Here is a 144,179-nt window from a genome sequence, read left to right on the forward strand (position 1 = left end):
CAACATATTAAGTAATCAGTTATTTACTGTTGGAAAGAGCAAGCAGGAAGTGAGCTAACGAAAAGAAGTTCAGTCTTCTGCTTGGAGATAAGGTTGAAGTTACTGGGTACTGGCAAAGTCTTTTCTTTCCATGACCATGTAAACTGTGCCTCTATCACAACAACTTCCACAAATCGGGGAAAGGATAAAATCTATAAAAGGATTCTTAAAGACGTAAGTGTTCATCAGTCTACAATAAGATTATAACCAATATTAAAAAAGGGGAAAGTAGAAACCAACCGTGTGTCACTGCTGGGGCAGCAGTCGTGTGGTGTTGTGAAGGAGGACCAAAGTATCAGACAACGGCGGTGATGCGAGTGAGTTTATTTACAGTGAGTGACAATGAACAGAAGTGAGGACAAAATTAAGCGATAACCTAAACTGAGGAAAACTAGAGAACAAACCTGAAATCATACAAACACGGGAAAACGGCACGGAGAATGTCGGGAAAAGAGACACGGAAATACACAGTTACACAGACAGACCGACACCAACTATATACACACACACAAGGTAATCAGGTAATGACACACAGGAGGGAAGCACAGCTGATCCTAATTCACAAGACGACAGGAAGACACAAGCTGACACAGTGATAACAGACACAGACCTTTAAAGACAAAGTCAGGGACACGAACAAAGCACCAGGAGAACGACACAGGAAATAAACCCAGAACTGGAAACCCTGAGAATGAAACCTACATACTAATAAAGATAACCATGAAGAAATTAAACATCAGATGAGCTAATAATAATAAACATAATGCCAAACACAAAACACTGGGTCAACGACCCAGCACCATGACACTGATTTCAGGTGATCTGATTGCTTGGATGATTATTTTGTTTACTCCCACTATTATGTATTTAAATGGTTCACTTCACAATCCAAATACACAGTTTTGCAAAACCTATGGCCTCACCCATCCAGATAATTGAAATGAGGTGTTCTTCATTTGACTCATTTGGTGTTTGATTATCAAAGCAGAGCCAATAGCTCTCATTGGTTTCGCAATGACAATCAATAGAGAATTAAACGAATAAGTGATATCGATATTGGAATCAATTTGCATCCCTTATCATACAAAACCCTGTCCCCCCAAAATTTGTAGCAACATGGATTTTGTTTTTGCCCGACAAGTATACTGAAAGTTGAATCTAGCAAACAACACATCAGCTTTTTTTGTTAGACCTCTCTCAGTAATTTACACTAAGTGTGAAAACACTGTTGTTCATTCGTTTGTTCCGAATTGTTCAGGGTAGCTAATTATGGTCAAACATACAGCAGGTCATCAGAAAGTTGGCAGTTTGATCCCCAGCTGCTTTAGTCTGCATGCCAAATATCTTTGGGCAAGATACTAACCCCACGGTGTGATCGTGGCTCACGAGTTGGGCGTTCGCCTTGTAATCGGAAGGTTGCCGGTTCGAGCCCCGGCTTGGACAGTCTCAGTTGTTGTGTCCTTGGGCAAGACACGTCACCCGTTGCCTACTGGTGGTGGTCAGAGGGCCCGGTGGCGCCAGTGTCCGGCAGCCTCGCCTCTGTCAGTGCGCCCCAGGGTGGCTGTGGCTACAATGTAGCTGCCATCACCTGTGTGTGAATGGGTGGATGACTGGTTGGGGTCCTTAGGGACTAGAAAAGCGCTATATAAATACAGGCCAGGCCATGTTACTCTCCAATACATCAATCAGACTACAAATGTGTGTAAATGTTAGATAGTAAGCATAGAAGAAAGCTTGTTTGTATGAATGGGAAGTGCTTTGAGTGCTCCAGTAGAGTAGAAAACCACTATATAAGAACCAATCCATTTATGAAAAATGTTTTCTTACTTAAGACTCCACCATGGTAAAAAAAAAACAAACAATGACAAACTCCCACTCACCTCTGAATCAAACCTGTGACACATGCACAGGCTTATTTTATTTGGTGTTTCAAAGTAAGAGTGGAGAAGAGCTTTGGGCTTAGGACTTATACCTACCCTAGCTTTAACAGTGTTTTGTGGGCCTACTTGATGTAACGTTTTATGTGGTGAATAATAAAGAACATCAGACTAAAGAAAGAAAATTGCTGATCCTATACAAATGTCAGCTTCATTTGTTTCTACTCCTCCATCCTCCTGCCTGTGACCCAGAAAGCAGTCTCAGTAAGCCAGTTCTTTCAGGACAGACCAGAGTTCCAGAGTTTTAATTGTCATATAGTATATAGTTAACTTACTTTGCAATATTTTCTTTCACTTGTCATTTACAAGTGCGTGTAGAACATTTCAAAGAATACAGTCCCTAAGAATATCACAGATAATGCTAAATTCACAGCTCACCAAACATGAACACTTAATGTTAAAAGTGCCGTCATCATCAGTGCTGATGGCCTGTCCTCCCTTAAATGGTGGAATTGGATTGGATCCATTTTTCCACAAAGCCAGCAAAGATACTGATGGTTATACAGTGGTCCCCACTTCAATTCAATTTTATTTACACAGCATCAAATCACAACATCAGTCGCCTCGAGGCGCTTTATATTGTAAGGTAGACCGTACAATAATACATACAGAGAAAACCCCACAATCATATGACCCCCTATGAGCAAGCACTCTGGCAACAGTGGGAAGGAAAAACTCCCTTTTAACAGGAAGAAACCTCCAGCAGAACCAGGCTCAGAGAGGGGCGGGGCCATCTGCAGCGACCGGTAACTTAGTCACAGTGATAGTGTGAACACACTTTTGTGCAAGAACTGAGAAATGGTCAAACTGTTAGAAAAAAAGAGAGATAGTTGGAAAAAGTCAAGATAACAGAAACGGAGGAAAGCAAGCCAGATGAGTGGAATGAGATTGGTGGTGAGATAGGACCGAGTTTGGAGTTACCTGTGGCTCCTAACACAGCACAGCTGGAGCAGAGAGAGATTTATGAGGCACCACTGAAAGGGAAGCGCTGTTGTTATTGCCTTACTTTCTCAAGCCCTACAGTGATTTCTTTCCTGTTCCATCTCACTCTCTCGTTCCCTTCTGCACTTTTAATTTGGATCATCCTAACAGGAGCATAAATCATGTGAGGTTGGTGTGAGAGAAAAGGTTGTTTCAGGGCTGCTGGTTGAGTGTTCAACAGCAACACAATGGCAGTGTCTTTGTTTAGAAGCAGCACACTGCCATTAGGATACTTTTATTGTTGTGATACTTTTTATTTTATTTAAGAAAATGCTACAGAAGGCTGGATTAGAAATTGGGAAGCATGTAGGGTTATTCTTTGCTTGATTTAGGAAAGTTTCAATAAATGTTTCTTATCAGATGATTGGATTTAAAGCTTCGTTAAGTGAGATATGGGAACATTTCATGCAGTGTATTTATCCTTTATTTAAATGTTTCCCAGTTCTCTGTAACTGTATTTTTTCATAGTTTTACTTGCCTCCTAAATCTATGGTGATTGATTTGAAAATCTGCAGCTCTTTTCAGGCTTTAGGGGCATGACTGTAATGATGACTGGTCTTATATCAGCAGAGACAGATGCATGCCAACCAAAAGCAAGTCTCAACAGTGTTAACAGTGTAATGTTACTTCAGCAAAGCAAACAGGAATCAGTCAGCTGAGGCTTCACCTTGAAACTTGATAAACTAGTGTTATAAAACAGAAGGAATTATAAATAACACCTCACTTCACCTAAAGGCCTGTCACCTTTTTCAGTCCAACAGAAACCTTTGTCACTGTTTGAGATAATATGACACTCAAAGCCCGGCTCTCACTCTATAGTCTTCATCCCTATTTTCTTCCTGTATGTAATGTCTAAAACAATTTATAAAGTAAAATTGATTTCATTTATTTATTGATTGATTTTTATCTCTGTGCCCCTCACATGTATATCCCCAATTTGCTGCTGCTCACTAAATTTACATGATGTCATGGTAAGGTTAGCAGAATTTATGAAGAGCAGTCTAGTGACACTGGTATACAAGTGGCTTGATTAACAGGAAGAGATGTTTTATTATATTTTAATGGGGCGATCGTGGCTCAAGAGTTGGGAGTTCGCCTTGTAATCGGAAGGTTGCTGGTTCGAGCCCCGGCTTGGACAGTCTCGGTCGTTGTGTCCTTGGGCAAGACACTTCACCTGTTGCCTACTGGTGGTGGTCAGAGGGCCCGGTGGCGCCAGTGTCCGGCAGCCTCGCCTCTGTCAGTGCGCCCCAGGGTGGCTGTGGCTACAATGTAGCTGCCATCACCAGTGTATGAATGGGTGGATGACTGGATGTGTAAAGCGCTTTGGGGTCCTCAGGGACTAGTAAAGCGTTATACAAATACAGGCCATTTACCATTTTAGACACATTGGAGTGTATAAAAAATATGGATGTAGTCAGTGGCATGTTGAGGAGCTAAGACTTATCATCCTGATGCTAACAAACCTGTATAACTAAGAAGTAAGCTAAGAAAGGAGTTAATAATGAAAACTGTTCCAAAAGGAAACAAGTACACAAACGTGGGCAGACCCAGCACACAGCTGCAGGCTACAGCTGCCTGTCAGCCACAGCAGGCACACTTCTAAGTTAAGACTGATTACAACCCAGAGTTGTCACTTACTATGCAGTTGCTATCCTCAAGCACGACCTCAACAAGTTTGAGGTCTTCCACTGTTTGCATCAGGTTATCAGAGTGTCCCTCCTCGACCATCTTACCAACAGCACAAAACGTAGTCAATGTCACCAGCAACCCTCGATGGAAGAGCTGATCCAGAAGAAACGACTGCAATCTGGTTTGGACACGTCTGTTGCATGAGCAACCATCGCCTCCGATATCGACTTCTGCTGCATCACCTCTCCGCCCGCTGAAGAATCAAGCATGACGCACCCAAGAAGACTTGGATCAAGCAAATTGATGACGATCTTAAAAAACGACATCTAACCCTGGAGCAAGCAAAGGTCAAGGCCAAAGATCGCAAGGCCGGGAAGTGGATCGCTGACCAAGATGGAAACCCTACGGCACCCACGGCAACGTATTCGCTTCGTTGACGACCTCCCCTGTCGACTGTCAGCTAGGAACAAACGAAGACAAGAAAAGATGTTGAAATGAAAGACTAAAGTGTTTTTTGTAGCATGCTATAAAATATTTTAACTCTACTATAAAGTCGAGCGTTTTAACGAAAACACAAATGTTCCAGAACCTGCAGTTCCTTAAGGTTAGAAAGGGAATCCCTATAGACTCCCTTTTAGATCCAACACAGGTTTTTGGAACATTTGGGTTTTCACTGCCACCTGACATCTACAATTATTAAATGCCACGGAAAGTAATGCAGGTCAAGTTAATGGTCAGCTTTTTAAAAAACCTATGAAATATGTTGGGGCCAAAAGAGTTAACAGAGTTTTTACTAAAAGGGATTATACGAGCTAGCAGCTGTTGCTGGTTTACTGCGAATTACGACCTGATGCTGGGCTGCTCAACATGTGTCTGGAAAAGGGTGCAAAGAAGAAGTCTTCTGCTACTGAGCCTGATTTATTGCTTGAAGAAGCCAATAAAAATGTTTCATAACATTCATGCATTTCTCCTGCAGCTAAGGGAGGGAAACAGGACGAAGGTAGTGGTTTCAACTCAAAATTCATTTGCTGAATAAAAATTGTACCTTCAGTTGGAAACTTGTTGACAGTATATATATTTTTATTTATTATACTTTTGACATTTTTCCAAATAATGACAAGAGTTACATGCAAAATTAACCACAAACCATTTGTTAAATCAGCGCTAAACCAATTAATTTACCCAGGGGGCCTGTCAATTCTTCTCAATATTAATTTGATCTCTTTATAAACTGCTACTGGTAAGAGTTGATATTACAATTATGGAAAATGTGAAATAGGTGTAGTACCAGCATTTTATCACTGTTTAATCAATATTTCTAAAACTGTTTTTGCAATATTTTAAAGATGTAGAACTGTTATACTAAGTGCTGTTGCTTTTTTACTTATCTGCAGTTTTTAAGTTCTTTTTTCTTTTTCACTGAGAGAAATCTGGTCTGTTTTGGGCTTGAACAAGCAGATTAAAGTCACGTTCATCTGAGGCGGAAATGCATGAGACAGTGGACATCGTCACTGACACAGAATCTGCACCTGGATTTGTTAAACTTCACCCCTGAGAATGCTTGTTCGCTTATAAAGGTAGCTCCAAAGAGAGCCAACATCTTCACATGTCTGCTCATGTGTGGAAACTTCTCCCCTTTGAGAGACAAATAAAAATCCAACTGTAACATCGACTTAAAGTTCTGCTGGTACCTCTTTTGTATAAAGATGAGTAACCATGCTGCTCTGGTCCTTGACTAAGTAGGAAAACATGAAAACTGTCCTCTTTGTTTTTAAACTGAAGCTCCAGATTTCCCATAATGCCCACAGTCCATCTTGGTTTACCTGGAGAGGGGCGTTTTCAAATCCTTCATTTTTTTCAAGGCGTGTTAGAGCACCACCAAATACTCTTTGATAAACTCTAAATCAGTCAAAGGCTTATTGGTTTTTGTAATGTTGTGGGAAATCACAAAGTTGGTCTTGACTGCTCTGTCCCTGGATGTGTAAACTTTGTGAAAAAGCCCTTTTGCTAGTCTCAAGTCTATTCCTGCTCTGCATCAGTCGGGTTCTTGGATTCCTTCATGTGTTTCGTCTCATAATGGTGATAATCTTTGAATAATCCTTGAACACAGCGATCTGCTCTCCAAGCACACGGCTTTACCTCTCGCATAAATAAATAAAGTCCATGTCTTTTTAAAAATTCTACATACAGGGCAAACAAACTCACAATTTCTGTTGTCTTTTTATTTTAGGCTGGAATGATCCTTGATAATGGAGTTAAGACGACCCAGGCAGACAACAAGGACAAGAGACCCTTCCTGTCTCTGATAGGAGCCAGGTCAGACCCTGTAACAAACACCCTGCATGAGAAATCACATCCCACCCAGTGTGATTCAGTGTGATGAGTTTACTCTGTAATGATGACATTTCCTGTTAATGTTTTCGTGAGCACTGGGTGTGCTCTTTTTCATATTGTCAGTGCACAGGCCAATTAAATGGGCAGAAAAACTTTTTACTGGAGAAAGAAAGTGTAGATCTGTCAGTGCAATGAAGGTTTTTGTGTTATTAATCATTAATAAGATAAAGATGCTGTCAAGTAATAAAAGATACTAGTCGCACACATATGGCTATCTGGTAAAAATAAATAAATAAAATTAAAAATTATTAATTTACTCAAAGACTGGTTTGATCCCAGTCTGCTCCAGTCTGCATGCCAAATGCCTTGGGCAAGATACTAACCCCATGTTGCTCTCCGATGAATGCATGTGATTATTGGACAGGAAGCACTTAGAAAAAAGTGTTTGTGCAAATGGGTGAATGTACAAGTTGTGTAAAGTGCTTTGAGTGCTCAGATAGAAAAGCACTGTATAAGAACCAGTCCGTTTACTACTTACCATCCCGTTTGTTGAACTGCTCTTTTACTCTTGTGGATTAAAATTATGTGCCAAATGATAGTTTAAATTACCCAGCATTCTTGGAGTCCATAGGTGGGGTTCTCGAGGTTGCTCCACCTGGAGACTCATGTGGGATGACTCATCCATCACTGGGGGTGAGATCTGTCACATAGAGATCTTGGACAGTGCCTCTGGATTGGCAGACTGGGGTGGTTGTTTCCATGTTGAAGAAGTAGGACCGGAGAGTGTGCTCCAACTGTAAGATGATCACACTCCTCATCCTCCCCGGCAAAGTCTTCGCCAAGGTGCTAGAAATAAGACTCTTACCATTAGTCGAAGCTTGGATGCAGGAGGAACAATACACTTTTCATCCTGGTCATGAAACACTGGACCAGCTCTTTATCTTCTCAAGAATATTTGATGGTGGGTGGGAGTAGGCCTAACTGGTCTACATGTGATTTGTGGACTTGGATATTTGACCACATCCCTCTGGGTATTCTGTGTGAGGTGCTTTGGGAGTATGGGGCTGCTATGAGCGTTCAGTCCTTGAACAAGCACTGCGAGAGCTTGGTCCACATCGACGGCAATAAGGCTGACTAATTCCCAGTGGGTGTTGACCATGCCGGGACTGCCCTTTGTCAGCGATTCTGAGCATAATTTTTAGAATTTTTTCGATTCAGTGATGACAGAGGGTGTAGTCAAGTGGCAGAAGGCTTCCACTTTGGTGGTCTCAGACTGTTGTCTCAGCTTTTTGCAGATGATGTGGTTCTTCTGGTTTCACCAGGTGGAGGCCTCCTGCTCACATTAGAGTGGTTCGCATCTGAGTGTAAAGCAATGGTAATGAGAATTAACACTTCCAAGACTGAAGCCATGTTCCTTAGCCGGAAACGGCTGGAGCGCCCAGGTCAGGAACAAGTTGCTGCCCCAAGTGGAGGAGTTTAAGTGTCTCAGTGTCTTGTTCACAAGTGCGGAGACAGGGGAGCGGACGGACGGATTGTTGCTGCAACTGCAGTGATGCGGGCGCTGCACTGGTCTGTCATGGTGAAGAGAGAGCTGAGTATTTAAACGAAGCTCTCGATTTACCAGATCGATGTCCCTACCCTCACCTATGGTCACGAGCTACTCCTCCACATAGATGCATCTTGGGCGCCTCCTGAGTTCGGTCTTCTGGGCATGTCCCACCAGGAGGAGGCCCCAGGGCAGACGCAGGACACGTTGGAGAAACTGTATTTCTCAACTGGCCTGGGAATACCTCAGTGTTCCCCCAGATAAGATGTTGGAGGTGGCTAGGGAGAGGGACGTCTGGGCTTCAATGCTGTGGCTGCTGCCCAAGCAACCTGGCCCCAGATAAGCAAAAGAAAATGGATGGATGGATGAATGACCATTTAAAAAGCTACAACATTACAGTTTATATAAATTACTCCTTTGCAGCCTTGAAAAATATTGTTAAATATTAGCACTGTATGTCCTTCTGTTGTTTAGGTATGGCCCCCATCAGGATTCTGACCCGTTCAAACCTAGAGTCCCAGCTCTCATCCATCACTTCACTGCCTATAAGAACCAGTACCATGGAGCTTGGCTGAGAGGAGGGGATGTGTGGTTAGATGACTGCCAGTGAGTGATACACACACTGAGTGATTTTACTTGTTTATTTTACTTGTCACCCAAGTAAAATAAACAAGTGAATAAGTAAAGTTGATCAACTTCTAGTGCAAGTGAATGTCACTGAAAGTGATGCATGTCGAACAAAGCAAGTGTTTTTTCTGCACGTTCATTCCCATCTAACAATAACTTGCTATCTGCTTTAGTCTCTTAGTGTGTGTGTGTGTGTGTGTGTGTGTGTGTGTGTGTGTGTGTGTGTGTGTGTGTGTGTGTGTGTGTGTGTGTGTGTGTGTGTGTGTGTGTGTGTGTGTGTGTGTGTATCCATGGGAACATCACATTGTTCCTGTGTTTCTGTGCTTCTAATGATAATATTCCTTTTTTCGGTAGATTTGCTGATAATGGCATTGGCCTCACTTTAGCAAGGTAAGACTCCCCCTTTATTAAATCATGTTAGAAATAAAAGGGCTGTTGTATGCGTTTATTGTTCTCCTGCTCACTTTCTCTCTCTCTCTCTGCCTAATTGGAAAATGCCTTATATGGAGTCTCCTCAGGATCCTGTTAGAAAAGGCGTGCTCTGATGCAGAGTGAGAAGTAGCTTAGGAGTGTGATGGCAAGAATTGACAAAACGTTTTCTCCTGACAGGAGACATTATCAATACTAACCTAATACCTAAATTTGCAAATACCTAAGGCTCAGCCTTCTATCCATACTAAATCAGTGTTTGTGCCCCCCCCCCCCCCCCCCACACACACACACACACACACACAGACACAAAGGACAAAAACTTTTTTTTTGAGCATGCAATTTATTGAAAACAACTTAAGATGTGAAAACCACCACCTTAGAACCATTCACAGAGATTTGGGGAATGGTTGCAATCACAGCATTGTATGATGGTGAAAGATGTGTCGTTAGGCCCCCTCCTCAGACTTTTCACATAAATTGACCATTGACCAAGCCTGCAGTCAGCTGAAAGTGAAGAAGCGACTCGGCTGAGTGATGAAACGTTTCTCCCACTGAAAACACTACGTCCAGATGAACAGAATCAGCTTTTTAGGGAGACTTAAATATAACCTAAAAAGAAACTCCATGTTTAATACAGAAACATTTTGATGCACATGCTGTTTTTTTGCAAATTTGCACTATTATATTTATTTTCGTTTTTCCTGCAGTGTTTAAAAATTGGTGTATTTCAAAAATAAAACTATGAAGACACTCAAAATAAATTTCCTGTGGTAGGAAACTATTTTGTGCAACTTTTTTGTATTTACAGTTTTGAGGGATAAACCTCTTAAATTTCTCTAACTAGAAATATATGTTAAAAAAAACAAAAATGATTTTAAATTTTGTTATAGTTTATTGCACTTTTTTGCAATTTATGTAATTGCTATGCACTTAATGCAGACATATTATTAAAATCTGGGCTATAACAGTTGTATTGATGGCAACTTGAAATGCTCCCAAAAATGGCACTACAGCATGTAAAAATATAATATAAGCTCTGGTGGACTTGGTAGGTCTTAAAGGGTTAATGGATACCAGAATTTCCTGTTGTTATATAACTCACAGCTGTGGTGAGAAGTTTACATGCACGCATCATGGGCATGAATGTCAGGGTAATTTTAGGCTTTTAATTATGTCTCTGAACTTTTCTATTTCAAGGGTGTAGCATACATTAATGACTTAAAAACAACACCAAGAATTGGGTGCATAAGTTTGAATTGAATTTTGATGTTCCCAAATCCACACAGTCGTGTGTGGATTTGGGAACTAACAAGTCGTGCTGAAGTTCTACAATGTCTTTTAAGTTTACAAGGCTTATTAACTCCTGGTTAGTGAATATGATTGACAACAGCTGGTAGTTTCTCTTCCCAGGACAATAGGAAAGTCTAAGAGCTCAACAGAAGTTTGATTGAAAAGTTCTCTTGGAGCCATTTCTAAGCAACTGCAGATTCTGAGATCATCAGTTCAAATAACTGCACACGAGTACAGTTGTGTCAATGTGTCAAAACTTTGCCTGGCTCTGTAAGAAGACCCAAACTGTCACCCAGAGACGAGAGGAAATCGGTTTGGATGTTCAGGAACAACCCAGGAACCAAAAGGGCTCAAGCTCGCAATGAGCTGGAAACTGCAGGAACACTATCGTCACTGTCTACAGTGAAGCACGTTTACATTGCCATGGACTGAGAGGGTGCTGACCAAGAGAGATGCTTCTGCTCCAAATTCAGCATTTTTAAGCTCAACAGGAAAGTGATTTTAAATATACATCAAAACTGGTTTTGGAGTGGATAAAGCAGGCTAACATTAAGGCCTTCCCAAATCCCCAACATCAGCCATGTTGGAAATTTGTGGACTATACTTAGAATCCAGCTCTATGATCATTCAACCCTTGAAAAGGAACAATTCAAACCAGAAATCCTAAAATGACCCTGACATGAGTGTATGTAAACTTCTGACCACAACTACAGGCAGATGTTAGATAGGCAGGTGCCCTTGAGAGACGCTGCTTGCAAATGATTTCTTCTGTTTCTGGTGAACATATTGCTACATGTTACCTTGGTTGCCGGTTAGCTTGTATATAGCAGCTAAGCTAAAATGTTTGGAAAAGCACACACTGTTACATTTTAATTTGTTATAAATAACAACTATTCTTTTTATCTTTTGTGAACCAACTCATATATTCTTACTGTGCTGCACAAGGATTGCTTAATAACCGATGCATAAACTCTGCAATTATAATAGCAGAGTGTAACCAAGATGTTAGTGTGTAGCTTCTGACACGCATTTAAATCACAGTGATGTGCTTTTCCATTGTTTTTTAGCTTTGGCATGTTGTATTGTATATTTTCAGGGCCTTGGATGTTTAAGCTTTACATAATCAACAACAGAAAACAGATTTTAACTACATGACTTTACTCACAATGTCTGTGTGCAGTGGAGGCACATTTCCAGAAGATGACGGCTCTCATCAGCAGGTGAAGAATTCACTTTTTGTGGGTGAAAGTGACAATCGTGGTATGCCTTTCCCAGACAAGAGGATTTGGGGCCCTGGGGGTCCTGACCTTACTGACAGGACCCTGCCACGTGGCATGTAAGTGGTGATTACAGCTAATTTTATTTTTGTTTTTAAGCTCACAAACTCTCTTCTCAATAGTGGTGTTTCAGAAGTTTTATTTTTAGTTTTTTTTACTCTTAGCAACTGATAAAAAAAACCTCTGTTTGAAAAGCAAAATGTACATTTAATAATTGCTTTAAAAACACAGATATTGTGGTTTTTTATGTTTACACTGTCACTATGTCGTGGTAAGGTTGATTTACTTCACTATGCTTATAATATTCTGTTCACATCAGTTTTATTTATTACAAGGTCACAACTGTATTTTTTACAATGTTTTTCAAATTGTATTATGACACCATTTATGAAGCACTTGGTGACAGTGGGGAGGAAGAACTCCCTTTTAACAAGAAGAGAGTACAGAAGCAGGTCCAGGCAGCCTTCTGCTATGACTGGGCGGAGGGGAAGGGAAAAGACGAGACAAAAGAAGGAGTAAAGACAAATGAGGAAAAACACAAACTATGGGAGAGAGAAAACTTGAGTCTGTCGGTCTTCTGAACCCAAAAGGAGCTATTTCCTCGTGAGCAAGTCCTGATAGCCTCCCGTGTTTACTTTGAGGACTTCAGCCTTCACCCACAGAGCATAATGCTGTATTAAAATCATACTAACATATGAGGTCTTCAAGATGGAACCGTGTCATTTAAGACTTTATTTCTGAAAAGTATTTTAATTCCATGTTTCTATTTAACAGGGAACCAATCACAAGAAACTAATGTGGGAGAAAGTGGTCTCTCTTTGTAATTCTAGTCAGTACCATTGCAGCAGCATTTGAATGCTTTCCAGGTAGCTTTTAACTGCATGATAATTATAGGGATCATAAAAATTTGCAGTAGTCCAGACTCAAAGTAACAAATGCATGGACTAGTTTTTCTGCGTCAGTAATGACTCTGGAACTACTCGGTTCATAAGAACCTGTTTTGCAAAAACAAAGTATGTGTGGCCATTGCAGTTAACACCTTATTTGACTGCACTTTTTTAGTCTGTGTCAAATAACAGTTTGATCGAGGCTGGCATGTGTGAGAGCCAGATTTGTATGCTCAGAAATCAGTCCCGTGCTCTGGCCACCTGGGCAGTGTACAAAAAGAACGTCTCACCAGTGGTATTATTAGAGATCCCTTTATTGGAAAAATGAATATAATTGAAACCACTTCTGCCTTAATCTGCAGTTCAGACTAACATTCTCTGACACTATTGCGCTCTCATGTTCTGCATTGCTGACCACTTCTTGAGAGCTGCTGTAAAGAAAAGCTTTTTAGTGACACCCACAGCGGGGAGTCATTTGTGGACATTTTTTTTCATCAAAATGTGTACTTGATGCATCCTTTTTAAATGCAATTTAATAACAGAACGTCCTCAAAAAATCTACACAACAAGAATTAGTATAACAAAAGAGTACGTTCTGATTAAAGTTCTCCCACAGAGCCAGTTAATAACATGTTTCACCAAAGACTTGCTGACATGCTGGTTACTCTTTATTTTTGTGTAGTACTTTCTCTTGTAGTTAGCTAACACACAACATCTTTGATGATGTTGACTACATGTGTCATACAGCCATGCATTTTGCTGCACATGAAAATAAAACTTGCCTTTATAGCTCCTTGAAGGCTTGTCTCAAAGAAACACATTGTGCTGTAGTTGCGCGTCTCTTTTCAGTTCAGTGACTTTCTGAAGCTTCTGTTCCCGTGTATGTAGAGCCAAACATCAATGACGACGTTTGTGCATCTGTGTTTGAGCAGTGATTTTCCAATCCGAGGCATGCAGATCTACGATGGGCCGATCAATGTACAGAACTGTACATTTAGGAAATACACGGCACTAAACGGAAGGCACACCAGCGCCTTTGGCTTCAGGCTCAACAACTCGTGGCAGAGCTGCCCCAACAATAATGTCACCAACATCACCTTTGACCATGTACCTGTGAGTCCACTTCTGTGTGAAATACACAAAACCAGAGACACTGGTTTAACACGTTTTTACAAACTTGAATCTTTGCTTCATTTGGAAGAAAAACCGACAACTGTAGCTTTACACAAAAGCATTTTAAAATACTCTTGTTATTTGAAAACTGTATTCCAGTTCCATTGTCCTGTATGTTCCACTTTTGTAGATTATCAGATCGACTGAATAATTCTGGATATTTCTCAGCTAAATGTCAAATATATTCAAATATAGAGCCATGTTTTAAATGTTGAAAATAAAGAAACACTGAACACATTTGGAATATTGAATGTGAATGATGCGTAGCACCACAGAAAGCCACAGTAAATGGCTCTAGACTAATGCATCCCTCTCTTATAGATTACATCTCGGGTATTTTTTGGGGAGCCGGGTCCCTGGTTCAGTAAAATGCAGATGGACGGGGACAAGACGACCATCTTCCATGATATTGATGGATCGGTCAGTGAGTATCCCGGAGCTTTCCTGGTTAAAGAAGACAACTGGCTGCTTCGTCACCCTGACTGCATTGATGTGCCTGACTGGAAGGGTGCTATCTGCAGTGGGCACTATGCACAGGTGGGTCAGCAGGTGTCACACCCGATTCCTCATTCATTCATCTTCATATATCAGTCTTCACAAACACAAATGTCATTTCTGCTTGATTGTGTGCATTTTCATTTATATCAGCCCGTGAAACTTGTTTGTTGGGGTATCTGAAAACTCTTGAAAAAAAAGAGTCAGAAGGGATAAGAATAAAGTGCTGTTTCAAGTCCTTCTTAACACCAGTTATTTTCTGATGTTCTGAATATGTTTTGGGAAATGTCTGCTTCTTTGTGCAATAAAGCCAACAAATACACAATGGATTTTGCATTCCCTCACAATGAGCCTCGATCACAAACAGTCTTTGTGTGCAAAGCTGTATTTGTTTATACTCCACAACACAAATAGTCAGGTGTTGACTTCTCATAATTATAATTAATTATAATTAAATGCTAGCTGAAAAAGAGTGAAGGGCATAAGTTGACCTCACTTGTCATTCAGCCTCCTCAGCGATTCCATCACCTCCCGCTTTGTATGCACAGGCAGAACATCTGGGATCCTGGAGCATGTTGGAGGCCAAAAGGTGTTCCAAACAGGGCCCACTAGCATGCATATACTTCCTGGTTCACACCAATGCCCCAAATGTAAAGGAGTTCAATAACCTTCTGGCTAGAAAAAGGACAGTCCAATGTAAAATGTTTTCTTTAGCCTAGGTGGGAGGTCATGTTAGGCAGGCCACCTAGGTTAAAGGAAACATAGTACTTAAACTGACAAACCTCCCAAACTGCACATGGGTTGGACATAACGCCAGCAACCTCATTGTGTAAAAAAAGAAGCCAAGCCACAGAAAGCTTTACCCTTACATTAAACTGGGCCCAGAAGGGAATGTACACCAGCCACCAGCCCGGACCAACGAGGAGCAGGAGCTTCGACAGCTGGACAGTTGACTGGTGGCAGTCAAACCCAGTGGGACACAAAATCACAAGGACAGACCTTCTTACACTAAAATGCACCATGACCACACTCTAGCACCTTTCTCCCTTTTTAGTGACTAATGACAACCTGTTTTAGAAAGGTTGTCATTAGTCACTAAACCAGAGGCACTTCAGTTCTTAGCCAGGATTCAAATACATGTATTACTTCAGTGGGTGTGTGCCTGATGTCTTGGTGTGGTATCTTTCCTGGGGGGCTCATCATAGCAACAACAACTAGTGACTCATGCCACTGCACACCACCAAGGTCAACTTCATCTCCTTCATATTAAATCGAACCAACCAGCTGCACAAGCGTCAACCTCACGCTTCTGGGCATTTTAAGTAAACGTGATTCAATTAGCTGACACCTATATTGCAGTAGCACAAGCAAAGTGAACCAATGCATCCATAGTCATGACTTCCCATCTTTCAAAGTGAATTAGAGGCTAGTGTTGAATCTGGATCCATATCTGTGTGCATCATGTACAGGTATTCAGTGTATGAACAAACATAGTGACCTGTACCAATTCACAGCAGTCACCTCACAGCACTTTATATTGTAAAGTAGAGACGCCACAATGAGGGTGTCGGGTTTACAATACAGAGCACCGAACATATATAGAGTGAACAAAGTGGTTGGAAGAGAAAGGATTGTCACAGAGTGAAGTCAGAGTGGCTATACTAATTGAATAACTAAAACGTGATACTTCTACTAAATCAGGTACTTCTATGATTTTATATATTATTATATGCAATGCATTCTTTTCTTTTTTTTTCAGATCTATGTTCAAACACGAAACCCTGCCAACCTTAACATGCAGATAGTGAGGGATGAATACCCTGATCGACCCCTAACACTTGAAGGCGCCCTGGACAAGCGGAAAGTTTACCAGCAGTTCCAGCCAGTGGTCACCCTGGCCAAAGGCTACACCATCCACTGGGACCAGGCGGCACCTGCTGAGGTCACCATCTGGCTCATCAACTTCAACAAGTCAGTGAATAAACTTAGAAACATTTTTTTACTCAAAGCACGTTAACAGCACCAGTGTCTGTACTGTTGGACCATTGTACCACACACACTGTGTGAGGTTGGTCATTAAACACTTTGTATATAAATAGAAAGATTTGAAATTCTATCCTGGGAGCCAATTAAGAGAAGCTAACATGGTTCTTCAGTGTTTTCAATTTCCTTTGAATACTTACCCTTGTGCTATTGGGTGTCCTGGTCTGATGGAAGTATAATGGTAGGTTATTTTTTCACAGACTTTTCATAAATTTGGTTCCTCATAATAGCAGTAGAGCTCAACATAGCGCCATCCTGACAAAGTTTAAGTGTGTCTAATCCAGTAACTTTAGTCTTAGTTTAGAAGTATAAAAGGACTGGATGTTACAGTCCCCGATGATGCATTGCTTCAAATGGAGAAAGTCTCGAGGGACGGCTGCTGTGAGAAAGCAGCCCAGAAGCTTTACCATCGGAACACATCATCAGTTGTGTGCCTCGACTTCACAGGGTATTTCAGCCTCTACGGTGCATAACGTCACATGATGTTTTGGTATCTGCTATGTATTATTATTATTTTCACTGGTTAGTTCTGAGTTCATTCTTATTACGTCTCTGAGTTTACTTATGATCAGTTCAGTTATTTGTTTTTTATGTTCCCCTTGTGTCTTTGTCCTCTGTGCCCCTCTGTGCGTTTGATCCTCATGTCTGAGTTTTCCAACATTTAGTTCCCATGTTCCCCTCCTCGTGACTATTCCAGGCCCCCCTGTCTGTCATGTTTGCATTTGGGTCCTCACGTAAAAAGAATCCAAACAATCTGCCTCCGCATATCGTGGCACAAGTCAAGCACAGTTGTTTTAACTAAACGTTAAATAAAGATAAATTGATCAAATCTTTGGCTGAAGCTGGAGGAAATAGTTGAGAGAACTATGTAAGACTGCAGTTCTGCGTCTGTTTCCATGCCTAAGAATTTTTATGTAGCTTATCCGTCCAGCTACACTTTCTGAAGCAGCATGGACGTCCTCTCTAATAAGACCAGGATTTCATGGTTTTCTGGACACCACTGTGAGAGACAGCAAGGACTGCATGTGCCATCAGTTCTTCTGCACATTGTACAGCTCAGCCGTTCCACACAGAGTTCAGGTTTATATGGTTGAATAGTTTGTAATAATGCAGCTCTCCTCTAGATAAACCCTGAGCTCCACCTGACTCCTAATCCTCAGAACCCTCTGCACCGGTGCTTAGTGATTTCTATCATAAGAGATATTTCTTATATTAAAAGTATATTGATTTATTTATTTTCCCTCGCTGTTTTTAGAGTGTGAAACTTGAGCTCACACTGGATTTTTGAGCCACTGAATCTCAGCAGAATGCTGGTTTTTACTGAAGTGAACCAGCTGCCTCGTTGTATATAAACCACAGTGCATTGTTAGATCATCCTGCAATTGTGACATGAAAATAAATTTCCTCACTTAGTAAATCTGTCCCATAGCATATAAATTAGATCCATCTTGTTTTCTTGTATTTTACTGTTGTCGATCAAAAGTAGTTCCTCCTCCCTGACTGCCGTAAAATTCCCTCAGTCCGTCACTTATCCCAGCTGACCTCAAGTAAGAATGAATCTTAAAAACAAGGACATTGCTGGTGAAAGCTGAATATACGGAACATTAACATTAATGTAGATCATAATCTTGAGCTCACATGGTGTTCTTCAGCTCTTATTACAACAAGTTCAGCTGTGAGTTTAACAAACTGTTGTTAAATCTATCAGGACGTTTTGGATGAACGTGCAGTTACAGTGAACATTTCCATCATCTGCTTTGTTTATTATGTCGATTGTTTTCATAATTGGTTGGATGGTCCATCACGATGACTTATTAGACGGGATGTTTTTTCCTCCCAGTGGACCCAGGATGGTCCAGTGTATCCTATGATAAGGAAGCAATAAAGGAAGCACTGAAGCCCCCTTTCCTTTCCTGTTTCCAGTTTAAAGGGGGTTTATTGTCATTTCCTGTTCCAGTTCTTCAAATCTTCAAACAAATTTGGAGAATTGGAAGAGCTTTGATTATGGCCACCACACAGATAATTCCAGGTCTGTCAGTTAGGAAACTTCCTAAGCAAAATGGACTGTTGGAATGTAGGTAGGTGTCAGGCTACTGTGGTGAGTCGACCCTTGACCTTAGCACAGAAAGATGAAACAGTTAAAGTAATTGGGAACATGATGGGAGTTTATTGAACACATGGATTCTGCTTTGAAACTAGAGTCTATATTTAGAGGATTTCTGTTATTAATTTGAATGAAATGGAGCCCATCAGCCCCTTCACCTCTCAACATTCTTTCCAACGATTCGCTGCAAAAATAGGAAAAGTTTCTTTTTGAGCTTTGGCCTCTCTTCAGCTGGCTTTCATGGTGCGGCCCTGAGCTATTTAAACTGCATGAAGTCTGTTTGTTATTTCAAGCTTGTCAGTTAATCCCTGATGGCCTGAATCAAAACATGACAGAACTAATACGAATCATTTTCACTGATTGTGCAAAGAACAATGGCTCCATCTACAGCTCATTGTGGTGTTTAGCAAGTGAAGCAAACTTCTGTAAAAAGAAGCGAACCACATCTTGTTCCTGTTTTGACTCAAAACCTCTGTTTTGAGAGTAAACTGACGAGTTTAATTATGTTTTTGTCTGACTTTCATATAATGACACAGTTTTCGTTTGTTTGTTTTAAAAAATATTGACAAAAAATCTTGTAGAAGATTCATTTTGAAGAAGCTTTTGAGTTAAAGAGATCTGATTTGAGTCAGTTTATATGGCAGGTTTTATTTCACGTAATATTTGACCTTATTTAGTGTTTTTTCATGTATTTAGTCTTTAAGTAGAGCTGGCACCTTTCAGCAGACCACTAAGGGGAACTGATGATTGATAAACAGCATGCGTGGCTTTGTGAAGTCAGATCCTGAATAGTTGAGCAGCTGACAGAAGAGTCATTAAGGTAATCAGAACGTTTTGCAATGTAAATGCAAATAACATGCATTCTGTATGCTGCACACAAATGACTGAGAATCAGCCCCATGCCACAGTGTATAAATTAAACACTTTGATTTTTGAATACTAATGCATATCTGTGATAGACTGGTGAGTCTTTAAATGGTGCGCCCTGCATCTTACCCTCTAACAATCCCAAAAGGTTGAGTCTGCTCATCTGGACGTTTTCAGTGGGAGAAACGTTTCGTCACTCATCCAGGTGACTTCTTCAGTCTCAGCCGACTGCAGGTTTCCCCACCGTGACAGTTTGTAACGGTACATTTGGTCTTTGATCAGTGATCAGTGGGCTTTGATTAGTTGTTGTTAATTAATGGTCACGACGATTTGCACATTAATGATCAAGGAACTGACCTCACAGCCCAGTGGTGCTAGTTTCAGTCATTATGCAACTGGCAACTTTTAATGCTCACTCCCTACATTTGAACAGCAATACATCTACGTTCCACTCCTTACATTTTCAAAGCAGGCTTGTTACTTTGCACTTAGTTCATCTGAAGCCACTTGTTCACATCACTGCTTTTCTTTTCAGTGTTAAACCAATTTTAAATTAAGAGGAAGGTCAGAGAAATGTCAGGTGCTCAGTGACATCTGATAAACAGTCAATATAAGGACTGCATTTAAATCATTTTAGAGTTTTTAAATCAGATATTGCATCAGTATAAGATGTGAATGGTTTTTCATATAATGAAATATGTTTGACAGCAAGTTGAACTCTGCATTATTTGAAGGTTGCATGAATATACTTGGCAGTTCATGCAGTCTAAACAGCATTCTGTTTATGGTAATGCATTTTGTTGGACAGGTTGGTAAGCTGTGGTGGTTGCACTTTTAGGTTACATCAAGGTACCAGTCAATTAGAATTTAAGCTGATATTAAAGGTAATACTCATTAGTCGCTCGCTGAATTCCACCTTTCAACCTGCCTCGTAGTGTCTGCAGGCTAGAAATCAGCCACAGTAGCTCGTTTAACATCAGCTTATATCATGTTGACTTTAAGTCTGTACATGTGTTGTTGTGTAAATCATAAGGTTCAGTTTCATTTACACAAAAATACCTGATAGTGATGTCCCCATGTTTTTGCTTTTGAAATTAAATCTGATCATATTGGATTTGGATTGGATTGGTGTTTCCCTTGTGTTTCAGGAATGACTGGATCAATGTGGGCCTCTGCTATCCGCAAGGTACCACCTTCACAATCCTGTCAGACATCCACAATCGGCTGACCAAACAAACCCGCAAGACTGGCGTCTTCGTGAGGACAACTCACAAGGAGAAGATCAACCACTTGCACTTGGCCAGAGGATATTTCTACTGGGAAGAAGACACTGGGTCCGACACATGCACAGACCACTACATTACACTCATTACCAGAAGTAGGACAACTAGGAAAAATATACAGGGATTAGACACACAGAAAAGATCACTCTTACAGTAAAATAAGAGCTACATCAGCCCAAAGTGAAATGTGGCATTCCTACAATAAAAGATGCAAAGGTGTGACCTTTGTGACTAAGCACACATACCCTGGATATATACTGATATACTGTTAAGAGGATGGATGGATGGCACTGTAAGAGTTCACAAAAAAGTGTACCTGTAGGTATTACTGATCACCTGACTGCTCAGGGTTAGATGACATGAGTGTACTGTGAAACCTCTGTGCATTGCAATGTCAGATGTCAGGAATACCTTTAACAGTGTGATTTGTTTTTGGTTGCTAAGTGTCAGGGAAAGCATATGATGCCTGTCATTCATTGTGTGTCTCGCAGCCTCCTCTTCCTGAAGGTGAAAGCCCACAATCATAGAGAGACGTTTGCCTTCTGCTCTGTGAAGGGTTGTGAGAGGGTGAAGATCACAGCAATCGTACCAAAAGGCAGTCCACCCAGCAACTGCTTGGCTAAGGCGTACCCCAAACATGCTGAGCTGCCCATTGTCGATGTTCCAATGCCCAGAAAAATTCCCACTGCCAGGCTGGTGAGCAATGAAATTAAAATGATTCCAACTCCCCACTATTTTCCTGTGGAATTGGCATTATTCATGTCATTAGAAGTATAGAAAGAATATATGTCCTGGCTAGATGGAAGATTAAAAGAAATGCTTATTTTCTTCTCTTGGTGTTAAAATCCACTCTGAAACACCGTAAAGAGAGAGGGAGAGTGGAGAGATTCAGTAGAGGTGCAATATACAGTAACCAGGTATAGTACTGTGACAATCATACCACTTGATCCCTGGTATAATTCTCAAACACGCACCTTAAAGCACATAACTCGTAAGCTGGAGAGAAAATGACATATCACAAATTTAGAAGATCATCATTTAGCCTGGAGAAATAGTTTCCTGCTTTATAAGAAAGCTAGAACATCTTACTATTCATCACTGATTGAAGAAAAGGTTTCTCTCTTCCTCCAAACCATCAGCGTGTCTGTCAGACCCCATTCCTACAAGACTGCTCAAAGAAGTCCTGCCATTAATTAATGCTTCGATCTTAAATATGATCAACCTAAGAGTAGTTGTCAAACAGCTAACAGATCATCTGCAGAGGCTTATTTGAAGAGTTTCAGTCAGGTTTCAGAGCTCATCACAGCACAGAAACAGCTTTAGTGAAGGTTACAAATGATCTTCTTATGGCCTCTGACAGTGGACTCATCTCTGTGCTTGTCCTGCTAGACCTCAGTGCAGCGTTCGATACTGTCGACCATAATATCCTATTAGAGCGATTAGAACATGCTGTAGGTATTACAGGTACTGCACTGCAGTGGTTTGTATCATATCTATCTAATAGACTCCAGTTTGTGCATGTAAATGGAGAGTCCTCTTCACACACTGAGGTTAATTATGGAGTTCCACAGGGTTCAGTGCTAGGACGACATAAAAAGTAATATAAAACTGAGGTTATTGTACTCGGTCCTAAAAATCTCATTAATATGGTATCAGTAATCAGGCCCCATCTTATCTTAATGACCTTGTAGTACCATATCACCCTATTAGAGCACTTCGCTCTCGCTCTGCAGGCCTACTTGTTGTTCCTAGAGTATTTAAAAGTAGAATGGGAGGCAGAGCCTTCAGTTTTCAGGCCCCTCTTCTGTGGAACCAGCTTCCAGTTTGGATTCAGGAGACAGACACTATCTCTACTTTCAAGATTAGGCTTCAAACTTTCCTTTTTGCTGAAGCATATAGTTAGGGCTGGACCAGGTGACCCTGAATCCTCCCTTAGTTATGCTGCAATAGACGTAGGCTGCCGGGGGATTCCCATGATGCATTGAGTTTTTCCTTCTTCAGTCACCTTTCTCACTCACTATGTGTGAATAGACCTCTCTGCACTGAATCATACGTACAGCATGTCTTTATCCTGTCTTCCTTCTCTCACCCCAACCGGTCGCAGCAGATGGCCCCGCCCCTCCCTGAGCCTGGTTGGCGCTGTATAAATAAAATTTAATTTAATTTTATTGACCACCTGCCTAATATTGTCTTGGTCCCCCTTTTGCTTCCAATGTAACAGATCCTGTAAGTCCTGTGAGTTGCGAGGTTGAGCCTTCATGGATCAGACTCTAGCATATCCCACAGATGCCTGATTTGACTGAGATTTGGAGAATATGGAGGTCAAACCCTCAAATGCATTGTTGTGCTCCTCAAACCATTGCTCTGTGGCTGGGTGAATGATCCTGCCTAAAGACACCACAGCCATCAGGGAGCACCATTTCCATGAAAGGGTGTACATGGTCTGCAACAAGACTTAGACAGGTGGAACGTGTCAAAGTAACATCCAGATTGATGAATTACCCGACGTTTCGCAGCAGAACATTGTCTAAAGCGTCACACTGCTAGCTCGTCTTTTTCCCATGGTGCATCCAGTCAGGTGTTCCCCAGGAAATGACGCGCAGTATCAAATTTATACAATATCAAATATTGCCTACATAAATTCCAACCCTGGCCATCCACGTGATGTAAAAGAAAATGTGACTCATCATATTAGCCTACCTTCTTCCATCGCTCCAATTCTGACGCTCATGTGTCCATTGCTGGTGTTTTCAGTGGTGCACAGAGGTCAGCATGAGCATCCTGACTGGTCTGCAGCCACATGTGCAACACACTGTGATACGCTGTGTATTCTGACATCTTTCTGTCAGAACCAGAATCAACTTTTTTCAACAATTTGACTGATAGTATCTCATCTGTTGAGTCAGACCACAAGGGCCAGTCTTCACTGCCCACGAGCATCAGTGAGCCTTGGCCATCAATGATCTTTGGACTACTTGAACACTGCATACACAGCTTGAGTTGTCTCAAGCCGCTTCATAATGTAAGGTAAAGACGTACAGTATAACAGAGAGATTTAGTTGTCCACTCTGAAAAAAGACTCTTTTAACAGGAAATGGCAGAATCAGGCTCAGCAAGCGACAGCCATCTACTGCTGCTGGGTTTGAGGCAAGAAAATACAAACAAACAACAAGCGGGACAAAAAATGAACTACAGAACAAATACATGAGTGAAAAGAGAGGCATGCAGACAAATACACACCAACTTCATCTAGATTTGGACATATTACACAGTTTGTACATTATTGGTGGAAATCCAGAGGATTTGCTGCTGTCTGACACATATTTCTTCACTTATATTAGTTTCATAGTGAGCGTATTGATATTGTTTGTTTTTCAGAAGCAGACCATCTACTCATGTTTTTGCTGCTTGCTGTGTGATTGATATTTTAAATTCTGTGGTTGTATTTCAAAGATATATATTCCAAGCACCATCTGATACACACTGTTTTCCTCTTATTTTCCCTGCCGCTGGTTTCCCCTGAACAGTCATTCACGATGTCATATTTTCCCCATGTTAAATGTGTTTTTGCTGCTGTGAATATACTATCATCACTGTTTCTTTGTGGACTTGCTCCTAGCACTCCTCAGAGCACTTCCTGGAGATCAAACTGGAGTCCTACAACACCCGCCACTTCCACATCAAGAAGGACGTTGCCTTTACTGAGGTAACCTCTCTCTCAGACACACCTGAAGAATGGCTCTAATGATCTAGTTACCGAGAGTTTGATTGAACCTGTATCTACTTTTGTTAAACCTCATCACTCAGAATGTTTTTATTTAAAGATACAAATAAGGACAACAAACATCTTCTGAGCTTTTGTGTGGAAAGTTCCAGCAGTGTTGCTGACTTGAAGTGCCGCATGTAGTGAGTCAGACTGCAGGTCAAGGAGTTCAAGCCGAACATCACTGGATTATTTATCTACACTGCAAGTAAAGGGAGATTAAACCATGTGCTTTTCACTTCGAATGTTTGAAGGCAAATCACCTTGAAACTCATCTTGCAGGGAGTGGATGAGCAGGAGCTGAGACGATCAGCTGATGAGACAGAGTGAGAAAGTTGCTCTCTTTCTCATGAAAGCCTTCAGGCTGTATGTTTCATGTGCAAATAGGCCCTTGCATTGCAGTTTGGTTTTAAGTTCATTTGTTAGTACAGCAAGCACGATCAGCCTCCCGTTCTGCACCTGAGAGCTTCGTCTGGAGTGTCTTTCTTTTCACAAAACTCTTGAACTCCTGCGCTCAGGTCCCAGACTCTTTTCAGTACTCTGCCTCAGCCACCTGACAGCTGTGTGCTAGACTGTCACCGTGTTCAGCCTCATGCTCCTCCAAAGTGCAACAAACTGAGATTCAGAGCACATGGCCTGATGAAGTAACTAATTAAATTCATATCTAATTGAAGTAGAATTACACACAGACAGAGAGAAGAAGATGTGGGTCCACATCAGGTGATTAGGCGTTAATAATGTGATTGGATGTCCCTGTGTGTGGTTAGATGTCAGAAGATGTGACATCCAGTGTGAGAGTGGGCAGAAAGGGTGAGCAGGTACAAAAGGATATGAGCTTTTTCCCTTTTGTCTTCTGTGAGATGAGCAGTTCTAAAGGTTGGATCTAAAGTGTTCACGGCTGTACAAAAGAGTGAACGCTTTCCTGCAAGCCCAGCTGCACACGAGCTTAGACAAAGTCAAGTATTTATTTATTGTCATTGTCAAAGAACAATGAAATTGCGTTTGGGGCTTCCGTGCAACCCGTAAAAAAAAGAAACCCCTTAAAACCCAAGTGTAAATATTTAACCCAGTGTGACTTCAGTGCAATGAGACAATCCTTAGCAACAACATGAGAACAAGACAGGTAATGTTCATAGGACATTCAGACAAAGACCTGAGAAACATGACAAAATGCAACAATGCAACCCGTTCAATATTATTGTACTGTGAGATATGATGGTTGTCTATTTAAGAAGGGGGGGGGGGGGGGGGGGGGGAGAATAAAGATATAATGCACCAATGCAAACCAGTTCAGTGCTATCAAGAAGTTGGATATGGTTATTGTCCGTGAGAAATCAATCAAATCAAACCCATTTTGATTTCCACCTGGCTTCTTCAGGTACATATTACCACTTCATTTAAAGCTGCAGATGGTAATCCTTTGCTAAACTATGTAAGGTTGGCTTTCAAAGGTGGGCAAACCTTCCTCTATCTCTTCTTGGTAGGAAATGAATAATCTACCCATATTTCTCTGTGGTTTTCAGTGCATCCCTCTGTTTTTACCTAAATCCTTTTTCAAATCTGTGAATCGAATGATTTCATCATTTATTTGGGCAAACAAAACCCCCAGGATTAGTATGACCTCACTACAACAGGGTAGGCTCAGTGGTGGTCTCGCTCTTCAAAAGTTTACTTACTGGCTGAATGATCTTCAGGCTACTTGGTGTTGCCCTGAGGCTTAATCGTGTCTCTCTACCTCACCTTCTTACACCTTCAGCACTATTATTTTCATCCCTCCCTGTTTCCCTGTTACAGTTTACAGACAACCCTGTTCTAATTGCCTCTCTAAAAATATGGTATTAATTCTGGCATCACTTCAGTTCAGCCTCTGCTCTGGCCCCAATCTGTAACAACCACCTCCTCCCCCCTCCCTGGTGGACTCGTCCTTCTGTAAATGGGCAAGAAACGGTATTAAATGTTTTTTTAAAGATAACACTTTCCTCAGCTTTAGTGACCTGACTTCTTTGTACGATTTGCCCTCGTGTCAGTTGTTCCGCTATTTTCAAAGACATGTGCATCTTCTATCTGGCCCGAGTTTCCAAGTCATGCCCCCAATCATTGGTAGGAAGACTTATTTGAGCTAAAGCCTCACCATAAGGCTCTTATATCACAAATATATACTTTCATTACGGCATCGGGCAATTATTCAACCCAAAAAATTGCTTCCAGTTGGGAACAGGATTTGGGTCTTAAGTTTGTGGAAGATTACTGGGACAAAGTCACTGACATAATTCATACCTCATCCTCGTGTGCAAGACTCTCCCTTATTCAGTTTACGACGGTATACAGATTACACTTCTCAAGATGTAGACTAGATCTAAAATATATCCCGGTATTCCTGACCTGTGCAACAGATGCAACACCTCCCCCTGTGGTTTAACTCGTTTTTACCTGCCCAACACTTCAGTTATACTGCACTTTTTATTTTAAAGTGCTCTCTCATGTTTCTGAAGATTCCACCCTAAACCTTCATCGTTAGCAGCTGGATGTCATCGCTTTCCCTTTATTGCTGGCACGGCGTGGAATTTTGCTGGCTTGGAAAACTCCTCACCCTCCTGCCCGATCACGTTGGCTGGAACATGTTATGTTCTGATATGTCAAATTACATGTAAAAAGTCTATAAATAAAGAGGGAAACAAATGTTCACAGCTCCTTTCCAGCAGGGACGCCAGAGGAATCATTTATTTACGTTTCTGTAAAAAAGCAGCATAGATTGTGCAACTCCGCTCTGTAAGAGTTTTATTTCCTTTTACTTATTCTGATAGGCTGTACAACTCTGGTGCTCTGTGATGTCACATCCTTAAAGTGATCATTTGAATACAGTCACCTCAATGTGTTTTATATTGTAAGGTAAACCATACAGTAGAAACCCCAACAATCAGCCCCCTCATGGGGGAGCAGATCCAGGCTCAGGGAGGGACAGTCATGTTCTGCGATAGTTTGGGGGTTAGGGGGAAAAAGAGCAGAGAGACAAAGAGAGACACATATTAAAGACTAATAATGTAATGTACGGAGCGGTATATGCTTATGGAGTCAAAAGAGAAAGGTGAAAAAGAAATTATTGGCTTAACACATCTCGGAGCTGCAGTGTGATTGGCTGCCTCTGTTGTGACAGGTAAATGGCAAGACGTTGCACCAACCTGAAGATGGAGTGCACCTGACAGTAATTGATGGGCATGATGGGAAGGTGGTGGACACGAAAGGCTTCAGGAATTCCATCCTCCAGGGAATTCCTGCAGAGATAGACAACTACATCAGTGGACTGAGAGACAAGTAAGAAACTCTCTCCACCTACACTGACAAACACCCTGAGGTACATTGCTGTTTCATGTTCTGATAGACTGTGTCCTTTGGGGACATAAAAGGACCTCCAAAAATTGATTTACATTGACATTGTGTGTTAAACTCATCTAAATGCTTTTCAGATCAAAAAATGTATTTTGCTGCATTAAAATATCAATCAATGTGTCTCTCCCTCTTTCACTAGTTCAATTGTCCTCATGACATCCAAGGGTCGCCTGGTTACCAGAGGATCCTGGACCAAAGTCCTGGGGAAACTTGGCGCAGAGAAAAACGTCCGTTTGAAAGGTAGCTGTTATGTGCTTATTCTATTATCTTGTCTTTTTACTCTGTAAAGGCTGATGGAGTATTGCCATCACCCTGCTGAGTGGGCGGGTGGTGTGGACACCCAATAACTTGAGAACGAGCCAACGTAGGAGTTTCAAATTGATACTGAAAGTGCCTCGACTATCTCAGTGACCTTGACATCAAGGTCAGAGTAAGTGTTCCAAAAGTCTCGTGAATGTGATAACTTGAGATGTAGGATTTTGAATGTGATACTGTAGGTGGGTCTGCTCAGAGGCTGAGGGGTAGCACTGGTTTCTCCTGCCAACTTTTAAAATTGGTAAAAATTTTATTTATATATACCAGGGGTAGGCAACTCCAGGTCTCGAGGGCCGGTGTCCTGCAGGTTTTAGATGTGTCCTTGATCCAACACAGCTGATTCAAATGGCTAAATGACCTCAACGTGTCTTGAAGTTGGTAATGAACTAATCATTTGATTCAGGTGTGAGATCTAAAACCTGCAGGACACCAGCCCTCGAGACCTGGAGTTGCCTACCCCTGGTATAGACTGTTCTTTCTTGGAGCATGGCTGCCTAATCGATCTTATCTATCGTTAATGCCACAAATAAAAATAACAGGATGGAAAACTTCTATTACATGGCATGAGTAGTTAATTGTTTCCTTACCCATCAGGCACAGTAACTTTTAATCAACTAGTCTCTCTAATATTGACTAATGTTCATGGCTGCATAGAGAAAGCTCTGCTATTCAAAAACAAAAAGATCACATCGGGCCAAAAAGGCTTCTTTGTTTACAGATGGGCAGTGTTGGTCAAGTTACTTGAAAAAAGTAATCAGTACTTCCCCCAAAAGTAATCCCGTTACTTTACTGATTACTTATTTTCAAAAGTAATTAATTACTTAGTTACTTAGTTACTTTTTAAAAACACGATTTACAACCTGAATAGGAGATAAAGCATGTAGCTTGTCATTGTCAGTGTGTGAATGGGTGAATGTAGTGTGAAGCGCTTTGGGGTCCTTAGGGACTAGAAAAGCGCTATACAAATACAGACCATTTACCATAAAGTGATAGATCTTTCAGCCCAATTCTACTTTTTCTACATAATCATCATACAAAATGTAATCAAATGGAAAAGTCTCTTTTTAAAACTTGTTTTATTAGTTTTAATCTTTTAACTTTATGCATGAAGCAAAAATTTAATTATCTGCAACATTCTCTGACTTGAATAAATTAGTTTAACATTTAAACCTATTTCCTGCACATTCCAGCTCATAAAATAAAATATTTTTTGTGTTTACACTCAGTCTTTCAAATAGATGCAAGTAAAACACAGCAGAAAATAAATAAAGTCAAAGACTCAGCGGTCCTGTTGCTCTATTTTCACCTGTAAAGCAGGAGTGGGGTAGGCGGAGGTTTACCCTGGTGCAGGTGTGCCGCGGTCAGTTGAAGAATCCGCGAGTTTCTCTGTGAGTTTCCCATTACGTCGTAGCTACTCGGTGCTTGTTGGAAGTTTAGGGGTTTTTTCGCTGTAAAAAGAAGTTTTCTTCCCACGCACAGCGGACACTAATGTTTTTGTCACTTTTTATGGAATCAAACTCAAAGTAAGGTCAGTACTTCCACGCTTTAAACGCTGCACGCTCATACTCTCTCTGCACTCGATATGTGATCCATTGTTGATCTGCACACAGCTGTTGTCACCAACGTCGCACTCGCTTACGTCACTGTCGTGAGACATTCTCGCAAAAAATCACGGTTTTAGTAACGCAGTAACGCAGCGTTCCTACGGGAAAGTAACGGTAATCTAATTACCGTTTTTGCAATAGTAATCCCTTACTTTACTCGTTACTCGAAAAAAGTAATCAGATTACAATAACGCGTTACTTGTAACGCGTTACTGCCCATCTCTGCAGATGAGACCAACATAGAACTTCTTTGTTTGAATGAGACGTCTTCTTTAGAGAAAACACTTCAATTTAGCATCAGAACTCTTTGTGAAACATGGAAGTGGGAGTGTAAGAATTTTACCGGATCCACTGCATCCAATCCAGGACAGCACTCCATCACAGACTTAACAGTGAATACTGAATTATGCCAGAAGTTGTTCTATCAAAGAAGCATAAAATCTGTCCTTTTCAATGAAGGAGAGCATGAAGTGAGCAGTTGTAGGGCAAATGTATAAGCACCTGCTACAAGTTTAACTTTTTCTTTGAGGAATGAGGAAATACTACTGATTTTAAAAAAATACTCTAGATGGTTAAGTTAATGAAAGCAGAAAGTGTAAAACTATAGGAATTGTTAGAAACAGTAATCAGCTTTAGGACATCCTGTGGAATCCCACTTGTACTCCACTTATGTCTCTTTTATTGGTGTCATCTGGCTTTTCTGCAGATAAGCTGGCATTTGTGGGCTTTAAGGGCTCCTTCCACCCTGACTGGGTCTATCTGGAGGCGGACAGCGAACAAGCCAAGATCCATCAAGTTTTGCCCGTCCCTGTGATCCACAAGATGAAGCTATGAGTGGCAGTCAGAGTGGGGAGGATCAGCCAAGTGACCATTTGGGCCTGGATACTGAAACACAACACCCCCACAAAATCAAATCAAATCAAATCAAATCAAATCAAATCAAATCAAATCACTTTTATTGTCACATCACATGTGCAGGTACATGTGAGTGAAATTCTTGTGTGCGAGCTTCACAAGGAACAGAGTTTTGCAAAATACAATAATGTAAACAAGCAAAATATAAGAATGGCTACATCTGAAACTAACAAATATATGTACAATATATATAAATGCATACAGTATATGCATTTCTGGATGTGTATACTAAATATGTTTTTCTGCGTGTGTGTGTGTGTGTGTGTGTGTGTGTGTGTGTGTGTGTGTGTGTGTGTATGTGTGTGTGTGTATGTGTGTGTGTGTGTGTGTGTGTGTGTATGTGTGTGTGTGTGTGTGTGTGTGTGTACACATATTTTACAAATTAAATAGAGTAAACAATAAAATAAAATATATAAAATAAAATATACAGAGTTGAGACATGTGCAAAACAGCGGCGTTACTGTACAGTATGTAGTGCATAATGTTGAAGTTCCAGTAGTGAAGCTGAGGTGTCTATGACGTGTTCAGCAGTCTGATGGCCTGATGGAAGAAGCTGTCTCTCAGTCTGCTGGTACGGGACCGGATGCTGCAGAACCTCCTTCCTGATGGAAGCAGTCTGAACAGTTTATGGCTGGGGTGACTGGAGTCCTTGATGATCCTCCCCGCTTTCCTCAGGCACCGCTTCCTGTAGATGTCTTGGAGGGAGGGAAGCTCACCTCCAATTATCCGTTCAGAGCACCGCACTACTCTCTGGAGAGCTTTGCAGTTGTAGGCGGTGCTGTTGCCATACCAGGTGGTGATGCATCCAGTGAGGATGCTCTCAATGGCACAGTGATAGAAGGTCCTGAGGATGCGGGGCTCATGCCGAATCTTTTCAGTCTCCTGAGAAAGAAGAGGCGCTGCTGCGCCTTCTTCACTGTTTTGTTTGTGTGTACTGACCACGTAAGATCCTCAGCCAGGTGTACGCCAAGGAACCGGAAGCTGCTCACTCTCTCCACAGCAGCGCCGTTGATGGTGATGGGGGTGTGTACTTCTCTGCACCTCCGGAAGTCCACTATCAACTCCTTAATATAAATGCACAGTCACACACACATGCACACTACAGTCAGTTGCTCCGAGCCACTGATCCAGGATCATGTGGTGCTTATTCTGTGTTTGGTTATGAGAAAGGATGATGTGAAAGTATGTAAAAGGTGGAGGCACCCCTCACAGAGCTAGCACTGCCTGGGATGAACTGTCAGGTGATAACACCCTCTCTGGCAGCCATGTTAGCGGTCAGCTCATGGCAGCAGTAGCTCAGAACAGCCAATGGTGTCTACGCAAGTGTCTCTAGAAAAATATTAATAGGTGATGATAGATGATGATGGTCACTGTTGAATCTTTTTTTCTGACAGAACACTGCCAACAACATTGATTTGTTTACATAATGCTAGCTTGCTGGCTAAAGTCACCATTGGATTTTGCAAACCTGGTAGATGTTAAGAGAGCAACTGCAGTTAACCTCTAACATTCACGCCTTTTTTAGGATGTTTTCCTGTACAAGAGGAAAAGCTTGTAACAGAGGCATTGTGAGGCCAAAATGCATCTATAAGATTTGATTGGGACAGCAACAGCTAACCATTTCTGAAAACGTGCTTGTTCCATACGGCTAAAGCACAACCAGACTCCAACTTTAATCCTGAACAGGTTTTTGGCACTTACCAATTTTAGGACTAACAATCAGTGTTTTGACACGTTTGTTCCCAGCAGCTGGGATTGGCTCCCTTTACTAAAGGTCATCAGGTCTCTGACACAACCAAAAATCTTAATTAAATCTTTCACAGATTTGAGCTTTAGCACAGAAATCAGTCTTCAACCTGTAGTGAAAAAAAACTGTCTTATTATTTGCACTTGATATTGAAATGTTTGTTTTAAAAACAGCACAAATTGTAGATCGCTGCTAAAACTAGCCACACCTGTGAGCGTTATTTGGGGATTGTGCTCATGTACCTCATCACCCAGCTAAAATCTTTAAATCTGACCCATATGGGTCATCCAAAGAGTACAGAAAGTAAATGAAAACACGCACTTGAAGGTGGAAGTCATTGATAAGTGTAAAATGGGAAACTTTGACTCATCATTAGGTCAGTCTCTTCTTGAAGGCTTTGTCTTGACCTGTTTGTACACTCAAAAAAACATTAATTGTATAGTGATGAGGACTTTTTTTGCAGCTGTTGAAATGAAAGTTAGAGCTCTGTCCCCAGATGGGCTTTAAAATAACTGCATGGATTTAATCGAAGACAGCTGTGAGCTGCTACAGTTGCAGTTCTAGGAGTCGTTTGGAACACAAAAACTAAGAACAAGTTCTTCTTTCACCAAATGATTGTTTCCCATTTCAAAGACAGGATGACACAGGATACTAGTTTAAATCCCAACAGCAGCCACACTGACAGCACATTGTCATCAGACTAACAGACAAGCCAGTTTTTGATCTGCACATTTGGTGTAGCAGCTGAACAGCATGTTCCCTCCGAGGTTCATGACTGCTTGCAAAATAACTGGAACTCATTTCATACTTGTTTGCATGTGTCACTGGGACAGTTAATGGTTGGATAAGGAGAGCAGTATAAAATTAACTGGTTACAAAGTTTTTCACAGAGCACTGAGACAGCACTCTGACATATACAGGGAGTGCAGAATTATTAGGCAAATGAGTATTTTGTCCACATCATCCTCTTCATGCATGTTGTCTTACTCCAAGCTGTATAGGCTTGAAAGCCTACTACCAATTAAGCACATTAGGTGATGTGCATCTCTGTAATGAGAAGGGGTGTGGTCTAATGACATCAACACCCTATATCAGGTGTGCATAATTATTAGGCAACGTCCTTTCCTTTGGCAAAATGGGTCAAAAGAAGGACTTGACAGGCTCAGAAAAGTCAAAAATAGTGAGATATCTTGCAGAGGGATGCAGCAGTCTCAAAATTGCAAAGCTTCTGAAGCGTGATCATCGAACAATCAAGCGTTTCATTCAAAATAGTCAACAGGGTCGCAAGAAGCGTGTGGAAAAACCAAGGCGCAAAATAACTGCCCATGAACTGAGAAAAGTCAAGCGTGCAGCTGCCAAGATGCCACTTGCCACCAGTTTGGCCATATTTCAGAGCTGCAACATCACTGGAGTGCCCAAAAGCACAAGGTGTGCAATACTCAGAGACATGGCCAAGGTAAGAAAGGCTGAAAGACGACCGCCACTGAACAAGACACACAAGCTGAAACGTCAAGACTGGGCCAAGAAATATCTCAAGACTGGTTTTTCTAAGGTTTTATGGACTGATGAAATGAGAGTGAGTCTTGATGGGCCAGATGGATGGGCCCGTGGCTGGATTGGTAAAGGGCAGAGAGCTCCAGTCCCACTCAGACGCCAGCAAGGTGGAGGTGGAGTACTGGTTTGGGCTGGTATCATCAAAGATGAGCTTGTGGGGCCTTTTCGGGTTGAGGATGGAGTCAAGCTCAACTCCCAGTCCTACTGCCAGTTTCTGGAAGACACCTTCTTCAAGCAGTGGTACAGGAAGAAGTCTGCATCCTTCAAGAAAAACATGATTTTCATGCAGGACAATGCTCCATCACACGCGTCCAAGTACTCCACAGCGTGGCTGGCAAGAAAGGGTATAAAAGAAGAAAAACTAATGACATGGCCTCCTTGTTCACCTGATCTGAACCCCATTGAGAACCTGTGGTCCATCATCAAATGTGAGATTTACAAGGAGGGAAAACAGCACACCTCTCTGAACAGTGTCTGGGAGGCTGTGGTTGCTGCTGCACGCAATGTTGATGGTGAACAGATCAAACACTGACAGAATCCATGGATGGCAGGCTTTTGAGTGTCCTTGCAAAGAAAGGTGGCTATATTGGTCGCTGATTTGTTTTTGTTTTGTTTTTGAATGTCAGAAATGTATATTTGTGAATGTGGAGATGTTATATTGGTTTCACTGGTAAAAATAAATAATTGAAATGGGTATATATTTGTTTTTTGTTAAGTTGCCTAATAATTATGCACAGTAATAGTCACCTGCACACACAGATATCCCCCTAAAATAGCTCAAACTAAAAACAAACTAAAAACTACTTCCAAAAACATTCAGCTTTGATATTGAGTTTTTTGGGTTCATTGAGAACATGGTTGTTGTTCAATAATAACATTATTCCTCAAAAATACAACTTGCCTAATAATTACGCACTCCCTGTATATGGGCCGATATGGAAGTCTGTAATTGAGCTATACATAAATCTGAATGAATTGCATCTATTTTGTGTTATCAGGTGAGGTGCCATTCAGATTAAGCTGATGCTTTTCAGTTAGATCATTTCTTAATATATGCACATGGCAACTAAAGCCAGATTACAAACAACACAACTGTCCTTCTATTAACAGGACAGGAGGTACTTGGATACAGTCCGGTACTTTGTAGCCTGGTTGATATGTGTACATTATGAACTGCTGGACAATTCTCCAGCAGACCTTCATGTCAGCCACGGTTACTAGGCAGTTTCTGGAGCAAATACTAAGTTTCAGTTGTCTTTTCAAGCACATGTGTGATGCATGTGCATAATTAATCATCCTGTGATGTGCAACAGTTAAGTGAGTCTAATGTTCTGCTCCGTTTAAACAACAGAAGAGAAGAAACAAAAACATTCCTGGTTTGCATCCCAGCTGGTGGTTAACTTGCTTTGTTGCATTCCGAGCACTCGCTCACTTGATATTGTGATGTAGTCTTCTGCTGATGGTTTGGGTTCTTTTGTTTTCGTCAGTGTTTGCGATCCATCTGCCTGTCAGTTGGAATGAACCAGCAAGAAGCCCATAAAGATATAAAAGATGAAATTGAGCAGTCCACTGAATGTTTAATCAGGTTGTTTTTAAATGTGTCGCTCCCCCCTCTTCAAAATGATTCCAATGTGACCAGAAAAAACGATTCTTCTCCCTTTACCGAAATAGCTGGTCTTTTTTCGGAGGTTGTAGCAGTAATTTAGCGTTTTGTATGCGTGTATGTGTTTTTAAAGATCCACAGGTTGCTAAGAGATATATTTTATACTTATTTATTGTACAGACACTCTTGATGTAAATCTACGAGGGACTTGTTTTGAGTTGTAATGTTATTACTGTCCTGTATGTATACTGGATGTAGGAAACAAAAACCATCATAGGTCCATTTATTGCATACATGCCTATGACTCCTGGTATAGTTGCCTTGTTTTAACTGTATACCAAATGGATGTGTTGTATAAGTGGCTAAGGTGATGAAACTCCATGACTCTGAATTTCTTTGAGGATTTTTGCACATAAATAAAGACAGTTTGTCTGCACATCTCTGTGTCCCTGATTAAACCAACACAGTGGACCCCAGCGTGACTAGCAACCACAGCAGTGGACGTTAACTGGGATACAATACTGGGATGAACAAAATATAATTTTACTGCTTAAAAAACACAAAATCAGAGTGACTGCACATTTTAAGATCAAGACCACAATAATTCTACTGAAGAGTAATATGTAATAGCTGAGTTGCAGCTGCACCATCCATGTGACATCCCTACACTTCTGCTAATTTTAGCCTGTTTTGTGAATAAAGTCTGTACAGATATGTACACAACCTGCCTCTCACCCAGTGACAGCTTGATGCCTTTTAGGATCCACTGCATCTATACCTACACAAAAAGCTTGTGTGCCCCCTGTTGGCCAAAGCTTTAATTACAATGTACTGTCAGTAGCTTTACTAAAACTTGGGTTTCAAGTTCAGCTGCGTTTGTTTATGCTGGTATCAGCAGCAGCATCACGTGGCTGTACTGAACATCAGCGGTCCTCAACCTTTTTTGTGCCACGGACCGGTTTACTGTCAGACAATATTTTCACAGGTGTGAAAAAGGTGTCGCGGATAAAAACAACAAAATAAAATGATACAACCAAGACAGACTCTGGGATTTTGTAAACATAATAATGAACACAATGTGTAATTGTGTTACTTTGTTAGCAGCATCCTCCTGAAATGCGCCCACAACATTGAGTGTAACATCCTTCTCTCTGCCCCTTAATGCTTTCTGGTTGCCATGGCAATGCATAAATATTTCTTTCAAAATAAGACACAACTACAACACAGGAAAAGACCCAGGGAATATCCGACCCAAACGACTCGGTCCGAGGCCCGGGGATTGGGGACCGCTGCTGTATATATCTGCACGCATGCCTCTCAATCGAAAGCAAGTCTGCACTTGTTACTGAATGCAATGTTTTCACAGTGGAAGTCAAAGATATCAAAAGTTTATTTTCTCATCAAATCAAATAGAAAATGTGGATGCTACAAACACACGAGGACAGGACGGTGAGATCTGTGCCTCCATGCCTGCACCACACAAAAATTATTCCACAACCAATCATGGATACAAAGGATTAAATGTTTGACAGTGCTCATGTGGAGTACCTTGTTAACAATAAATGCATGTGCTCCTTTTGATCTGGTGATGACTTAACAGAAATCAATATGGCTTCCATTGAAAATGATCTGAAAGAGTGACGATTCCAGCTGAGCAGTGAAGGTGACGTTACCCATCAGAATTCATTAGTTCACTCATCCCTCCACATCTCCAGGTGGTCCAGTGGGCCCTCACCAGTTCACTGCTCACAGAGTGGATGTGGGAAGCATCATTTATGAGACCACAAGGTTAATTACTAACTCACAAACTCATCAGAGCTCCTGTTTCAGAGAGTTTGCACGGTTTCCCTCCAAATCAGGCTTCTTGCTCTCCGTTTTCTTCTTGCTCTTTCTCTTAGTGTTGACCTCATTCTGCTGCTTGTATTTGGCATCATCCTTGTTGGCAGCCTTCCCTGGAAACACCTGTCCCTCTACAGTAACATCTACGCAGCGCTCTTGAGCCACAAGGAAGTCTTTCACCTCCCAGGCAAAACTACCATCTCGCAGCATGAAGATCACCCTGTTGGAACCCACCACGAACCTACAAGAGGAAACATTCAGTTTTATTAATAAAGCACCAAATAACAACAGCAGTTGCCTCAAGGCCCTTTGTATTGTAAGGTAGACCCTACAATAATGCAAAGACCCCAACTATTAGACGCCCCGCTCTGAGCAAGAGCTTTGGCGACAGTGGGAAGGAAAAATAATTAACCTCAGTGTGTGAAGAGGACTCTCCATTTACATGCACAAACTGGAGTCTATTAGATAGATATGATACAAACCACTGCAGTGCAGTACCTGTAATACCTACAGCATGTTCTAATCGCTCTAATAGGATATTATGGTCGACAGTATCGAACGCTGCACTGAGGTCTAGCAGGACAAGCACAGAGATGAGTCCACTGTCAGAGGCCATAAGAAGATCATTTGTAACCTTCACTAAAGCTGTTTCTGTGCTGTGATGAGCTCTGAAACCTGACTGAAACTCTTCAAATAAGCCTCTGCAGATGATCTGTTAGCTGTTTGACAACTACTCTTTCAAGGATGTTTGATATAAAGGAAGGTTGGAGATTGGCCTATAATTAGCTAAGACTGCTGGGTCTAGAGATTCTTTTTGAGTAAAGGTTTAACTACAGCCAGCTTGAAGGCCTGTGGTACATAGCTGATCATTAGAGATAGGTTGATCATATTTAAGATCGAAGCATTAATTAATGGCAGGACTTCTTTGAGCAGTTTTGTAGGAATGGGGTCTAAAAGACACGTTGATGGTTTGGAGGAAGTAATTATTGAAGTTAACTCAGAAAGATCAATTGGAGAAAAAGAGTCTAACTTAACATCAATGTACTAAGAGTAGCTGTAGATAATATTACATCTGTGGGATGAATTGGGCAGAGTGATGATAATTCTGGAATAAAAAATAAATAAATGCATGCTTCAGTATTGATCAGTATCACAGAATGGGCTCTTAAACTGTTCTGAAAATGACTGTCAGTGAACACAGTTTGTTTGTTACTGCTCTACAAATAGAAATCACTCCCACGCAAACGACAACAAGAAACAAAAAACGAAACAAGGTCAGAAAGGAAATACCTCTGAATATCAAAGTTGGCATTGAAAAGGCTGCCCTGCCACAGGCCTGTGATCTCCTCTGTCTCTTTCTCTGTAGGATCTCCTGAAACTGTGGCAAAAACCATCAGAGTCCGACCTTTTTTGGACATCTTAAGCAGCTCCTCTGGTTTGGAGGGGTTCACCTTAGAGAAGTCGATGGGAGGAGGAGACCTTTTGTGCTCTGGAAGGTCACCTTCCTCGATGTCATCGTCTGCCTATTAAACCACATGGAGAGAAAAAAACAAAACACATGACAACAGTTTAAGATGAAACAGCAGCTAATACTGCGTCTCACTCGTTTGAATCTATTTTATACTTTCCACTCTTACACTATAGCATGTGTGGACGAAACTCCAGGCCTCAAGGGCCGATGTGTCCTTGATCCAACACAGCTGATTTAAATGGCTAAATTAACTCCTCAACATGCCATGAAGCTCTCCAGAGGCCTGGTAATGAACTAATCATTTGATTCAGTGTGTTGAACCAGGGTGAGGTCTAAACCCTGCAGGGCACCTTGAGGCCTGGACTTCCCCCACCCCTGCACTCTAGACACAAATATTTAGATGATGTTGAGTTTTGTTTTTTATTTTAAACAAATGGCACTCTTGTTTTTTTAATTCATGTTTTTTATCCCTAAAATAACTGGTTTAAAAGAGACCGAACGGAATATTCGGAAATAGGATGACTCATTGTATCATTTAGTGATCATTTCAGACTGAAAGTAGGAGGTACCTCCTTCTGAAAAGTAGGACTGACAATAAAATCAAGCTAAGCAAAAGAGACAATCATATACTTAAGCTAACCTATATCTATACACTCAGTCTTTACAATGTGGATAACTTCATATCACTCAACAGAGCACTTTGCTATCAGACTGCTGGCTTACTTTGAATTCAGTTTGACTTATTTAACACCAAAGCACAACAGCAGTCGCCTCAAGGTGCTTAATACAGTAAGGTAAAGGTACAATAACGGACAACCCCAACAATCAAATGATGAGCAAGCACTTGGCTACAGTGAAAAGGAAAAACTGCTTTTGAAAAATAAATAAACATTTTAAAAGGATCACCGGAACCAAAAAAACTGTATGTATTGATTACCCAGTGAAATTATAATAACCTCTTGTGGAGTTTAAACTAAAACAACTTCCTCTGGAAAGAATACCCCGCATCTCTCCCACTGTGGAATGTGTGCCACGTCTCTCTCTTATAATGACTGTGGTGTTTAGTCTTTCTGTAGCGACGAAAGAGTCCGGCATCTAATAGTAACCCCTAGCACTTCCACCAATATATCAGTTAAACACTCAGACTTAGCTGGGCTAATGATCTCTCACGACACCTAGCCAGCGGCTAACAGCTGCTAACATCTGAAGGCTGTGGACGGGAAAACTTGCCTCCCACTGTTCCAGGAGCCGTGCCATGTCAGCATCATTGTAGTCTCGGATGTCCTTCTTTTTCTTGGCCTTTGCTTTAGTCTCGGTCTCTACAGCACAAAGCATGTGTGTGCAGAGCACAAGCACCGCGCATCTCCACAGAAAGCCAGACGCCATGTTTCCAGATGGTACCCTGTGATTGGCTGTGAAGTCTGCCGGTCACAAGACGAGAGGGGCGTGTCAAAAGAGTCCGGCCGGCATTGCAGACCGGTGGAGAATTTCAAAGTAAAGCCGGGAGGACCCACCGGGGGGACCCACCGGGAGGACTACTACAGTCTACTATTATTACCGAGCACTGCTCCCTTAATCGTTATTATTGTTATTGTTTTTCAGGCAAATTAATCGACTTTCCGGGGCCTTAACGTGCTCAAATACACAGATAAGTTATTGTTTGGGACATTTGAAAATGGCTCTAGAGCGCCACCTATGCAGACTTTAATGAAGTACTACGGACGGACACGTAGTTTGAGCTACATGAATGAAAAATGTACACATATAACAAGCTAAGAGGGACAAAAAGCCTCTGGGCTCCTTGATCAAACCAAACAGGAAGTCCAATATTTTGAATTGAAGATAAAACTGGTGCCGATTTTACTATTTTCAAAGTGTTCATTCAATAAACGTTATAATTATATTGTAATTATACTATACTATATTTGCACACTTTGCATCTTGCACATGTCTTTGTCTCGTCTATAATATCCTGACAATAACTTGAACATGGTATGCAATTACACTGCACAACCCACTTTGTATTGTCTCTGTCCTGCCTTTGTTTATCGTACAGGCAGTATTGTATAGTTATCATTATAGTATTGTATAGTATTGTATAGTTAGTAATTGATATATTTTTATCCCTTAATTTTACCGAAACTTAGCCTATTATTTATTTGTAATTCCTAGTTGTATATCTCTTGGAGATATATCTTTTATATACTCATAAATGCACCATAGGGGGCTTGGGGTGAAACAGCATTTGATTATACTTTGTATACTGCTGTATTGACAATAAAGCTTTTGAATCTTGAATAATTGTTCAGTGTACACTACAGACCTGGGCTATAGGGTGCATCTGTGGCGCCACAGCAAATTTCAATCATTTGCCATGACATTTTTATTATAATACCGTGTCCAATCTGGCTCAATCTTCTCAATTGTGATAAGGGTGTGCCCCTGAACACATTTTTTATTTGGAGTGTTTAACAATCATCACATCTCCACTTAGTACGCACAGAAAATATCATGTTTTACACTTTGAGGTATAGCTTCAAGGTGGTTACACTTGAGCAACTTGAACTTTGGACATGAAAAGCCTTAAGGAGCTGGTCTTAGTGTACCGTATGTTTAGTTTATGTACATCAGGTTTTAATGATGCTTTGACATGAAATTTGTTTTTATTTAATGGTGCACCCTGGTGACATGATAATCGAGGGGTTTGGAAAGCTTAAAAGGTCGTGAGATTTAGCACGCACCTTGAATGTGATGTGAACTTTTCAGGTTAACTCTTTTCATTGGATGTTACAAATTGGCCCAACAGTGCCACCTACAAAATCTGAAAAAGGCTTGAGTGTCCACACCACCCACCCCTCTAATAGCTGGACATTTATTAAGGAGCAGTTCTGGGACTTGTGTTAAACACCTGCTGGTGATGGGAGTGTGATGCATGTGCAGTGCACAACTATTACTGTAGAATAAGTGTTCTTGGATTTGTAATCTAGTTGACTGGTTTTTGTATAAAGTGCTTTTACTCTACCTGTAGAGTAAAAGCACTTTATACAACTTCCCTCATTTACCCATTCATGCAAGCACTTCTATATGGAAGTGCTTTTGGATGCATCAGAGGGGAACTTGGGTTCCGTATATTGTCAAAAGATATTTGGCATGCAGACTGGAGCAGCCAAGGATCGAACCAATTCAATTCAGTTTTATTTACACAGCACCAAATCACAAGAACAGTGAGCTACAGGTGCTTAATACTGTAAGGTAAAAACCCAACAATACAGATAACCCCTTATGAGAAAGCATTGGGCGACAGTGGGAAGGAAAAACTCCCTTTTAAGAATTGGCTGGAGGTGAGAGATAAGACAACACTATAGAAGAGAGCCAAAGATAATAAGTAATGACTCAATGCAGAGAGGTGTGTCAACACAGTCTTGCATGAATGGGGTCTAAAAGACAAGGTGATGTTTTGGAGGAAGTAACTACTTAAGTTAACTCACTGTTCATTCACTGAACAGGGTTTAGTGATCTAAAACTATTGCACTCCTCTTCGTCTTTCCGCTTTTCTTTAGAGTTGGTCACATCTGCCTTCATCTCATGCCACGCCAAACCTCTGCATGTCCTCCTTCAATCTTCTCTGTGGTCTTCTTGTTTGTACTGGAGTGACCCAAAAGTCAGATATTTAAACAAAAACTTTCACAAAAACGTCTGAACCTTTTATTCAAGAGGTGAAGATGTTAGATGCTCTACAGAAACAGTAATATACAATTTTCTTAGCATCATTACCCAAGCAGATACATGCACATAACTCCTGCGGGTGTTTCGCTCTGAGTCAACCCTGCTGTGCACAGCCAGCACTCAGAATTTGGCTAAAACCTCGACACATACAGACAACTAGAGTTGCCACACTAAGTGTTAGTAGCAGAGCTCCCTGTATCTTCTACAGCTTTGATGGTGCCGTGTTTACTGCTGATGTGCAGGGTCATTTCCTTGCGGTTGGTTACTACATGGCCACACTGTACACATGTATAGCGCCCCCTGGTGTGCTCCCAAAGGATGCGTCTGCTGCAGGCCAAACCTAATGCACAAAACAAATAACTGTGAGTGTTTGATTTGCTCACTGATTAAACTTACACAAAAGCAGTCAAAAGCATGCTAACGTCACAGGATACATTTAAGGCTTTGCAAAAGGTGACGGGTTTCATCTGCGACCATTTTTAATCATCCTTTCAAAAACAATGATCAACCAGGAAACTACTTTATTTAACTACTGCTGCACTTGCGCTGGGCTGAGTAACTGTTCCCATGGTGCTAGTCTGCAGTGAACCCGAACTCACCTGGACTCTTCTTCCAGATAGCCGATGACCCAGGAGGAGAATGAGGTGCTGATCCTGGAGCAGGAGGGATGGGCTCAGGTGACCTGGTCTGTGGCTGGTGCTGAACCTGGAACTCAGGAGGGTCAGCGCTTGCTTTTGGACCATCCATCTTTAGACATGGGGGCATGTTAGGGGCTTTTTCCTTAGGCAAAGTACGAGCTTCATTAATGTTTTGAAGAGGGGAGGTTTCTTGGAGATGCAAGATAGGGGAACTGAGCAGAGGTGGGGCTGAGGAGTGTGCCTGAGGATCAGCAGGGCGGATGGCTCCATCTGGGTTTGGGATTTGAGGCGGCAGTTGCTGGGGTGCAGACACCGACTCCAGCCGTGGGAGGTGCTGCTCTGTGGGTTTTGGGTTGGTAACAGCAGCAAGCTGAGGGGGTGTCTGTTCAACAGGCTTCGTTTTACTCCGTGTGACTTTAGAACAGGTGTGCAGGTGAGTCAGCAGGCCACGGTATGAGCGCAACTTAGTGCGACAGCTTTCACACCTGCAGAAAGAGAAGCCAGACGATTGTAAACATGTCTACAGCTCACTGACAGCACATCAGCACATCCGGAGAACACAGGCCAACTCACTGGAAGAAAATGTTGGGTTTGTGATGATGCCTCATGTGCTCCATCAGTTTCTGCATGTTGGAGAAAGAACCACCGCAGCCGACAGTAGAGCACAGCAGCACTTTACCTAAGGAGATCAAAAATAGTGTTTGTCATCTGATACAACCTTTGTTGTCCACAGGAACATGCAGAAACTGTAAGGCAAGATTTTTGGGATTCAGCTATAATCTGACATTTAGAATATACTATTAGGGTACTGGGTGAAAAGCCCTCCCCTCTGCCCGACACATGTGCAGAACCATAAGTCAGCAGGTTATCTGATGGGTTCCTAGCTTACTTCTCTTCTAACATCACGGTTGTTAGTTTCTGCTTATTTCCTACGCTCTTTTTATCACTATGGTTCAAATAACATTTGAGTATCTATCATTTATTAGAGGAATAACTTTGGACGACAGTGGTGTACTTCTGAACAGGAAAAACATCGTCACACACTTGAACATCATTTGAGTGTTTTCAGGATTCGGTTACACTTTATTCTAAAGCAACATAACAAATAGACTAAAAACACGGAGACGGTGCGAAAAGTCTCACTGAACAAAACCACAGCCGTGAATAACAGCAAAACTCAGACTGTTAACCATTAATGATGACCAGTTACTTTAAGAGTCCCAGTGCAGTACAGCAGACAACAGCACGTCCACAGTACAGCCATCACTGCCACATGTGTTACAGCAAACAACGCAGTCACACTGTCTAAAGAAATTATACCAAGTTTCATATCATGAACACAAAAACATGTTTTGATGGAAAGCACTGTTCAGGACTGGAGACTGATAGAAATAAACCATGTTTGCTTTTATTATGCGCTTCAATACTGGTTTATTTCCAGCCGCAACCTTATTTGTTTATGTCCACAGTTGGAGTGCAGGACCTCACCAGGTAGAGACTGAGCCGGGATATCATGATCTTTGATGTGGCTCTCCAGAGCACTTGTGTCGCGGTACACTCTCTTACAGGCGTGCAACGGACACGGTATCCTCTTGTTTCCTGAAATGGACAAAGACGACTTTAAAAGCTGACACAAACACAACTATTCATGGAACCCAACATCATGTAAATCACATCAAGAATTTAGTAACTTGTCTGGAGCTGCTTAGCTAGCCGGGCTAATGTTAGTGAACACAGACGTGGTTTTGCCATCTTGCTCGTGACTATGGCTTGTGAGGCATTCCTATAAAGTATAAAATGCCAGACTTTGACACTACCGTTGATGTTTGAATGAAAGAAGCAGGTCTAAGTTTCACAGGCGAGAAGCTCAATGTTTTTCCAGCCTTACAAACATGTTTGATTAAGTAATCCTTCTCTAAAACTGCTGCAGGGACGATGCTGCCTGTCTCCATCACTGACCAGGACACCAGACTGACACTGAACTCTCCAAATTTCATTAACTTCTGAGCAACGTTAAGTTAGTATTTTCACACATGTAACTACAAAACTGACTTTTTATTTAGGCCTTTTCGCAAGAGTCCGATTAAAAAACCCCAACAAGTCGGTCAGTGTCTTAAACCCGCAGAGAGAGAGGATTTGGGTCAGAGGGTGTGAAAGCAGCTGGACACTGCAGGGAAAGTAAAGCTCAATTTGAAATCTACTTCCTAATTTCTAATTGTATTTCCTGGAAAGCCCATTGTTTACTACACTGCAACCTTCCACGCCATTCAAGTTGTTGTTTGCTGCTTCGACCCAATATGTAGTTACACTGAGTGCTGCATTTTAATAGTCCAGCCTGGGCTTCCCTCCCCCAGCTGACTGGACCGTTCCCGTAACCCTCTTACGACTCTGAATGCTCTCAGCGTTTAATAACATCATAGCTAATACTAAGTCATGATATAGTGAGGGGTCAGCATCACCTTAGACCGCTGAGCTGTCACACAGGCGTCTTTACAGTTCAGTCACGTGTAACAACAGCTGTGTTATCACAGCAACCCAAACAGCAGCAGCACAAAGTCAATGGAAACTGGAAGCAGCCTGGTTCTTGTGTAACGCCTTTAACAGCCTGCCTCAATCAGCCATTCACGCTTTCAGTTGAACAACCAGGGCAAAGCTGCCAGTCTGTATCTGCGATCACATTATTGAAGTCTTTGTTTTCTGCGCATTAATGGTGCGCAGCACAGCCAGACAGCAGATGATCGGTCCGCATGTGTCAGTCAAACACGGACAAGACAACAGAGCAAAGCAAACCACACGAAACGCTTAGAAATCGCTGGATTTTGGAACTTGTGACGGTTTCCTCTGTATACAGACCGCTGCCCCCCCGCCCCGCAATATGGCGACCACTTTGAGAAACAGCAGAGGAAATACGTCACATACGTGCGTACAGATACCATTAAAAAACGGAACCAAACCGAAACTATAGGTATCTTTCAGAATGACTTCATTACTAACCTCCGTTTGCATATTCAGACGTCTGTGCGGGGACACTGTCTGCAGACATGCTGCTCCTGCTCCTTCTTCTTCGCGTTTATTGGTGTTTGGCAAGAAACCACACAGTGGATTACCGCCACCGTGTGGTGTGGACTGTGAACCAATCAACAGTTACAAAGAAGCGCTGAAGAAGTGACTTTCTCCCAATCAGCTTTCTGGGATTTACAGGGATTAACTTGGATGACGAGCATGCGTCAAGAAAGTTTCTCATGACCACCGATTAGCGCTGTTCACAGAGAGCTGGGAATGTCTGCAATCACAACACTGCAAAGATGTAGCCTTAGCCTTAGATTACAGCTTTCACCATCTTTCAGTGGCAATTATAACAAACCAAGTTAGTAGTTTGAGCATTCACAGATTGTAACTATAGTTTTTATAAACTGTCATGCCAATAAAGCACCATTTAAATCTGTTTTTGAGAGTGATATCCATAGTTGGTATCAGCTGGGATGTCTGTGATGCAGTTTGTTTAAAAGCAAAGTACCAGTCTTTGTTTGTTTCTGTACCACAGAGTGGATCAGGAAGCAGTACTGGGAGGAGCTGCTGTGCAGAGGAAGAGGGACTACTCGTTGGCTGTTCCCTTGTTGCCAAAAGGGGAACAAATGAACAGGGAAGTGACCCTTTGGAACTAAACTATTGAACAGACCTGCTGTTTACAGCATTACATAGGATTATTTCTCTTTAATTGTATTTGTTGTTGTTGATAAAAAATAAAAATGTGACTTTTTAAATCAGATTTCCTAGGCTCTCTTTAATTGAGGGGGTGTTGGGAACTTCAAATTCGAAGGCTGTCACAGTATCAGTATCTGTAGTTAATCTGTTTCACTCCCCAAGCATATTTCTCCTATCTTGGCTTCCCTTCACTGGCTCCCTGTTGAATACAGAATTGAATTCAATATCCTGCTCCTTAAGTAAAATATCTTTGGTAATCAGGCCCCATCTTATCTTAACAACGTTATAGAACTGTATCACCCCAATAGAGCACTTTACTCTCAGACTGGGGGCCTACTTGAAGGGTTTGTAAAAGCAGAATGGGAGGCAAAGCATTGAGCTTTCAGGCCCCTCTTCTGTGGAACCAGCATAGGGCTTTAGTTAGTGCTGGATCAGGAACTGAGTGCTTCTTCTCCTCTCACCTTTTTACTCACTCTGTGTTTGTGCACCATTCTGCACTTACGCATTAGTTATTATTAATCTCTGCCTCTCTTATGAAAGGTAAAATATTCTTCATCACCTTTACATTATCAACGATCTAGTCACTCGTCACTCGTAGTTTTTAACCACAAATTAATTACATTCCACGATAATCCATCTAAAAAATGCTGTGTCTGTGTCCATATCAAGGAGAATGAAAACCTCAACACTGAAGGAAGCCCACACACACAGACCACACACAGGGAAAGAAAAGGAACACAGACATGTTATCCCAACTGGGCCTTCATCAAATCAGCGAAGATGCACAGTAAAGGTCAGACACCAACGAGGGAGCATCAGACTGACAAACGGAACAACACTGTCATGCCTTACATAGCAGGTTTATCAGAGAAACTTCTCCAAGAACGACATCCGAGCCACACACTCACACACAAACTGGTTCATTCCAAGGACAAAACTCCCAAACACAAGCTAAACAACACAGCATACGCTGTGCAGTGAAAATCTGACTGTAGCAAATGGAATAATAGGGTCCAAGGAGGAAGAGCCGCAGCTTTCCTCTCTTTCAATGGAAGTGATGACTGTTTACAAAAATATGAATCGATACATATGAAGGTCAACTTCCAAGCTTGCTCTCTGCTGTGTCCCCCATCTGGATCCATGGCTGTAGTGGTGCTTGATCAGACTGGTAGCCCAGTACTTGCTCCAGCAACTTGCAGTTCACTTCACTTCTATTCAAGTTTTTGTTTTTTAAAAGTTTTCCCCAGTTCATCATTGCACCATCGTAAGTGGTACAGTGAAACTTTCTCTCATCATGTGTCCTGACACCCTGACAAATAGTTGCCACTAACCTTTGGAGGAGTTGGAAATTCCCTTAACGACTGAGTGTGTGGCACCTGAATTTTCAAGATAGGACATAACTAATGTGAACAAAGGCTGTATGCTACCGGGTATGTGAGCTGCAAGTGTGTACCTTCAACCTTGGGTGTGAGTTCCTCTGGCCATGAGCATCATCAGCAGTGTTGTTGTCCTTGTTGTGGCAGTCTTTAGCTCAGTCTTCTCTGACTGCACTGAAAAGAGTGTAATCAAGGTCACATTATGCTGTTTCTGGAGCTTCCTCTTCTTCTACCTGTGGGATTGCCAGACTCTTTAAACATGGTTAGGGTTGCCTTGTAGAGCTCGTTGCCAATCTTCTTCTCTCGCCCCACACTCTAGAAGAAATAAAAATATATCCACTCTCTTTCACTTATCCTTATCAGCCTTTCCCAGCTACCATGGGGCAAGAGGAAGTGTACACGCTGTGCAGGTCTCAACAGTCTGTTGCAGGGCTAACACATTTCTATCAGAGTGCCTCATATGCATTTTTATACCAGTTCTTTTTACTGACCTGTTGCCAATTCACTATGATTGACTGACTTTTCTTTTCCCTGTCTTTGGAATTACACACCTTTTCCAAGGATGTAGCTGGCATCAAAACTTTTTTTTTACCACACTGGCCTCATTTGAGGTATTGCTCCCTGAAAACTCTTAAAATGTCTTTTAAAATAAATATAACTAAATAAATGACTAAATCCTTTGCTTTCTTTATATTTTGTTGGGGTGATACGCCGTCTATTTTCATTCTATTTCAGAATTTGTGCGACCACTTCGATTGCGGATTAGAAAGATGCGTGCTACAGATTTCAAACATAACCTCACAAACCAACAGGAACAGCCACACCTACCAGGAAGTGCTGAGTGAATGAAGTAGTGACTATAGCGAACATGCTAGGTCACAGCACTGTGATGTTAGTTATTATGTACAACGACTTTGAAAAGAAAGTAAACAAACAAACAACAAACCCCTCCCCCTCCCGCTGTCTGCCAAGCAGTGGAAAAGTTTCCTGCGGTTTCATCCACGGAGTGATGGCCGAGCTGTGAGTCTGCTTGTCAAAGGATGCTGGAGCTGCAGCTGCGGGTCTTGTTGGTCCGCTGCAGACGCAGACGCGGGGCCGCAGACGCAGATGTCCACTTTAACGCAAGCGTGCTGCGAGGATGCGTGGCTGCTGCACGCGCACACACTGCTCGCGTTGCTCCTCCTTGCAGATTTTTCAGTTCAAGAGTGTAAAGGGACTTCAACCGGAAACTACTTTTTTTTTCTTCGAACTTTTTCTGTCAGAAAAAAAGGAAAACGGGCCGACCCTCCTTGTCATAAACTGACTATTTCCTTATTTTTGCTCATTAACGTGTGCGCTGGAAATGTGTCAGCTGCCGGCCCGCAGGCGACAACTCAAGCGTTTTTGGTGAGAAAGGGCGACGTCGAGTGATTCTGGGCTAGTCAGCAGCCACATAACGGAGCCCAGTCTTTATCATGGAAGATGTGAGTAGTCCCTTGAGTCTTACTGCGTGTGCTGCCTGCCCTTGTTGTGCTTTTGTTTTGTGACAGTTTCACCACTTTTGACAGAAGCGTTGAATCAAAGCACCCCGTGACGTTAGAATAATGTACTTTGCAAAGGCGCGATCAGCTTCTGAGGCCCAAAGAGTGAAGCTGGAGCACTTTTCATGGGAGAGTCATGCGAAGCAACAAGTTGTTAGGTGACGTTTCCAGCAGACGGGCTTGCCTGCTTCAGTCAACTGCAGTGAAAACGTTCTGGGGCTGGAAACACCTGTTCACCTGTCTCCACGTCACCGATCCACGGAATCTGCTCCTTCCAGCACAGAGTCAGGGTGGAAGGACCACAGCCAGGGCAGGGCGGCTAATTCCACCCACAAACTGACCGCGTTAATGAAAGAGCGCAGAGAGAAAATGTGGAGCCTTTCAGAGAGAAACTCTGGTAAACGCGATTAGCGGTTCATCACTGGCTGCCTGGTTGGTTCTGGCAGGACAGCAGCAGGACATGCCGAGCCTCGCACGGCTACACAAACAGGATAAAAAGGCAGAATAGAATCAAACGGAAGAAAGTAGCTGAAGTGTACGTTCGGCAGTTGTTCTCTGAGTTTTAAGGCTGCGTTAGTGAGGGCCTCTCTTATCTTAGTACGTTATGATTTATGACAACCTGCGGCCGCAGTCTCAGGATCAGATAGTCTGGTCATCTGCTGAAAACTTGACGCTTTTCATTCAAAAACATCACAGTTACCCAAGTCACAGTATTCTATATATGACCTGCATACCTCAGTTACATTTGGGCATTTTGAGGAAGCCAGTTTACCAGAATAGGGAAGTCAGAAAGACACATACTATGTCAACTACTGTATGTAAGGAACTTGTTGTGCACACTTAATGCATGTGGTGCCACGCCCTTTGAGTGGGATTCATCAAAAGTATGCTGTTTGTTAGCTGCTCTCTACCTTCAGTCTACAGTGTCACGATTAAAGCAGCAGCCTCTCTTTTGCAATCTGTTCAGTCTGGAATTTGCAGTGCTGATGGTGAAATCAGTTAATGCATTTGAAAACATCAGTGTGACTCTGTGGCCGATCGTCACATCCAGCTTGGCTCGGGTTCACTGAGGAAGACGCCATAGAAACTGCCTGAAGTAGAACTGCTGGAAGATTTAAGAATGTGTCAGAGATCAGTAAGATTTGAGTCCTACATTTTCACTGTGTGGGCTAGCTTCACTAAAGGTTGTCTCTAGCTCATCAGCGGGTCACTCTGTGATCTGCATGTAAAGCAGAACTGAAACGAGTACATGGGCATGTTTATGCCTGGAGAGTCCCACCATGTGACTGTGTTTCTGTATTTTTAATTTGCACTTCCCTGCTCACCTATTTTCTTAAACTTGCACCCAGAAAGCGTCACAGCCCTTCTGTGATGACCAATCGCCTTGGCTCTGAGTCATCTACACTCTCCATTCCTCTCTGACCTCGTCAGAGAAAAGAAAAGAAACTCACATTGTTGTCAGGCAGAAAACAGCTCTCTCTCATCATCACAGTCAAGCTTTCTTCCCTACAATGGATGAATGTCTGCACACCATCATACTTTGGGTCCACCTTTCATAGTAAGCAATGGACAATATGCTGTTTCCATATCAAGAAGGGCATAAACCTCTTTTAAAACACCAGCACAAAACATACCAGGACATCAAGGATCTCATATTGTGTAAGTTTAATTGTAATAAAATGTAAGGAATATTTAATACTACGAGTGGCAGCTAGCCGACACTGATGCATACAAAAAAGAGGCCCGATTCATAACTATGAGTCTCAATGATATGTAAGTCATTAACAGTCATAAACACAGCCAGTGTACTGGCAGATAAATGCTATAACAGGAGGTGTTGGACTGGTGCTTTTGGTTGCGCTAATCTTTGTTTGGAGAACAGTGAGTCCAGAGTGCATTTCAGTAGTTTTCATCCCCTGTATTCAATATGAAAAATACATTTGTAATGCTAATGAGAAGCAGTACATTTTTTTTTTTTACTATTTACATTTGGGAATTCATAATGAAGAACTGTGTGCACTAATATAGCATGACACTTTATTATAAACACAAGACTGTGGGTGTTAATGTGCTATGTGTCACGGCTGCAAGAGTGTTCTAAAAAATGTGTTGTCCCCATCATCTTTTACTTCTTTGGCCTACAGAATATGAGCTGTTCTGCAGAGTTTTGTGGCTCTTTACCATAGAAAGTTGACTCAGTTTTCACTAGAAATAAAGAGAGATGCTGCTTTGCAAACACTGACTAAAGAGTAAGGACCACAAAGTGGAAATTTTTGTGAGGTCAGTTGCTATCAAAACTTTAGGACACCACTGTGGTCTGTGGTGTTATATGTACACATATATATATATATATATGTTATATATATATATGTAGGCCTATAAATTAGGTTTAAATCTAGAATGGACTGCAATTTTATACAATAAGTTGACTTATTGAATAATAGTGCTACACTGATTTCTGATAACACTGATAGTGTTATTCACTCTACAGTTGTGTGTGGAACCTACTAAGGCTTAAACAGTGAAGCTGCACCTTTTTAAACTTCAGACATGTGGTAGGTACTCGTACTGACTGGCTAATTGACTTGCTAACAATATGTTCTGACCCCCTCTCCAAAAAAAAAAACCAAACAAAAAAACCCCCCCACTTAACCCTGCTGTCTTCTTCCAGCCTGTCGGGGGTTAAAGTGTGAGTTACGCTGAGACTTAAACTGGGAATGAATGCCAGATACACCCTAAACTTAAAGTACCACTTCCACAAAAGCACCTACTCTGTTTTCTAATCCTCTTCTAAGACCCAACTTGCATGAGATACCTTTGCTTAGTATCTTGTCACTTTGTAACTGTACTATAATTTATCCCTGCATGTTTTTTTAACAGAGCGATGGTAGGTAGGTGTTGATCCATTTTTGCAGCAACCACAACACCACAGATAGGAGAGGTAATAGATCACAAGCATGTGTGGGCAGTTTTAGGTAAAACATTGTTTCGCGTCTGACTTCCTGTCTAAGTCCAAAATTGGAACTTTGTAACTTACCATCTGATATCATAGTGCAGAGCTGCAGCAGTCGGCTCAGGCTTGAGTAATGGAAACCTTTCTGTGTTCCAAGGGTTTGATCAGCCCTACACAGTAATTCCATCCAGGAGCACCAATGACTATTCTAGTTGTGCTATCACTTTATTTTGAAAGCTAGCTTTTCATTTTTGCCCTTTTACCCTTCATTTGCTGCTGCGGTGCTCTTCACTAAGATAAGAGATACTCTGAGTTACAGTAAAAGTGCTTAAGAGTGCTCCCACTTAGCCTAACCCATAATAAGAAATCTTAGATTATTTGCAGTTGGAAGAGGATCACGGTTTAAACTGACCAAACATTTCCATGAACAAAATGTTGCTCAGCAGTATTTAAACATTATTGCTCAAAGTTTAAACATTGAATGTCATCTACCTGCACTCTACATTCAGAAGCACCTTAAAAATTGGCTTAAAAACTAGGATCAGATTTATCACAAGGCTCCACATTCAAAAATATTGGCATTTTCAACATGGGATTGAATAGGAATGGATAGGTTGGATATCATTTCCGACTTAGAAAGCTGCACGGTGTGCCAGACCACAGCTGATCCACTGAATTCTGTGCCGTGTTGCTGTGTAATACCCAAAGCATGAGCAACAGCACACAGGTTTTTAAAGCCAGAAAAAACCATGCACAGAGGAAGTTAACAGCAAAGTGACAGCAGCGTTGAGGTATTTCACCTTACATACACCAGCAGGTTTTATTTTTGAGTTTGCAGTAGTTGCTAATTTCACCACAGTCTGTGGTCAAATCAGCCATCTACTTATCTACAACTCAACCAATCTATGTCTAAGTTGAGTCTGACTTTGACTTAAATATCACATAATGACCCATAGTTTCTTCCTCACACTGGAGATTACACAGTTTTTAGCGCTAGTATTGTCTCAGCAGTCTGTATAGGAAGACACCTGACAGCAGATGTTAAAGGTCTGCACGTCTGGAAGCAGTCTCACTTGAAACCAAAGGTTTGTTCTTAAGAACTGTCCAGTACACAGTGAAACGAGACAACATTCCTCCAAGAGCTTGGTGCTACAAATGACATATAACAGACAAACAACACGCAAAGTGCAATGTGCAAAAGTTGCAAAAAACCAAAACAAAGACAGTGCAACAGCCAACAGAACAGAATGATACAGACACAAGACAGTGCAGGCACAGCAGTGCAATAGAAATGTGCAAAAGACTGAGCATTGTGCAAAAAGTCACTTTGTGTATAAAGGTGTGTGTGTGTCAGTCCAGTCACCGAGTGTTCAGGAGTCTGACGGCTTGGGAAAGAAACTGTTTCGCAGTCTGACAGTGAGGTTCTGTGGATGCAGCGGGTGCTCCAGGTGTCTGTGGTGGGGGGAAGAGAGGCTCCAATGATCTTCTCAGCTGCTCTCACAATCTGTTATACATCTGTATCAACTTGAGAGAAAGGCAGATGTGAAATGTAAAATTGAGGTCAGAGGTCAAATATGATATTGGATGCAAACTATAATGTGATATTTAGATTCCCATTTTCCAGTGTCATTTCCCAAATGTCCATACAAACACATTTTTTATATAGCTCTATATAACATTATTATCAGGAGAGGTCAAAGCGATCCTGTTAACATTCAGAATGACATACAAATGCTACCAAAAACAAAACCTCCTTGGTGAGGGTGATATCCTCAGTGGTATGACTCAGTTGCCTGGAATAATCCAAATTCGGTGCACTGCACACTGTTGTTTGACGACTCTTGTGCCTCTAATAATGACTGGAGTGTCCTTTGTGACGTCACTTGTAGGAGCCCATCCAGAAAGCTGCCGCAGTATTCTCCTGGATGGTAGTTGTTGCCACTCAGACGATGTCACCACATAGGTGCTGATATATGAGGAGAGCCCTGCTCTCAAAAACCGACATAGATGTAAAAGTTGGATTTAAGAAATAAGTACATAAAGTTTTAAAAACATGTTTAGAGCCATCTTCTGTCATTGAACGTGACGCCATGTGATTGGTTGGTTGCAGCTGATAGACATATTAGTTTATGTTTACTAACTAGTGACAGAATCGACGACGCAGAGGAAAATGAGGACTCTACAAAACTCCAGGAAAAACAGCACTTTTATCACATTGACACATCCAGGCTTCAGTATCTTGACAGTTTCTGTGGGCTGTGGGTGACAAATGACAGTAACACTACTTGATATAACCTTTAATATGTGCTCATGCTAATAAATCACTTTAGTTGCTCATAAATTTGGATTCCACGTTGGTGAAAATGTGCAGAAGAGAATCAACACCTCTGTTCTTTTCCTGTACAGGTATATTGTACGACCGTCATTTAGAGCAGTGATAAAATGAAAGTGAATATAATTGTCTGCATCCTGCAAGTATGCTGGTGTGTACTGAGTGTGACTTCCTTCCTCTGTATCAATACAGGGTGCAAAAGAGGACCCAGCCCTCCAGAAAGAGCCTAAGTTCCTGAGTAAGGCTGGCTGGTTGAAGAAGGGCTATGGCAGACTGCTGGCAAGCTATAAAGACCGCTACATCCAGGTGGAGAAGACAGAGATTGTGGTGTATGAAAATGAGGTATATAAAGTTTCAATACATCGGGTGTGAGAATATGAACTTATATCAATATTGCCATTTAATTCTTGTAGTCTTGCAGCTGTTAACTTTTATTTAACATCAGATAATCAAGTAGATGGTCTAATTTCTCTCTTGCTTGTTGATAAGATAATAAGCTAAAATGATGTTGGCTTTATCCTTAAATTATACACACAAATTTTCAAATATCAGTCATTTGTGTTGCAGGACCTACAGAACTGCTTGGAGAGGCTTGACCTGGAAAACTATGACAAATGTCATGAATTAAAGAGCCCCTTCACGAAGAAGCAAAGACTTATACTCATACGATCGGCAAAGTCCACAAATAAGGTGAGAGAAGAGTCTGTCTCTCTATCTCTTTCTGTCCCTGTCACAAACATTTGTCCTGCCTGCACAAAGAACACGTTGTAGATCGTGGTGCAGGTAAGCAGCAGGCTCAGATTAGTGGTGCTGGTTGCAGTGATGCTGGTGAGCAATCCGGTTGTTCAGTGATGACGTGACGAATCCTACTTCTGGGTCTAAAGTAGTCTGCGTTTAATATGGCTTTTGTGTTGTTAACATGTTTAATGTTATGTATTTTCTTCTATTTGATCTCAAAAAGCTCCTAAAACAGTCAGTGATCCCTGTTGACCTCCCTCGGCTTTTATTACCGCTAATCATTTATTTAAGCTCAGTTTTTAAAACCTTAGGATGTAACTACAGCCCAGCCCATGCAGCAGTATATGAATGACTAACCTCGTATTGTGGATGGATTATCTCAGTTGTTCTCCTGGCTGAAAGTTTGGTCCTTTTACAGCATCCTGCCATGCGATTACATTTGTTCCTGACCACCGAGAACACTCACGTTAACTTTTATCCAGTGGAAAAAAAGTTAGCTTGTTTATATTATGCTAACATAGCTGTGTCGCTAGCGGTCACGTAGCACATCATTATATACCAGCTAGCCCAACTTCAGTAACCCTACAAACGTCACTGCTGTTTAGCTTTCTGTCTTCATTTATGTTGGAAGTGATAACAGAGCTGTACGTTTGAATTTGTTTCCAAAACCCCGCAGTCAGGACATGCTATATTGTATTTAGATAGAAGCTAGCGAGCTAACTCCCTGCTAACTTCTAACTCCGTTAAATGTCATAAATTCCGTTTTCATGGATGCCTGGATGTTAAACTCAATTGTTACACCTGGTAGAGCAGAACGCTGATCATTTTATTAAAGATGAAAGACTTTAGACAGTTTTTCAACTCTCAGTAATGCTGAGTGATCGTTTGATATATGGACCTGCAGCGGAGTTTAGGCCCAGACACGGCTAGTGACGTCAGACTGAACAACCGGATAGCCTGCAGCCAGTGATGCGAATGAACAGCGGGTCACGGTTACCAGTGCTGTCACAAATGGCTCAGAATGATATGGTGGAAGCTGCATCCAGTTCTCCAAAGGCTGATTTGATAAATGATGAAGGAATATGACAGGAAAATGATATCAAGGACTGCTTAGACGCTGGCAAATGTGATAAGTGGCTGAAAATCAAGGTAGCCGGCAGACGAGAGGAATGACAGTTGAGGCTGCAGGTAGTTTTTGGTGTTTCACAGTTCTCAGACATAGTGTCACGGGACGAGCATCAACAGTCATACTCCCTACAGGAAATTTCCTATTTTCTAATAAAACCTTTGGGAGTTAGAGAAGTTAGAGTTCTTTTCCTGATCTGCACATGTTTATTAAACCTACCGTATTTTTCGGATGACAAGGCGCACCGGATTATAAGGCGCATTAAGCGAAACAGATAAATTGATAAGTCAAACTTTACTCAGTCATTCTTCTTGCTTCCTCCACTTCTGTAACATTGATTCATTAATGTTGAATTCTCTGGCAGCTGCTCTGTTCCCATGTTGTTGCAGTATATTAATGACTAACCTCGTATTGTGGATGGATTATCTCAGTTGTTCTCCTGACTGAAGTTTGGTCCGTTTACAGCATCCTGCCATGCGATTGCATTTGTCCCTGACCACCAGAATCCCTCACGTTAACTTTTATCGAGTGGAAAAAAAGTTAGTGTTCATCCTCCAGCTTCACTGTGTTTATGTTATGCTAACATAGCTGTGTTGCTAACGATCACGTAGCACATCATTATATACCAGCTAGCCCAACTTCAGTAACCCTACAAACGTCACTGCTGTTTAGTTTTCTGTCTTCATTTATGTTGGAAGTGATAGCAGAGCTGTACGTTTGAATTCTTTCATAAATCTCTCAGTCAGAACGTGCTATATCATGCTTAGGTGGAAACTAGCGAGCTAACTTCCTGTTAACTTCTAACTCCATTAAATTTAATAAATTCTGTTTTCATGGATGCCTGGATGTTAAACTTAATAGTTACACCTGGTAAAGCAGCAACGCTGATCATTTTATTAAAGATGAAAGAATTCAGTTTTTAGACAGAAGCTGACGGAGTTTTGGACCCAGATGACTCCGTGAGGCTCCTGACGTAATGCTCCAACAATCCATCAAGCAGTGCGGCTTCGTAGCTTAGCAAAGTCGTACTAAAACATTTTTTGACAGATTTTTGAGCGCCATGTACCACATAAAATCGGTTCATGGTCAGTAAGCACAACCAGAATTCCTACGTAAGGGCCTGTGGCCTAAATAGATTATTTCTTATTCTTAAAAAAAACACAATAATGAGCACAGTTTTTAAAAATAGAAGAAAAAACTGTCAATACTCCTGTTATTGTGTCGCAGATCTTCTGTTCGATTATCTACCTTAGTTTGAGTTGACTATTGTCTGCTTCATTCATTCACAGGTCCATGATGTTAAATTCCAGGCTCAGACAGTGGAGGACAAGGAGGCTTGGATTAAAGCCCTCAGTGATGGCATTAATCGAGCAAAGAATAAAATTTTTGATGAGGTAAACATGCGATAGAGCCATAAATTTATCTTAAATCTTGTCTTTGTCTCGGTTTTAATAAGCATGTAGTTTTAAAACTCAAATTATTTCTTATTTTCACAGGTGAAGATTGATCAAAGCAGCAACTTAGAGCACGTTACTCGAACAAGACCCAAAGGGAACCGCAACCGGCGTCCACCGACCAGGATACACATGAAAGAGGTGCGTGTCAAATTGAAATAGTGCTTGTAGTATTGTTGTAACGTGTCTTTTGTTTTAATTTGCTCTTAATACAAACTTTGCTTCCGTGGTTACCTGGGTCTTTGATTGATTTGTATTAACTGACATGAAACCCACATCGTAACTAATCAACGTAACTACATTACTAAGGTTGTGTTGTGTTAAGATGCAGAGCCAGAATGAATGTGATTAGTAACGCCAGGATTTACCTGTTATTTAAAATCAAAAATGTCCATGCTGTATGCCACTGGATGCTATATTCTAATAGAAAGGCTATTTGTTTGGGCCCAGTACATTAAAAATAAGCTGCCAACCGCAGTGAGTTAGAATAGTGAGTCACTGTGGTTTTAGATAGATTTATATTATTTAAATTTGATATCATATTGACCATTTATGGTAGTAAGGGGCTTTGACTGCAGCTGTGCCATATAATAATGCCTGTGATAATATTGTTATAAATTTTTCACAATATCAATTTTACTTATATTGTCACAATGTCATTGCTTGTGCAACAATAACACAAGCCCAGCCATGTCTGAGAGTAAGAGCAACGTATCACCCTCTGATAATAATTTAGTACCTAAAAAGGAGCGACTCCAACAATCTCCAACAAGGCACAGTACTTATGCAAGAAAGGAAATGACTCTACCGAATGTCACTGAAGAACTGGCAGGTTTCATTGCATATCACAGGAAGCGCAGATAGTGGATGGAAATTACTGAGGCTTACATGGTGGGGTAGAAAAGCAGGCTCCTGTTTCTGTAAGCATGTTCTGAGTTAATTAACTCTGACATTGGCAAAACACCGAGTTTCCTGTTCCAAAACAGCCAATCAGAGCAAGTTCAATTAGCTCCGAGGATGTTAAGCATGAGTTAGGTGTGATTATCATTCACCATGGCAACATGTAAACAAAAAGTGAGTTTTAAGGTCATGTGATCTAAGGAATATGAACAAGTTTCAGTACCTACCACGATATAAAAAGAGTCATTTTAATCAGCTTGGGCAACTTTGTCATCATCACAGACAGAATGAGTCTGACATAATACGTATCATTTTATTATATCCACGATCATCATGCAGCCAGCTTGAACTTTCATTAGATGAAGCTGAATCCTAATTTTACATTCATTTTGAATGTATTTATTCAAAATGAACATAATGTATATAAGAGAAAAGGTGTGAAGGAACAGATTAGACAGTTTACTGATGGACCTGTGAGAGCAACAGACAAGAGGTGGATCCACCCTCTGCTCAGATTTATTCAATAAAAGGTTTTTCTGCACTTATTTATGAACATTTCATTTTTTCTATAATTCCAATAATAAAGAATTCAATTGTTTCTGCCATTATTAAATTAAATGTTTGAGATCAGAAAAACTTTAATGTTCCCAGTGTGAGTATTGATGATTTGATCTGATGTCAGTCTTCACTGATAGTTGCTGTTTCACATTTAACTAAAAAAAAGTTTTTTGAATGTAAGGTTTCCTCAGAAAAAGGCAAATATGTCACAAGTGCCTTGGCTTTTATAGAGCTGTTTGTAAACTGATCATCTAGATTTGACATATTTCAGGACAGTTTTGGAAGGATGACGTTTTTTAACAGATCATCCCAGAACAAAATAAGCCACTATAAACGGATCCAGGCCCATAACCCATAATCCTCTCCATTTCCTGGTTCTGGGTTGAATCTCGATCTGTGAACTAAAAAAGTGAAAATAAATAAATAAGGTCAGTTTGTTGGCCTACAATTTTGTTACTTGACTGGCATTGATGACGTATTGATGAATTTGTTTCCTGAAACTCTGGATGTCTACAAGACTGAGTCAAAAAATAATTAGTGTACTGCTTTTCCTAAAGCTTGCCTCTGATTTATGCCCTCATTACAATAATAATTAAAAAGGCTAAGACATTTTTTACCACAATGAATTTTAAGTGAAAGAAATACAATTGAAGTTCAGACTTCCAACTTTAACTCAGCAGGTTAAACAAAAAGATTGCATCAAAATGTGAAGAACTAAAGCATTTTTAAGACAACCTATTCATTTCAGGGGCTCAAAGGTAATTGGAAAAATTAGCTAACTGAAAATAAAATGTTCATTTCTCATACTTGGCTGAAAACCCTTTGCTGGCAATGACAGCCTGAAGTCTTAAACTCGTGGACATCACCAGATGCTGGTTTCCTCCTTTTTAATGCTCTGCAGGCCTTTACTGCAGCATTCAGTTGTTGTTTGTTTGTGGGCTTTTCTACTTTTTTCTATTCTATTCTACATGAAAGTAAGGTCTCTGCATCATCAACTCACAGTGTTGGTCTGCATATCTCATGAGGCCATCAACAGCTGTTTTTGTTTGTTTGTTTGTTTTGTTTTAATAATGAGGTTGACGCAGCATGGTTTTGGTGCAGCTGTGCTGACTTCTGTTTATTATTGTGTAGTGGAGACCATTCTGACAAGAAGGCACAAGAAAGAGTGCTGAAATCTTCCCCCAAAATGATTAAAGTTAGACACAAATCACTGTACACATTTGTAAATCTTAGTTTATGTATGTGGATGATATCGTACGATACGGCAAATAGTTCTCAAATTGAGCAACATTCTGCAGTACAGCTTCCTCCATGAGGTGAATGTTATCTGAAACACTGGTATATTCTCCTGTTTGACACTCAGGTTCTAAACGTGTTGGCTAGCAGTACAGGTCCCTAGAATACCGCTGTGTCAGCTATCACGATCAAGCAGGGACTGTTTATCAGATAAGGGGGTGGAGTCTAATTCACAGAGTTCACATGGGGTGAAAGGAGAATAGCAAACCCAGTGAGGGTAGTGATGGTCTGTGAAGGCAAGGGTGTGTGATGGAGGAGGCAGCAGAGGCTTGTAAACAGATTATCATAAGGAAACTTTTAGCTTATTTGCCCACTGCTTGTCTCTCACCTTGAACCTACTGATTTAATTTGCACTACTCCACAAATCCTTGGTATTCTAGTTTGGCCTTGATCTTGTTCCCGTAGGTTCCTTAAATTTCCTGAGCTTCACCCTTAGGTGAACTCTACTCAGTTCTTTCCTGTCCGTGTGCTCTGTGTCATTTAATCGTATATTTTTCTTCTAGGTAGCTGATGTGTCATCTGATGGAATCCTGCGCTTGGATCTTGATCTTGAAGATGCCGTAATGCCTAATGGAGCACATTATGCCAATGTTGATGGCAGTGAGACCTCCAAAGAGAAACAGTTGGTGTCAATTACCGAGGAGGAAGCTCAGCCAGATCCAGACGTCAGTCCCCAAAAAAAGGTCATCAAACCTCCAATGCCGCCTATCAAGGAGGCTAAACCCAGCACAGCACATGAAGATGAACCTCAAAAGAATGATGGTTCAGAGAAAAAGGTATGTCAAATTTTTCTAAAAATTGTAATTGTGAAATGTTGTAACATTTGTGAATGTCTTTGTGTTTGGATATCATGGCCTTGCTATAATTGCTATATTATTTGAAGGTACCAATGCCCCCATCGAAAGAAGCAAAACCCTCTACTTCACCTGTTGAAGAAACTACAGAAGAGGCAAAACATGAGAAGATTTCTGAAACAAGTTCTGATGCCAGTAAAAAGGCAGCTCCACCACCAATGCCTCCCAATAAACCCAGCTCTGTGAGTAATGTTGATGCTTTACAGTCCAAGCCACACTCTCACCCTCCTATGCCTCCATCCAAGGAGAAGAAGCCCTCCCATTCTGGCTCTGAGACAGACCAGCAGGTTGAAGGGATTAGTAATGAGGATAATGAGAAGGAAGATGAAAGTAGGAAGGAGACTATAGAAACAGCCGTGGAAACAGATGAGGCAGTGCAGCTGATTGCTAAAGAAACGTCACCTGATGTGAAAGATGATAAACACGAGAGTCACTGCACAGAAGAAACAGTTAGCAGCAACACAAAGATGGTATCTGACTGTGGGGAACAAATACCCACAGAGTCACTGAGAAAGAGTCCAAGTTCCCATCCAAAATTCAACAAAAAGCCTGATGAATGTGCCGAGCCTGACATACAGCGGATAGAGAGCACCTCGGCTAAGAGTAATCCTAAAGAGGGACCCGACAATACTGCCTCACTCAATTCTGTCGATTCAAAAGACGCACTGGCCGAGAGTGAAGTCCCCTCTTTGAATGACTCAACCACTGAGACCCTTACCCTGAGTCCACTGCTTTATCACTTGTCCGGGGAGAAAAAAAAGCAAGATGAGAAATCTGTAGACAGTGGTCAGCACTCAGATGATGAGAGTGAAGGCTCTGGAAGTCAAGACACATTGGTAGCTGCGACAGCTGCACTCAGGGGAAGCCATTCTGCTTTGGATGTGGTGGATGCTAGTGAGGACAGCATTCAGGTATCTGTTATTTTAAGACCAGCACAGGTCACAACAGTGCCTCAGGTTAGCTCTAAGAACATAAAACCCATCCCTCCTCTCAAGCCCTCAGCCAAGGGCAGGTCAGCCTCAATTGGAAATTTGCTGTCTGAATCTGATGTCTGTAATCAGATGAAAGAGTCTAGCAGAGGTGGAGCTGTGAGTGCTGGGGGTTCTAGTGATGATGTCATTAAACTTGAGACTGAAGTGGCTCTAGAGATGGAAAAGACGAGCAAGCTCTTGAGCAAAGTGTCCCAGGACCATGGAAGTGAAGAGGAGGATGTACCGGGGGATTTGCTGGCTGAGGCCATGGAGAAGCTGAAGAAGGCAGACCACGTCCTCAGGGAGGTCAAGAAACTGAAATTTGCAACAAACGGAAGCAAAAGGAAGAGTTGGTGAACGTCACACACTGACTGAAATTGACCAACTGATAAACCCTTTACCTAGACAGTGATAGTGCAGTCACATCATGGAAAATGTAAAAAGACCCCACTAAATACAATTTGCCTAAAAGTGAAGGGGCAGTGGTATTCTGTATCATCACAGATGGTCGTTTATGATGAGCTTATTCACTCTGTATGATCATGGTGTGCAGGCCTGACCTGGACACTGTACTGGATTCAATTCAGTTCAACTTTATTTACAGTACTGTGCAAAGGTTTTAGGCAGGTGAGGAAAAAATGCTATAAACAAAGAATGCTTTGAAAAATGGAAGTGTTTATCATTTATTTTCACCAATCAACAAAATGAAGTGAAGGAACAAAAGAGAAATCTAAATCTAGTCAGTATTTGGTGTGACCACCCTTTGCCTTCAAAACAGCATCAATTCTTCTAGGTACACTTGCAGAGTTTTTGAAGGAACTCGGCTGGTCGGTTGTTAACCACAGATCTGTGGATGCAGGCTTCCTCACATCCTTCTGTCTCTTCATGTAATCCCAGACACACTCAATGATGTTGGGATCAGGGCTCTGTGGGGGCCAGAGCATCACTTCCAGTACTTGTTCTTAATGACTGTGGCTGCGTGTTTGGGGTTGTTGTCCTGCTGCAGAATACATTTGGGTTCAATAAACAAGCATTTATATTTCTGAAAGCGTTCTTTATAACAGTTTTTCACACCTGCCTAACACTTTTGCACAGTACTGTATATAGAAAATCACAACAACAGTCACCTCAAAGTGCTTTTAAGGTTTTTGAGCGTTATGCTTTTTAAATGCGCTGTGGTGTGCAACAGTATTAAAGAGGGTTTGAATGAATGGCTGGAATAGTCTGATGGACAAAACTGTGTTATTGTCGATGGTTTTGCTGCACTTGGAACTTTTTGTGGAATTATTTCTAATGGATGTTTTTCTGCAGCGGAAAGTAATGTGTTACTGTATACTTTTTTACTACTGTGTTTTCTTTTGTAGATACAAAATAATGGCCCTCATTACTAATATGTGCGTGGGAACAGTCTTACCCTATGCAACAAATGCACTGGCTGATTTTGTTCTTGCACGTGTTTGATAAATGATTTACTTTTGGTAGTAAATCAGACTCTAAATCAGCACGCTCATGCTTGCCGTGTGCAATATGCATAAAACATACAGCCACTCCTCCATTTCCCTGTATAAATAAATTAGTTTACCTGGAGGTGAAGTGGAAAATGCAGTAATGTCATGAGACAGCAGCCTGCACCGCTAAGGCAGAGACACACTCACTGTGACTCAAGTAAAAAAAGTTTGAAACTGATGTAAAAAGACCCGACAGAGTATAAGCAGCTGGAAAGTCTGTCGGCTCCACGTGACAAAACTCACTGTATGAACGAACAAACAAATTAGACCGCAAGTGATAGAAGTCTTTTTTTTAAAATGAACAATAAGATAATTTTAGGGAGGATAAACTGATAAAAGACAAAAAAAGATCAAAGAAATACTGGAATATGTTGCAATTAAAAATGTTTCAATTTAGTATTTTGTTTTCTTTGCATACGATTTACTTTTTTATTTAATTGTAACTGAGCATGTTGTGTTTTGTAAAACTGTTAATATTACATGAAAGCAACAACAACAACAATAATAATAATAATGATAACAATTCTTAATACTATTAATAGTAGCTTTAGTTATAGTAGTATTCATTTCATTAAATGTCCTTCAGCAGCCATTTGTGTTTGTTTGTACACATGGTACTTCTTCATTTGTTTCTACAGTGCAAACAAATTCAGGTACGAAAATATTGATAAATCATGGATTTGTGTGTGAACTCTTGCTACGCACAGATTTGTCTGTGTGCCTTAACACCTTTAATGTTTCTTAAGGTAATTTTCTTGCTATCCAAAGGGATTTATGTAAAAAAAAAAACTGGAAGCATAGCATCTGGCTTTAGTCATCTCTTATGTTGTGAGCTCTTCTAGACGGATCAATGTTTCAAATCCAGGAGAAGTGTTGGTACACAGCAGGTCTTTGAAGGTTCTGTTCACCTGAGCTGTGAGGACTAACAAAGTATCGATGAATCAATGCTTTAGCCTCCTAAGACCCGAACTCTTTCATGGCAGCATTTTTAATTTCTCTTTGCTATTTGGGTTCATTGGGACCTGATGAATGTAAAAACAAAGAATTACCTGATTTCTTTTTTTACCTGATCCACATATGAGGACATCCGTTTTAAATTTCGATAGAACAGTGGGAGGATGACGTCCTCGTGAGTGGATATCAGGCCCTTGTAGAGCAAAATTTAGTATTTTGGTCTAGACAATCCAAAATGTGATGTCCACATATGTGGACGCCAGGTCCTAAGAGGTTAAATATATAATATATAAATATAGGTTAAATATATACAGCTACAAATAAGCACTTCTGTTAATGCCTAAAAGCATTTCTAATCATTTGTGAACCTCAGAAGCTTTTTTCTCTCCTTTTCATTGGGAAGTTTTTGCTGACAAGTTGCTATTAGAGAAATTATACTTTAATCACCGCCTTCATGGTGTTTGTCACTGGTGAAGGTGAAGATGTACGGTGTAGGTAAGGATCTGTTCAGACTCTTAACATTGATAAAGCAAATAAAGGAATATTTTTACTTTACAGGGTTTTTTTATCATTAGTAATATCATTTCATTAATGTACTGTATATTGCACAGAAACGCACTTAGAGCAGCTCTCACTAATGCCTATTACTATTCTCTAATACTTGTCTTTTGTATGGGGGGTATGTGCATCATTCTCCCCTGTCTGAATGTTGAACTGATTATTAATGAAGAATCTTCCGGGTTTTTCTAGTGGTAGAAATGTAATTTTTATGTCCTCCAGAATATGTAAGCATATTTTCATAACAGTAGATCGACTGAAGTTTTGTACTCTTTGATAAAGTTTGCTATTGCTTAAATAAAGATAAATGATTTACTTTTGTTGTTATGTCTTCAGTCTTACAAACCATTTGAAGCATTTATCAACAGTGTTACACATGCTGCACTGTAGCTTCCTTCTGTTATACTGTAGCCTGATATAATCATCCTGCTGAGGTGAGGGTTGAAATTTCTTCGATTGTTTTTTGCACCTTTGTTAAAATTTGTTAACATCCCAACAGCGATTTTTAAAAACCCTTTTTAGAAATAAACACTGGCTAATGTGGTGTGATGGTCAACCAATGCAAAATGAAAGTATATTTGATCATTAAAAAATGTAATGAAACAATAAGTGTTTCAATAAAATTACATCACTTGCTGCTTGCAGCTTCAAATTTACAGTTTTTATGTGATTAGCGGGTTACTTGGACTGTTGTGACTGTAGTGTGAAGTTTGTCATTTTATATTAATAACAGTTTCACAATAGAAATTAAAATGACAACAGCGCTGGGTTAAATTGTTCCTCAAGGAGAGATCTTCTACTTGGGCCAGTGATGAGGAATGGTTGCAGTACCTTTTAGCTGTTTTTAGTGGATTAAAGACACACAAGATCATTAGCTTCATTAATTTGTTCAGATTCAAATTCATTATTGGTCATTTTGTGGGATAGCCATTCAGACAGCACACCAGATATTCAGATAGAGATTCAACAAACACGTTACAGAATCAATATGACTGGCCAGTTACCAGCTGCCTTTTTGCTCCAAAACCATGCCAGGAAGAAGAGAGGTGGAGATGGTTTTATAAACTCCAAAGTAAGCAGGAGACATGAGAAACAGGAAGAAACAGAGAGGAAACAGCCCCATTATGACTCGGACACGCTTTAAAAATTGCAATATTCATTTCAGTTCAGTTTTATTTATGTAGCTCTAAGTTTACACCAGAGCAATAATACTGAGAGACCCAACAATCAGACGACGCTCCTCTGAGCGTGCACTTGGAGTCAGTGGGAAGGAAAAACCTTCTAAAAGGAAGAAACTTGTAGCTGAACAATGTTCAGGGAGGGGCAGCCATCGGCATTACTGAATGGGTGAGGAGGGGGAGAGAGGATAAAGACACTCTGGTAAAGAGCCAGAGATTAATAATGACTAATAACTGAGTACAGAGAGGTGAGTGAAGAAGAAACACAGAATCCCCACACCTGCTGCAGCTTAACTAAGGGAGGATTCAAGGTCACCAGGTCCAGCCCTAACTATATGCTTCATCAAAAAGAAAAGTTTTAACCCTGATCTCAAAAGTAGAGATAGTGTCTGTCTCCAGAATCCAAATTGGGAGCTGGTCCCAAGTGAAATCTATCAGGCCAAAAGTCTATTTTAGATAGATCTATCTGTTTATTAAATATGTGGTTTATGGTGAGTTGAGTCCATAGATCACAGCAGTTGGTGACGGGAATGTCCCGCTTCGCTGTCTGCCAGAAAAAGACCGAGAAGCGTCGTTTCTGCTTTGAAGACGTGCTCGCTTTATTTTGAAGGTATAGACCGGATATGGTGGTTCTTTGGTTTTGACATGTGTAGCTTGACAAATGTACTGACGTTAGCACGCAGGATAAACTTGTGCTGGAGAAGGATAACGGGCTCGAGTGATGGAAGAGGAGCCGGGCCGGTAGAAGCGGCTCTGAGGAGCAGCAGTCATGGGCGATGAGCTGCTGTCGGAGGACGACTTCTGTAAGTATTTCTGTCCTCGCTCAGCGCAGGATGTCCGTCTGTGGCGCAGGGAAGCCCACCCTCACGCTCAGCCAACAGCCTAGAGGCACAGTTTATGTATTAGCAGTTTGGGTAATCTTATCTGTATAGTGGCTGTTATCTTAGCCTATCACATTTTATTTGTCCCCATTAAAGCCCCTGTGATGGTTGTGTTGCTGCTCAAGTTTGACAAAAGAGTGACTGGAGTATCCTGATCATTTGCTCTCCACACTGCAATTAACAGGAAACAGGAATTAAAAGTGCAATTTCACAGATTTCTTTGTGTGACTGAGTAAACTGTTGAGGAGTTTAAATTCCTGTCATCAACATTTAAAGTCAATATGATTTCTGAGATTTCTTTTTTCTTCTATTTTTTTTTGTATCTATTCATTTAATTGTTTAGATTTTGCACTGAAAAAGCCTGTTGATACTTTGTAGGATAATAAGAAACCATTCATAGCTCAGGATACATTTGGAACAGGAGATGTAACTATACTCAGTATAAAAGATGGATGTAGATAATCACCCACAGTTTTATACTGTCTATTTTAGAAACATTTACTGCCGTTGAGGGTCTTTTGAATGAAAAGAAATAAACAAGCAATCTTGAGGACACTGCTGCCTTTCTCTACCTGAAACAGGTGTTGCATGCATTGATTCAAAACCAAAATCTTCTTTATTTGGCCACGTTTGTGCACACAAACAAGGAATTTGACTCAGGTTCGCTTTACTCTCTGCATGTAAAAAATAAACATTTTTAAATAAGCAAATAAGTCATACAGTGGGGCAAAAAAGTATTTAGTCAGCCACTTAAAATGATGACAGAGGTCAGTAATTTGCACCAGAGGTACACTTCAACTGTGAGAGACAGAATGTGAAAAAAAAATCCATGAATCCACATGGTAGGATTTGTAAAGAATTTATTGGTAAATCAGGGTGGAAAATAAGTATTTGGTCACCTCAAACAAGGAAAATCTCTGGCTCTCACAGACCTGTAACGTCTTCTGTAAGAAGCTTTTCTGTCCCCCACTCGTTACCTGTATGAATGGCACCTGTTTGAACTCATCATCTGTATAAAAGACACCTGTCCACAGCCTCAAACAGTCAGACTCCAAACTCCGCCATGGCCAAGACCAAAGAGCTTTGGAAGGACACCAGGAAAAGTATTGTAGACCTGCACCAGACTGGGAAGAGTGAATCTACAATAGGCAAGCAGCTTGGTGTGAAAAAATCAACTGTGGGAGCAATCATCAGAAAATGGAAGACATACAAGACCACTGATAATCTCCCTCGATCTGGGGCTCCACGCAAGATCTCATCCCGTGGGGTCAAAATGATCATGAGAACGGTGAGCAAAGATCCCAGAACCACACGGGGGGACCTGGTGAATGACCTGCAGAGAGCTGGGACCAAAGTAACAAAGGTCACCATCAGTAACACACTACAACGGCAGGGAATCAAATCCCGCAGTGCCAGACGTGTTCCGCTGCTGAAGCCAGTGCATGTCCAGGCCCGTCTGAAGTTTGCCAGAGAGCACATGGATGATACAGCAGAGGATTGGGAGAATGTCATGTGGTCAGATGAAACCAAAGTAGAACTTTTTGGTATAAACTCAACTCGTCGTGTTTGGAGGAAGAAGAATACTGAGTTGCATCCCAAGAACACCATACCTACTGTGAAGCATGGGGGTGGAAACATCATGCTATGGGGCTGTTTTTCTGCCAAGGGGACAGGACGACTGATCCGTGTTAAGGACAGAATGAATGGGGCCATGTATCGTGAGATTTTGAGCCAAAACCTCCTTCCATCAGTGAGAACTTTGAAGATGAAACGAGGCTGGGTCTTCCAACATGACAATGATCCAAAACACACCGCCCGGGCAACAAAGGAGTGACTCCGTAAGAAGCATTTGAAAGTCCTGGAGTGGCCTAGCCAGTCTCCAGACCTCAACCCCATAGAAAATCTGTGGCGGGAGTTGAAAGTCCGTGTTGCTCGGCGACAGCCCCAAAACATCACTGCTCTCGAGAAGATCTGCATGGAGGAATGGGCCAAAATACCAGCTACTGTGTGTGCAAACCTGGTAAAGACCTATAGTAAACGTTTGACCTCTGTTATTGCCAACAAAGGTTATGTTACAAAGTATTGAGTTGTATTTTTGTTATTGACCAAATACTTATTTTCCACCCTGATTTACCAATAAATTCTTTACAAATCCTACCATGTGGATTCATGGATTTTTTTTTCACATTCTGTCTCTCACAGTTGAAGTGTACCTCTGGTGCAAATTACTGACCTCTGTCATCATTTTAGGTGGGGGAACTTGCACAATCGGTGGCGACTAAATACTTTTTTGCCCCACTGTATATACAGAAGGAGAACATAAATACGAGGTTAGAAAGTTAGAAAAGTGCAAGTTGTGGAAGGTCTTAAGAAACTATACAAACTATGACAAGTTGCAGCTGGGCATGAATGATAGATATAAATAGGCTGAACATAGAGCAACCTGGATGAACCTTAAGTATTAATTTTGAATAGTGCAGATTGTGCAGTACAATATGCATATGACCTGAGTCATGGCTGAGTGGTGGCTGGTTTTTGTAAAAATAGAACAGTTTATGTCCAGGATCTGCAGAGATGTTTTCTGCTTGAGGATCCTCTCTGATGCAGTCTGGCCCTGTCCTGCTTCGTGGCTAAGCCAAACCAGACAATGATTGATGTACACAGGACAGACTGGATGACTGCAGTGTAGAAGATGACCATCAGCTCCTGTGGCAGGTGGAACTTCCTGAATTGCTGCAGGGAATACAACCTCTGCTGGGCCTTGTTCCAGACAGACTGATGTGAGGACCACTTCAAATCCGTGATCCACATCGGATACTTTATTGTTCAGGATGGTGAGAGGGACGAAGGCGTGGGGGGGTCTCCGACAATCCAATATCGCCACAATCTTGAGCAGGTTCAGCTCCAGGTGGTTCTGACTGCTATTTCCTGTCTGTATGCAGACTCGTCACTCGTCATTGTTCTAGACCAGACCAATGAGCACCAGACCAGTGTGCCACCCTCCACAAAATTTGTAGCAGAGTACAGCCAATGATTTTTCTGGGCAGTGTCATTACCCTCTGCGTAGCCTTGCTTTTCTCAGTAGTGGTCTGTGTACCAAACACCCAGTTTGGGGTCCGAGTTGGACTGATTGAGGCCGGTTTGTGAGGAAGTCTTTGATCCAGGAGCAGTTGGTAGGGGGGGATATGAAGATGGTCCAGTTTGATGATGAGGATGTCTGGTTTTATAGTGTTGAATGCTGAGCTTTAGTCCACAGAGAGCAAACTGAGCAGTCCACCTCAACCTAAGCAAAGAAGGTGTTGAGCTCCTTTCGCGAGTTTGAGGGTGATTTTGGGGCTTGGGGGGGCTCTATCCTTTGTAGTTAGTGAGGGCTTGGATACCGCTGTACAGGGAACTGTCCCTCACAGCCTGTACTCGTCATCTAAGGTTTTCGGTTAGAAAAATGTGGATGATTTTAGTCAATGTCATGTTCTCATGTCATGTTGAGAAGTTAGAACACAGTCTTTGTGTTACCAGGTCTCAATTGTTATAACCTGGTGCATCAGGCTTTTCCTGATCCAGCTGGGTTGAAGACACAAGTGTGCTTTGTAACGGTTTTTCCTACCATTTCAGTGATATTTCAAATACAGGAGCTTAGAGACATACAGGTACACAGAGTGAGATGTTGGAACAATAGTCCTACAGGTACAAGTGACTGTGAGATGATGTTGTGGCAGGCATACTGGGACCTTAATTTAAACATTGCATTAGATTAAGTTAGCCCTCTGGGCTTCATGCTGGCCATTTGTGTCTGCCCCCCCCCCCCCTTGACCATTTTTGCTGAATTGCGGAATTGAAAACCATGAAAACTAAATTTTTTCCCCCTTCAGCTGTAAAAAGCTGATAAGAGATAAGATAAGAGATAAGATAGAACTTTATTAATCCCTCGGGTGGGTTCCTCTGGGAAATTCGACTTCCAAAAAAAGCACAGCAACGACCGAAGTTACAGTTACAGAATTGTTATATATATATACACACACACACACACACACACACACACACACACACACACACACACACACACACACACACACACACATACATAAATACAGAGACAATATAAATAAAATATACAAAGGGGATAAATAGGAATAAAAAATAAAAATACAAGTGAATTGCACATTTCAAGTATTGAGTCTATTGCACTGTTGACTATTTACAAAAGTATTGCACAAAAGGTATTGCACAGTGAGGTGAAGAGGCACTACAGCTTAGTTGTTCCCCCCTCCTTTGTCCTCCTGTCTCCCCTCCCTCTCCCCTCCAGAGAGGAGTTTAACAGTCTGATGGCCTGTGGGACAAAGGAGTTTTTAAGTCTGTTAGTTCTTGTCTTTGGGAGAAGCAACCTGTCACTGAACAGACTCTTCTGGTTGTTTATGGCCGTGTGCAGAGGATGCCTGGCATTGTCCATAATGTCCATCAGTTTCTTTAATGTCCTTTTCTCTGCCACTGTCACCAGAGTGTCCAGCTTCATGCCGACCACAGAGCTAGCCCTCCTGATCAGTTTCTCCAGCCTGGATGAGTCCTTCTTTGCTGTGCTGCTCCCCCAGCACACCACAGCATAGAAAAGTACTCCAGCAACCACCGACTGGTAAAACATCCTCAGGAGCTTCCTGCAGATGTTAAAAGACCTCAGCCTCCTGAGGAAGTACAGTCGGCTTTGGGCTTTTTTATACAGGTGCTCTGTGTTGCATGACCAGTCCAGTTTATTGTCCACCCACAGCCCGAGGTACTTGTACTTGTTGACCACCTCCACCTCCTCCCCCTCTATCTGAACCGGCAGTGGACCTTCTCTGGACCTCCCGAAGTCCACAACCAGTTCCTTAGTCTTTGAGGTGTTGAGTTGCAGGTGGTTTGTGTGACTCCATGCGACAAAGTTCCTCACCAGACTTCTGTACTCCTCTTCCTGATCATCCCAGATACACCCCATGATGGCTGTGTCGTCTGCAAACTTCTGAATGTGGCATAATTCAGAGTTGTAGCAGAAGTCAGAGGTGTACAGGGTTATATGATGGGTTATAGTTGCCCACCAGATAGGCGAGCAGTACGGACATACAAATTTGTGATTGTGATAACTCCATAATGAGGATTTTGAAATCGATACCATGGGTGTATCTATTACAAATCTTGGAGAACTTCAAATCTCGGTGACATCGACCTCATGGTCAAGGTTAGAGGTCAATTTTTTTTAAAACTTGTGAATGAAATAACTTGAACAAGGTTATGTAGGATTTTTGAAGTTGTTACCATGGGTGTATCTACTAGGAGGCTGAGCAGTGGATGGTGAGTGGATGTCTCGTAATGGTGTGTCTAGTTAGGAGGTAGACTGGGTCGCCTACTGATAGGAAGGTTTGTGGTTCCCTGGCTGCGACAGTCTGCATGCCAAATATCCTCTAGCAAGACACTAATCCCAAGCTGCTCTATGATGCTATGATGCAACCACTGGAGTATGAATATGTGTGAATGTTAGATGGAAAGCAATTAAGCATTGAAAAAAACCCTTGTATGAATGGGTGGATGAGGCATGTTGTATAAAGTGCTTTGAGTGCTCTAGAATAGTTAGTGGTTTCCCACTAATGCAGAGAGCATGCACTGCAAACCACTAGTAACTGGTTTCACACCAGGACACATACTCTATGCAATTGCTCACATCAGCAGCATGAAGTCTGACTTGCATGGGACGCAAAGGTGCGAGGATTGGATGGACGTAGATGAAGTGAAGATAAGAGCCTACATTTAATTCCAGTTCTAGCTGCCATCTACTGCTCAAGACATTTATTGGCAACAAGAAAGGATGGGTCACATTTAATGCTATGATCCCCTCTATTGCTATTATCACGCGCTAATGTCCATTTAGTGACAGGTTCACCTGCTCGGGACGCTTCAGGGACGATAAGCTGACTGCATTTTGCATCCTGTGGGAAAAAGGAGTTGCTCGTCTCCCCCTGTTGTTCTATCCAGTACAGGGGGGGGGGGCAACTTGTTTTTATTTATTGTTGCTCACTCTGTACTGGGCCCTGCATAAGCGCAGACACACAATAGACCTTATTCTTTCATATAGTCTCCCTGTGACTAACCTGTCTGTACCTCTGTACTCTCAGATGTGTGTTTTATTTAATGTGGGTTTTACATGTACTGCAGCTCGCCCTCCTGTTCAGCAATGTTGGGCTATTATCTCCCATTGCCTCTCAGTTTTTTGCTGATTTTAATCAGCTTTGTGGCCCTTCCTGTTCCTGGTTTTATTCTTCCTGTCAAACCATCCTTGGAGGAAAGGACAAGCTGTTGAAGAGAGCGGGAGATTAATAACAAATAGTTCATCTCTGGCTAGTAACGTCAGGCAGCCTAATTCTAAACCTGAACCTTGGTTTAATGACAGAGCTCATGCTATCAGGAGGGAATGTCACAGAGCAGAGCACAGATGGAAAAGCTGTCATTTCAAATTGTAAGACTGCCAGTGTCACTACCAGAATACTGTTAAAGAGGCAAAAAAGGAATATTTTACAGATTTCATTTCTTAAAACAGCCATAGCCCACGTTATTTAACACCTTTGCCTCTGTTTCTGTTTAGACGCTTCTCCTGATATATGCAATGGTTTTCTGTGTGTTTTCTTTTAAAGGTTGCCACCACAAGGGCTGTTATCACAGCTGCTGACTCGCCTCTCTGCCTCTGTCCCTTCTGCTGTTTTTACTCAGTTTGAGCCGGTGACCCTCTCACTCTTAGAGGATGTGGTTCGCTATATTAAGGCCTCAGCTCTTCTTTTTTTTGACTGCTATACGGCAGGCAGTCTGTTCTTGCTATTATAAACAGCAGTCTGTCCTCTGGTCTAGTTCCTGTAAATTTTAAATGTGCAGTAATGCAGCCATTGCTTAGGAAACCTGTTCTTGAGCACACTGAACTGGCTAAATATAGGCCTCAGTCCAAGCTGCCTTTTCTTACCAAAGTTTTAGAGAAAATTGTATCATGTCAACTAAAACATTTTCTAGATATGAATAGCCTCCTGTGGGTCGGGTAAAACTCTTTCCATCCATCTTCATCCATCTTCATCCGCTTTATCCGAGGTCGGGTCGTGGGGGCAGCAGCTTAAGCAAAGAGGCCCAGACCTCCCTCTCCCCAGCCACCTCCTCCAGCTTATCCAGGGGAATACCAAGGTGTTCCCAGGCCAGCCGAGAGATATAATCTCTCCAGCGTGTCCTGGGTCTGCCCCGGAGCCTCCTCCCGGTGGGACATGACTGGAACACCTCACCCAGGAGGCGCCCAGGAGGCATCTTTGTCAGATGCCCGAACCATCTCAGCTGGCTCCTTTCGATGTGGAGCAGCAGCTGCTCTACTCTGAGCCCCTCCCAGATGGCCGAACTTCTCACCCTATCTCTAAGGGAGAGGCCAGCCACCCTTCAGAGGAAGCTCATTTCTGCCGCTTGTATCCGCGATCTCGTTCTTTCGGTCACTACCCACAGCTCGTGGCCATAGGTGAGGGTAGGGACGTAGATCGACCGGTAAATTGAGAGCTTCGCTTTTACACTCAGCTCCCTCTTCACCACGACGGACCGGTGCAGCGTCCGCATTACTGCAGCTGCAGCCCCAATCCGTCTGTCGATCTCCGGCTCCCTTCTCCCATCACTCGCGAACAAGACCCCGAGATACTTGAACTCCTCCACTTGGGGCAGGAACTCATCCCCGACCCGGAGTGGGCACTCCACCCTTTTCCGGCTGAGAACCATGGCCTCAGATTTGGAGGTGCTGATCCTCATTCCTGCTGCTTCACACTCGGCTGCGAACCGTTCCAGTGCGAGCTGGAGGCCATCGCCCGATGAAGCCAACAGAACCACATCATCCGCGAAAAGCAGAGATGAGGCCACCAAAGCGAAAGCCCTCCGCCACTTGGCTGCGCCTAGAAATCCTGTCCATAAAAATTATGAACAGAACCGGAGACAAAGGGCAGCCCTGGCGGAGCCCATCACCCACCGGGAACGAGTCCGACTTATTGCCGGCAATGCAAACCAAGCTCTTGCAACGGTCGTATAGGGATCGAATGGCCCGTAGCAATGGGCCAGACACCCCATACTCCCGCAACACCTCCCACAGGACACCCCGAGGGACACGGTCGAATGCCTTCTCCAAGTCCACAAAACACATGTAGACTGGTTGGGCAAACTCCCATGCACCCTCAAGTATCCTGGAGAGGATAAAGAGCTGGTCCAGTGTTCCGTGACCAGGACGAAAACCGCATTGTTCCTCCTGTATCCGAGGTTCGACTAGCGGACGAACTCTCCTTTCCAGCACCCTGGCATAGACTTTCCCAGGGAGGCTGGGTAAAACTCTTTATAGCACATAATCTGTATTATTAAGGGTGTTTAACAACATCCTTATCGCATGTGACTGGTAAACTTGTTGTTCTGGTTTTGTTTGACTTAACTGCTGCCTCTGACACAATAGACCACAACATTTTTAATATCTTTGCTACATCATTGCATTGCACTGTGCTTAAATGGTTTAGGTCTTATCTGGCAGATAGATCTTTGTCTGTAAACCTTTGCAGTTCTGAAGCATCTAATGCTTATGTCATGTGGCACTCCACAGGGCTCAATTTTCAAATTCAAATTTTATTTATCATACACAATCATACACAGTACAACATGCAGTGAAATGCTTATTGCTGTGCAATTCTCAACCATTAAAAATACAAGAACACACTGAAATTAAAAATTAAAATAAAAAGGTGTGCAAATCAGCCGTGTGCAGATTGACAGTCTTGGATCAAACAGTCAAAACTGACGATTATTGTTGTTGTTAAGTGCATGTACAGTGATGTGTAGAGATTGCAGTCCTACACCTGGTTCAGGGCCTGAATAGCCTGGGGGAAGAAGCTCCTCCTCATTCTCCCTGTTTTGGCCTTAAAGGAGCGGAAGCGCTTCCCTGACCTCAACAGTGAGAAGAGTCCATTGTGGGGATGGAAGAGGTCCTTCATAATCTTCCTGGTTGTGGTACTGCACCACTTGGTGTAAACAGACTGCAGGTCAGGAAGCTCTGAGGGAATGATGTGTTCGGCAGAGCAAAGCACTCTTTGGAGAGCTCGTCCTGCTTGGTGCTTTACCCATACCAGGTGCAGGTATTTCCCGTCAGGATGGTGTAGGAGTAGAAGTTCTTGAGCACCTTCAGAGGCAGATGGAAGTCTTTAAGTATTTTGAGGAAGGAGAGACACTGCCGAGATTTAGGCCAGTGCTCTCGATTTACTGCCTCTGGGTTCCTCTAGGGCCCACAGAGGCAAAAGCTCTGTCTGCCTTAGTTCTAAGCCTCGTATGCTGTATAATAAGTAGGCCCTGATCACATGACCTCAGGGACCTGCTAGGGACATAGGGCTGTAGAAGTTCAATAATGTAAACTGCTGCTTGTCCATGGAGAGCTCTAAAAGTCAGAATCAGAATCTTAAAGTGGAATGTGAATTCAATGGGGAGCCAATGCCAAGATGGTGTCACATGTGAGTACTGGAAGATTTGGTCAGAAGCCTTGCTGCAGCGTTTTGAACAACCTGCAGGAATTCCAGGGAGTTTTTTCTTACACATATAAACAGTGAAATACAGTTGTCCAAACGTGATGAAATGAATGTATGAATAACAATCTACAGTTAAGTGCGTGATACAATACGACTTAATAACTTAGGGCTAACTTAGTTTAGCCTTTGTTCTTTTTTCATCAGTTAATTTTTTCCAGTACTAAAAAACTGTTTTCAGCATAAATCATCACTGGGTGTTGCTGATGTCTGAATCTGAGTGCAGCTCCTGTAATCAGAGAGAAGAATCAGTGTCAGATGTGAAGTTTATCCCTCAAAGCTCGAATAAAGTCTCATTCTCACCTGTCCTTACAGATGTGGAGAGAGAGAAATATGCTGCTGTTTGAACACATTTAGTATTCAGCTGTTACTCTTACAGTCTAACACTCATAATAAAAGTACAGTAATGTTAGTTAGTGACTGAGCAGCCCAGTGGCTTTTCTGTTTCTCATATAAACCATTTCTAAACTTCTGTTTGTTATTTATGTTTCATTAATCCGAGGTTATAACCTGTGAATTCGACTACTAAAAAGTAATTTCTGCATTGTTTTGACTACGAGAAACAATTGTCACAGATTACATTGGGTCAAAGTTACCAGGAACAGGTTTTTTTTTTTTAACCATTTACAATATTTTTACAGTCAAACAGAGTAACGATTCATCTGTGCTTTGATCTGTTTCTGGGTTACTTCCTTCCAACTTTCTTTGTAACTCTGTTTTTGTTTCCCCTTCAAAGTTTGCCGCTATGGTTTAGATCAACACAGTCAGTAACTGTTCGAAGCAGGATTTGATGTCATCATCCAGGACACAGCAAATTTTGCAGGTTCTAATGAAATTTTCAGCAGAAAACCTAACGTGATTGTCAGGTGGGGATAAGTTCCTGAAGTTCTTGAATGTGACAGCAGCGTCATCTTCATCACTGAATTCCTCCTCATCTTATCTTGGTCTGGATTGCACAAATTATATTCAGTGCTGTCTTTAGCTTCTGACACTTCCTCCTCTATTTCATCCTCATTGTCAGTTTCATTCTCTCACTTGTCCTCACCAGTGTAGTGATCAACTGTGTAATCAAGAGCCTCACTTAGGGTATATCAACCTGCCCTGGTGTTGCCACATAGTTGCCTCTATGCTTTTTTGGGGGGGCTTTGCTTCCAAAAAAGTATTATAAACCAAATTTATGAAACAAGTTTGATGCCTTTGAAACAATGTTTCAACTGTTTGTGAGAACTGCCAACACAGTTGGAGTTGTTCCGTGGAAGAGAGGCTCTACTAGGGAAAATGTTTCTGTAGTGGTTGCCAGGGAACCCAAGGAGTGTGTTTTGCGTTTGAGTGTGTGGACTCTTTTGTGGACAAAGTCATGGAATGTTCAGGTCAGTCTGATGAAACTTTTTTCAAAGCTAAATGTTTTAAATCAGTCAAATTTGACCAGAACTCAACATGAGGGTGAAAGAAAGTACAGCTAACAACCATACTAAATTCATTTCCTTTGCAGCCATACGTGTCTCCACAGTTACAAATGGTAGCACAGGTCATGAATGCCAATAGAGATCAAAGACTTAGTTTTAGCTTCAAGCAGAGTGGTGCTGGAACTTGAATGTCATGCTAAAGTCCCTTTATGTCAAAAGAAACTGTGGCAGAAGTGAATTGTTGTGCCACTTGGTGCCACTTGGCTCAGGCCATTTATCTGTGGCCTGAGCATCACTCAGGCTCACACATTCATGTAGCTTATTTCACTCTTTCTGCACCCCTGTCTTCCTCTTGTAAACTTTTTCTTGGATTATTAACTTTTATGCAATGGGTGGGGTTAGGTTCAAAGGTGGCAAATGACATTTCAACTCCAGCACAGATTTGACGCTTAAGGTTTTTTCTTTGTCTGATTTCAGTGTTGTGGTCTGAAAAGGATTTTCACGATGCTGCCAAAAGAAATGACACATGGAAAATGCAAGAACTCATCAAGAAGGGTGTGGACGCCAATGCCAAAAACAAAGTAAGCATGCTGAAGAACAGACTTTTCTGGATGTCAGCAGTTGATGGCTTTGAAAATCCAAGCCTTGGGTCTTATTTACTCCTCTAAATTCTCATTTTCTTTTCTTGCCTAGTCTCATTCTGGCTTACTCTGTTATGTGGCCCTGGCCATGTTTTGAATCGGTGTGTCAGTATGTCTGGTCTGTTGTGTATGAGTGTTCTGCACCTTTAAGAGTCTGCAGGTCCTGCTTCTGATTGGGGGAGCTGCATCCCAAACAATATGTCTGGCAGTTGTGGCTGAAATTTTAGTTGGTCTACTTGACTGTGGTTTGGTTTCAGCAGAACCCCCATTTTTCACTTCTTAACTGGAGTTTGACACTGCTGATATTTTCTTATTTCCTTGTCCTGTTTTATAGAAGTCAACTACCTTTTCCCGCAGTTGTTTGACAATAAATGGCATCAGCCAACCACTAACCATGAGTGAAAGAAATGTTTTTCTTTTATCATCTATATGCATATACCAGAGTATGTAAACTTGGGCGATCGTGGCTCAAGAGTTGGGAGTTCGCCTTGTAATTGGAAGGTTGCCTGTTCGAGCCCCGGCTTGGACAGTCTCGGTCGTTGTGTCCTTGGGCGAGACGCTTCACCCGTTGCCTACTGGTGGTGGTCAGAGGGCCCGGTGGCGCCAGTGTCCGGCAGCCTCGCCTCTGTCAGTGCCCCAGGGTGGCTGTGGCTACAATGTAGCTGCCATCACCAGTGTGTGAATGGGTGGATGACTGGATATGTAAAGCGCTTTGGGGTCCTTAGGGACTAGTAAAGCGCTATATAAATACAGGCCATTTACCATTTATGAACACAACTGTATACTAACGTCCTGTCCCAGGATAAACACAGGCTCTGATAAATATCTGTCCTCTGTTGTCTAGAGTCGGTCACTATCTTTCTGGTTTTATTCACGATCTGGAACAGATTTCTCATTGACTGCTACTGCTCTCAGTTCCTTGTCCTGCTCATCAGTATTTTGTAACTGGTGTGATACACAGTTGTACTGAAAGTCTGAAGTGAACAAAGGGAACCCTTGACCAATATTCAATTCCAAACTAACAGGAGACCATATTATCATTTTATTGTCGTCTCGATGGACCAAAGTTACTTCGAAGACTCCTGGGTTATTTATGTATGATGAAGTTAATTGTAGGGCTGGGCCATATCATACCGTTCACGGTAATACCGGTATAATGTTGGGCAACGATAAGAAAATGAAATATCGCGATAGAGTATGGGTGAAACGCGCATGCGCAGTGCCTTTGTTTTCATACGCACATGGTGGAAAAAGCATGGCAGCGATGGAGAATGAGAAGGGCGAGAGCGGATCGTTGAATGAAACGGATGAACCAGAATTGGTTTGTAAAAATGCTGCAGCTTCAGTGATGTGGAACTGGTTCAGCTTTCGTCCGTCAGATACACAACAAAGCACATTTTTGATAGAGCATGCTAGCGGGCCGTCGGCACTTAAAATTTGTAAATTTGTCTTAGAATAACTAAGCTGTCCTGGACTTTGGTCCACCTATATGCATTGATGGATAATATTTTATAACATAATATATTATATGCTACACTAAAGTCCTTTTTGAGATAATGCCCTGGTTATTGTCTTGCTTTGTCACGGGTTGCTTAGAGGATCCACTCGCAGGACTCCTGAGTAGCGTTTAAACAGAGACTGTTTATTTACAGATCTTCACCAAGTGTATGTACAGACAGTGCGGGGTTAGTGCTATATACAAGACGTGAGGGGCATGGGTCCAGGACTCCAGGGAAAACGGGGAAATCACACATGCGCTCAGTTCAATCCGGGTCCGGGGAATCTAGGAACAAAGAAACACTCGTTAAGTCTCTGAGACAGAGGCACAGGAAACTTGAGCTAGATGTGTACTGACTAGAGCCTTCACAACAATCCAGCGTTGAACAGCTGATCTCCTCCCTCTAATATACCAGCTGGTCTGATGAGGCCCAGGTGTTCACAATCCAGGAAGGCGTGGACCGAGGGCGTGAACCCGCCACAGGGCTCGCAAAATCGCTAGCCCGACGTCCCGGAGCTAGCGATATCTCCGGTCGGGCGACCAAAATCTATCTCAGCCCCGCCCGTCGGGCTATATGATAACCCAACAGGCGGGGCTGAGCCATGAGTTCCGCCCTGGCAAAACAGGGGAGAGAAGGAGAGAGGGGGAGAGAGAGGGAAAAAGAAAAGAGAGGAGGGCTAGGAGTGGAGAGATTCTGATCAGCACCTGGCTGATCCTGCAGGTCGTGACATGCTTGGTACAGACTCATGGTACATGGTAAATGGCCTGCATTTGTATAGCGCTTTTCTAGTCCCTAAGGACCCCAAAGCGCTTCACACTACATTCAGTCATTCACCCATTCACACACACATTCACACACTGGCGATGGCAAGCTACATTGTAGCCAGATTATGTACGGAAATTAAAGAAGACCTTATTAGCATGTTTGTCAAAATGTGGACTATGTAGTGTTGTTGTTGTTGTTTTTATGTAATTACTTATCAAATTTAATTACCAGTTATCCCTAAACATTTGAACCAGTGATAATCAGAGACGGTGATCAAAGATCATCAAAGATGGTGTGTCCACTGTGAGCGACCATCTTTGAACAGAGGCGGGGCTTACGACACCAACTCTCTGCCATCTATAATCCAGTTTTGAGTTCCCTCCCAGACGCCTTAACGCCCACTCACATCCTGGGCCATCTGACCTCAGGAATTCGCATGATAAGGTGGGGCCAGGTTTCACAATGAACACACCCGAAACTCTGGCTGATTGGGACCCACACCCAGTTTCACACCTTGGCTCAGGCGATTAGAGGAGCATCAGGGGGTCCTTTTGTCCCTCTGTGGGGGGTCACTCCCACTGGGTTTATATCTGGGACTCTCCACCATTTGACCTTAGAACTGAAGAAGCTTCTCGGATGAGAGGTGAAACGTCTTCAAGCAACTTAAAGAAGTCCAGACGCTTTTCTTTGCAAGCTCCTTTGACTTGTACAAAATGTTTCTGCACCATGTTTTTTGAAATGTATATTTGTTATTTACAACCAGTTCGATCCTGGTCGTTGTGTCCTTGGGCAAGACACTTTACCCTACCGCCTACTGGTGTTGGCCAGAGGGGCCGATGGTGCGATATGGCAGCCTCGCTTCTGTCAGTCTGTCCCAGGGCAGCTGTGGCTACAACTGTAGCTGCCTCCACCAGTGTGTGAATGCGAGAGTGAATGAATAGTGGCATTGTAAAGGACTTTGAGGGTCTCAAAAAGCGCTATATAAATGCAATCCATTATTATTATTATTATTATTATTATTATTATTATTATTATTATTATTAAGCAGAGAAGCCCAGACCTCCTTCTCCCCAGACACTTTCTCCAGCGTGTCCTGGGTCTGCCCTGGGACCTCCACCCAGTGGGACATGCCCGGAATACCTCACCCAGGAGGCACCCAGGAGGCATCCTTGTCAGATGCCCGAACCACCTTAACTGGCTCATTTTGATGTGGAAGCATAGCGGCTCTACTTTGAACCCCTCCCGGATGGCTGACCGCAATCTTGTTCTTTCACTACCCAAAGCTCATGTCCTTAGGTGAAGGTGGGGATGTAGATCGGCCGGTAAATTGAGAGCTTGGCTTTTACACTCAGCTCTCTCTTCAGCACAACAGACCGGTACAGCGTCCGCATCACTGCAGCCAATCCATCTGTCGATCTCCCCTCACTTGTGAACAAGACCCGAGATACTTAAACTCCTCCACTTGGGGCAGTAACTTGTCCGTTACCCAGAATGGGCACTCTACCCTTTCCCAGCTAAGGACCACGGCCTCAGACTTGGGTGTCCTGATTCTCATTCCTGCCGCATCGCACTCAGCTGCCACAAGAACGAATGAATGAGCTCAAAGGAATTATTATGGACAAGTGATTTTAATCCAAAATGTCAGCACTAACAAACAAGAAATACGCTGTGCTGTTATTGTCTTTTGTGTGTGTGTGTGTGTGTAGGTAGGCCGAAAAGCACTGCACTGGGCAGCAGGAGCTGGGAATGAACAGGCTTTGCGTCTCCTACTGGAGCATGATATGGACATTAATGAGACTGACAGTGTAAGTAAACTTGAACTGATACAAGAACAATTTCTCACTTCCTTAGTTACAAAATTCCTTTGTAAGTTCAAGGGGGAAGCTGAAAGGGGATTGTATTCTGTTACAGATGTGGATAAAGACAGCGGCACACACCTGTTCCTGTTACAGTTTGGTTCGGTGCATTCATAGTTGGAACATTGTGGGGTTGTCGGCATAGGCTAGTCTGTGCATGCATGCAGATGTTGCGCTCATGCGGACCCTACTAGTCTCGCAAACGTGGTAACGATAACACGCCCATAACACCATTCCTTGATATGGGGAATAACTCACTGTGGATTTGTATTGTTGCTGAAGTTATTTTACCCTGGGTTTTGCTGTCAGTCTCATACATCTACCACACTAATTAACACTAATTAAATTGATATTTAGTTCATAATGGGTAGTGACATTTTTAGAATAGTTAGAATTATAGCTAGTAGCTTTGTCTGTGAATAGCCCTACAGCCATATCCTGCTTGTAAGCCCATGTGTACAATAAGAATTCAGTAATCTAACAGTTAGCTAAAAAACATGCCTTCAGTTGAAATGGTTGAGGGTAGTTCCCATACTCACCTGACATGCTCGAATCCACTGTCTTCCAATGAGCAGCCACACCAATGTTTGCCAAAGTTGTTCAACTGGTAGTCATACATCAGTATTCCCCTGCATTGGTTCTGGTTTTCAGGGGGTACCATCAGTTGTCAGACACTGGGGGTCATTTGGCTGTCTGTTTTCTCTGTATTATTGTAGGGTCTTTACCTTTAAATATAAAGTGACTTGCAGCAACTGGTTATGTGATTTGGCACTATATGAATAAAACTGAATTGAAAATAGAATTGCTATACCTTGTGAAAACCATCATTTAACATAATCTTAGAGAAATTTGACAATGATGGGTTTGTTATGCTGTCTGTGCATGCAAAGAGCCAAAGTTGTGTTAGCAACATAATGCAGTTGTTTCTGTCCTGGATGCAGTTTCCATCTTACTGTCACGGTCTTGTCCTTTTTGTGCAATAAGAATAATAGCAATGTACATATACAAACTGTGGACTGTGCCACTATTTTCGTCCTCCAGCACACACTAAATTCAGCTGATTGTAGCGCAAGTGCAACTGGAATCGATAGGCAGGCAGACTAAATTCCAAGGAATTAAACTACTGGGAACCAGTCTTCTAATAGAACCGGTTTTTGATTCCCATTCCTATGTCAGACATTTTTCTCTGTGTTCTGATTCATTAGTTTGTAAATATCGTCCACAGTTTGGGATGAATGCTCTGCTTCTGGCATCCTGGTTTGGTCACCTAAACATCCTACAGATCCTGGTGTCCTGTGGAGCCAAGCTCAACTCTGAAAACAAAGTAAGAGCTGCCATACTTCATTGAACTGTTAAAAAATCTGAATTTAACAGGGTTTCTTTTTTTTTTATTGGGTTGCAATGCAACTTATTTATAACAAGGTTATTGTCTTGACCTGATATCCTTTTCATCTTAGGACGGTCTGAATATGCTGCACTGTGCTGCTCAGCGAGGACACATCAGAGTATTGGAGTTCATCTTGGCGCACCTAGAAGGCATCAGTCTAGATGGAGTTGAAAAGGTGACGGACTACTAGCTTTACAGAGCAATTTTGTACTAACTGAGTCATAAAAAGAACAAACACTTCCTTTCTTTTCTCATCTCCTAGCAAAAAATTATTTGCGCAAAATACACTGCCCCCCAAAAAGGAACATTTTCAAAACATAAAATCATGTTGGATATCTATACTGATATGGACTAAGTAATGTGCTAGGAATAAAGGATGCCACGTCACTTAATGGAGTGGAAGTGAAAGTCAAAATATAAAAAATGATGCCCTCACATATTATTTTTTCAGTGGTGTAAAACTTGTTCAGAAAGTTTTAGCAGTTAAATATAATCCTACTGTGGTGGACCACTGGAGGCTCGACTCACACCCAGTTCTGAGGAAGTGTTGTTGCTGTGTTTTGGAGGGAAAAGTATTCAGTTGTGTGGTAATGAGTAATACATGAGGAGTGTTAGTCAAGAGCCCTCGTGTCGCCTGTGTTTACCTCCACATTGGTGACCCCTGACTCAAGCATGCTGCAGCCTGATGGTGGCACCGGCTCCGCTCTGGATGCATCAGCGGCTGCCAGACCTCTGCCTCCTGCTGCAGCTGCCTTTGCTGTGGCGCTTGAGCTGCCGGACTTTTGGCTTCACGATCCCCCGTCGTGGTTCGTGCACATGGAGGCTTAGTTCGCTCTTCGTGGCATCTTGGCTGACGACGACACGAAATATCACTATGTGGTGGCCTTGCTCGACCCGCTAGCCACCCGTCGTGCATTGACTCTCCTCTGGGACCCAAGGGAAATACACCGCCCTTAAGGACCTGCTTCTTCGGCGCTATGCCCTTTTTGACGCAGAGCGAGCCGAAAAGCTCCTCTCCCTCTCCGGCCTGGGTGGCGGTACGGCTCTGGAACTGATGGAGCACATGCTATCCTTGCTTGGACTGGACAACAGGGGATTCCTCTTCGCTCTTCGCCCACATCTTCTTCCGACAGCTGCCGGTAGCCGTGAGAGCCAGCCTCGCCAACTCTCCGCTCCTGGGTGCGAAGGATTATCGCTCCCTGGCTGAGGTAGCGGATCGTATTCTCCTGCCTCGCCGGCGGCACCTTCCACTTCCCCGCCGACCTGCCCCGGAGCATCCCACCCTTTGCTTATGGCAGAGATCGTGGCGCAGCGGCGCCGTGGACAGGACCTCTGTTTCTACCATCAGCGTTTTGGCGCCAGAGCGGGCCGCTGCCTGCTGCCTCATGCTTTTCCGTCCCCGGGACACGGGCCCCGCCAGCACACAGTAGCGGCCGCGACCGCTGGTGACAAAGAAAAACGGCTCTTCATAGAAGACTCGCGGTCCAGGAGATGTTTCCTGGTCAATTAGCTCTAGATTCCCTTCCAAATTCGACCCCTTCCAGTTTGCCTACTGGCAAACTCACTCCATTGAGGATGCCATCTCCTTGGCTCTGTACCGGAACCTTGCACACCTGGAGAAGAATACCATCATCCCACAGCATCTGGTAGGCAAACTGGGAGACCTAAGCTTTAGCCCATCACTATTGAATCCGGTACAAAGCGCTTTGAGTGCTTTACTACTTAGCTGACCAGATCAACATCCCAGAAATTTTATTTAGTTGATGCTATACTCAGATTAAGTGTTTCCTTACATGTTTGAGCAGTGTATAAGCAGTATATCAATAAATCAAGCTGAAAATGAATGGAATTTTTATTATATGGATATTAATGGAATTATTATATCTTGTTTGTAATAATAATAATACTAATGCATACTTTATTGATCCCTGTGGGGAAATCCCGCTCTGCATTTAACCCATTCACTCAGTGAAGCACTCAGTGAAGCACTATTGTATACACTATATGTAACATATGTGTATGTCTTTCTGCTCAGTCAGGGAAGACAGCTCTACACCTAGCTGCTGAACATGGACAGCTTGAAGCAGTTGAATTTCTGATTGGAATGGGTTACATGCCTGGTTTGAAGGACAAGGTACACACACACACACACACACACACACACACACACACACACACACACACACACACACACACACACACACACACACACACACACACACACAACCCCGTTCAGCTATCTTAGTGAGGACCTTCATTGACATAATGCTTTCCCTAGCCCCTTACCCTAACCATTAAATATGAATGCCTAACCCTAACCCTTACCCTAAACCTAAACATAACCTAATTGTAACCCTGACACTAAAACCACATTTTGAGCCTCAAAAATGCCTTGAAATGCCTTCAAATTTGTGAGGACCAGGTTGTGTGTCCTCACAAGTGACTGTTGGTTCTCACAAGTATAGCAGAATGCAGATGTCGGTCCTCACAAAGATAGCTAGACATGGACACACATACACACACTTTGAATCAGCAGATGTGTTTAGCCATACAAGCAGAAGCTGTGCAAAAAAGCTTTGTTAGGCTCTCCCATACTTCTGCCAAGGTAATTTGTGCTGAGCAGCAGCCAGCATTTCAGAGTTTTGAAACTGACTTGAAAAGATGTGTTGAAATGTTTATAAAAACAAGGCCAAGTGAGAACCATGACTATTTACATTGTAGATTCTCAATGAAGGCATCAGAACTATGAATGAACACACATGGAATTATGAAGTAAACGAAAAAGTGAGAAATAACTCAAAACATTTTTTATATTGTATATTTTGATTCAGATCAAAACAGCCACCCTTTGCTTTAATTACTGCTTTGCACACTGTTGGCATTCTCTGGACGAGCTTCATGTGGTCATTACCTGAAATGGTTTTCCAACAGCCTTGAAGGAGTTCCCAGAGATGCTGAGCACTTGTTGGTCCTTTTGCCTTCACTCTGCGCTCCATCTCATCCCAAACCATCTCCACTAAGTTTAGGTCAGGTGACTGTAGAGGCCAGGCCATTTGGTGCAGCGCACCATCACTGTCCTTCTTGGTCAGATAGCCCCTACACAGCCTGGAGGTGTGTGAAAAATAAATGATGGTCTAACTAAACGCAAACTGGATGTGATTTGTGTATATATATATATATTAGTTATTATATATTGTTATGTCTGGATTACAGAAAGAAAACACGCCTATGCACCTAGCAGCAAGCAAAGGGCACGCAGAGATCCTACAGAAGATCCTAGAGACTGGTGTCAGTGTGGATAAAAGGAATATAGTAAGTATGATGATGAGCCTGTACACTTAAAGGGGTATGTTCAGAAACATTTACGAATCCTTCTCTTTTGTACATGTTTATTCATTTTAAGCGGTATAAATTACATTTTCTATCAGCCCACAGTGAAAAACCCATAATGACGATGTTAAAACGTGTCTTAGTAAATCTAGAATATTTCTTAAAAAACACAAACCAACATTTTTTAAAAACATGTCAGAAATACTACTCTCACTAGATGCGGAGAAGGCCTTTGACAGGTCGAGTAGGTTTCCTCTTCTCGACCCTGTCAAAGTTTGGCATAGGCCCTAATTATATTTCCCTTGCTAAGCTGCTTTACACAAAACCTCGGTTAACACAAATAATATAACTTCTAGTCCTTTCCTCCTCCACCGCTCTACAAGACAAGGGTGCCTTCTGTCCCCATTGCTATTTTCACTTGTCATAGAACCTCTCGCCATTTAATTACGCTCTACAAAGGATTATAAAGGAATAAGGAGATTTGGTGTAGAACATAAGGTGTCTCTCTGTGCAGATGATTTGTTACTATATATCACTGACCCTACTAAATCATTGCCAAAAATTCTGACAGTTTTAACTGAATTTGGGAAAATTTCTGGATACAAAATCAACCTAACAAAAAGCATATTGTTTCCTGTTAGTTCTTTAGAAAAGTTAGATAGCGCTACATTGACTTTGTTTCCTTTTACCGTCTCAAATACTTTCAAATATCTTGGAATAACTGTAACCCGTGAATTCTCTGGCCTTTTCAAACTTAATTTTATTAATTTATACCATCAAACTGAACAGAACTTGGAAAGACTGTCCAAACTGCCCATCTCGCTTGCTGGACGAGTAAATATCATTAGGATGAGCACTTTACCCAAATTTTTATTTTTGTTTCAATGTATCCCAATATTGATCACAAAAACTTTTTTCAAGAAAATAGACCAGTTAATCTCTCAGTTTATCTGGAACAAGAAGACACCCAGAATGAAAAAGACATTTCTCCAAAGACCCAAGATTACAGGAGGAATGGGGTTGCCTTGCTTTCAGCTCTGTTATTGGGCCTGTAACATACGTTGTATGTCATTCTGGGGCGGGGAACATAGACCTGATTGGGAACGGATGGAAAGTTTGACTTTTTTCTCTAATACTCTTAAATCTTTGGTTCATTCAAACTCAGATCTGGGTAAGCATAAATGTAAAAATCCGGTAGTGTCTGACTCACTAAAAGTTTGGTCTCAAATTAGAAAGCATTTTCATTGGCGTCAATGTTCAATCTTTACACCATTAATCCATAATCAAGCATACACATTGTTCTCAGGATCCACATTCCAGTTATGGACTTCCAAAGGGATACACACAATCAAGGATCTGTTTATTGATAATCTCTTTCCTTCGTTTCAACAACTTCAGCAAAAGATTTTTTCAAGTATTTACAAATACGTCATTTTATTAAAGAAACGTTTCCATCCTTTCCCAATGAACCACAAAAGCTAGTTTCAGATGATCTGTTCCCGATGAACCCGCTAAAGAAAGGAGCTATTTCCAGGATCTACAACCAACTTTCGCAAATAGACAGTACAACTACATTGGATCACTTGAGAAACAGTTGGAGTGAGGAACTGGGTACTAACATCACTGAAGATCAATGGACCAAAGCACAAGAACTGGTTCACTCCACTTCTGTCTGCTGCAGGCACGGACTGCTACAATTTAAGGTCCTGCATAGGCTCCATCTGTCAAAACTGAAGGTTTCAAGGATGTTTCCAGGGGCTGACTCAAGATGTGATCGATGTGGCCAGAATTCTGCCTCACTGTGTTTGGACATGTCCCAGCATCGCCACCTACTGGTCTAAAATATTTAAAACATTGTCTGATATTTTTAAAAAAACAGCTCCCCCCAGACCCAGTAATGGCACTTTTTGGTGTAGCTACAGTTAAAAACTTAAATAACAAACAAATTCATGTTTTGAGCGTTAAAACATTGCTTGCAAGACGCCTTATACTTCTGAATTGGAAAAATAAAGCCCCCCCAACTCACTCTGCTTTGTTAAGAGACACAATGTATCATTTACAGTTGGAGAAAATTAAGTTTTCATTGAGAGATCATGTTAAACGGTTTTACGTAATTTGGCAGCCCTTTATAGATTACTTTAATAAGTAAGCTGGGAGGGATGGCCTCCTCCCATATCTGCTCCAAGTTTATATATATTGGTCTGGGCAGGTGTATTGTTCTTTTTTTCCCCTCTCTCTCTTTCTCCTTTTTTTTGTTTTTTTTTTGTTTTGTTTTTTTGTATATATATACTCATTTAGGTATATAAATATGTATGTATAGACATAGATGTGTGATTGTTTATATAATGGTAATTATATTTTATGTATGTTTCACGCTAATAAGAAAAATAATAAAAAGATTAAAAAAAAACATGTCAGAAATCTTTACATATGTTCTATTGATAAGTCTAATTTCCAACCTTATGAATGCATCCTGAAATAACGGCAGCATTGCTAGGAATTGCTTCTGCTGATTGTAGTTTCTTAAGGTAAACTATCCTTCAGCCTCATCCCACACACATGCTGGTTCAGTTTTCCACAAGAAATTCTGTTTGTTCTTTAGTTACTTCTGTTATTTTTACTAGTTAGTCAACAGACATATTACAAGGTTTACAATTATTGTAAGAAGTAGAAAATATACCCTATGCTTTTGTTAGACTCATTCCCATACACTCCCATGGAAACTCCCACACAGTTTCTAATATAAAATGTCTTAATGCATGCTCAAGCATCCAGGTAAGGAAATTTCAAAAAGTTGATTCTGTTCATCTGGATGTAGTGTTTTCAGTGGAAGAAATGTTTTGTCACTCATCCAAGGCACCTAAAAAAAAAGCTCCAGCCGATCCAGGAAAGAAGGTGAAACTGCCGTCTAAGCAAAAACCCTTAGTGATCCCGTATGTATCAGGAGTATCAGAACAATTGGGGCGATTGTGGCTCAAGAGTTGGGAGTTCGCCTTGTAATCAGAAGGTTGCCGGTTCGAGCCCCGGCTTGGACAGTCTCGGTCGTTGTGTCCTTGGGCAAGACACTTCACCCGTTGCCTACTGGTGGTGGTCAGAGGGCCTGGTGGCGCCAGTGTCTGGCAGCCTCGCCTCTGTCAGTGCGCCCCAGGGTGGCTGTGGCTACAATGTAGCTGCCATCACCAGTGTGTGACTGTGTGTGTGTGAATGGGTGGATGACTGGATATGTAAAGCGCTTTGGGGTCCTTAGGGACTAGTAAAGCGCTATAAATACAGGCCAGGCCATAATTGAGACACATTTTTTTTCTAAACACAGAGTTACTATGGCTTTTAAACCCCAAAACACTGTGCCAAAAATTGGTTCCACCAACACAAATAGAATAATATAGTGTTCGCTGTTAAGTGCCAGGAGGTTTGCCATGATTTGTACATCTGGGAAACCAAACAAGGTTGCATGGCAATTATCTTGGGGCAAGATAGTAACCCCAAGTTTCTCTCAGATGCATCCAGCGCGCGAAGAATGTGTGTGAACATTAGATAAAAAGGACTTACATAGAAAGCGCTATACAAATACAGGCCATTTACCATTTACCGTTACCATGATAGTTTACTTGTTATGCACCCCTAAGAGTACCGAAGAAAGAGCCCATACATCTCTATGACAACCGTGTGCCCACCCCTGAAGCCACCCATTCTGCCATCCCAAACCAATCCCACCATCAAGAACAGCGTCCCACAGGGAGCAAGGCTTTGCAAGCCATAGACCCAGATGAACGGATGCCCCCCAGATCCAGCACCTCTGGACAGGGTGCAGGAAACAGGGTTGTTATAAAGGGTTTAACAGAAGTGTTGCATTAATTGTTTAGGAATTATAGAAATTTTTATACTCTTTTAAACCTTTGAGGCTCAAAAGCATTTGGATACATGGCTGCCAAGCAGTTTTGTGGCCATTTAAGACTTTTCCCATAATTATTCTATCAGTAATTAAGCAGAGATATAGAGATAAGTGTTGAACTTACATTTAGTAGATGTCCAGTGAAACCCTTTGTATGAGGTCCAAAGAGATGCTGACACAAGCGAAGGCTAAGATTGAACAAATTACAGAAATTGTAATTGCCAAAACACTTGTGTACCTAACTGTGTGTTGTGTTGCAGACCAGAGCAGCCTTATGATGTCCAGAACCTTAAAGAAGGGTGAATCCTATCAATCAGTGGGTCCTGCCACTGAAGCATTTTTCTTGTTTTCTTTTTAGCCATCCACTCACCCATTCAGGGTCATTGATGGGCTGGAGCCTATCTCACCTCCATGGGGAGAGATGCAGGGTATACCTTGAACAGTCTGCCAATCTGTTACAGTGCTAACACAGAGAGGCAGACAACCATTTACACTTGGCATTGGGTAGCTGTTTACTGGAACACTTAATATGAGTTTTAAGGAGATGTTGATGAAGCAACAGAAGCCATCATTAAATGAAAAACTAAATAAACATATCAGAGAGAGATTAAAAAGTTTTATGAGGAGCCAAAATAACATTTGGGACATTTTCAACCAGAAGGAATATACTAGCCAGCTCAGACAGTTTACAACAAGGTGTACACCACTGGTTACGCTCAAGAACAGGAAGACCAGATTTGAATTTGCCAAAAAATAAAAGAACTTTCACAGCATGGGGAAAAACTATTAGTAATGTTAGTTTATGTGGTTTCCTCAGTAAACTGGGTGAGGTAGCTGACTCCTAATCACAGCGATTTCTCTAGTTTCAAGTAGCCTGGCCCTTTGACCCAGGACCTGTTGGCCTTGCAAGACCCTTCTAAGCAAAAATGATTCCTACTCACCAAACTCTTGGGATCACTCAAGCATTTTGAACCTGAAAAAACACATTTCTTCATGCTTGTGAATAATAAGCTTTAAACTGTAAAAACCTTTGACCTTGATTGTACCTGTTGTATTGTGTTGTTGTAGGATGATCTCACACCATTGCACACGGCAGCTGACGGAGGTCACTATGAATGCGTTAGACTTCTGCTGGATTCTGGCTGTAATGTCAATGCACAAACTAATGTATGCTTGTTTACTTAAATATGCAATTCAAGAGTGGGTTGGCAGTGTTATTTTCATGAATTAATATTTATCTTCTGTCTGTAGAGAAAAATGAATGCTCTCCATTATGTGGCACAGCATGGTCATGACAGAGAGGCCAGCTTGCTGCTGAAGGCAGGAATCAATGTAGATGCTATAAACAATGTAAGCACTGTTAGCTATCTCCGGAAAAAAATAATTATGATAATTCTTTTAAAGTACCCATATGCAAAAGAAATAGAAGAAATTTATAAAAGACTTGCATAAGATTTGGCTTACTTCATATAAGGCTTATATGATTTACTCATGAAAGTGGCCACTTTCTCATTACTTTCATATATTGTTTTAGTAAGTATCCAAAACAAGTTTCATTTATATAATTTATCAAAGGATCTTATATCTGTTTTCACTCTTGTATGCTTTTCATACAAGTTTCACATAACACAAAGCTTTATAAGATTTATATATATCTTTTCCATATGGGTATTCTTACACAGTGGTATGTTAGCATGTTAGCATTTTGGTGCATAAAATGAAGAAGAAATCTAAAATTAGGCAGTAAACACTTGTAAACGTTTTAAAAGTTAATATCATAGAGAGCAGCTTTTTAATACCTGTTTCTCTTTGAAACAGCAACACTGCACACCACTCCACCTGGCTGTTTTCAACAATCACACAAAAGTTGTACGATTGCTTATCGATGCTGGCAGCAACCTGAATGCCACTGACATTGTAAGTACAAAGTTCCACAGCCACATGAACACAATGCATAATAAAATGTCCTATAATACAGTAATTTTACTTAATGGTTGTCTGTCATGTGGGCGACAGAGGCAGCAGACCGCACTACACATTGCCTCAGAACATGGCTGGCATGACCTGGCTGAGATGATGCTGATTTCTAGAGTTAGTCTCAGTCTAACTGATAAGGTACCACACACAGCTTCACACAGAATATTATGTACACTGCTCAAAACAATAAATGGAGTACTAAAGTCACACATCAGACCTTAAAAAATATTCATGTTACTTTGACGTACGTTTTGAAATTCATTGAAAACAAGAAGGGGTCAGGGGTCACAAAGGTCAGTGAAAACCATAATCATCAGCCTTTTGAAGGCTGGATGAGATGGTGGATGGTGGTGGGGGGATCTCCTCCCAGATTTGGATGAGGGATTCAGGTGTGTGAAACATGAGGGCCAGGCAGTGACATCAGTGTCTTCATCATTATATAATTGCCAGGTCACTGGGTATTGCCCTGCAACACAAACCCAGGACCGAGTGCATTAAGACAAGCTCTGAGGATTTCATCCCAGCAGTACAGGGTACTGTTGGCTAGCATGGTTAATGATAAAGGAGCTTTACACAACATAATTTACCAATTCAAACCTGCATACACACAATTCTATCTAGCATTCACACTGCGATGAACTTTCAGCTCTGGCCTGTCTCCTACTATCTGCTCCTCACTCTTCAGACTGTGCTGGGAAACACAGGCTACGTCCACACTAAAATTTGAAAATGGCGTTTTTGTCTGAAAACGCTCCGCGTCCACACTATCGTTTTCAGTCGTTTTCACAGAGTTGTGCGTCCACATTGAAACAGCCGAAAACGCTTCCGTTCCAGTCCTGCGCATGCGTGAAACGCAAGAAGATTCGGCCTGCCTCATTTCCGTCTGCCATTTATTTACTTTTCCGGCTCTTTGAAACGTCGCGGCAAATGTTGAGGAAAAGCACCGAGTTTTTTAAATGGACTAACAATGAGCTGGAGTTGTTGCTGCGAGTAACACAAAAGTACAAAGTTGCAAAAGCGAGTGAGAGTTAAAGAATTTGAAGAAAAGCTCTGGAGCACGTACAGACTGATATTAATCTTTAATAGCGCTGTCAAAACTGAGAGCAAACAAAACAAACGCTGTATAATGCCCTCCGCTATCTTAGTTTGATTGGTCACATGACTGCATCACATCACTAAAATGTGTCATCGTTTTTGAAAAGGCTCGGGATTCGCTGTCCACACTGCAACACGAAAACGGCTTTGGATAGCGTTTTCAAAACGCTGCGTTTTCCTTCACCGAAAACGGCGTCTCAGTGTGGACATGGCCACAGTGTAACCTGGATGTGCTGCAGGTACTCTCTCATCAAACCAGTACTGACGAGGATATCAAAAAGCAATTCTAGGAGAGAATAATGGTCTGTCCCATCACCTGCAGAATCATTTACTTTATGGAGATTGTCTTGGAACTGTAAGAGCAGTTTGGCGAGGAAGAACAGCTAGCAGGTCCAGCGAGCATGTGGTGTGGAGGTTAGCTGGATAACTCAAAGTCAGTCAGTTAAATCGAACAACACATTTATTTGATGTTAGCAACATAAGACCATACAAGCCAAGTCTCCACGGCTCTACTCTGTCCGTACGTACATGTGCGGAGATGGGTAGTCACCGGCGCCAGCCCGTTACAAAGGTATGGTTTCTCTCAGAACAGACACACAAGCATGTAATGGCTGCCACACTATACTCACACACCCACTACGAGACTCCCCCAACTACTACAGTTGTTAAAAGTCCGCTTGTTCATTGTAACTGTTTATACTACGTTACCCATGATGCACCTCGGTATCTGTACTTCCGGTTGGGAACGTGTTCAGCGCAGTTCTGCACAGATGAGAGGTGTGTCGGAGGATAACGTATTTACTTGCATTCCTGTATGACCACACACACCCATATACACACTCACACCCCCTTTACCTGCATGTGAATACTGTAATGCCTCCCTACCAACGCTGTACATCCTGTTGATGTCATCTGCCACCTCCTTAGTAAAGTAGGGCAACCCCCTCTAGTGGTGCTATAACACAGTAAGGTTTGTCTTGGAACGTCTTCAGTACACCTGTTTGATTTGCACCAAAAAAAGGTGAAATTAATTGATTCACTTACACTTCCGAAGACGACAGCTTGATATCCGTAAAGTTTAACTTGTGGTTGATGATCAAGTGTTCCTTTACTTTTTTGAGCTGTGTATTTCACATTGTACACTAACAAATAAAAACAGTTTTCAGTTGGTGCATTGATCCTTCTATATCATATTAATTAAGATCTTTGTTACGCTAGTCTTAAGTAGAATATTTATCTTTTTTCACACCATTTGAAACCTTGATGCGTAGTTCACTTTTTCTTTGTCCGGACAAAGTTAATCTTGTAGCACAGCATCATGATAACTGTTTTAGTATAGATTCAGATCTATGACACTCATAGCTGTGTCTTCTAACAAAGCAATGCTTTTCTGGCCATCTAATGTACACAGCAGGGAAAAACATGTCTGGAAGTGGCAGCAAGAGGAAACCATGTCGTCCTGGTGGACATGATAATTAAAGCTGACCGTTTTTCTAAATGGGAGAAGGTAAGTGTTGCTAACGCTATATTAATACTAAATACACTCTCCTTATATGAAATCTGTGCTCATATTCGATAAATACATTTTCACTCTTTTCCAGCGTATCAGCACCCATGTCCTGTTGAGTTTTTCACATTATATACATATTAATTGTTTTTGGATTTTGTAATAAAAAAAAAATCCTGGCATACAGGCATAGTTATAAAGAACGAGAACAACTCAGAGCATACACTATGACTAGGTCTCCAAGATGCTTAAAACATAAGAAATCAGGAAGGGGCATGTAAAGGAATTTCTTTTACTTATGTATTAATCACATTATTTTATTGTATGATGCCTTGGTGCCACTGGATTTTAACATGTCTCACACTCATACAGTAAGACAAATGGTGGGGGTGTAGTAAGGAAGTTGGGGGAAGCAGACGACTCCACAGGAAGAGTCTTTTGTCTCTTTGAGGACTCTGGGAGGCAGCAAGGGAGTGTGAAACAGCTGTGTACTGCCTTTTGTTCCTGGAGATATTTAACTGAGAGCCATGCTGGGCTCAGACTCTGCTGACCGTCTGTCCCGCGGTCATGCAGGGACTTCATCAAGCTTGGTTGTCTGTTCTTTGTGTGTTTGATTAAAGAATGTTAGCTACCGCTCACCGCTCGTCTGCAGGCTTTATTTAAATGGAAAACTTCCACAACAGGCAAAAAAAAGCTTTTTGCTAAAAAAAAGATTCAGAGCAGAAGTTTTTTGCACTGCATTTTAAAATGAAAACATATTGCATTTATTTACAATTAAAGACACAGAGCAGAAAGTGTGTTACTGTTTTACATCCACAGACACACAAGAAAAGAAGCAGGCAACATGAGGTCAAGTTATGGCAATTTTATTTGTGCATTTCAGTTTTTAAAAAACAAGCAAACGTCCCAAGAAGAAGGATGGGGTGAAAGAAAGGTGGAGATTTTAACATTAGGAGGAAGAAACTATTGATGCTGCTGGGTCAGTTCTTTCTCAGCAGTCTGCTCCAGAATCCCCTCCTGTCCTCGGCTTGCTTTTCTTTTTCTTTTGCCTTCAGTTCGTTTAAGGTCTTGTTGAGCTGCTCCTCGGCATCTTTAAATTTTTCTTTCAGCTGCTGTTTGGCCAGTTTCCCTTTGTGTTTGAGGAGCTCTTTAGCTTCCTTTTTGTGCTTTCGCATTTCTTTCAGTGCGTCTTTGCAGTCTTTCTTGGTCACCGTCATTTCTTTCTTGAATACCTTCACCTCAATTTTCTCTTCTGCAAGTTCTTCTTGCACTTTCATCAGTTCCTTCTTCATGTTTTCAGTGTGACTCTTTGTATCTTCCATTTCTTTCTTTGCTTCCTGTATTTTAATTTTCTCTTCCTCCAACACTTTTTGAGCTTCCAACAATTCTTTCTTCAAATTTTCAATCTCATTTTCTGCCTCATCTTTACGTCTTTTCTCCTCTTCAAGTTGTTGCTTTACATGCAGTAATTCCTTTCTTAGTGTTTCAGCTTCAGCTGTTACATTTGCAGCTTCTTGAGTTGCCAACTGCATTTTCCTTTTTCCCTCTTCAAAAGCTTCCTGCACCTCCTGTAATTCCTGCAGCACATTTCCTGCCTCCTTCTTTGCAGTTTGATATTTATTTTTGGCTTCTTGTGCTGTGCTTTTCTCTTCCTCCAATGCTTTTTGAGCTTCCAACAGTTCTTTCTTCATCTTTTCATTCTCCTTTTCTGCCTGTTGTTTTCCCATTTTCTCTCCTTTAAGTTTGAGACCCACATGCAGTAATTCCTGCAATACTACATCAGTTTCAAACTTTGAATCTTTAGCTTCTCCTCTTGATTTTTCTGCCTCTTCTTTTAATTTGATATTTTCAGCCTGTATCATTTTAAGTTCTTCTTGCAGGTTAATCAGCTGTACTGAATTGTGAGGTGAAGCACTCGCCGATCCTCTTCTCGTTCTCCCCTGATTCATTTTGGCCTTTTAAACAAAGGAGCCAACGTTTTGTAGAGGAGTGAAGTGAAGTTTTCGATGTTTCTTCGTCAACTGTCGTTTGTCCTGCACAGAGATGCTGCTGTAGATGTGTCTCTAGCTGTGTCTGGATACAATGAAACATGCTGGAACTAAGTGCTTGTGTTGCACAGTTCTACTGAACATTCCATTTCATGCATGCTCCGCCCACATGGTCAGGAATGTCAGGTGCTGCATCGCCAAATGCTGCTCCCGTTGCCTAGCAATAACAGCTGTTTACTTTTGGGGTCTGGTTCATTATTTAATAAAGAAAACATGTCCAAGTATTGGGTGCTGAGGCTCAGCGCATATTCTAGCCTGCTGTGTGGGTGGGCAGCTAGAAATCACTGGTGGGCAACATGAGTGAGGAGAAAACTGGAGCAGCCAAGCAGGGAGCTGCAGGTTGCTGGTTTGAGTCTCTGTTCAGATGCTGGTGTCTCCTCTCTCTGAGATGTCTGCAAACAGTCCCAGATAAAACAATAAGGATAATAAACAAACACGTGACTAAATTAACAATTATGACTCTGATGTGTTTCATGTGTAGCAGGATGGCCTCTATACAGCAGTCGCTGCAAGCATCCACATCGCCACACTCACTTTTCTTTAAGCAGGCGTGCTGGGCTCCTCCTAAGGAAAGTTTGAAACTTCATTTCCTTCATGCTGGTGAACTTTTTACCAAATATTTTCATCAAAGCTTCTCCATCACTGACAGGGATTGTTTGGATCTTCACACTCATCTCCACCAACCCTAAAAAATGAGTCTCACTTTGCTCATATAATGCCAGGAGTGTCTCCATATTCCACAAAAGTCTGTGCAAACATGTAACAGTATCCCATATTCATATGAATATTATTGATATTATAACAAAAGCTGTCACCAACACAATTGTCACAAGTGCTTTTTTTATTAGTTATTGCAAATGCTTGATTGCAGTTCTTGCTAGATGACAAAACCACTTATTAGGTTTAGAAGGAAATGACTTTTGGAGGTAGCAAGGGAGTGTGAAGCTTAAGGTGTAAAACAGCTGTGTACTGCCTTTTGTTCCTGGAGAAGGTATTTAACAAACCAGCTAAGTATCTTGTAAATTCTTTGTGCTAGTTTTAAAAGCAAGAGGTACTGAGAGTTTGTTTTCTTTGTACATCATATGCATAAAACGTGATAACATCCTTTTAACTTCGAACGACTCACAAAACTTTCTCCCTGTTGAATTCAGGATCACGGGGGATGTGAGCAGGTAAGAAGACCTCTGAGCTTAAAAATGGGCCATCAGCCAGAGACACAGCACTTCCGTTCTGTCTTATGGACCCTCGCCACAAAGCATCTGTGTTATGGGGAGTGGAAGATTCTCGCTCAGCATTGGGACTTTAGTGAAGCACATATACAAGCTATAGAACAACAGTGGACAGGTGAGCAGTGCTGAGTTCCTAAAAAAATTATTGACAGTTTTATTGCTATTTTTATTACCTTTTTTGTACTTGTTGGGTTTTTTCATATATATATATATATATATAAATCTTTACACAGGAAATCATACAAGTTTGAAAAACTGTAATATAAGGCCTGTAATGTCCAGAACCATAGAAGCACTGTTTCATGGGTCCAGTGATTTTATTGAAAATAAATTCTCAAATTTGGCACTGACTGATTCACTCTACAGCATTCTGAGTACCTGAGGTGATTAACTCTGGTCTAGGTCAATTTTAACCCAGATCAAGAATTCTTTCTACAATTCTACTACAACAAATGAACTACAGATCTATTTAGAATATATGGATAGTCTGACATGAGTAAATGGATGCTTAATCCTTAATATTTCAGAGAGCAGATGGTGTTGTTTTTCTTTTGGTTTTTTTACAACATCACTTTTTTGTAGAAAAACGTCTATTATCATACAATATCTTGTCTTATAATGATGACCTGAAGCACAACTACAACTGCCTATACCTGATACCTGAATCTTGGTTAACCAGAGAGATAAAAGCCAGGAGAATAAACCAGATGTTCTCCACTGAACTACCCAAAGTATAGTCTGAATGGCAGCAGAACAAAATGAGAACAGCCCCGCCAACGCTGGAGACAGAGCAATACTGAAGAGTATATGTAAGAAGGATGCAACACATAACAGAAATGCTCAGTGCCTAGTGGATCTAAGAGCAGACTGCAACAACCTCCCTGAAAGGATCCAGTAACCATCACAGTGGCAGACATGTCAAGCAGAGGGATTGGACAGCACCATTCCCTGCCATGTTTAACACCTACTGGATAGGGAAGCTAACAAGCTAACTCCATTAGCATCCTGCAGCACAAATGAACCAGGTGCTAATGGTTGAGACCCACCCGGAATGTCTAACCGAAGGCTGTCCTGATCCCCAAGGATCCCAAGAAGGGGCCGGTCCCATCCAACTACTGGCCAATAACTTGGCTAAACTGCCCACCAGATTGCCCTCCTCCTGAATGGTAGATACTGTACCTCCGTCCATCCAAACCCACACTTGTCCTTGTTGGACATAGTTGGATATAATTGCTAATCTTTCTCTTTGGGTAGATTGGTCCTCCAACCAAGAGCAGTCTCTCCAAGATGACAGCAGTTTGCAACATGGATTGTAATAAGTTTTTCAGCTTTTGTACACTGTTGCAAGAGTTACATTCTGGGCACAGCTTTTTTCTTTAATTCCAAATGCCAGATCTTTGACACCTTGCTTTTAAACTCTATTTGACTTTTAACCTGTTGAACCTTTTTTTTAATTTAAAGTTGAACTTTAAATAAAATATTAAATTATATAAAATAAAATATTGTTTCATTTTGTTGGAGCACTTAAAATGTAAGATATCAGGATGTCATTCAGCTTTGCTTACTGGCCAAGTACCTCGCTTGCTTAACGCTGGTCTGTGGTTACAATACAGACCCAGTGGACTATATGAACTAGTTAGTTACTGTGATTCTATAAATGTTCTGATGGTATAAGAACTGTCTACAGTGACTGTGTTTAACTAAAAGTTCAGATGGATAATGCTTGATATAAATCTAAATTGAAGGTAAGAAAAGCTTCAAAGATCATGGTCACCGGATGCTGTTAATCTGGCTTCATGGAGTGCTCGTAGCTGGAGAAAACCCTACCAAAGGCCTCTATGAGGGGTTGGTGGAAATCTCCCGGACAGATTTGGCAGGTGAGCTAATCAGGGAGGTCACTTCCTTTCACTGGTCAGACTATTTGTCAGTTTTAACAGTCATACAATATTAGTTAACAATATTTCTCCACAGAAAGACCAATAATGCCGTAAGACTGTTTTTCTGTTTGTTCACTGGAATGTGTCTACTTTTTTTTCTTTTCTCTGTTTTCCTCTTCTGGTTTGTTATCCAGAGTTCATCCGACAGAAGGCAAACTCCCAGACCAGCTCTCCTAAAATGTGCTGCGTAATGTGACGGCAACAAGTTTATGCTTATCATCGAGCTATTGTGTTAGCTTTGTTAAAACTTTCTTTATTTAAAGAAATAAAAATGTTATTTTCTATAAATAAAATTACATGATTTGAATTGTGAGTCACATAATGGTTTACATTTTTTAATGAAAGATAGGTGTGTAGCAGCCAGGGGAAAGTTGCTCTCTATTTATTTCTTTTTTTTTTGCCGTGCAATTTTGTCAGGTTTTCTCTACTGCAGCACTTGAACTGTGTTTACCTAGAAGGGCTGTAACAACAGCCTTGCACTGCTGCAGATTTCCATGTGCTGCATCCCATGCCAGTTATCCACACACAAAGAAAGGACAAGACAAGCTGCCCCTAACCTACCCAAAATGCCCCACGCCTGCTGCTTAGGTGTGGGATTTTGCTTCCTCCAAAGGTCCTTGAGGTTCCTGAGATTCCCTAAAGCGCAGATCGTACCTCCCAACATGGGCCAGCTCGCTCCACATGATAGTGCATCCGAGGAGGCGTGGACCCCCCTGCGGAGGCGTGGACCCCCCCTGCGCATGGAGAGACCAAACCATGAAACTGGCGACTCCGGGCACTGGTGCTCCATACTCCTTGCAGGCCCCCTGCATCCCAGACCCCAAACCCCAAGACCCTCACACCAACACTAGTTCACTGGATCTAAGACAGAGCCCAGCTCCTAACAAAAAGCGCCCCTCACAATGATGCTTTACAACACTGCATCTGATGTTTTGTGTTGCACTGGATGGATGCAGCTGCTTGGCCATATAAACCCATTCCATGAAGCCCTCTATGCACTGTTGTCGAGCTAATCTGTAGGCCACATGAAGTTAATATTTGCCTCTCTGCCCTTTGTCCTCCCCTCAAACTGGCTGTCACTCCCTAAGCCGTGGTCTGCTGGAGGTTTCTTCCTGTTAAAATGGAGTTCTTCCTCCACACTGACTCCAGGTGCTTGTTAACAGGGGCTCATCTTACTGTTGGGGTTTATTGTAGGGTCTTTATCTTAAACATAAAGCACCATGAGGCGACTGTTGTTTGGATTTGGTACTGTATAAACAAAATTAAAGTGACAGTCCAAAATAAAGTCATTTTAATGAAATTCTTATTTACTCATTGTGAATAAAGTACAGCAGTACATAACACATTTGATTGATGATTGGTGGTTGATTTATTTAAACTAATATAATCATCCTGCTGCAACCAGGTTTCTGTAAGTCAGAGTAAATCAATTTGTTGATCAATTATTAATTCTTGTACTAACAGAGAGAGCAAACCCCAAGTTAGCAGTTCAGTCAACAGTAAAGCAACATGGAGCGAAGGCGGTGTGCATTTCACTTACTCTTTTGACTGGCCTTACTCTTACTTTGAGGAGAGTAATACTGGGAAAATAATATTGTTTTTCTCACTGAAAGCCATTTCCACTCTGTTTGACTGTTACTTAAGTAGATTAACCTTTGGTTTTATATCTTTTTGTCAGGAAAATACTAGTACAAGACTGAGTTCATATCTTTACTTGTTAAATGTGTATTTTTGACCTGTAGACTTGTAGGATTTGTGGAATAAAGAAACAAACTTACTAGAAATGAAAATGAACGTTTATTTTTGTTCATTTTTTAGTATTTCATACAGCTGACTAGCAATTACACAAGCGTGATTGGGATTAAGTCAACGGACAGGTGAAAAGTATAGACAATGATACATTTTCATTTCTCATTTTAAACAAAGCTATTTCAGGCAAATTTGAAAAGCATAAAATTCAAGCTGCATCAATCTCTCCCATCTCTTGGTTGTCTGTGGAAACAGAAAGAAGATGTTACACATATGTAGTATCTGCACAAAAAAATCACAAACACAGGCTGTAAATTGAGGAGATGTGTTCGTCTGGTGTTCTGGTTTATATGCCTTTCACTCATCCCAGCTACATGCTTCTGACCCTGATCAATTAAAATATATGACATTTCATTGTTTTTTGTTTTAAACCAAATGTTTCCACTAAAGTTATCCTGACAAAGCTTTAATTGGTAAAATAAATGTATAGGAACATGATTTTCTATTATAATGAAGTAAACAAAATTCGAAAACATCCGAGCTTATTTACTTACTTTTTCTAGAACAACTTGTTCCTTTGCACAGGTATGGGCACATTTGAGCCTGTCAAACAACAAACAGAGAGAAATCTTTAAACGCTGCTGCATTTCTTTAAGACACCACATGAACATCTGAGTTTGATGAACAGTTTGATGTACTATATCTATGTTGGTGTTTACTAGTCTCCATGATTGTTCTGTGAAACTAGTGGAGGTAGAAAAGTAAGCCGGGGGCTGAGCAGATAGGTTGAAAGAATTTAAGGTCTTCAGCACACAAAGCAGATAATTAAATAAGCATGCTCTCATGGTTATGATATTCTGAAGCATATTATTATCTATAGACAATAATACCAAACAGAAATTGCTTCCTCTTCCCTCCATTTTGCATCACCCAATGTCAGTTTTGTGTACATATTTGATCTTCAAACACGTTTTACCCCAGTGACGTTGGTTTTTCTGCTTGTTTGTTAACAGGATTCCAGGTTTTTGTGCTTGTCCCAACTTTTTCTATTTATATAATTATTATTTGAGGAGGAGACAGCTTCATAGTACAGGTACATTTTGTTTGAATTTTGAAAACCTCTCAACCTTTAAGCACAAATGGGTGCAGTAGTAGGTTTGGAAACTAAAGGTGGTGCAGAAAAACGGCAAGTAGACTGGCACTTATACAGTGTTTTTGTGCTCTAATTGAGCACTCAAAATTCTTATTAGCCAGTCGCACAAACATTCATGTAAATGCTCTTTCTTATACTTAAGTACCAGACACACATTTGCACAAATTTATCAATAGCGACTCAGAGTTCAGTATCTTGCTCAAGGTCATTTCAAAATACTTCTTGGTGTTGTCTCAGTCTGGAGTATCACTTCCTGTTCTATCTTACAGTGGTATTTTTGCATTGCTTATCTGTGTAGCCAATTTAATTAAAAACTTATAGATAACGTCTTATTTCATAGTGTAATCTTCCTGCGCTTTATCCAAAGCACACTCTGTTGAATCACCCACTAATTATATTTACAGTGTTCAGTCACTGTGTCTTTAGGGATTCGCTAGCTTAGCATTAGCTCTTCACCTGTCTCTCCTACTCTTTCCTGCTCAGATGTTTAGTTACCCCTTGGCCTACTTTACTAATAACTATACTTGTTATAAATGTAGCTTGTTTGTAGCTCCGGAGGCCCCGTCAGTTCTCTTCCATCGGATTTTCCCGAGCAGTTGGGAAAACATGATTGCTGAGTGATGGTGAGGAGGAAGCGTAGTCCTAAATAGAAGCCCCCGGTACACTACCAACCCAACCATGTGTTGAAGCATTTTTCCCCACATGGCGACACACCTGGAACATCTATACATCCATCCATTTTCTTCAGATTCTCTGGGGCCGGGTAGCAACCTAAGCAGAAAAGCCCAGACCTCCCTCTCCCTAGCTCAGGGGTGGGCAACTCCAGGCTTCGAGGGCCGGTGTCCCTGCAGGTTTTAGATGTGTCCTCGAACCAACACAGCTGATTTAAACGGCTAAATTAGCTCCTCAACCTGTCCTGAAGTTCTTCAGAGGCCTGGTAATGAACTAATCATGTGATTCAGGTGTGTTGACCCAAGGTGAGATCTAAAACCTGCAGGGACACCGGCCCTCGTGGACTGAGAATGCCCACCCCTGCCCTAGCTGCCTCCTCCAGCTTGTCCAGGGGAACACCAAGGAGTTCCCATACCACCCAAGAGATATTATCTAGAGTTGGATGTCTCGAGACTGGTCTTGGTCTCGAGACCACTTTTACGTGGTCTTGGTCTCGACTGACTTTGGTCTCGGTCTTGGTCTCGCTGTTTCGGTCTTGCATTCTCAAATCGACATAGTGTTCGGGAGATTTGGAGTCAACCATCAGCGGAGCGGGGGGGTGGCTTACTGGGCTTAAGCCCGGGTCATTTTTTCAGAAGCATGGGGTCTTTTGGAGTGTAATTTGTTAGTTAGATGCCTGACTGACAACTGTATAAAACAAAAACAACACACAAAGCTAGAGATGGACCGATCCGATATTACGTATCGGTATCGGTCCGATACTGACCTAAATTACTGGATCGGATATCGGAGAAAAATAAAAAATGTAATCCGATCCATTAAATATCACGAAAGCACCTCACAAAACTTGCAACGTGCCGTAACTCACCTCAGAACGTTAGCACGTCGGAGCAGTATGCATCACGTGATAGAGCAGCTGTGGCATGCCGGACCTGTCGGTGGTCTGGATAGCATGTGGAGCTTCGCTAGCAACCTGGCATTTCATCTCCGACAAAGTTATCCCCGAGAGAAGTAAAGCAAGTGTGTAAGTCCATCTCTGAATGTTTGTAAAGCATTCCCACGTTAAGCTTAACAAGCGACTGCCTCTCGCTCTCGCTGCTACTTCAGTCATGAAACTGCTTAATGATCAGCTGATCGGCTTTTCTGTCGGGAGTCCGTCTCTCTGGTTTGTTTTTGGCCCACTTTGCACCAGAAAGAGGAAACCAGGGGCTGAACAACAGCAGCACGTTTAAGCTTGATCAGCTGTTGTTAGAATGTATTTAATATTACTTTCTACTCGAGGATCTTTTTCTACGTAGCTGACGCTGGTAACTGTGCAGGGGCGGATCTAGCAAAGTTTAGCCAGGGGGGCCGATAGGGCATTAACAGGGAAAAGGGGGCACAAAGACATACTTTTCTTTCTTATTCTCATTTAAAATGTATAACTTTTAATAAATAATTATCTGACACCCAAAGTTTTAATTTGATGTAAAATGAATAGAAGTCCATTACTGTATATAGTGACTATTAAGTCTATTATAACCTAGTAAGCTATAGTACTTTTTACTTTGGGAAGGTACCATCTGTGCAGTCTGCAATTTTGTTGAAGAAAGATGTTGAATCTATTTAATATTTCTTGAAAAATAATTGATTTCTGTGCATTTTTTTTCACACTGCATCAAATTAAGGTTGATTACGTCGATTAAGCATCATGAGGTGGAGCGTGAGGGGTGGTTCCCTATTTTTTATTTATTTATTTTTGTTGTTGCTGGGAGTTGGAACCCTATTAGTTAGGTTGCTTAATATTTACGCTAAGTACTCTTTAAAATACCAGAATAGGGAGGATGGTGTAGGTCTAAGTTTATTAGATTGATCAGTATTGCTGAACTATGAAACATTTTTTTTGTATACAGGTATAACAGAATAGCTTTAGTGTAGTTGTTGTTTTAAACTTGAGTATGAACTTGCAGACTTGCAAAATGCAGCAAGATATTTTAAAAAACAGTTTTGTTGATTAAAAAACACTATATCGGATTCATATCGGTATCGGCAGATATCCAAATTTATGATATCGGTATCGGACATAAAAAAGTGGTATCGTGCCATCTCTACACGAAGCACAGAGCGCACCGTCGTAAATTCCCCCTAATTTTGATATGATCCGAGCTCAGGCACTAGGCGACTGAGCACAGCACACATGTGAGCGAGAAGCTGCTGCCTGCGAGTTTGCTGCAGACAGAGGAGAGCTTAAGTTTGACCAGGTACCAAAGCAAATCATTCATACTGAACTAATAATGTAAATATGACGGTGTATCACAAAAGATTGATATCAAACTGATCACTTGGTTGCGTTACTTGCTCTTCGAGTGAATCAACAAATAGACAAATAAAAAGCTGAACAGCAACGCTGATTTTTTAGAGTCTTAGCTTTCATTTCATATTTTCAGTTGTTTCCCTCCACGGCTAAACAAACCCTCTCACTCGGTTTCAGTTGTGTACTGATGAACACAACAATGGACATAAGGAGCTTCTTTCAAAGAAAAAACTCTGGTAGATGTTATTTTATATATTATGCTTTGGATGTTGTTCAGTATATCTATGCAAAACAAGAGGGATTTCAATACACAGCAGTATATTCACAGTTGAAACCAGATGTTTACACTTTATGGAAAAAACATAAAAACTTTTTTTTACTGTTAAACATCAGTTTAGAGTAAACTTCTGTTTTAGATAAATAAATATTGAAATATCTTTCGAATTAGTTAAATGTCAGAATAAAGAGAGACAGAGCTTCTATTTTTATCACTTTCATCAAATGTAGGAGTACATATACACTAAGTTTATTGTTAAATAATAAGAAACTCCAGACGATTCCATTCTGAGCTGAAGAAGCTTCTGATTGGTTCGTAGAGTCCATGTGAGTAAACTGGTGGCACAGCTGTGGATGCATATAAGGCAAAACACAGAGCCTGTTTCTGTGACATGGGAACATCAAGAGATGTCAACCAAAACACCAGGAACAGAATTGTGGAGCTCCATAAGTGTGGCTCAGTTTGAATACAATTTGGTGCCATTTGCAATTAAGAAATACAGACAGTTTGATGCAGCCCCGACTTTGTTCTGCCTTGCTGCTTAATTAAAAAAATAGTTTAAGGTGTCCTGCATATGTGATTTTTTTTTCCTATATGAAGTCATTCTTTTTTGAACAAAACTCAAAATAGAGCCTGATAATCTTTCAGTCATTTCTACCCTCACCTAATTTCCTTAAATTCCTGTGTGAGAGCTGCTCGGCTCTCACACAGGGGCTCAGCTATGCTCCAATCCCTCCATACTGCGGCCAATCACATGCGAGGATATAGGATAATATCATTATGTGAAAAACAGAGAGGGTGAGAGACGCGACAGTCACGTGGAGCGTGCGTCTGTCCTCTCAGTGAGTAAGATAGTGGACAGCGGTGAGGAGGGCTGTGTGAAAGCAAAAACACATAAATATGCCTGACACCCGTAAACGAAACAGCATCTGGCTGCAGTTTAAAGACTTTTTTTGTCTCGGTCTTTGTCTCATCTTAACTTGGTTATTTCTTGGTCTCGGATTAGGCGGTCTTGACTACAAGTGTAATATTATCTCACCAGTGGGTCTACTCCAGGGCTTGTCCCAGTGGGACATGCCCAGAACACCTCACCCAGGAGGCATCCTTGTCAGATGCCCGAACAACCTCAACTGGCTTCGTCCGATGTGGAGGAGCAGCGGCTCTACTCTGAACCCCTCCCGGATGGCTGAAATCCTCACCCCATCTCTAGGGTAGAGGGCAGCCACCCTTTGGAGGAAGCTCATTTCTGACGCTTGTATCCACAATCTCATTCTTTCGGTCACTACCCAAAGCTCGTGACCACAGGTGAGAGCAGGGACATAAATCCACCAGTAAATCGAGAGCCTCAGACTTGGATGTTCTGACTTCCTGTCTGTTCACACTCTGGTGCTAACCACTCCAAACAAAATCAAACAAAATTGGTGTCAATCAATTGTGCTACATTTCTGCTGGTTTGTGCTACAAAAATTTTCGTTTGTGCCGCTATCATTTTAAAGATATTATCTAAAGTTTTTAGAGAACTCACACATGCACTGATAAACACAGTCCCACCCACATTCCAAGGATTCCCTCTATAAACCACCACTGTGCAATAACTATTTATATGTAAATACTGTCCAATACTGTCCAAGTGCTGCAGAAACTAAAACTCACTTCCTGCAACCTCCATCCGGTCGAAGCAGATGGCTGCCATGACCTCTGTTTACTTGTTTATAAGACAGGAGGGAGGTCTTTACCTTACAATATAAAGTGCTTTGAGGCAACTGTTGTTGTGATTTGACGCTATAAAAATAAAATTGAATTAAACTAATTGAATTTAGAGTGGAGTAGCCAAGAACTGAACCACTGACCTTCCAACTGTTAATCCAGCTTCCTTTTTTCTTTATAAAAAAGGAAAGAAAAAGAAACGAAAAGAAACGAGGTACATACTGCAGGTATAAAGGCGATTCACTCGAAGGATGTCATTGGCACTCATCTCTGTAGCTCTGCCAATGGCTACATTCTCATCGGGTATGGGAACGATGGTTGGCTCCCTGTCTCTTGAGAAGGCAAACCTGGGGTGCAAACACACAGTAGTAAGGCAAATTGTGATTGTAGTCTCAAACAAGTGTCATTATAACAACTACAAAGAGAAGGCTAAAAACATGAAATTATAATATGGGCTTCAGCTTGAGCAATGCAGCAGGGAAAGGTCAGTCAAGAGGATTATCTACCTAATTATTACCTAATTGACTCTGCCAAACAGAGTCCTTATTGCCATTTCAGACATTTAACAGAATGGGATATAAATGTTTCAAGGTTTATCATCTGCCCAAAAAGAGCCCAAAGGCAAAGTCCTGCACGCCATTATTGTCCATCATGTAGCATTTGCTCGTTAGGCAGCAAGCTAGCACTCTGTGACGAGCTAATGTGGCTTTTGTCTATAAATGTGTGCGTTGTAGGCAGCTGCAATATTATTACTGATAATAAAATTATCATCATTATTATTGTTATTATTATTATTGTTATAGCACTCAATGTGTAAACTGTTTCATTGGTTACCACAGCTTTATACTGGTTTGAATTACTGGTTTTCTCAATGGCCAGTGTGGTAAGAGAAGTTGATTACAACACACATGTACACAGGATGTAGAAAATTAAAATCTTGAAAATGAAAGGACTGAAAACAGATAAAACTGTGTCAAATAAAACTGTGTTATTATGACATAATTTTTAAATAAATATACATTTGAAGCATGTTCAGGGAGTGAACTGATATCTTACCTTCCATAGTGCATAACAGAGTTGTAGTCATAGGGAGTATCAAGGTTCCTTGTGTTGATTTTCCTAAAGTTATGCTCCATCCCTGTGGGGGTTCAAACAACTCAGTCAATGTTTGTCTCTTACTCCAGGCTGAGCATTAAAATGTCACAAAAGTTCAGTTCACCCTACAGCTGTGTGAGAGCACCTGGGTAACTTTTTTCCTTTGCACAAAAACAAAGAAATCTATTGATTTGTGTCCATGGACACAAGAGCTTTCCAGCTTTAAAGAGAGAGCTCTCCATATGGACATGGGAGGGCTGGGACAGTTGTAAGTCATTTCACCTTGCGCTTCCACATAGTGACTTGTGCATTTATTTTGATGCTACTTTTACACTTAAGAGGTGTGACTTCTTTTGCTGCTGACTTCCATTTTGAATAATGTTTGCCTATGTTAACCCTTTCACGCATGGTGGTTGCTACAGTTTACAGCTATTTAAAGGCTGTGTTCTTGTATTTGTGTCACTGCTGATGGTATACTTGCAAAATAAACCATTACACACTGATGTGTCACACCCACTGGTCGTTTAATGTTACAATAGATGTATGAAATGTTTCATTGTAATTTTATTATTTAACCCTGTCATGCATGAATTATGACAAACTCAATCAGGATTTATTTGTGTTCATCTTTTCATGCCTAAAGATGAATACAAATACTTAAGAAAATAAATCCTGATTGAGTTTGTCATAATTCATGCATGACAGGGTTAATATACAAAAACTACTCAGGTTTGGACAATAAAATTACTTGGTTAACTTTAATACTTTTTGTTAATATTCAATTCAATTTTATTTATACAGCACCAAAGCATAACAAGGCACTTTATATTGAAAGGTAGACCCTCCAATAATACATACAGAGAAAAACCCAACAATCATATGACCCCCTTTGAGCAAGCACTCTGGCGACAGTGGCTCAGGGAGGGGCGCCATCCGCCGTGACAGGTTGGGGTGAGTGAAGGAATGCAGGTCAAAAGACTAATATACAACACATATCCATCCATCCATTCGCGTCCACTTATCCTTTTCAGGGTCGCGGGGGGCGCTGGGGCCTATCCCAGCTGTCATAGGGCGAGAGGCGGGGTACACCCTGGACAGGTCGCCAGTCTGTCGCAGGGCCAACACACAGGGACAGACAACCATTCACACTCACATTCACACCTAGTGGCAATTTTGGATTATCCAATTAACCTATCCCCTCAAGCTGCATGTCTTTGGACGGTGGGAGGAAGCCGGAGTACCCGGAGAGAACCCACGCAAACACGGGGAGAACATGCAAACTCCACACAGAAAGACCCCGGCCTGATGGTGGAATTGAACTCAGGACCTTCTTGCTGTGCGGCAGCAGTGCTAACCATCGTGCCACCGTGCTGCACACACATATACATACATCTTTTTTTGAAAAGCACAGAGGAACAAAACATTCTTCCAATTCAAATAGATTAGTCTCAAACTTATAAATAAATTTAATAAATAAATAAAAGAATTCCACAGACAGATTTGATTATTGTGAATGTTTCACATTTTGCCCTACATTGTTTGTACTTTGGGTTGTTTGAAATATTCTAAAAAAACATGATTATTGCTCTACTGTTGGTAAATGAACTGTCATTTATGTAGAAGTTTTTTTTGTCATCCTGACCACTTAAAGATTTTTTCTGACTGTTGTTTCTGGCTGTTGTTTGTCATGTGACCCACCTGGGATGACGTTCTCTAGCAAGATGCGTACATGTTGGTCTCTGTCTGAACGCGTCTGTTCATGGTCGAAGCCCAGGGCATGGAGCACCTCGTGTTGGACTATCTGGTGGAAAACACAGCCCTGGCGACTCAGTGACACTATCTGGCCACCCCCACGACGCCCAACAAAAGAGTAACACCTGAAAAAGAGCGGTAAATAAAAATTTTATGACAAACCAGTAAAACAGCTTCCTCACTCAGAACATCCTGCGTTAGATGAAAAGTGTGCCTGTAGAATTCAAGTATAAATGCCTACTTTGTGTTGGACTTACCCATCACGAGACTGAATGTCCAGAAAGTCTCTTTCTCCGCTCTGGGGCCTAAAGCTGACGCACGTGGCTGCTTCAAATGACCTCAGACCTTGCTCGATGACGTTACGTTCCCTGCGGGCTTCACAGAAAAACATGTATTGTGGTTCTAGTTTGTTGTGGCATTATATTCAACTAAGACTGAGCACAATGCTGCTACTCCTGAGCAACTGCTTACTACTTACACTGGCCTATAAATCAATCAAATCTATGTTACTGCCTCAAAATCAGCTGATGTTTTTGTACAACTTTAATGAATTTATAGAAAGCATAAAATATTCTTCATTATGTTGGCTTGAAGCTTGTAAAGATTGGTCATAACATTGAACTGCTCCCCCCCAGTATCTTTGATGTGGCATAGCTAACAGAAATTTTCAGGGTAAAATACATCTGTCCCATTTTATCTACATATCTTAACTATAACTAACTTTGAGTGTTATTATATTGGGATATATCATAGGTTCAATAACAAGACACCCCCAGTGTAATGTCTGTGGCACTCTGGATGCTTTGTCAGGTAATTCCCTGGAGAAAACTTGTCAAACTTGCCAAAAAAAATAAATAAATTTTTTTTGATTGTGACACTGGAAGAAGGTGTAAATTTTATTTGTAGTTTCCTCTAACTAGTTCCTGCACTTTTGAATTAAAGAGCACCTCTTGGGTTGGATTGAGCCAAAAGCACAATGGAAGGAAAAAGGCATTAGAACCGAGAAAACAGCAATTTCATCTGCAACATTAAGGTCTTCAAAATTGCGACTGAATATCTTGTATCAGTCTCCATGCTAAGCTTTGGCAAAGCTTTATATATAATTTTATATTACATCTATCTGATACAGATTGATGTATATTTAGGTTGTTTTTTTTTATATATCGGAGGAAATTTATGTGTAACTGACTAATTCCTTTTTTAATAAACTGTCCTTTTCAGTTTCCTTGGTAGTATTTTTAAACTCTTTGTATTCTCTGTACACAAAAACCTTTCTGTATGTCATTAAAATACTTGTTTAGTGTTTAGTCTTTTGACCAAACAGCTGTATTTGAAGCCCTGAGATGAGAACCCGTTGATTTCTCTTTGTATTTAGAGGACACTAAAATGTGGAATCTCAGAGGGAAAAGGTTTGGGAAGCAGCTTTGCCCACTAATGGAAAAAACAAACAAACCCCAAAACAAACCCTACAGACGGAGAAAATCATTCTAATAGTTTTCAGTTAAACCTGAAAAATTAGCAGAAAGCTCAATAAAAAGGAATGTTTCCATGTATCTAGACTTACAGTACTGGTCGGAGATTCGATAAGGTACAACAACTCTGCCATTGTTTTTAGGCCACAAACAGCCTCGAGCCGTACACGGATCAGCGTTCTGTAGACCTGTTGGCACTGCTATGTCTCCAAATATGACCAGAGGTTCATCCAAGTTCTTTCCTGTAAAGTATGGAAAGAAAAACATATTTTCCGTGTACTTTCGATGGTTTCATTAACACATCAACTCAGTTTTTAAGGTTAGCCCCTGGATGTTGTTACTAAAGCTGTATATTTACTACTGATGAATAGGAACTGAAGTGAAGTTGAACATACCAAGATTAGCATTAGCCTTCTCCAGCAGTGTCGAGATACTGAAATCATCACCCTCAGTGTTGTTTCCTGTTCAATATGAAGCACATATGTTTGACTGTTCTATAAGGACAAGGTCACATGTTACAACATCACAAAGACATGTCAAGGAGTCAGGCAAATCCAATATGGACCAATTATAATAAATAAATAAATGAATACAAATCAACATGAATAAGAGCATATCTCATAGTGTGATGACATACAAGTGCTAAATGTAAAAAATAGCAAAATCTTACCGGAGTTTTCAACACTTTTTTTAAAAGGTGCCTGTAATAAGATAAAAGGGTTTATAAAGACTAGTATTTGATTTGTTTGCAAGTTCAAAAATGCTTGAAGATTAAAATTGCAAATTCCAATTTATACAATAAATTAATAAAATGAAAAACAGAAGTATTCTCTTTGTGTTCTTATGTTTTGTTTTGAAGAAAGCTTGTATTCCATTTTAACAAAATAAAACATCTTGGTCAAATCAGAGAGGAAATCTACGTCTGCATACTTAACTACAACGCTTACCTCTATAACAAAAGTGTGGGCGAAGCACAAGAACACGCTGAGCACAGCCGCCTGGAGGATCATGGCTGGTTACTGAAGAAGAGCAGCCGACTGAGAAAATACCTGCTGAAAACACAAGTGTTCGGCTTATATAGTTAGAAAGGCCAGCTGAATTCTGTCCTAATATGGCATGCTGTTCAACCAGTACTCATTACTCAACTGAAAATGACAGTTGTTACTTAAACACGTCTGTTTCAACATATTATGAAATTAGACAAAAAGGCTGTTGCTGTCTTTATATTATGTCACAGTCCAAATATTATAGTTACCATCAATGTATTTAAATCTGTCAAACATGGTGGAGGAGTGTTATGGCACAGGCATGTATGTGCGGCTGTTAGTGGCACGGGGTCAGTGTTCACTGAAGATGTGGTTGCTGATAGAAGTTATAGGGTGAATTCTTAAGTTTACAGCCTTATACTCTGCTAACATTTAGCCAACTGCTTCAAAACTCTCCTAGTGACTAACCAGAGCATGCTGTTCATTTTCTGAAGATGAAATTGGAACAGCCTGAAGACAATCTCAGGACAAAAACCAACCTCCCAGGCTGCAGGAGACTTGGGGTGGGTGAATGACCTAAATAAATATTTTAATAGGTTTGATCAAATGCCCACCACAGCATCGTCCCCCCTGCTGCAATCTCCTTCATCTTCAGGGACCGCCTGTCCTTCATCTCAGGACTTCACACCCACCCCAGGCTTCTGTGGACTCCAACATACACACCCCTCCCCCAAAATCCACTCTTTCTATCTCAGCACTTCAAGTGAGGAATGAGCTTCGCAAGATCAAGGTGCAGAAGGCTGCAGGTCCAGATGGCGTCAGCTCCAGGCTCCTGAGATGCTGTGCAGATGAACTGTGTGGCATCCTAGGATATCTGTTCAACCTGAGCCTGTCACTGGGGAAAGTACCACAGCTGTGGAAGACCTCCTGTGGTACCGGTACCAAAGACCTCCCGTCCCAAGGACCTCAGCAGCTACAGGCCGGTAGCCCTGACATCGCATCTGATGAAGACCCTCGAGAGGTTGGTTCTAAACCATCTGCGCTCCCTGGTGAGGTCTTCATTGGATCCGCTGCAGTTTGCTTACCAGCCTGGCATCGGGGTGGAGGACGCCATCATCTACCTCCTGCACCGAGCTCTGACTCACCTGGAGAAGCCTGGAAGCTCTGTGAGGCTCATGTTCTTTGATTTCTCCAGTGCTTTCAACACCATCCAGCCACGACTTCTGAGAGACAGGCTGGAGCTATTGGGAGTGGACCACCACATGTCCCAGTGGATACTGGACTACCTCACAGGACGTCCACAGTATGTGAACATCCAGGGAGTGGACATTGAGATAGTGGACTCTTATAGGTACCTGGGTGTTCACCTGAGTAATAAACTGGACTGGAGCCACAAGTGTTGTGCCCTTCCTGTAAAGAGCGTCAGTGTGATGCTCTTTACAGGAAGGGTCAGAGCAGACGCTACCTGCTGAGGCGGCTGAGGTCATTTGGAGTCCAGGGAGCGCTTTTAAAGACCTTCTATGACTCTGTGGTGGCATCTGTCATTTTTTACAGTGTGGTTTGTTGGAGCAGCAGTTTATCTGCAGCTGAGAGGAAGAGGTTGGATAAACTCATGAGGAAGGCCAGCTGTGTTCTGGGATGCACCCTGGACCCAGTGCAGGTGGTGGGAGACAGAAGGACTGTGGCCAAAATAGCATCTCTGATGGACAGAGTCTCCCAGCCCATGCATGTAGATGTTGCTGCAGAGCTGCTTCAGTGACAGGCTGCTGCATCCTCGATGCATGAAGGAGCGTTTCTGCAGCTCCTTCCTCCCTGCAGCTGTCAGACTGTACAATCAGAACTGCTCCCAACAAACACAGATGTTCACATCTGCGCTGTAACTGCAATAAGTTAATTAACCGATTCGCAGTACAACCTGGTTTGCCTCTTATCTGTAGTTATTTTTATTTTATTTAATAACTGTACAGTACTCTCTGTATATAGTAACCACTGTCCTTAATGTAAATATGTAAGAAAAATTGTGTATGTTTCTGTCCTGTGTACTGTTTGTTTGTATATGTGTCTTTTTGGCCGCTGTTACAACCAAATTTCCCCTTGTGGGACAATTAAAGGATTATTCTATTCTGTTCTATTCTAAATTGGAGGTGTCTGCAATAAAGGCACTGACATTTTCATTGGAGTAATGAAAAAAATCAGATTTTTCCTGTTGCTTTTGAGTCTCTGCTCATTTCAGAGACTGCCATTCCTAAACAGTCAACGCAAATGTTTTGTTAAACCCCTTAAATTAAAGTCTTTGCTTCAGTCACATCTTGATTGTTTAATTTAAACTACAAAGTGGTGATGTACTGAGGTATAAGTACAAAAACTGCCCACTGATGAAATTCTTCTGAGGGCAAAACTTGCAAAAGCCAATTTTGTGTTTATATACTTCTCCAAATTGTGGGCACAATTGCATTGTGTCCTGTTTACACATAGTTTTGCAAAAGCAGAAGCAGTGAATATGAGAAAACAGCCATTGCATGCACTACGAATCAGTACACTAAAAAAAAAAAAGATCCTTTGAATTAATTAAATTTTATCCTGCCACCATATTTCCATCTAAAATTTTAAGTTTGCTGCAGGTGTCTCGATTAGTTCAATGAACATGGCATTAACATGGCACGCTCACCAGTTAAATTTCATTTGGTTATGTAGCTTTAATTTATTAACCTTTCATTGAGTCCAAATATTTGGTTTTAGAAAATCTGTCAAGATTTGTGTTAATTTACTGAGCATCAGTGAAAAATACATCAAAGCGAAAACTATATCAACTATTATGTACTTTGTGTCAGTGTCAGTCTTATTAAATGAATTATTAAACAGAAAACATGATGAATATCAATGTTGTTTCGATTATATTCCTTTACTTAGATATCAAAGTTTACCAAAGATAAAGTGCATTATTAATACATCCAAAGAAAAGTAACATTTCTTCTGCAATTGTCCAACATTGTTGTTCGAACTAGTTCTTCCTCTTTCAACCCATTTCTTCAGTTGCTGGTACACCCCACAAACCACAGAATTAACTAAGAGTCATTTTGTGCTGAGGATGTTCAGCACTGTCTTAGATTTGTATCGTTGTATGCTGGTAAAGCAACACTCCTGGCTGTTTCCATTACTGCTGTCTGTGGAGGGGTGAATTTAAGTGCTAAAAGGGGCGAATCAGGATTTGTTAACATGAATATTTCACAGTTCATGAGCACACAAAAACTAGAAAAATGTTGCGTTAGTAAAAGTCACCACATGTAGTATTTTACTCTCCGTTTGGAAAACTTTGTTGAAGCAACCAGTTAAAATCAATATTTGACTCAGTGTCCCACTAAATCTGTTTTAAGCAACACGTAAACGCTAATTTTATTTTTCCTTAACGTCTGCATCATTGCTATACTTTTTTGAATGTTATAAAAATCCCAAGTTAGCCACTTTTATACATAAGCATTTCACGCAGTACTGAAAAATGAAATACATTCATTTTTTACAGCCAATTAAAAAATACAGTTTAAAAATAACTGATGTTTTTATATTTTTTATAACATATTTAATATACCCCAGGCCCAGATGGGCTGCCGACAGAAATTTATAGGGAATTTAAAACTAAACTGCTGTCCCCTCTTTTTGACATGTTTTCGGATTCATTTGAAAAGGGAATCCTTCCGGTCTCATTAAGAGGAGCCCTGATAACTTTACTGCCCAAACCTGGTAAACCGTGCAATAAATGTGGTAACCTAAGACCGATAAGTCTCCTTAATGTGGATCTAAAGATACTTTGCAAAATTTTGGCTCGAAGACTGGAGAGATTTTTACCTGATCTAATTACCTGTGATCAGAATGGGTTTATTGCGGGTAGACAGGGATTTCATAATGTGAGGAGAGTGTTGGATATTCTTCATAGTCAGGAGGGAAAACCGGACACTGCTCTACTATCATTAGATGCCGAAAAGGCCTTTGATAGAGTTGAGTGGCCCTATTTATTTGAAATATTAAAAAGATTTGGCTGTGGGGATAATTTCTGTCGGTGGATTAGACTTTTATATAATGAGCCATATGCTGAAATACTGACAAATGGAATTATATCTAAACCATTTGAAATCAAACGGGGCTGTAGACAAGGGTGCCCTTTGTCCCCTTTATTGTTTATTTTAGCAATCGAACCGTTTGCCATTGTGGTGCGGTCCCATAAGAGCATAACTGGTCTATCAGTAAACCAACAGGAACACAGAATTGCTTTATTTGCAGATGATGTTATTCTCTTCTTGGAAAAGCTGAAGGAGTCTATCCCAGCCTTGTTGGATCTACTACACGTATTTGGACGGATTTCAGGATATAAAGTGAACAAAGAAAAATCTTCACTAATGATACTTAACTCAGAAGAGAGAGAGGGTGCTGGAAATTCTTTCCAATTCAAAATGGTAGACTGTTTTACCTATCTGGGGATTAAGATAGTGCCATGTTTGAGAGACATTGTTGGAGCTAACTACACCCCTATGGTAGACTCAATCACCTCATCCCTAGATAGATGGAAGCCCTTGCCCTTGTCACTTATAGCGAGAATTAATGTTCTTAAGTTAAACATAATGCCCAAACTTTTGTACCTGTTCCAGAACATCCCATTGTCACCCCCTGCTAACTTATTTTCACACCTGAAGACAATTTTTGTACGTTTTTTGTGGAATGATAGACGACCAAGGCTCCGTTTATCACTCTTGTACTTACCGTATGAAAGAGGAGGCCTCAAATGTCCCAATCCACTTTGGTACTATTGGGCAGCCCAATTGAGGACTATGATGTATTATTTTACAGATAAATCCCCCCCGCCTTGGACAAATATGGAAAACAGTTCAGTACCTCTTCCCCTTCCCCAGTACCTATACTCAGCAAAAGTCAAAATGTTGAAAAAAAAGACAAAAAATCCTATAGTCAGAAATATGATTATGATCTGGTATCAGGTTAAAAAGTACCTGGGTGAACCCACCTCTTTCGCACGCTTTAGCCCAATATGGGGTAATCAATTTTTCCCTCCAGGCAGAGCAGACCCTGGTTTTGGGAAGTGGGCTGACAAAGGCTTAAAGACAATAGGGGATCTCGTGGGATCAGAGGGTGAGATTTTGATGTCATTTGAGGAGTTGATTTCCAAGTATGATATCCCATGCAAACACCGATTTAAATATCTACAAGTGAGAAACTTTATTAGATCATCTCAAAATCAGTGTTTGTCAATCCCTCCGCTTTCCACTTTGGAAACAGAAATGAAAAGAGATTGCTTTGGAAAGGGAATAATCTCCAAATTATATAATATGTTAGTAGGGGGTTCCCCTGAATCTTCTTTAGGAAAACTTAATGCCTGGAGGGAAGATTTACAGGAGGACTTATCCTCCGAAGACTGGGAGGAGGCATGTGCTGAAGCACAAACACAAACTACCAATACTCGTCTCAAAGTATTGCAATATAATTGGCTAATGAGGACGTATGTGACTCCAGAAAAGCTTAATAAGTATAATGGTGATATCCCAGACTTGTGTTTCAGGTGTGGAGAGGAGAAAGGGACGTTTTTCCACTGTGTCTGGGAATGCAATAAAGTACAACGGTTTTGGAAAGAGATTAAACAAGCTCTGGATATTATATTGGGTACACAACTAGCTCTTGACCCTAAACTTTTTATTTTAGGGTTATATCCTGATGGACATCTTATGTCTAGAAAGGTAATTACCGCCCTGGACTTATGTCTTTTTTTTTTTTTTTTTTTTTTTTTTTTCCTAAATGACATCAGAAACAGCAGTATGCGACATTACGTGATGGCAGAGCTTCAGTTCATCCTTTGTCATTTTTTTTTTTTTTTTTTTTTTTAATAAATAGGACAGGGGGAATGAATGAGAGAAAGAGGGGGGGAGAAAGAAAGAAAACCAAAGGGGAGAAGAGACGGTGAGAAGGGGGGGGAAGAGAGAGAGAGAAAAAAAAAAAAAAGAACTCCTGGGTCACCTGTATGGAGAAAAAAACAAACAAACAAAAAAAACAAACAGAGGAGACAGCAAACAACAAAGAGTAACATAATAATAGAGAAAACAAAGCACCATCACAATAAACTAGCTAGTCATAGATATCAATATTTACTAAATAATAAACGATATTGTGCAGCACGCAAGATAGACAGCGCACAGTGTGCTTTGAGGCAGCAGCCAAGAAAGCTTTAGTCCGCGTCTGTGAATACCCATGTGTGCATACCTGTGTGGATCAGCATGCTTGCATTCCAAAGGTTTCTCCATGTAATGATCTGCTAGGGAGTGTGGGGGGGGCCACAGCCCCGTCCTCCAGGGTGTGAAGCGGGTATGGAGGAGATCAAAACTCCAGACATCCAGAGGCCCCCAGAACACAAGAGACCATGGAAGACCAACAGAGGGGCAGCCGCGCCACTGTTCCAGTAAGAGCTGAGGAGAGTCCCAGATGAGGGCTCGCCCAGCAGCCGCGGAGCAGAAGCCAGGGGGGGTTGCAGTGACGCGCCCGTGAGCTCCGCCGGCCCCCAGCTGTGCCTGAGTGACCGAGCCCCAGGCCGAGAGGCCGGGGGCACCCCACCTCCAAAGGGGCCCGAGCGAGCCCCAGGCCCCAGGCCCCGACAAGCGGCCGCCAAGGAGTGAGCCGGTGTGTACCCGGACGCCCACCCCCAGACACAAAGAACCACCAACACACCGACACCTGAGGGAGTCCGCCACCGGCAGGGGAAGTGGTGGTGGGTGGAGATAGGCCTCCAAACCTTGGAGGGCCTGAGGTGTCCCCAGAGAGGTGGCGTCTGATACCCAACCTGACATATAGACACAGACATACAGGCACACACAGACACAAACATCCATTCCCACCCTCATGCTCTCATATGCACTTACTCCACACTCAACCAACGTGGAGACAGACATAAAGAGACGCTGTACACACAATCACACTCCCCAAGCGTACTCTACAAACCGGGTCTAGGTACCCTTGCCCCTGGAGGGGGGAATTGCACCCAGACCCAGGTGGTGTTACCCTTTTCCCTGCGGTGGGGAGAGGCAGACCACCCCGACTCCGCAGCAGCAGGGAGGCCCCACACCCCAGACCGCAGTCGGACGGCCAACTCCTCCTACTAGCCCTCCCGCTCCAGCAGACCGCAGAGAATGGGGGTGGGAGAAGACTCCAAACCTCCCTCCACCCGCTCATTGTAGTGTTGATGCATATGTGTTCTAAGGTGCAATTAAAACCCAGGAGGGCATGGAGCTACCTGCCAAGGAGCAGCAGGTAAGTGCATAGTCCCTCCTGCTAGCCCTCAATGACTAAGTGTATTTAAAATTGAGAGGTGGGCAACGATGCCAGGGGTGGGGTATACACCCTGATGGTAAATTGGACTCCGTGATTGTGCCCACCCCCAAGATCCTATATGTATGTGTAATGAGAGTGTGAATAATGTGAATGTCTAAGTTAAGGGATAAAATTGAGGCAGAGGCAGCCAGAAGGGGACGGGGGGGGGGTAGCCTCCTCTGCACCCTGGTGACATACCCCCACTCCAAGGCCCTGCATGTGTGGGTGGTTGTGGAGGAGCGGGAAGAGGGAGGCAGCTGGAGATGGGGAGGGAAGGAAGGGAGGGGCAGGTAACCCCTCCCTGGGGCCAGCTCCCCCGCTGACCCCAGTAGGCACTCCCACCCTCCGCGACCCGCCAGGGAAGGGGGGCCCAGGCCCATCAGACCGGGCCCAGTGCAGTAGCGCCCTCCGGCTCCACAGAGCCCTGGACAGTCCACCCAACCCCAGCACAGAGAAAACTGCACCCACCCCACCATCCACTCATCTTCCAGACTACATAAGACGGTAAACGCCCAGGCTGAGATCTTCCTCCACCTCTCCTGTATCTCCCCCTCCTGCAGAGAGTTCCTGAAGAGAAGAAAGCTCCTGCAAGATGTGACCATCCCCCCCACCAGTTGAAGAGCCCCCCAGGCGGCTCGACGCACCGGCGGCACCCTGCTCCAGGGCCGGGCCCCCATGCACCCACCCGCCCACAACCCCGGCAACACACCAACCAGGACCCAAGCCCCCGAGGCCCGGCCCGGGCCCCAACCCAGAGACGGAGCGCCCCCAGAACCTCACGCCCATCCCGGACCCACCCAGGGGCAGCCAGGTTGCCAGGTCAGTAACCCACGTCCGTCAGCACAGACCCTCCCCTAGCCCCGCTGCACGCAGCCGCGAGGAAACAGTCACCTGAGAGCCAACAGAGCCCCCAACCGGACGTGACCGCTACCCTAACCTAACCCCCCGGGTTGAGCCCCCCAAGGAAGATGTCTCCGGGGAACCCCCCGACGCCCTAAGCCTGTCCCTACCCCCTCACCAATCACAACAGTGAAGGCGGGACCAAACTATGACCCCCCACCCCCACTAGGTGATGGAGCTGATAAAAGGAGTCCAGAGCAATTGATCTAATGTGGTGGCAGAGGCTGTGTCAAGACTAATGTAATCTAATAGATAATTTCTATATTGGTTAGAATTAAGATTGTTTTTATTTTTCCAGTTCATGAGGACTGTTTTCTTGGCTATGCATAGGGCAGTGAAGATCATATGGGCTATATTCTTTTCTGAAGTGACATTATCTAAGCTGCCCAGTAGACACACTAAGGGGGAAGTTGGAATGTTACATTTCAGACACTTTGATAAGTCTTCACATATCTCGCGCCAAAACTTTTGCACTGGTGGACAGAACCAAAGAGCGTGGATGTAATTGTCTGGTGTATTGCCTTGACAGTGTGAGCAGTTGTTGGAAGATGTAAAGCCCATCTTGAACATCCGATGACCTGTATAGTGCACTCTATGTAGTATTTTGTATTGTATTAATTGCAGACTGGGATTTTTAATTAATTTAAAAGTTTTTAAGCAAATCTGAGACCAGAAGTTTTGGTCTAGGTTGACTGATAAATCCGCTTCCCACTTTGCAGTAGGAAGGGATATTGATTCATCTAATTTAGAAAGTGTTCTGTATATTTTAGATAATAATTTGGGGGATTTAAGAGTAAGAAAATGTGCCGCACTTAGTGGTGTTTGTAATTCAACTTGACTGAGGTTAAATTTCTTTTTTACTATGGATTTAATTTGTTGATATTCTAAAAACCTTGTCTTGTTGATCCCATATTGTTCAACTAGTCTGTCAAATGGAATAAATTCTGTTCCCTCTAATATATGTTCTAAGTATTTAATTCCTTTACAACTCCATTCTGGGAAATTAATCATATTATTGTTTTGTAATATGTCAGGGTTATTCCAGATAGGTGTACGTTTGCATGGGATTAATGAAGACTCCGTTATTTTTAGAAACTCCCACCATGCTGTTAGAGAAAAGCTGATGTTGATACTTTTAAAGCATTCATGTCTTTTGATGTTTGAGCTAATAAATGGTAGGTCTGAAATCTCTAGATCCTTGCATAGTGCCTGTTCAACATCTAGCCAGGGCTCAACTAAGAAGGTATGTTTTAACCATTCTGAGATGAACTGAAGCCTGTTGGCTAAGAAGTATTGGTGAAAATTAGGCAGATCTAATCCTCCTCTATCCTTGGTTCTTTGTAGCGTTTTTAAGCTAATACGCGGGGGTTTATCTTTCCAAAGGAATTTGGAAATATATGAATCCAGAGATCTGAACCAATCTTGTGATGGTTTGTTAGGGATCATCAAAAATAAGTAATTTATTTTTGGCAAGATCATCATTTTTATAGTGGCGACCCTTCCCATGAGTGATATGGGTAAAGATTTCCATCTAGTCAGATCGCCTTCTACTTTCTTTAGAAGTGGGATGTGGTTTAGTTTAGTTAAGTCTGAAAGCTTAGGAGAGACATTAATACCTAAATATTTAATATTTCCGGATTGCAGTGGGGCAGAGGAAGAATTATGGAAGGAGCAGTTAATGGGGAGAACTGTAGATTTTGGCCAGTTAATTGAATAATCTGAAACTCTTGAAAACCAGTTTATTAAAGTAATTACCTCAGAGAGGTTGGTTTGTGTGTTTTGCAGAAAAAGCAACACATCATCCGCATAGAGACTGATTTTATGTTCTATGTTCTTACATTTTATGCCCTTAATTGTTGTAGTCTGTCTAAATGCTGCTGCTAGAGGTTCGATAAAAATTGCAAAAAGTGAAGGGGAGAGTGGGCATCCCTGTCTGGTGCCCCTCAGGAGACAGAAGCTGGAGGATGTCTGGTCATTTGTTCTGATACGAGCCGTTGGGGAATTGTATAATATTCTTATCCAGTTTATGAAAGAGTTTCCAAAACCAAATTTGTGTAAAGTTGCGAATAAAAATTTCCAATTAACTCTGTCAAATGCTTTTTCTGCATCTAGAGATAATATTATGGTTTCGATGTTTTTATCGTATGAGTAGTCTATTAAATTAAGTAATCTACGAGTGTTTGTTGAGGAGTGCCGACCTTTTATGAAACCAGTTTGGTCAGGATGAATTAAGAGGGGGGTCATTTTCTCTAATCTTTTTGAGAGAGCTTTGCAGATTATTTTAAGGTCTACATTTAAAAGAGAAATTGGACGATAGCTTGAGGGAAATAAAGGGTCTTTGCCTGGTTTTAGCAGGAGACTAATGTTGGCAGAATTCATATTTGGTGGTAGTCTGCCCTTTTCCTCGATTTCCTGCAACATGCTGTGGAATACTGGTGCCAAAATTGTCCAGAATTCTTTGTAGAATTCTGCAGGGAAGCCGTCTGGACCTGGAGCCTTATTATTGGGCATACTTATCAGAGCTTCCTGGAGTTCACTTGGCGTCAGTGGCGAATCCAGTTCCATTGCTTGACTGTCTAGTAATTTTGGAAGAGTTACGTTGTCAAGAAACAGATCAATTTCATTTTTAGATGGGTTTATTTGTGGTGAGTATAAAGTTTCATAGAAATCCCTAAAAATGTTGTTTATTCTTCCAGGATCATATGTTGTGTTCCCCGATAAATCTTTAGCAGCACATATAGTTATTTTTTATTTATTTATTTTTAGCTGGTTAGCTAGAAGGCTGATTAGCGAACTGAAGGGGATCCAGTAAGACCACATCTGGATCCCCTTCAGTTCGCTTATCAGCCTCGTCTCGGAACAGAGGACGCCATCATCTACCTGCTCAATCGTGTCTACACCCATCTGGACCAGCCGGCGAGCACTGTGAGGGTCATGTTTTTTGACTTTTCCAGTGCTTTCAACACCATCAGGCCGACCCTCCTGGGTGATAAGTTAGCAGCGATGCAGGTGGATGCTTCTCTGGTGTCCTGGATTGTTGATTACCTGACAGGAAGACCACAATATGTACGTCTCCCACAGTGTGTGTCTGACAAGGTGATTAGCAACACAGGGGCACCACAGGGGACTGTCCTCTCCCCCTTCCTCTTCACCCTCTACACCACAGACTTCAGCCACTGCACAGAGACCTGCCATCTTCAGAAGTTTTCTGATGACTCTGCGGTGGTTGGATGCATCAGCAGGGATGATGAGACAGAGTACCGGGCTGTGGTCGACTCCTTTGTCACGTGGTGTGAGCAGAATCATCTGCAGCTCAACGTGGCAAAGACCAAGGAACTGATCGTGGACTTCAGGAAGACCAGGAAACACTTGACCCCTGTTTCAATCCAGGGGGTCAGTGTTGACATTGTGGAGGACTATAAATACCTTGGAGTACACATTGACAATAAACTGGACTGGGCTAAAAACACCACAGCACTTTACAGGAAGGGCCAGAGTCGTCTCTATTTTTTGAGGCGACTGAGGTCCTTCAACATCTGCCAGAAAATGCTGAGGATTTTCTATGAGTCTGTGGTGGCCAGTGCGATCCTCTATGCTGTTGCATGCTGGGGGAGCAGGCTGAGGGTCGCAGATGCCAACAGACTTAATAAACTGATCCGTAAGGCCAGCAATGTTGTGGGGATGGAGCTGGACTCCCTCAAGGTGGTGTCGGAGAGGCGGATGCTGTCCAAGATAAAGACAATGTTGGATAACACCTCCCACCCACTCCATGACATGTTGGTCAGTCACAGGAGCTCGTTCAGTGAGAGACTGAGATTACCGAAAAGCACCACTGAACGACACAGGAAATCATTCCTGCCTGTGGCCATCTCCCTGTACAACGCATCCACTTAACACACTGTTTGCTGCTACAGCTACACATGTTTCTTTTCCAAATATTTATTTATAAGTGACTTATGTATGTATGTATGTATATATATGTATATATTGTACTATTCTTAGTTAGCGTATTGTCTGTCTTGTCTTAATGTTGGTTTAAAATGGAGCACTGTAACAAAAAATAATTTCCCCCAGGGATCAATAAAGTATTCTGATTCTGATTCTGATTCTGATTCTGAAATCGACCTGATTTGTTACTGTGTTCAAAATTCTGCAAGCGAAGTCTTTGTATAAGGAATTGTGATTTTTTATTAATAGTTTCATTTAATTCTAGTTTTGTTTTGCATATTTTGTTCAATGTTTCCTGATCTTGGTGGGACGCGTAGGCTTCTTCTAGTGATTTGATGGTTTTTTCTAATTCCTGAATATTTTTGTTTTCTTCTTTCTTTTTGTGTGATGAGAAAGAAATTATTTTACCTCTCATCACAGCTTTCCCTGCTTCCCATAGAACAGAAGCAGATATTCCGGGAGTGTCATTAAAGTCTAAATATGAAGTCCATTCCTTTTTAAAGTATTTAATAAAGTCTTCATCTTTAAGTAGTGATATATTAAATCTCCAGTTTTTACTTGGCGTAGTATTATTCTTGTGCATTAGTGTTAAAGATACAGGAGCATGATCGCTGACAGCTATAGGATGAATCTCAGTGTCTGAAATGTCGTTCAGCAGTGAGCTGCTGACCAAAAAATAATCCAGACGAGAGTAAGAGTGATGAACATGCGAGAAAAAAGTATATTCCTTACTGGTGGGGTGAAGAGAGCGCCATGCATCGCAAAGACCAAAGTCGTTCATATACTGTTTGATTATATTTGTGGACTGCCAATTACGCTGAGTTCCTGTTGTGTTGAGCCTATCCATTTCTTCATTTAGTCCAAGGTTGAGGTCACCGCCAAGAATGAGTGTGCAATCAAGGTGTTCAGAGAGTGCACTAAAAAAACCGTGGAAGAATGAGGGTTCATCAACATTTGGACCATATATACTAACAATACATAGTTTTTTGTTCAATATTGATAGTTTAATAATTAGAAATCTACCCTCTGGATCTATAACTGTATCGAGTACTGTAAAATTAACATTTTTATGTATTAAAATTGCTACTCCCCCGTTGTCTAGAATTATAACCGGCTGCAAACACGTTAGGAAACTCAGGTGTTTTAAGTTCATTTAAACCTGTGACAGGTTTGTGAGTTTCTTGTAATAAAACAACATCTGCCTGTAGTTTTTTAAGCTGGTTAAATATTTTTAACCTCTTTCCTCTGGTGCCAGCTCCATTTACATTCCATGTGACAAACCTCAGCATGCCCTTAATTGTGCGTGTATGTCTAATGATGTATGCTGGGTGTTTCGTTTAGACAGGTGGAGAGAGTGTGGAAACATCCCTTGTCTACTGCTGGCAAAAAGAGTCATAGCACTCTCGTGGAGGAAGACCAGTAAACCAAAATACATTAACTGGATTAAGGAATTGTCCACAACTTTGCCTATGGAAAAAATTACTTAGATTATCAAGGGGAAACTACCACTTTTTCAAAACATCTGGGGTCCCTTTATGCAATACATGGGAAATGTGGATCTTGGCAGTATGGTGGATGGGGCAGATGGGGTGTAAATGTTGGTGGTCCTCTGCAGTTTCCTAAATTAATCTCTTTTATACTTGATCTTTAATGCTGTGTGAATTGTACATTTGAGTTTGTAACTTTGAACCATGCACAATAGTGTAACCGAGTTGATGTTGAGCAACCCTTGGAAATAGAGAAGCTTATTATTATTATTATTATTATTATTATTATTATTATTATTATTATTAATTTTTTTTTTTTTGGGGGGGGGGGGGGGGTTGTGTTTTCTTTTTCCTTTGTTTGACTAAGTTATTATTTACAGGTCATATAGTTCGTACTTCCACTTAACTGTTGCTCTCTAACACCTTATAAGTGTCTGATTTGCAAGGGAGGGCGATTGACTGTTATACAATAATTTAGCTGCCCTGGATGTCTCCTTTGCTGTGGAAGTACTCCAATTTCTGTATGTAATTCTGAAACGCAATAAAGATATTGTTGGAAAAAAACCAAAAAAAACCAAACATATTTAATATAAATTAAAAACTAAGACGCATAATTGGGTTTGTGAAATCCCATTTCTAAACCTTTAGATTAGCATTTGCAGCTTTGGTGTTTTGAGTCTGGCTGTAACTGCACACTCATTTGCTAAAATCTTGTTAATCACCTGTCATTAGCCAATGATATCCCAGATTATCCTGTTTTCTGCAACATTTTCTGCTGCACTTAATTTCAGTACAAGGGATTCCTTCTGTTGAATCTATTAAAAATGCCAAAAATAACAGTTTGATAGCATAAAGTTGTATTTTTGCTCCAACAAAGAGCTTTTAGCTGAAAACCTGGTACATCTCAGTGTGCAGTGTGTTCTTAAAAAATCAAAGGAAACTGAACAAGTGGAGGATATATGTGCTATAGTTTACAGCAGATGAACAGTATCTCAAAGTCATGTCATTGCCCTTCAGCTGATCCATCGACTATTCACTGAAGCCTCATCAGAAATGGTCTCAGTGGAAGGGTGGCTATCAAGAAGCCATACTTAAGGAATACAAACAGGGAAAAAAGGCTGAGGTATACCACGTTACACAAGAACTGAACTGAAACAGAGTTAACGATAAACACGATTAAAAAAAACAAACACTAAAAACTGATAAAAACCCTGAAAACCATGAATTTCACACCCGAGTCTCAACTCTCGCGGCCCGGTACCAAACGACTCACGGACCAATACATGGCCTGGGGGGTGGGGACTGCTGTTGTAAGCTAAAGACCCTACGGTAATACAATAAAACAATGAGAATCCCAGAAATCATATGGCCCCTATGAGCAAGCGCTTTGGCGACAGTGGACAAAGAACAGGAAGAAACCTCCGGCAGAACCAGGCTCAGGGAGGGGGGTCATCTGCCATGAGCGGTTAGGGGTGAGCGGATGAAGAAAGGACAAAGATGTTGTAAAAGAGAGACAAAAATTAATAATAACTAATAATTAAATGCAGAGAGGTGAATGAACAAAAATGAACATACAGCCAATGAAGAGAAGCCAGCACAGGAGAAATCTGCTCTCTCTTTCTAGTCCCTGTCAGGACTCTTGCTGCAGCATTTTGGATTAGCTGAAGGCTTTTCAGGGAGTTTTTAGGACATCCTGATAATAACGAATTACAGTCGTCCAGCCTGGAAGTAATAAATGCATGAACTAGTTTTGCAGCGTCACTCTGAGACAGGACATTTCTAGTTTTAGAGATACTCAGCTCTTTCTGGGACAGTGGCGCGGCTGCCCCTCTGTTGGTCTTCCATGGTCTCTTGTGCTCTGGGGGCCTCTGGATGTCTGGAGTTTTGATCTCCTCCACACCTGCTTCACGCCCTGGAGGACGGGGCTGTGGCCCCCCCACACCCTCTAGCAGATCATTACATGAAGGAACCTTTTAAAAACAAGCGCGTCCATGCTCACAGGTGTACACACGGGTGATCACACCCACAAACTACACCCTTTTTGGCTCCTACCTCAAAGCACACTGTGTTCTGTTGATCTTATGTGCTGCACAATAATGTTTAACATTTAGTATTTACTGTCATATTCACATATATCATTGTGATGTTGTTTATTATGTTGCTCTTTTTTTTTCGTCTGCTTGTTTTCTTTTTTCTTTCTCAACAGGTGATCCAGGTGATCGATAGATGGATTTTTTGTCTGCTTATTTTGTTGGTGTTTGTTTTTTGCCCCTTATCCCCGTCCCTCTTCTCCGCTGTTTTTCTTTCCCTCTTTCTTTTCCCCAGTCAAGTCTGTCCCGTATTTAGCAAGTGAAAATAAAATAAACAATATAAGGTGAATCAAATAAACCATTATGGCAAGGCTGGGATGGTCCATTTGGTAAAGTAAATCCGTTGGGCATCTTTGTTTGCCTTTAGACAATAATTCTGATGGCAAACGGGACAGGCAAAAGAAAGAAAAAAAGATACTGAGCAACTGGAAGAAAGCAGTCCTACATAATTGTTTAATTTGTGCATTAAAGGACATGTCCTGGTCAAAAATGACTCAAAGGTTCCTCACAGCGTTACTGGAGGCCAAAGTAATGACATCCAGAGTAAGAATCTGGTTAGAGACCAGATTTGTAAGATTTTCAGGGCCGAGTACAATAACCTCAGTTTTAACTAAATTTAGAAGCAGAAAGCTTGAGCACTGGGAGTGCTGACTCCCATCAGGCTTCTTCAATGAAAGTTCAGCTTATCCAAAAAGCTTGGGATTGTTTAAAAATCATGCAACGTGATATCCTTGATTTCTTTTTTACATTCTGTCTCTCACAGTTGACGTATACCCACAAACAAAAAAAATGTCATGGCGACTAAAACAATAGAAAGAAACACTTTCTAACTTAAAATCCCTTAATGGCTCTTAGTTTGGCCCTGATAGCTAACTGATAACAGCAGGATTGCATTTCTGGCTTTGACTCCAACTGTACTTAATGCTGCGACTAATAAAGTTTAATCACTGAAAAACTATTTATTGTTTTCATCTGATCATTTTATAGATTGCACATTTTCCCAACCTCAGTGTAGTTGAACATCTGAGGGCTAAAGTTGCAAAAGCCAGTTTTGTGTTTATCTACTTCTCCAAATTGTGGGCAGAATTGCATTGTGTCCGGTTTACACAAAATCAAAGACCTTGCTTCATTCAGTTATTAGTTTTTATCACTCTCTGGTTCTCTTCTCTCTTCTTTGTTCTGTCTTCCTCTGCTCACCCCAACCGGTTATGGCAGATGGCCCATGTGATACTGTGATGCAGTACATGAATAAATATCCCTAGTTAAGGATACACAAACTCATAGTGGCTAGCAAAAAAACAAGGGTTAAAAAAAAGACGGTAACTAAAATAATACAAAGGCTATCTAACTCCAAACCCCCCATTCAGTTTGGCCCTATTAACTGATGACAGCAGGATTGCATTCTTTGACTCCAACTGAAGTGTAAACACTATGGAAATGCAGTTTAGACTCTATGCATATACATCTCCTTCACCAAGTCCACAGAGACTTAAACAAATCTGTTTTACCAAGGCATTTTCTAAGTACGTTAGCTGACTGCTTTTAGCATTTTTTATTTTATTTACTATTTTATTTATTTATATTTATTTTTATTTTTTATTTAAAACCTTTTTTTTAAATGGAGAATCTGGATCAGGTTGTGGCTGAGGTGGTAGTGGTAGTTATCAGAAGGTTTATGAATTGGCCCAGACTCCTCTCTCAGACTTGTAGTAGGAAGTGCTCTGAGTGCTGTGCAGAAAGGGGCTACACAAGTGCCAGTCTGTTTGGACTGGCACTTGTGTAGCAGCTTTACAGTCTGTTGAGGAGCTGAGGATTGGCCCATCAACCACTCAGTTAGTAGATGGCTCTGTATTCTGAGCCACAGCTGCTCTCTAACAGTTAAGGACTTGTCTCCATGATGAGAATGTTTGTAACTTGCAGTTTTATGCTGTGTGTTTATATCTAAGGCCAAGCAACTGGAACTTTGTAGTCCACATAAAACAGGGTTTGGCCTGTGATGCTGGCAAGAGAAAAAGACCACAACTCACTATGGTGCCTCTCAGGTGCCCTCTAGTGGACAAACCACAATTGCACATTTCTGGGAAAGTGTGTAAAAGGATAACCACATTGGCACAACACTGCTAGGTGCTCTATAAAGAAGCAGGTTTTTAAATAACAGCAGCAACAGCCTTAATAAGTTTACCTGAAGTGACCAAAATAAAGGAAAGTGGGAAAAGAGAGGAGCAGTAACAGATCAGTCAATCACTCACACACAGAAATAATGTTTCATCCTTCCACTGATGTCACAGAAGTATCCTCAAGTAGAGTAACTGAATAAAGCGATTTTGAAAACGTACTTTTGTTGACGATGTATTCTCAGACTGATCCTTCATGTTGACACAGCTCAGACCAATTCAAGTCAGTTTTATTTATATAGTGCCAAATCAACACAGCCATCCACCCACTACCTCCTGGATTACTATCTACATCAGGGGTGTCAAACCTTGACGCAGTTATGTCTGGCCCGCAAGATAATTTTATATGTCAGTTATTAATGGTGCGTCTGTATGTGGGAGTTGAATCTTCAACACTGCTGAGAATCCATCCAGGCAGAGGTGAGACATTATTTCAATCGGCACACAATGCGGTGAATCTCATGCAAGTAGACTTGGATCATACCATTACCATACCAGTGAAACAAGGAAGGGGGGATGACGTTTGGAAGACAGCCAGCGTAGCGATACAGGCCAGGTACACCCTTTCATGCATAGTGGTCTCTACAGTTACAGCTATTCAAAGGCTGTTTCCGTGTATTTGTGTCAGTGCTGATGGTACACTTGTACATAAACCACTACATTGGGCACTGATGTGTCACTCCATACCCTGCCACACATTAAAAACACGCTGTACACCTAAGTGGACATGCAAAAAACTCTTTGAAAAGTACATGTTTAAAAAAAATGAAGTTCAAAAATCTTTTTTCATGCATAAATATGAATATTGAAAAAAATCTAGATTGAGGTTGTCATAATTCATGCGTGAAAGGGTTAAGAAGAGCAAAACATGTTTATGTTTACAAATTAGCCAGATGCAAGTAGCATCTGTTTATGAAAAGATGATCATTGTAGAGGAATTTTGTTAATTTTGTAATTGCAGAGGAAAAGAAAATCAAGGCCGTCTACCTATAAAAATACATAATGTGGAATAAAAATCCATAAGGAAGGCGGGATCTTTAATTAATTATCTATCCAGTTAATTTTGAAAGTATAATTTATTGTGGTAACATCAAGAAAATGTGGTCCAGAAATTTCATCATCAGTCATCATTCATCAAGATTGATTGTTTCAGAAAATGAGTCCAGGTATTCCATACAAAATCTAGCAGAGCTTTATCTGTAGTTTCACATATATGAGGGATTATGGATGCTAGTCTTAGGATTCCTTCAGCCTTTGATAGTAAAAACCTTCCTTTTAATTTCAAATCTCATAGAAGTCACGAGTTTAATCTTTGTTAGTTTTTTCTAATATGGGATTGAAGTTATTGAAACATTGCTGTGATTCATGATGTTCAATATTAATGCCTAGAAAAGTAAGTGAATTTTTCACAGGGATATTTGAGACAGGATCAGCATTACACTCTTTAACTGCTTATAATTCACGCTTTTAAAGATTAGGACAAAGACCAGAAGCTTTAGAGAAGGATTCTAACAGACGAATTGCAGAAGTCTGTGAGTTATCTTTTAAAAACGATGTTGTGTCATCAGCAAGGTGACCAATAAGAATTGTCCTGTTAGTGATAGAAATGCTGCTTTATTTTATATGGGAGCAAAGCAGCTGAGCAACAAGAAGAAAAAGATGTGGTGCAATTGGACACCGTTCTCTGATGCCCCGTTGCACATCAAATCTGGATGAATAGAGCAGTTGGCATTCTAACAGCACTGCAAAAAAACTCCCCAAAGCAATGTCTGTTAAATAAATGGTGTAAAAACAAAGATAAGTGCCAAGATGGAATCATCAAGCAAATCTATTTTAGGTTTGAGAATTAATTGTCAGTAATCAATCCTCGAGTCATACTCCAGGGTAATGCACTAACTGATAGGCATTCATTAAACAGATGTAATAAAACAGGAGCTAATTGAGGAGCTAATAATTTAAAGACTTCAGATGAGAAGCCATCTGTCCCTATTGATTTTTTATTTTTCAGCTGTCCTTTAGGGTAATAATGAAACATCACATAGATCCTCATCCTCATCTCAAATTCAAATTCAAATTCAAATTCAAATTTTATTTGTCACACACACACAACCATACACAGTATGACATGGGGGTGAAATGCTTGTAGCTGTACAATGCCCGACCATTAAATGACAGAAGAAAAGTTTTACAATATTTACAATTTACTACAAAAATTTACAAATTAACTTAGGAATTTACAGTAAAGAATGTGCAAATAGCAGAAGAGATTATAAAGATAAGGATTATAAATTATAGGAATTATAGGATTATAGGAAATGTGTGGTGGTGCGTGTGGTGACGTGTGTGAGAGTCCAGTCCTACACCTGGTTCAGGGCCCGAATAGCCTGGGGGAAGAAGCTCCTCCTCATTCTCTCTGTTTTGGCCTTAAGGGAGCGGAAGCGCTTCCCAGACCTCATCTCAAGTTTGGGAGTGTTTTGTAAAGAGTTTAGAAACGCCAGATGAGTACTTGTATTCAATTTTGTATAATACTTTTCTAACTTATCAAGTAAGAGGAATTCTGCTCTGAATTGAACTCAGGGTTGCTGTAGTCAGACCTATATGGTCAGGACATACAGCAATATGAACAGACTGATGATCAGTTAGGGCAAGGAAAAAATTTTAACAGTATAATATTTTTAGAAAGCAAGTAATAGTCTAGTCTAGAAAGTCTTGTATTGTCCTTATTACTCCATATTTCTATTAAGTCAAATCTATCACTGAAAGGTAGTGCTGTCAGTTTTAATCTCGTTAAAATGACTACTGAAGATTAAGAATCTGAATCAGAATACTTTATTAATCCCCAAGGAAATTATGTGGTTACACGTGCTCCAAGACAGTAGGAACAGAGCAAACTAAATTAAATAATAAAATATAAAAGTTTAGAAAATATGATTTTATTGCTCAAATAGCTCAATTATAAATTTCCAGAATGTTACAGAAATGAAATATATATGATCAACATTTTACTCTAAACTGTAAAACTTGTTCTTTGTTATTTTCACTGTGTGCAAAAGGGTGTAGCTGTTGCACTGTGTACTGTGCATTAGATGGCGGAGTTGTACAAGGAGCAGAAGTGATTTCCTGTGCTGCTCAGGGGTGCATTTGGGTAATCTCAGTCTCTCACTGAACGTGTTCCTGTGACTGGCCAGAACGTGATGGAGTGGGTGGGAGGTGTTGTCCTAGCATTGTCCTTACCTTGGACAACATCTGCCACTCCAACACCACCTTCAGGGAGTCCAGCTCCATCCCCACAGTATTACGGGCCTTGCAGATCAGTTTGTTGAGTCTGTTGGTACCCTCAACATGCGGGCCTAGCATGCAATAGCATGGCATTGGCCACAACAGACTGAGTGTTGTCCAACAGATGTTAACAGACCTCAGCCACCTCAGAAAATTGAGACAACTCTGGCCCTTCCTGTGGACAGTGTTGGGAAGGTTACTTTTAAAATGTATTCCGTTACAGATTACAGAATACATGCCCCAAAATGTATTCTGTAACGTATTCCGTTACGTTACTCAATGACAGTAACGTATTCTGAATACTTTGGATTACTTAATATATTATCATGCTTTTTACAACAACGTGAATGTACTATTGCTGTGTGATTTATTACTATTACTGAAGGTCCGCGACTCCGAACTGTAGTAAAGGGACCTCTGACTAATATGGCGGGGTCCCTGTCGGCTCATAGCCGAAAAATAGCTTTACTTTGTTGTGTGGGTCAACTTTTCTTGCGAGAGACAGAGAGAGGCGTTGAAAGGCTGCTCCAACGGAACTTGTTGTTTTTGGAGGAAAACACGAACACGGTGTACAGTCGAGTCTTAACAGCTTACTTACAACTGGGCTCGTCAGGCACTCTTCTTGGCTGCAGTGGTTATTATTATATTTACATGCTTCCAGCTCCCGTTTCTCCTCGATGACAACTCGTACCTTTCCACTCCCCTTTTTCTCCCTCCTCGCGCTCACAGACACATAACGTGTATGGCAGTCCATTCTCCCTGCAGCACGGACTACACTGCCCATGATGCTACATTCTTTAGAGCTATGCTTGTAGCATTCTGCCTGTTAGCTTAGCACAACAACAACAACGAAAAGGCGCTCTCTCACCCAGGAAACACACAGTCGCAGAGAGAGAGAGAGAGAGCGTCACCCTGTAACCTTGACAACCGTAACGCTGCCGCCTGGAACGAAAGAACGTAGCTGTCAAACAAAACCCAAACAGTCCTGACCCGCCACAATATGAAACAGGAAAGTACTGCAGTGTAATCCATTTATTTCAACAAAGTAACTGTATTCTGAATACCACCTTTTTAAATGGTAACTGTAACGGAATACAGTTACTCATATTTTGTATTTTAAATACGTAACGGCGGCACATGTATTCCGTTACTCCCCAACACTGCCTGTGGAGTGCACTGGTGTTTTTGACCCAGCCCAGTTTGTTATCAGTGTGTACTCTGAGGTATTTAAAGTCCTCCACAATGTCCACACTGACCTTCTGGATTGAAACAGGGGACACAGGTTTCCTGGTCCTCCTAAAGTCCACAGTCTTTTAGGTCTTTGTCAAGCTGAGCTGCAGATCCTGCTCACACCATGTGCCAAAGAATCAACCACAGCCCAGTACTTCATCTCATCACCCTCACATGCATCCAACAACCGTGGCAGCAGAGTTATCAGAAAACCTCTGAAGTGGCAGGTCTCTGTGCAGTGGAGGAAGTCTGTGGTGTAGAGGGTGAAGAGGGAGGGGGAGAGGACAGTCCTTTGTGGTGCCCCTGTGTTGCTGATAACCTGTCAGGGAACTAGTGTTGAAGATGCACACTGTGGTTTTTCTGTAAAGCGATCAACAATTCAGGACACAAGAAAGACATCCACCTGCATGTTGTCAGCTTATCACCCAGGAGTGTCAGCCTGGTGGTACTGAGTGCACTGGAAAAGTCGAAAAACATGACCCTCACAATGCTCACCAGCTGGTCCAGAAGGGCGGAGACAAGGAATGTGTTTCTACTATTGCAGATAGGTGGCAATCTATCCATCATAGCATTGAGGGTGATATTAAAGTCTCCTGGAACTATGACTTGAGGTTATTTCCAGTAAAGTTTATCAGCAAATAGCTGAACAATCATAAATGACCTTTAGGATTTGTATATGTGAGCAAAATGCCACCATTAAAAGTATTTTTTTTAATATTAAAACACCTGCTGAATGCTCTGAACCATGAGAAAACCACAGATCATTACCCCATTAAGTTCTCCAAAAGTTAACATCTTTTGAGATAGAATAAGATTCTTCACAAAAATAACAAGAATATATTTTAAATAGGAAACTTAAATGTATAAGACATTATGCTTTTACAGACATTTGATTCTGTGTCACCTGATTTAGCAGGTGAGTTCCTGTCCAGTGTAATATGCAGCCTCACCTTCAACCCGTGCCTTCATGGCCGCTGGCCACAGCTGCATCTGGGACTTTATCACCTGCTGTGACAGATCGTCAGCAAAGCAGAGTTTGTTTCCGCTTACAGTTGGATGGTTTCTTACAGCTAAATAACTTTCTTGTACGTCATGGTATCAAAACTTGGTTTAGAAGTTTGAATTTTTTCACCTGGTGGTGCAAATCTACTTTCAGTTCATCATCTTCACAGGGTCTTGTAATCTCATTGCAGGTTGGTTTGGGAAACCAAAACGGCATCCAGAGCTCAAACTCATGTCTTTGAGTGGTTCTGTTTTTGCACTTCTGTTACTTGTTTGTACAGTTCATGTTGTGTATGTGGATCAGGCAGCTAAACTGTGATGTATTTGTTTATAAAATCCAAAACAGTCTGATCATCATCCACAAGAACACCTTCAGAGAAAGTGCATGTACATGAAATGATCTTGTGGGCTGGATATAATTGAATGTGACCTGCAAGATATATTTGACAGCCCAGATTTTAAGGCTTTTGCAGCATTTAACAGCTGTGTTAAATTATGCTGGAATTAAATTGTGTTTCTATCGTATTCAAATTTTACTAATCTCTTGTATTACTGTATTACTAATATTCCTACACTTACCAGCCAAAGCACCAAAGGGATCAGATTTCTGGGGAGATGACAAACCCATTACACCATTTTATAATTCAATCAAACTGACTGAGGAGGCTCCAGCAATGTTTATCTCTGAAATGGTATTCATATCAGGTTGTGCAGCAGAAAGCAGGACCCAATCACAGGACATGCTGAATGGTAACAGTGAGTTTATTTACAATGCAAAAAACAACAAGGTGGAAACAGTTCCAATAAATCTTGAATCCCTCTGTGATGACAATCCCAGCTCCAGATGCAAACAATCCATCTCTCACACAGATTCTCCTTCATTCTTACAGAAATATTTACAATGTGCTCACAGCTCTCTCCAACACTCTCCACAGTTTCCTGGATGCAACAAAGCACAACAACGAGTCTCCTCCAACTTGGCGAAATAAAAAAACTGACTATTGCCACTTAATGATCCAGTGTTGACTGAAGCTCAGCCACTCTTTTAAATAGTGCTCTTGTGATCGGTTCAACAACAAGGTGTGGCTTTAGTGCAGGATCCTTTTGGCACCTGACGCTACACAAAGAAGAGGATACAGACACACACACACAGATAGGGGAGGGAGACAACAGTGAGGTCCAGGATGGAGGAAAAGAAACACAGAAATGGCAAGTTCAGCCAGCGAGGACAGAGGAACCATTGACCATTGTGACAACCATTATTATTGCATAGGACTGCTAGGGGTTGTCCTCCCATTAGTGTAGTAGTGTCATGGTCCTGGGTCGTTGACCCAGTGTTTTGCGTTTTTTCTGATCTGTATTAGTTTAGGGTTAACCTGAAGTTTGGTGTATTGTCAGCCCTACCTGTGTCTGTCCTTGGTGCTCTGTTCATGTCCCCGTGTTGTGTTGTACATCAGTCTGTTTCCTGTTTTATTTTGAAGGCTCGTGTTCTGGATTTCCTGTTCTGTTCTGAAGGTCTGTGTCTGTTGTTATTGTGTTCAGCTTGTCTCCTCCGGTCCCCATGTGTATTAGGTTCAGCTGTTCTTCCCTCCTGTGTGTGATTACCTGATTACCTTGTGTGTGTATATTTAGTGGGTGTCGGTCTGTGTTCGTTGTCGGCTCGTCTGCGTTCCTCCGTGTATCTCTGCATTCTATGGTGTTCCTGTCTCTGCGTCTCTCTGCCCCGCACCCCTTTTGTATGGTCTCAGGTTTGTCATTTAGTTCTCCCAGTTTAGGTTTCTTCAGTTGTTTTGTCATGCCTCACTGCCTGTTTCTGCCATTGTCACGTTGTAAATAAACATCACTCGTATCACCAGTCACTGCTGCATTTTGGGTCCTCCCTTCCCTTCACACCACACGGCTCACTCCGCCAGCCGTGACAAGTAGTTGGAGAGTGTCCTAGAGTGAGTGCGCCAGTACCCATTACAATTAAGCATGTTGCTTTTCACACACCTGTTTTAGAGAGACCTTACCATTGTAACAGGCTGGTGCTACCTGGTAACTACCTGTACATGTATGTACATATAGTGTAGAGCCATACAGACCTGGTTGTATGGTCTATTGCCAAATAAAGGTCTGTTGTTCTATCTAACTGACTGGCCTACGAGTCGTCTGGCTAACCTCCACGCTGCATGCCTGCTGGACCTCCTACCTGCTCCAGACTGCTGTTATACTATGACAGTTTATCCATCTATCAGAACATCCTGTTCATCAGTTAGTCATTATAATTATATTTAAAATATATACAGGTAAAAAATGAATATATGTATTAATACAGTTTTCTGTTCCCACTGTAACTGCATCAGCATGACTACAGTCGTGCCAAACTGGCGATGGTTGAAGTAAATGGTGAGAGCTCACTGACGTCATTTTTATCAAGCTTCCCCACTGATGCATTCAAGTGATATGATTATCATCATTATGAGATTCCTAATAAATTCAATTGCCTTACTTGGCCTTCAAACTGGCTGTAGTTAAACCTTTACTCAAAAAGTATCTCTAGACCCAGCAGTCTTAGCTAATTATAGGCCAATCTCCAACCTTCCTTTCATATCAAACATCCTTGAAAGAGTAGTTGTAAAACAGCTAACAGATCATCTGCAGAGGTTTATTTGAAGAGTTTCAGTCAGGTTTCAGAGCTCATCACAGCACAGAAACAGCTTTAGTGAAGGTTACAAATGATCTTCTTATGGCCTCTGACAGTGGACTCATCTCTGTGCTTGTCCTGCTAGACCTCAGTGCAGCGTTCGATACTGTCGACCATAATATCCTATTAGAGCGATTAGAACATGCTGTAGGTATTACAGGTACTGTGCTGCAGTGGTTTGTATCATATCTATCTAATAGACTCCAGTTTGTGCATGTAAATGGAGAGTCCTCTTCACACACTGAGGTTAATTATGGAGTTCCACAGGGTTCAGTGCTAGGACCAATTCTGTTTACATTATACATGCTTCCCTTAGGCAGCATCATTAGAAGACATAGCATACATTTACACTGCTATGCAGATGACACCCAGCTCTATCTGTCCATGAAGCCAGATAACACACACCAGTGAGTTAAACTGCAGGAATGTCTTAAAGACATAAAGACCTGGATGACCGCTAACTTTCTGCTTCTTAATTCAGATCAAACTGAGGTTATTGTACTTGGCCCTGAAAATCTTAGAAATATGGTATCTAACCAGATTCTTACTCTGGATGGCATTACCTTGGCCTCCAGTAACGCTGTGAGGAACCTTGGAGTCATTTTTGACCAGGATATGTCCTTCTGAGCCGGTTCAATGTCTACAAGGCTGCAGGTCCTGATGGCATCCCCGGGCGTGTTCTCAGAGCGTGTTCTGGGGAGCTTGCAGGAGTGCTCACAGACATACTCAACCTGTCCTTGGCCCACGCTGTGGTACCGGCCTGCTTCAAATCCACCTCCATCGTCCTGATACCCAAAAACTCCAACCCATCTAGCCTCAATGATTACCCCCCAGTAGCACTCACCTCCATCATCACTAAGTGCTTAGAGCAGCTGGTCCTAGCACACTTCAAATCCTGTCTCCCCCCACCCTGGACCTCCACCAATTCGCATACTGCCAGAACAGGAGCACAGAGGATGCAGTCTCCATCGCACTGCACTCTGTCCTCTCACACCTGGACAACAACAACACCTATGCCAGAATGCTTTTTATAGACTTCAGTTCAGCATTCAATACAATCCACCCCTCACAACTCACAACTGATAGACCTGGGCATCAGTTCCCTCATCTGCAAATGGTTACTGGACTTCCTGACCAACCGCCCCCAACATGTCCGGCTGGATAACCGCTGCTCATCTACCTTCACAATGAACACCGGTGTACCACAAGGCTGTGTGATGAGCCCTTTCCTCTACTCCCTCTTCATCCACGACTGCAGACCTGCTGATGGTTCCAACACCATCATTAAGTTTGCAGATGACACCACGGTGATTGGCCTCATCAGTGACAACGATGAGGCTGCCTACAGGGAGGAGGTGGATCGTCTGGCTGAGTGGTGCGACACAAACAACCTGCTGCTTAACACCGAGAAGACCAAGGAGCTCATCGTGGACTACAGGAGGAATGCTGATCCACATCCACCCATCCACATTAAGGGGACGGCTGTGGAGCATGTGAGCAGCTTCAAGTTCCTGGGAGTCCACATCTCCGAGGATCTCATCTGGACGACCAACTGCTCCAAGCTGGTCAAGAAGGCTCACCAGCGCCTCTTCTTGAGGACTCTGAGGAAGAACCACCTGTCCTCAGACATCCTGGTGAACTTCTATCGCTGCACCATCGAGAGCATCCTGACCAACTGTATAACAGTCTGGTATGGGAACTGCTCTGCCTCGGACCGGAAGGCGTTGCAGAGGGTCGTGAAAACTGCCCAGCGCATCGCCGGAGCACCACTTCCTGCCATAAAAGACATCTACAGGAAGCGGTGTCTGAAAAGGGCTGGGAAAATCATCAAAGACCCCAGTCACCCATCACATGGACTCTTCACCCTCCTGCCCTCTGGGAGGCGCTACAGGAGCCTCCAGACTAAGACCACCAGGTACCGGAACAGCTTCTTCCCCACAGCTGTCAGACTCCTGAACTCTGCCTCCTGACATCTGACCCACGTTAACACATGGACTGAACATACACACACCCACAACCACCTGCACACACACACACAATGGACAACTGTACCCTCAAACACACAATAATAACATGGACTGAACCACCACTCACAACCACCAGCACTTTATATAGCCTCTGTAGGAATTATATCTCACTTATCTTAACTGCACTACTGTATAGCTCTGTGTAAATAGTCATTCTGTACATACGATAATTTTAAATCCTACAACTGTTTATAACCTGCATAGTTCACATTTCTGTATAGCTGTATATCTCAGATTCTGTATAGTTTTTCATATTTATATCCTGTTCATAGCTTGTACTCACTACAGCCTGTACATACTTATAGTTATAGAATATTCAC

The 144,179-nt window shown here is 41.7% G+C and overlaps 6 protein-coding genes across 15 annotated transcripts in view; 3 read left to right on the forward strand and 3 right to left on the reverse strand.

Moving 5' to 3' along the window:
- The window catches only part of cemip (cell migration inducing hyaluronidase 1), a 157,063-nt gene extending 125,833 nt beyond the window's left edge, over positions 1-31,230 (forward strand). For all 4 annotated transcript variants that reach the window (XM_080884666.1, XM_080884668.1, XM_080884667.1 and 1 more), the window contains 13 exons: positions 6,817-6,902; positions 8,941-9,072; positions 9,448-9,483; positions 11,996-12,151; positions 13,912-14,092; positions 14,474-14,689; positions 16,407-16,618; positions 20,810-20,995; positions 21,436-21,640; positions 24,564-24,650; positions 27,862-28,019; positions 28,234-28,334; positions 30,720-31,230. In XM_080884666.1, the coding sequence (XP_080740792.1) occupies positions 6,817-6,902; positions 8,941-9,072; positions 9,448-9,483; positions 11,996-12,151; positions 13,912-14,092; positions 14,474-14,689; positions 16,407-16,618; positions 20,810-20,995; positions 21,436-21,640; positions 24,564-24,650; positions 27,862-28,019; positions 28,234-28,334; positions 30,720-30,847 (1,884 nt within the window). In that variant the 3' untranslated portion in view covers positions 30,848-31,230. The remainder of the gene's footprint in view (positions 1-6,816; positions 6,903-8,940; positions 9,073-9,447; positions 9,484-11,995; positions 12,152-13,911; positions 14,093-14,473; positions 14,690-16,406; positions 16,619-20,809; positions 20,996-21,435; positions 21,641-24,563; positions 24,651-27,861; positions 28,020-28,233; positions 28,335-30,719) is intronic.
- A 5,974-nt stretch (positions 31,231-37,204) lies between these two features.
- Positions 37,205-40,557, reverse strand: mesd (mesoderm development LRP chaperone). Its single transcript, XM_080884565.1, has 3 exons — positions 40,369-40,557; positions 38,962-39,190; positions 37,205-37,912 (listed from the first exon to the last, which is right to left on the reverse strand). Exons 1-3 carry the CDS (start codon positions 40,526-40,528, stop codon positions 37,645-37,647), a joined length of 657 nt encoding a protein of 218 aa, XP_080740691.1. The 5' UTR covers positions 40,529-40,557; the 3' UTR covers positions 37,205-37,644.
- Positions 40,558-42,824: 2,267 nt separating this feature from the next.
- On the reverse strand, positions 42,825-46,636 carry znf414 (zinc finger protein 414). The gene is made up of 5 exons (XM_080884443.1): positions 46,501-46,636; positions 44,995-45,105; positions 44,080-44,185; positions 43,468-43,991; positions 42,825-43,208 (listed from the first exon to the last, which is right to left on the reverse strand). Exons 1-5 carry the CDS (start codon positions 46,547-46,549, stop codon positions 43,039-43,041), a joined length of 960 nt encoding a protein of 319 aa, XP_080740569.1. The 5' UTR covers positions 46,550-46,636; the 3' UTR covers positions 42,825-43,038.
- A 765-nt stretch (positions 46,637-47,401) lies between these two features.
- Positions 47,402-66,611, forward strand: plekho2 (pleckstrin homology domain containing, family O member 2). Of its 2 annotated transcripts, XM_080884441.1 has the most exons (7): positions 47,402-50,050; positions 55,585-55,734; positions 55,960-56,082; positions 58,546-58,650; positions 58,753-58,851; positions 61,968-62,240; positions 62,348-66,610. In XM_080884441.1, exons 1-7 carry the CDS (start codon positions 50,042-50,044, stop codon positions 63,644-63,646), a joined length of 2,058 nt encoding a protein of 685 aa, XP_080740567.1. In that variant the 5' UTR covers positions 47,402-50,041; the 3' UTR covers positions 63,647-66,610. The 2 variants fall into 2 exon arrangements, with proteins under 2 accessions (XP_080740567.1, XP_080740568.1); XM_080884442.1 differs by lacking the exons at positions 47,402-50,050; positions 55,585-55,734; positions 55,960-56,082 and adding an exon at positions 58,156-58,341 and having other exon boundaries at positions 62,348-66,611.
- Positions 66,612-68,127: 1,516 nt separating this feature from the next.
- On the forward strand, positions 68,128-104,145 carry ankdd1a (ankyrin repeat and death domain containing 1A). 6 transcript variants are annotated; one of them, XM_080885483.1, is made up of 15 exons: positions 68,130-68,290; positions 79,836-79,939; positions 83,970-84,068; positions 85,345-85,443; positions 85,577-85,681; positions 87,542-87,640; positions 88,720-88,818; positions 93,797-93,895; positions 93,980-94,078; positions 94,547-94,645; positions 94,745-94,843; positions 97,212-97,307; positions 100,507-100,699; positions 102,330-102,461; positions 103,110-104,145. In XM_080885483.1, the coding sequence occupies exons 1-15, from the start codon at positions 68,257-68,259 to the stop codon at positions 103,370-103,372; spliced, it is 1,719 nt and encodes a 572-aa protein (XP_080741609.1). In that variant the 5' UTR covers positions 68,130-68,256; the 3' UTR covers positions 103,373-104,145. The 6 variants fall into 6 exon arrangements, with proteins under 6 accessions (XP_080741610.1, XP_080741611.1, XP_080741613.1 ...); XM_080885486.1 differs by having other exon boundaries at positions 68,131-68,290; positions 102,656-103,250; XM_080885484.1 differs by lacking the exon at positions 83,970-84,068 and having other exon boundaries at positions 68,128-68,290.
- A 150-nt stretch (positions 104,146-104,295) lies between these two features.
- Positions 104,296-115,764, reverse strand: LOC308398711 (hatching enzyme 1.2-like). Its single transcript, XM_080885489.1, has 10 exons — positions 115,639-115,764; positions 115,362-115,392; positions 115,087-115,152; positions 114,784-114,933; positions 113,477-113,594; positions 113,166-113,344; positions 111,429-111,510; positions 110,595-110,719; positions 104,825-104,873; positions 104,296-104,513 (listed from the first exon to the last, which is right to left on the reverse strand). Exons 1-9 carry the CDS (start codon positions 115,699-115,701, stop codon positions 104,830-104,832), a joined length of 858 nt encoding a protein of 285 aa, XP_080741615.1. The 5' UTR covers positions 115,702-115,764; the 3' UTR covers positions 104,296-104,513; positions 104,825-104,829.
- Positions 115,765-144,179: the final 28,415 nt, after the last annotated feature.

The sequence above is a fragment of the Rhamphochromis sp. 'chilingali' genome (genome assembly GCF_963969265.1).
Source record: "Rhamphochromis sp. 'chilingali' genome assembly, chromosome: 6".
Classification (NCBI taxonomy): Eukaryota; Metazoa; Chordata; class Actinopteri; order Cichliformes; family Cichlidae; genus Rhamphochromis; species Rhamphochromis sp. 'chilingali'.

Excerpts from the sequence above, each read along its gene's own strand:
- ankdd1a (XM_080885483.1), top strand. The coding sequence starts at position 68,257 with ATGGGCGATGAGCTGCTGTCGGAGGACGACTTCT. Across the intron at positions 68,291-79,835 it reads GCTGTCGGAGGACGACTTCT|TGTTGTGGTCTGAAAAGGAT; the intron begins GTAAGTATTTCT and ends GTCTGATTTCAG. Across the intron at positions 94,844-97,211 it reads GTCTCAGTCTAACTGATAAG|CAGGGAAAAACATGTCTGGA; the intron begins GTACCACACACA and ends TAATGTACACAG.
- LOC308398711 (XM_080885489.1), bottom strand. The coding sequence starts at position 115,701 with ATGATCCTCCAGGCGGCTGTGCTCAGCGTGTTCTTGTGCTTCGCCCAC. Across the intron at positions 114,934-115,086 it reads GAAGGCTAATGCTAATCTTG|GAAAGAACTTGGATGAACCT; the intron begins GTATGTTCAACT and ends CATACTTTACAG. Across the intron at positions 111,511-113,165 it reads GCTAGAGAACGTCATCCCAG|GGATGGAGCATAACTTTAGG; the intron begins GTGGGTCACATG and ends GAACCCCCACAG.
- mesd (XM_080884565.1), bottom strand. The coding sequence starts at position 40,528 with ATGGCGTCTGGCTTTCTGTGGAGATGCGCGGTGCTTGTGCTCTGCACA. Across the intron at positions 39,191-40,368 it reads CCTGGAACAGTGGGAGGCAA|ACGATGACATCGAGGAAGGT; the intron begins GTTTTCCCGTCC and ends TTTAATAGGCAG. Across the intron at positions 37,913-38,961 it reads GCCAACTTTGATATTCAGAG|GTTCGTGGTGGGTTCCAACA; the intron begins GTATTTCCTTTC and ends TTCCTCTTGTAG.
- plekho2 (XM_080884441.1), top strand. Across the intron at positions 55,735-55,959 it reads TTGTGGTGTATGAAAATGAG|GACCTACAGAACTGCTTGGA; the intron begins GTATATAAAGTT and ends TTTGTGTTGCAG. Across the intron at positions 62,241-62,347 it reads ATGATGGTTCAGAGAAAAAG|GTACCAATGCCCCCATCGAA; the intron begins GTATGTCAAATT and ends TATTATTTGAAG.
- znf414 (XM_080884443.1), bottom strand. The coding sequence starts at position 46,549 with ATGTCTGCAGACAGTGTCCCCGCACAGACGTCTGAATATGCAAACGGA. Across the intron at positions 44,186-44,994 it reads CCCGGCTCAGTCTCTACCTG|GTAAAGTGCTGCTGTGCTCT; the intron begins GTGAGGTCCTGC and ends TGATCTCCTTAG. Across the intron at positions 43,992-44,079 it reads AAACCCAACATTTTCTTCCA|GTGTGAAAGCTGTCGCACTA; the intron begins GTGAGTTGGCCT and ends CTCTTTCTGCAG.